General features: G+C 39.2%; 2 protein-coding genes across 2 annotated transcripts; one reads left to right on the top strand and one right to left on the bottom strand.

Moving 5' to 3' along the window:
* Nucleotides 1–5,757: 5,757 nt before the first annotated feature.
* On the bottom strand, nt 5,758–96,416 carry sema3g (semaphorin 3G). Its single transcript, XM_088332250.1, has 16 exons — nt 96,064–96,416; nt 66,841–67,001; nt 56,807–56,869; nt 51,009–51,128; nt 31,880–31,970; nt 28,604–28,720; nt 25,873–26,015; nt 23,093–23,207; nt 22,938–23,007; nt 22,664–22,808; nt 18,437–18,668; nt 18,273–18,364; nt 18,142–18,183; nt 15,641–15,866; nt 14,382–14,512; nt 5,758–11,456 (listed from the first exon to the last, which is right to left on the bottom strand). Exons 1-16 carry the CDS (start codon nt 96,164–96,166, stop codon nt 10,953–10,955), a joined length of 2,355 nt encoding a protein of 784 aa, XP_088188376.1. The 5' UTR covers nt 96,167–96,416; the 3' UTR covers nt 5,758–10,952.
* On the top strand, nt 82,083–92,076 carry LOC148369979 (uncharacterized). The gene is made up of 5 exons (XM_088329662.1): nt 82,083–82,368; nt 82,431–82,699; nt 82,755–82,985; nt 90,892–91,011; nt 91,954–92,076. Exons 1-5 carry the CDS (start codon nt 82,083–82,085, stop codon nt 92,074–92,076), a joined length of 1,029 nt encoding a protein of 342 aa, XP_088185788.1.
* Nucleotides 96,417–126,909: the final 30,493 nt, after the last annotated feature.

Genomic DNA, 126,909 nt, shown 5'->3' with positions numbered 1-126,909 from the left:
TATGTATCAAATAGGTAAGATTAATTTGAGCTGGAGATAAGTAGTGTAACGTTAAATATGCCAACACTAATAATAAAAATAGGAGTGACCTTGTGTGGGAATTTCTTTTTGTTTTTTGTTTTATGCATGGGAGGTAGGAAGACCGTCTTAAGTCAAGTTATGTCATGTTTATTTATATAGCTCTCATTCACAAGAAGTCTCAAAGGGCTGACAGACTACCATTACACTATCCACTGATCTAAAACCTACACGAGAGCAAGGGAAAATTCAAAAACATCAGCATGAGGAAAAAGAAGAAACCTTGAGGAGGGGCCGCTCATAAGGTAATACCCCTTTCTAGGAGGACCAGGATGTAGTAGAAGTTGTAAGGGCATAAACAGACAAAACACACACATCATAAACATAAAATATTGCTAATAAGGACTATTGTGTGGTATGCTGGGAGCATGGCAGCGGAACGGTAAAACATAAAGAGAGTAATCATGACAGCTCAAAAGATCATCGGCTGCCCTCTGCCCATTCTAGAGGACATTGCCGGCTTGCGGTACTGTCAAAGAGCCATTAACATTATAAAAGAAAATTCCCACCCTGGCCACCACCTTTTTGACTTGTTACAGGTTCCTTAAAACTAGGGCAAAGGCTCAGAGACAACTTCTTCCCCAGGGCTGTCACCACCCTAAACAAGCACGCAAGACACACCTTGCGACTTTTTTTGTAGCTGCTGATATAGAAACTGTAAAAATATATACCTTGCGACATATTTTAGTTTTTAAGCTGCTGCTCAATGTCATTGCACTTCTTTTCATCGAAATATTGTTATCATGCTCTTTGTTTTTTTTATTGCATTGATATTATAACATAGACAGGTTTTCCAAGCACTATGTAATATTTGTTTTTCGCCCCTTTACCCTGATAGCCTTTCATCTTTTTTATTCTTCATACTTAATTATATCTTGACCCTGGAGTGCCGTGTCTGCATCTCGTTGCATACAATATTTTAGAACGTTGGTATCAATAACATTAAAAACATTTCGATTCAATAACAGAATGTCTGGTTGACAGTTTCCTGTTCCAAAATCTTCACCAATACAGCGGGTTCTAGATGATTGTGTACATCACGTCCAAGTTCCAGTTTGATGGCTCATAATGCATGCATCGTGTAACAACCAGGCTCATACTTCTCCCTAAAGGACGTCAGAATGAAGCCAGAATCATTCATAAGCTATTCAGTAGAAGTATATTTTAGGCCTGGATTTAAATTTTATCCCAGGGCAGAGTTTTCCACTATACTGGGGCCAAAATAGAAAAGGTTCTCTAAACTGTGGATTTTTTCTTGGCTCTTGGGATCACTAGTATACCAGTGTTTCCCGAGCGAAGGCTCCGAGCGGGAACATAGATGTAAATTAAATCAGTAATATATGAGGGGGTAAAACTTTTTGTACAATACCATCACCAACACAATACCTCACAACATAAACTGACAGGAAATCAATGTGCTAAAATCAAGGTCATGCGATCAAACTTTCTTGTCCGGGACAAAAGTCGCAGCATTTTGTACCAGCCTCAAGCTTTTGATGCTAGAGTTTGGGGGACCGAGGAGTAGTACATTATAGTAACTGAGACTGGAGGTAACAATTACATAATTTATCATCTCTGCATCAGTCTAGTTGGCACTTTTGCGAAAATAGAAAAAAACAACTATTCTAGTAATATTCTTAACGTGTAACTAAAACGAAAGATTAAAAAAATGTTTTTATAATTATTCACTCCGTTGTCAGTAAAACAATTAATAAGGTTAACAGAGAATGTTGTTATATATTTATGTGTCACTGCCTACTGTATATACATATATATACAGTAAGGAAAATAAGTATTTGAACACCATGCTATTTTGCTATTTTTCCCGCTTAGAAATCATGGAGGGGTCTGAAATTTTCCACTGTGAGAGAGATAAACTAAATAGAAAAATTCAGAAAACACGACGCATGATTTTTTTTTGACGATTCCTTACTTCATTTGTACCCGGTTTTCGTTTTTCAGCTACTCCATTTCTTAAGCTGTGTTTTATTTTGGATCCAGAATGCTGCCTTGAATGATATCAGTGCTTGTTAGAACTGGTTCGGATAACGTTCCTTGTTCTGGGGCCTTGAACAATATCAGTAATTGTTAGAACTGGTTTGGACGAAGACCCTTGTTTGGGAAATTTCCGCATGACTTCGGTTTAGTTTTTTCTCATGACCACCCTCCCAACATAAAAGTAATTGTCAGCCATTTTGACTTTGCACTTTTGATTTCCAGCAGCCATTGTTCTGTAGTTCATTGGTGTCCGGAATGTTCTGTTCTACTTTTTGTCTCATAACCCAGATAGAACACTCACAACTATGATCCAATCGACCCAAAGAAAACTATCCCTTACTAAAGAGGAGGCTACCACTGAAGGCAAATACGTTTTCCAGCCCTCCTCCATCTGTTGATTAATCATCATCAGTCAAAGTGGAGCCTGTATATCTGCAACTCGTTCCCTGCGGATTCCTTTGGCATTTCTGCTCCTTTGACAGTCAAACATAAAACTGCTCGGCTTAATTGAATCCCTCCCACGGCTTTCATCATGTAGCAATTGTAACTGAAGGGTAGTGGAACACAGCCTTAAATGGGCAGTCTGGTCAGAGCCTTATCTCAAGATACAGTATCTGTAAAAACAGTTGAGTGTACTTGCTGATAATTTACTTTAAAGACAGCAACTTTATGTTTTGCTGGTTAATCATTTCATTAATCAGTCAGCAGTTGGACAAACCCTACAGTGGCTCTTGAGTCATAATTCACTCTCCTTATCAAGACATGTTGGATGATTTTGTGTTTCCATTTTTGAGGAACAATGTAGTACCAGCATCTTAAACTTGTGGCTCCCGGGCTTAAAGTTTGAAGCCTCTGCCTTAGTGTGAAATTTTAAGTGCATACCATTTTTACTGACTGATATATCAAGTGTTAAGTTTTGAGGGACATGGACCCAAGTGGATGGGGAGCAGGAACTGAGGCAGGGGTTTTCAAAATAATTATTACCGGGAACAGAAACAAATTAACAATCGAACAAGGGGACTCAAAACAAATGACACACAGAATCCAACCTGACAGAGTCCAAACCAGAAACAAAGACTGAAATCGGAAACGAAAAAAATGTAAGGAACAAAGTAACAAACATAAAAACAAGTGGACGCAAAACGACTAACAAAATATCCAAACCAGAACAGCAACAAATTACAGGTAGCTATGAAAATGGGAATGAAAATGTCACGATTACATGAGCAGTCCAAAATGTCATTATAAATGGTCAGGGTAATTAGGAACAGGTGTGGTGATAGGACAAACCCAGTTTAATACTAGCTTGGTGACCGTTGGTCGACGGTGGCATTCCAGAACCCAATAATTATTGTTAATATTTGTTCTTGGTTTTTTTAGATCTTATTTTGTGTGTGAAATGTACTTAATTACTTATAACTTATTTATTTTCAATGTTATTACAGTATATTAATTTCTTACAGACTTATTTCTTAATAATTCTAATACTGTCTCCTTGTTTTTGGGAGGAAAAAATGTGATCCCTGGGCATTGTGTTCTGCATTCTGCCCGACTAAACTGTCCCAAAGATAGTAGTGATTGAACATAAATGAATACATGTTTACAGTAGACAGTATTTTTCTTTGCTAAACAAATACTGACTACTGTAAAAAATTGTTTACCTTATAGAATATTTAACAGTAATATTTATGAAAATAGAATTGTTTTCTTTACAGATTTTTTTTATCACTGGTTTATTTCTAATCCCCTAATAAAGTGTGGTTTAAAGTATTATGATCCATGTTTAAAGTATTATGATGTTTTTATCAGAGATTTGTCCCCACCTCACTTTTAGAAGGCAATTTTCAATTACAGTGTCACTTTTGGATGCAGTAGCAGAAAAAAAGAGTCCAAAGAGAATATGTAGATTCTAGATAAGATATATTTTAATAAATGTGGTAAATGTTAATATGTGACAGTTATTAATCCAAATGTGACGTTTGAGGCGAAGAGAACATGGTCATGTTAATGCTGACGTCGCTGTTTTGACTTGAATCTGGAGAGGATGGGGAAGACCCAAAAAAGAGCGGGTAGATGTTGCGGCAATATATCTCGGGTCCAAGCGACAATGACTATTGACCGTTAATGGTACTCACGTCTATGTTTCTTGCACATGTTGACTGCACTATGTTTACTGCTCACCTTGCACAATGTTGACTATTTTTTTGCACTATGATGACTATTTTTTGCACCAAATGCATATGTTGACTATTTTTTGCACTATGATGACTATTTTTGCACCAAATGCATAATTGCGCAAACCCTTACGATACCAAACTGTATTACGATACCAAACTGTATGTAACATCCTACATGCCGGCATTTCTTGTGTAAATATTGTGTAAATTATAACTATAACCTTATCTTCTTTGTTTTATAACATTATCTTCTCTGTTCCTTTATCTTCCTGGCTTTTTTACCTCACTGTGAATGTGTGAAAGTGGAGTGTCATGCCCAATTTCGTTGTCACAATATGTTAACCCATTTTCTAACAATGACAATAAAGGTCTATTCTATTCTATTCTATTCTATTCTATTCTTTTCTAATGGCAAATTAGACCAGCACAATAATGACTATTCTTCTTTTCCTCCTTCTTATGTTGGCCGTGGAGCTGAAAGACCTTTCCCCTTTTTCTTTTTAAAGACTCTCCTTTTTTACATCCACCCATTTAGTTGCGTGTTTAGTTTTATTACAATGACAGAACAAACTGAACATTCACATTCCACCCCAGTTCAAAGAACTCAAGCCTTTAAGATTGGTGGAATGACTGCACCTCCTGATAGACAGTTCCTGGACATACCCTGGTCTACCCACAGTGACCACAAATCTTCAGAGGATTACATTGAAGTCTGAAAACATGAAGTTTCTGATTGTAACTAAAACATCCATGACTATGTATTAATCATGATGAATGATGCCACTTGTTAATAGTGTGTGACGGGTGACTTTTGCAGAATAGCCTGTACTAATGTACAGTATATCCTAAACCCATCTCATTCCCTTTCGAAAATCTAATTTTTTTTTCAGATTACCTTCTCCTTACCCACGTGCCAGACACTTGCCATCTGTTCAACCAATGTAATGTACTTACCTTTTGCTTTTCGTGCAGGGCTCCCACTTTACTTTCTACTCTGGGTCGACTCTAACCGTTAGAGCTTTTTTTCTGCTGTTCTCTGATGGAATCTTCAGTTTTTTGGTGAATATTGCATGGCATAGCTTTAATTTCTTAGAACAAGAATTGACTGTCGAGTTTCACATGAAAGCACTCTTTTTCTGGCTGTGCTGAAAGTTAATCACAGAAGAAAATGTGATGCTCCAGATATTGGACTAGCTCAAAGGAAGGTCGGTTTTATAGCTTCTCTAACAAGCTAAAGGGTTTTCAACGGTGCTAGCATAATTGCAAAAATATATTTTTCTTGTCATTTTACCACAATTAGCAAACACAATGTACTACTGGAACACTGAAGTGCTGGTTGCTAAGAATGGGCCTTTATACACCTATTTAGATATTGCATTAAAAACGGACAATTGTGGGGTGTATTTATGAGTAGTTTCATTTGATCATAAAAAAGTGATTTTTCTTCAAAAATATATTATTATTATATGTTTGTGTTCCAATTAATTTTACAATACAAAAGATATCACCATAAAACCTTTATTTTACAAACATACATTTTAAGTACAATATGCTTTTACAAGCATTAACAAACATTTACCTTTCTACAAAGCATCAGAAATTAAAATTACACACTCAATTCAACTTCAACATTGGATATGAACTTAAAAATGTTAAGAGTCAGGTGCGTAGTGTGAGGTGGCCTAAAAAAAATCAAATTGATTCTGTTAAGTATGTGTTAACAATGCCCCATTGAGTTCAAAGAGCCTTTTATATCATTTTTTTCACAGCGTCTATCTACTTTTAGCTTACTTTTATCATCAGTTTTCCGGTCACCAAGCACATTACGCTAGGGCGAAAAAGGGGCTGGGGGCACAGAGTGATATAACACGCGTGGTTTTCTTTACTACTGGGATGAAAATGGCGAAAGTAAGAAAAGGACCGTTTCAAATACAATCCAAATACCAACCCAAACCCCAAAAAAGACAAAAAAGGATTAGTTTATACATACTTGCATGCGCAAAAAAAAAGCAGATTTAATGATGATTTTAGCCAGAAAATGGCATCAGCAAGTATGCATAATTTCGAGTTCCAAACACCAACCTTTAAGATTTGGCCCAAATACATGGTTAGGTAAGAAACAGGCTAGTTAGCTAGAAGTTAGCCCAAAAAGTGGTAATGGAAGTTTGCCTCTAGTACTTGCAAATGCTGTATGTTTTAACAAGTTTGAGGCCGTCAAACTTATAATCATACAATAAAGTGGAAGTTAAATGTGAAGGTACCATTGTATGTCTTGGGTTTGTTAATAATTTTTAAAGTGTCTTATTTTATCCGTGTCGCTTATCAGTGACTGTACTGTAGTTATTAAAAATGCATTCTTTCAAAACGTTCCTAAACACACACACAAGTGATTGCAAGAATAAAGGGACACTAAAATAGCAAACAGAAATAGCTTACAACACAGTACAGTAAAACCTCACCACAGTGTATTCGCTTCTATTTAATCTTTGCAGTTTGATTTTCTATTGAACAACAGAGTGGTTGAGAGCGAATAACAACATCAGGTGAAAATGTATTGAAAGTGCAATAAATGGTGTGCTTTACTTTTGGCTTTAAAAAAACAAGCAGAAATTGTAGTGGAATTCTTATTTTACATGAATTCCACAAGTTCCAACAGCACATGTTCCGACAACTGTTCTAACAACAAAATATTCTTGTGATAACATCATATCAAATATGGTTTCGATTTTTAAACACCAAACCATTAGGACATCCAAAGATTGTAGTGGTTACACATATGAAACACGAAGGAGCTTTATCTGGTTTCTCTGCTTTAACTAGTTACAACCTTGGCACTAATTGTTGAATTGTTATATATTTAAAAGACTGCAAGTGCAAATATGCCTGTGGAATCGTTACCATACATATCAGTCACGAGGTGGAAGAAATTAAAAAGAATGGATTAAGGGAACTATTAAAACTTGGTCAACAATACAAAAAAAATTAAAAATATCAAGATCTGTGAATAGGGCTACCAAAATAGCGAAAAATCCAGACTTTAAACCTGGGGTTATGGAGGTAGGGTTTCAAAAATGGGCCCAAAAAGGACTGATGTTGATTACCCAAGTATTGGAAGCACAGGCAATGAAATCATTTGAACAACTCCAACAAGAATTTGACCTACCCAGAAATGATTTCTACAAATATTTGCAACTAAGACATTACCTCCAGAAACACGAGGAATGGGGGAAAATATGTAAGGAGCCAACTAAGGTAGAGCAATTATTAATATCGTATACAAAAGGACAATCAATAAAGGGGGTTATATCAAAACTATATAAAGCCCTGAGAATGGACCTCAGTAATGAGGACATGGCAGTTAAGGAAAAATGGGAACAAGAAACTAATGTAGCGATAAAAGACAACGAATGGGAAAAAACATTGAAAGAGGGACACAAAATAACCAACAGCCCGACATGGAGGGAGTTTGAATGGAAAGTAAAAATGCGATTCTTCTATACACCCTCTATCACTTCAAAGTATAAAAATACCTCGAATCTATGTTGGCGTAACTGTGGGGGGGTTGGAGACTTTACGCATATTTTCTGGAATTGCCCTGTAATATCAAATTTTTGGAGAAGTATCCAGAGAGAAATAAAATTAATCACTGGCTGGGAGTTGCGGTTGGACCCAAAGGCTTACATAATAGGAATTTTGCCAGAAGAATTACTATCTGGTCAACAGAAATATATACTAAGGGTAATGCTTCTGGTAGCAAAGAAAATGATCACAGTGTCCTGGCTGAAACCACAACCGCCTGACATAAAACAATGGAGAGACAAATTAAAGCAAATGTACATTATGGAAAAAATCACTGCAAGACTTCAACTGAAACTTGACCAATTTGAGAAAAGATGGAAGCCTATCACACAAATTTTACTTGATGTCTAAACACCTCCCCCTAATTATTATGTGTGTTTTTTTTTTTTTTTTTTTTTTTTTTTTTTCTTTGGGTGTATATTTTGATGTATTAATTTATATATATATATGTATATATATTTCTTTTTGTATGGATTTATTGTATGAGCATTTATTCTTATTTTCTATTAATAGCATTTTTTGTTCTTTGTTGTTCCTTCTGTTATTTATGAGTGTGTCAAGTGTATATATTTTGTGTTGATGTAAGATGGGGGAATCAAACCTCTGTCAAAAATGGGTGTGAGAAATAAAAAGTAAAAAAAAAAAAAAAGACTGCAAGTGCATTTTATTCGACATATTTTTCATCTGAGTTGAAAAAAACTAATACCGTATTTTCCGCACTATAAGGCGCACCTAAAAGTCTTCATTTTTTTCAAAAGCTGACCATGCGCCTTATAATACAGTGCGCCTTATATATGGCTCAATATTAAATTGCAAGGTCTCGCAACTTACGCAACAGCCGCCGACTCGATTTTCCCCCGAACGTGGAGTAGTCCGCGGTGTATGCTGGGATTTATATACCGGCGTTTCATTGGCTAACCAATGTGTCGATCATCATTTGAATCGATCGCTATTGGCTAAAGTTATTCGGAGCCTCGGATAGGCTAGAGGGCCGAAACAAACCCTGCAATTGGCCGAAAAAGATGTGTCAATCATCCGTTAAATCGATCGCTATTGGCTGAAGTTATTCGGAGCCTCGGATTGGCTAGAGAGCCAAAACAAACCCTGCAATTGGCCGAAAAGATGTGTCAATCATCCGTGAAATCGATCGCTATTGGCTGAAGTTATTCGGAGCCTCGGATAGGCTAGAGGGCCAAAACAAACCCTGCAATTGGCCGAGAAAGATGACTGAAAAGCAAGCTTGCTAAACTCCGCCATAAAGAAACATGTTTTATTAGTCTGTATTTGTAAATATTTTACTCTCCTGGATTTACTACACTCACGGTTGTAGGAAGACCATGATTGCGTATCATTATTGAACGTGAGAACTTAGGTGAGCTATGCGGCTTTATATTTTCCCGGTATCTTGTTTTAGAACGATCTTGATGTTGCTGTGATGAGTTGAGTGAATTAAACTCAATTCCAAGTGTTTATTGTCATATGCACAGTAAAGTTGCGAGTGAAAAAGAAAATAGAAACTAAGGAATGGTTGGCATTTCTTGAATCCCAAGACTTTAACCTTCCGAATGATATTTGAAAGAATGCATTTGAGTGACATCGTACGGACACCGCATCCGCACGTGTCTACGACACGTATTTGCTTCTTTGCAAGCTTTGGGAATGTTAAGGGGGTAATCCGTTAGACTGAATCATCTGACTGTTTTGTCGACGTTCCCATTGTAGCGCCTTTTAATCCGGTGCGCCTTATCTATGGAAGATATAGGACCAAAAACTATTTTTTGGGAGTCGACCCTATAACCCGGTGCGCCCTATAGTGGGGAAAATACAGTACTTTTGCCACCAATTCTATTCAGTTATTAAAAAGTTTTCAAATGTGCCACTGTGGATAGACTAAAATCAAAGAACTAAGCACAAATAAATTCCAACAAAGTAGCTTTACTCTTGATTTAGGTGTTTCAGGTATTTTTTAACAAACGTCATGTAAACAGTTGGACACATTCTCAGCTGGAATAGGTTTTGCAGTTTGGCTTCTTACAGAACTCACATTTTATCTTTCACCGTCCTCCTGAAAAGTAGTTCATTTTTCCTGAAAGGACAATATTTGGAAAGAAAACACCTTAATTGGACTCTAATAGTTAGCCGAACCGTCGCCTAGACAAGAAAAATAAACACACTTTTTTAAACCTGCTTGTACTGCAGTGAAAACCGTTAGCCCCCTTTAAAATGAACAATGGTGTGAATGATAGAAATTTCAAACCAAAATAATACATAGGTTATTTTACACTTTCCATAGTAAAAGATGTTCTCAATTGAGACATTTGTTCATAAATACATACTGTATTTACTGTGATGAAAACATGTTAGTAAGTACTTAACATTTCTGAACATATCTTGCATTATAGTCCATGAGTAAAACAACAAATATAAATGTTTCTGAAAAGAACAATATGTGGAAAATGTTCGCAGTTCGACACACAGAACACAATTATACGTTGTCACCAAAGATGGCAGTAACGAGTGAAATAAAATGTGGCAACCTCTACAATTCTCACTTCATGTTTTTATATTCTCCTCTCATTGTCAAAACGGTTAAATGTTAGTCTTTGTTGTTGACACTCTAGAAACCAAAATGAAATAAATACAATAGACGGTTTGGTCATTGGCAATTAAATGATCTCCCAGGTTAGTGAATGAGTATTGAAGTAGGTTTCAGATTCAAATGAAAGTTTTGTGTTCAACAGTAAAAATAAAGTTTCATGTGCTTAAGCATTAGCTACTTGAGCTAATTATGTCCACCGAATGTAAAGGTGATGCTGAACTTCAACGGAACTAGACTATAAAGTGAAGTAGAGATCCAAACGGGTCTCGGTTAGCAAACCAAGAGCATGTTTGCAAGTTTTGTCCAACATTAACTTAACTAAAACAGAAATAATGAATATTTAAATCACTTAGTCTATGTCATCTTTAAGTTCTGGGTATGTCCTCGGTCCATACAACTTGACTACCCAAAAATCCTTTCTGAATGATAACTAGAACCAACTAGCGTCTGCTAAATGCAGCTCCATTTAAAATGTTCCCAGTTGTCTTTACTTTTGTATGATTCCCATTATGGTGTCCCCTTCACTCATGTTGTGCACTGAGGTCCCGTGGCGTCCGGTTTCGCTCCCCAGAATTCTTGCTGCGGGCCTTCCTGGCGCTCTCCTGGGCCTGCCGATACTTCTCTACCATGCTTTTGTGCTTTCTCCTCAACTTCTCGTTACACCACATTCTCTCACAGTACTCCTCTACGTGCGGCAAGTTGGACGGGCCAATGGTCTGCATGATGTCCTTGAACCACATTCGCGACTGGCCGATAGGACTCAACCTATTGTAGGAGCCACAAGGCATCCAGTTCTTGTAGCCTCCGGTCGATCTGTCTTTCTGTAGGTCAGAAAAGCCAGTGTTGTCTCCTGCCATTAACTCATCCAAGGTGTCGCCCTGGAGGACCTCGAGGGTGAGCCTGGCGAGGGTCTGGGTGAAGCCGTGCTCTCTGGACCGGCAGATGTAGACGCCCGCGTCTTGATTCAGGAGGCGGCGGAAAAGGAGGCCCTGCTCCGTTGGCATGACTCTATCGTCCATCTTGACCTGAGTACAGTAGAGGGATTTTGCTTTCGTAATTCAGATTGACTTCAGATATTATTATCATTGGGTGGTCTCTATTTGGGCTGCAATGATTAGTCAACATTGACGTCACAAATCGTGAATAGAAGTAGTGGAAAATTATTTCCATTGTTGACTTTTGTCACCAGACTCGTTTTTTCCAACAGAGTAAAAAATCTATTCATTAATATTATCTCTTCTGAGTGTCACTTATGTGCAATAGCGTCTCTGACTTGAGCAGTAACATACAAAAATGACGATGTCAACGTCAAGTACGCATAGCAAAACTTGGAAAGTTTGGGAGCATTTTGAAAAGCACATGTTACGTATCATGGCAGTACCAAAGTGATGCATTAACATTTAAAGAGAATAGTCGGACAGTTGAACGAAACCGAGTCTGACATGCCTCGGTTAGTTTCAAGCAACATTCAAGCCAGGACAGTTTTGATGTCATGCACTGTACATTTTGTACGTGGATATTTTGCTATAAAATGGGCGTTATGCCAAACTTTAAAAAATGACAACGTCAGTTGAGTTATTAGAACTTTAAAACAACAAACATCAATTGCTTAATATATTTGATTTCAAACTGTTGAGTAGAGTTCCGTACTTTTGGTACAGACTGACCACTAAATGTACTTCCCAAAATGCTCATGTTCATTTTTCTTAAGGTTGTACAGCTGCTAATAAGACTGTCCTTGGTTTACAGGGATAATAAAATGTTAACTTGATTTTGAGTTATTATTTATTTGTCTGTACCTTAATATAGACAGAGGTTTTTTTAATGGACATGTTTGTCTACTCACAAAGCTCTGTGCCTAATTGGTTTTAGATAGGAGATTTTTATTTAATCTTAGTACAAATCCTGCAGTATGTTCAATAAAAGATGTACTTTTAATTGCACCAAATTTCTTGTGTCTGTTATCATTTGCCACATTTGAAATCAACGTAATGCTACATTTAAGGACAGAATAATTATCCAAGTATTCAACTATCCTTTTCGGTAGTCTGTGACTAGTCGACTATTAAAATAGACCTATATTGCAGCCCCATTCCCTAAATACAGTCAAACAGCATTAGTTTGACAGGAAAATGTGACACAAAAATTGATATTAATGTAGGCATGACCAAGAGGAGGGATCATCTTCCTTAGCAGTAATTCACAAATTACTGTGGCCATGTTTACTGTATATTTTTTTATTCTCACATTCTCTACTTCTAACCACTTTATCCTTGCGCTTCTATACTTAATTCTCTCTGAAACTCCTCTAAGTCGTCTCAGCTCCTTTTCCATACTATTGCTCCTATGAATCTCGAGTGGTGCCAACACTAATATAGCAGCCTTGTCAGCAGCCCACTGTTTATTTACAGAGAAACCGAGTGGAGTGCTGATGCCTAATACGATTGACTGGGGGGCTTAGTTGTGAATGATCCAATGGGCGTCGCCATATCAAGTTGCCCAAACCATTACAGTGAATTCAGCTCTCAGTGGAATGTGGTCAGAAGTCTCCAGCGAGACCTTGTTTATTAGAAGGTAATTCTGGTTTCAAATCAAATTGCTCAATCTCACCCATGTGTCAAAATACTGCTGAAAAAGTCAGACACGTGCCGGCGTTTCGCACCCATCTCAGATTTAAAAGCAACCGCTTTGCAAGACATTACAAAGCACGCCACATTTCTACACCCCACACATCTTGTCCTTTCAGCTATCGTATGAAATTTACTTGAATGCCACTTAGTCAAAGGCTGACATCTACCTTGCGGTTGAAGTGCCATTAAAATGATAAACATCTGCATCATGGGGCCACTATATGTAAAACGGTGTCCATTCATCCAAACCAAGGCTTTAAAAAAAACGTTTAAAGTAAGACAACTTAGTATTTTTGTTACATTGCTGTTTTTTATATGACTCGTAACTTTATAGAAATGCATACACGTGCACACTATTTTACAGCACCATTTTACATTTGTTTGCCTGGCTTTTCTTTTAAAACAGATGTTTTTCACATATTTGTATTTCTTATGCTGCAAAATTTAGTTGAAATTAATTAATAAAAAAAAAATGTTTGGAGTGCTTATATGTTTGTGCTGTGTTGTATTCTAAATATAAACTAACTGATTGGGCAGGGTTCAATTATTCTATGATCACGACATTTCCAAGGAAAAAGTATCAGTACCGGATCGGTATAGATTGTTGTTTTTACTTGGATCAGAACAATGCACCTTCTCCAGGTGCACGTCCCCACTCGCTCCCTCAGATCCTCGTCCTCCCTCCGACTGTCAGTGCCCCCCACCCACCTGAGCACCATGGGAGCCAGAGCCTTCACTCGCGCTGCTCCCAAGCTTTGGAACAATCTACCTCCGGACCTCCAAAACTGCACACCTCTCTCCACTTTTAAGTCCCGTCTAAAAACACACCTGTTCAGGACTGCCTACAACACATAGCTTCTCCATTTCCTATGTTTTTATGATTTTATGCCTTGCTTTTATTTATTATTTCGCTTACAACTTTTTAAATTGTATTTTTTCATTGTCTGTACAGTTTCCTTGGGTGGCCTGAAAGGCGCTTTTAAATAAAATGCATCATTAATATTATTATTAATACTAACAATCCCATTATCTCCCACCCCTATTGAATAGCTCTCCTGGTAAGACTTCTGATTCTTTTTTAAACAAACCTGCGTATTACTTTTTGCGTCCGACAGGCCAATCGTGCATATTTTTATTCAAAGGGGCCTCGCATGATAAACTGATGAATGGACACTCCAAGCATTCTTGAGCCCTTGTTGTTGGACTTGGTCAGATATCAGGTATCAGTCTCCCCATTTTACACTGAATCCATCTGCTCACCTGCTAAATTGATCAACCCCACTAATCTTATAGTTCAGGTAAATACAAATCTGGTCTCACCTCTTCCTTACGGTCATCATGTTGGACGAGCCAGATAACAGAAGCTTGTGGGGAGCGAGGAACACATTCCAGAAAAGTGCTGTTGTTTTCAGCGCCGTACACCACACGGTCCTCCATCTCGTCTAGGTCTTCTATACCCAAAAATATGCATTCAAATGTTAAAGTAGAAAACTGCAGTGTCTGTGTGGTCCCCCATACAGGGTACCTTTTCATACAAGCTTAATAGGTTTCAGGATTGTGCCCGTAGCTCGAATTACTTTTGTTTTGATAAAACCCATTCAAATAGTAATTAAAGAAAATAAAATACAAGAGTAAAATAAATAATATGATATTAACAAAATAAAATGCGACTTTATTATGTGCACTTGCCATGGGGAAAGCCGCCGAAATGGAGGTGTGTGCATGGTGCGTTAGAAGTGATGGAGGACATGACTTTTGATGCTACGTGAGCATTTAGAGTATCAAACTTACTGTATTTTTTAAAGCACAATTTTATGTTTTTTTTTGCCTGTTTCCATTTTTGTTTGTCATTTCCTTTTGCCCTTTTAGCTGGACTCGCAACACTTTCACTTTCTTAAGGTCTTATGAAGAAAAAACAAGTAGATATGTCTCTGCTTCCGAATCAAAATGTGACGTAAATGCGTGAGTCAAGTGTCATTAAAGAGAGCTGTAGCACTGTTGCCCCTGTTGTGACTGTAGTTCTTTCGACTCTTTTGTTACCGGCAGAAATTGTGTGCGCAAACTGGGACAAAGTAATGCTGGCAGTGTTCTCAAGCAGTCAAGTCAAGTCACATTTATTTGTATAGCCCTTAATCACAAGATGTCTCAAAGGACTGCACAGGTTACGATCACAACCTCCCCTGATCTTAAACTTATATGTGGGCATTTGGAAAACTCAAAACCTCAGCACGAGCAAAATAAGAAACCTTGAGAAGGTGCCTCACAAGTGGTAATCCAGCAGTCTCTAGTGGTAGCTTCTGGGAATGCTCATGGCTTGGATAATCCTTCGAGCAAGATTTTTGTTCCAAATAAAGGCGTGTTTAGAGGTGCTCGTATGCTGAATTACCGCTGTATAACTATGATTGTGAAAGTTTCAGATATTTGTAAGTGTAAGGTTTGTTTTTGCATGAGATCTTCAGGTACACATGAGTCTTATTAACATTCATCTTAGAAAAGTGAGTTCTTTACTCACTTTAGAATAAAAATGTGATCATATTTTTCACTAATGATGTATAGACTAGTATTAAAAGACCCATTACCACTGAAATTCTGGTCCAAACATTGCAACACCGGGTTCCCGTGCCTGATATCCTGCCTTCGAAAGCGTCGTTTACTGTTGGGGACGTATCGGGAGCAGGAGGAGCCGTCCCAGGCGCAGTAAGGGTCTCGGGCGAGGCAGCACTCCGCACAAGCTTTCCCATAAGTCTCACAGCGATGAAGCTTTACTTGAGCCACGCCAGCGGGGGAGCCCACGTACAAGGCTTGCTGATGAGATGAGAGGAGGAGGTACAAGTTCAGATCTAATAATAGGTCGATTGACCTGAAATTTAAGAATAACTTTTTTTGAAGGAATATAATTAGTTAAACAACTGTTTGAAACATATGTAAAAAAAATAACCTAACCAAGACAGACAAATTTCCTGTTTTCCCTGTGTTTTATGCATTTTTTAGTACAGTGGAACCCCGGTTTTCGAACGCCTCTCAGTTCGAACAAATCGGTCCTCGACCAAAAATTTCGAGAAATTCTTGCTTCGCTTGGCGTTCGAACGGGGGTACGCTAGAGGGCGACGCTGAGCGGCGTACGAGTGTAGATTGCCCCCACCCCTCGTGAAGAACTGTTCTCACGGCAAAGCGCACTCCTTTTCTGTTTTCGTTTTTCAAAAGCGGTGAAGGGAGTGTTTTAAGCCCTAATTATGCCTCGGAAGAAGCTTGGTGCAAGCAGCAAAGTTGCTACAGGTGAAAAAAGAAAAGTAGTGCGTACAACTATTGCATTTAAGAAAGAAATAATTGCAAAATATGAAGAAGGTGTGCGAGTTTCCCTTCTTTCAGGAATACAGCATGGCCTCTGCCGACCGGTAAGAAATCCTATTCATAATTATTTTCTTTATCCTTTAACCACTCACCACTTGTTGTGGAGACCCGGATGCTAAATGACGTGTAAACGACCTGATTTTTTTATTTTTACACGTTCATGTTGGTGTAATTTTTCGTACGGAAGATTACGCTAACGCGAACGTACGATTAGCCTGGGTTAGCTTTACGTTAAATATTCAAGATAAACATTCAGGGTGTTGGAACGGATTAAAACGATTTTACATTACTTTTAATGGGAAAAAACGGCTTCGGTGATCGTACAAATCGGTTTTCGTACAAAGAAATGGAACGGGTTATGGTCGAGAACCGAGGTTACACTGTAATTTAAAAATGCGTACTCGATGTACCATTTTTTTTTAACTCATCCTTTTGACTATTTTAGCTCTAATCCAGATGGTCTCAGTCACTGGTAGCAGACAACAACGTTATTGTTGATATTTTAGTTGTATCATACATTGTTCGCCTTTCTTTGAGTAGATAACGGCTGCATTGTGTTTTAAGGTTTATTATCCCTAAATAAGGGGAGTAACATACCTACTACTAATTGTTATTTGATATGAGCAAGCAAGCTGGGAAGTGGGAACGAGGACAACTACCAAGAGCAGTTTGCAGGTAGAAGTTAGCAGAGGCCAGATAGAGAAAACAGAGGAGCTAAGCTGTGGGAGAAGGAATCATTTGACTAAGAGACAACCCAGGGGTGGGCAACCACCTGGTGTCGGTGGCCGTGTAGGCTTAAAACATTTGACGAAGGGCCGATCTTCGAGACCCATCTCATTTTTCACTTATAAAAATATATATATATATTTATAAGCAGACATCCACAAGTTATACTTATATTTGATTTTAAAGAGATTAGTTTAATCAAGTTGGTTTTGAAAACCTCACAATTAAGACAAAGCAATGTATTAGGTCCCCGTTTTAAGCACTAAATTTAATATTTGGTTTTGAAGTATTACTGTAGTTGTATTTCTTTAATATTTGGGAAGTCGGATTTTTGTAGTATTTTTCTAGTATTTGTGTGCTTTTATTTTGGTAGTATTTCAACAGTAGTATTTTGGTAATATTTCTATTGTAGTATTTTTGGAGAATATTTGTAATATTACTTTATTATTGTTGTAGTATTTATACAGTAGACTTTTCTACTACATGTGTTTCATTTCTGTACTATTTCTGTCGTGGTATTTTTTTAGTAATTCTGCAGACGTAGTTTTGAAGTATTTCTATAGTAGTATTTTTTAAGTATTTCTGTAGTATTTCTGTAGGATTTGCTTTAGTATTTTTTAAATCTGACTGTAGTTGTATTTTTGTAGTATTTCTATGGTCTCTTTCTTTTCAGAAATGTTTCATCCATACATTAAAGACAGCAGAAAGATGGTAATGAAGCATAAGTCTCCAACAGGAGTGTGCCTAATCTACGTAACATAATTTTTATACGATTAAATATTTAAACATATGCGAGTTGCTAAGGCCTATATTTCTGTGCATATTGATGTGTTTGAATGATGTATTTTTCTACTAGATAAAAGTTAAATATTCCATTCCGTTATCAAAGGCTGTGTGTACCCTTTGAATAGTAGACTTACAACTTCTAAAATTCAATAGGTACAGTAAGGTTTTCAAAATAATTCAAGTACAGAAAACATTTTTTGAATAAATACATACTTACTCTTTTGACTGATATATCCAGTGATGTAATTGAGGTTGATGCCTGAAATGACGACAAGAAAGAATACTTCAATGTGTGTTAAGAACAACAGTGAATTTCACAGGAATATGACAAAATAAAACCAAACATACTTTAAAAACTTGAAGTTCCTCCAACGTGACCTCTTCCATTTCCAGGCTGTTTCCTCCGTGGATGGCGATGACCTTCAACACCGTTCCAACATCTACGAGAGTTACAAACAAATGGTCCGTGTTCTGACTTTGTTCAATTCCCGAACTGAAAAAAGTTTATATACCCGTGCTAATAAACATGATGTCGTATTGCCCGTCTTCTGCCTCTACGCGGTCCACCACGATGTGTTTGAGTCTGTAGGGAACGTTGGCTTTGGCGAGCACTGGTTTGCGTAAGGCGGGCTGCACCGGGCGCCACATCAGCGGGTGACTCCGGGCAAACTGGAGCACATAGTCGGGGAAATCTTTGGTGCTGGCAAACTCTCTGCTGGGCTGGTTGGTGATTTTACTGGGACACTGGAAAAGCACAAGGAGAGGTGAGAATATGACCGAGTTCATTTCTTTACAAAAGTACTTTTTGTAAAGCAACGAGAACAGGGGTCTACAACGTGGAGCACACAGGCAGCATTTAGGCCCCTAAGAACACCTGAGTACCCCACAAGCTGAAATAATAAAGTAGCTTGCCCATGCTATTTGTGATTTACTAGTAAAATATTTTTAGCGCTTTATTGAGTCTATTTAATCCTACTTCCAATAATTAACTGCATCATCCCAGTCCCAAAGAAATCAAGACCTGAGGAACTCAACGACTTTAGGCCGGTCGCCCTGACACACATGTGATGAAAACCATGGAGCGGTTGCTGCTGCAGCACCTGAGGCCACAGGTCCGCCACGCCATCGACCCTCTGCAATTTGCCTGCCAGGAGAAGGTGGGAGTGGAGGATGATATAGTCTACATGCTACACCGATCCCTCTCTCACTTGGACAGGGGCAAGGGTGCTTTGCGGATTACATTTTTGGACTTCTCCAGTGCCTTCAACACCATATAGCCTCTGCTACTCAGTGGTAAACTGACAGAGATGGGAGTAAACTCACACCTTGTAGCATGGATTACGGACTACCTGACAGGCAGACGCCAGTATGTGAAACATCGGGGCTGTACATCGGACACTGTGGTTAGCAGCACAGGATCGCCGCAGGGGACCATGCTCTCTCCGTTCCTATTCACCCTGTATAAGTCGGACTTTCAGTACAACTCTGAGTCCTGCCACGTGCAAAAGTTTGCTGATGACACTGCTATCGTGGGATGTATCAGAAGTGGGCAGCAGGAGGAGTACAGGAAATTGATTCAGGACTTTGTCCAATGGAGCGACGCTAACCAACTGCACCTAAACACCACCAAGGCCAGGGAGATGGTGGTGGACATCAGGAGAACTAGAACTCACCCGGTTCCTGTAACTATCAAAGGAGAGTGTGTAGAATTTGTCCAGACCTACAAATTCCTGGGTGTGCAGCTGGACAATAAACTGGACTGGACTGCCAACAAAGAAGCTCTATGCAGGAAAGGTCAAAGCTTGTACTTCTTCAGAAGGCTGGCGTCCTTCAACATCTGCAAAAAGCTCCTACAAATGTTCTTTGAGACTGTTGTGGCAAGCGCCCTCTTCTATGCGACAGCGTGTTGGGTAGGCAGCGCAAAGAAGAAGGATGCCTCTCGTCTTAATAAACTGGTGAGGAAAGCTGGCTCTGTTGTGGGCACAGAGCTGGACAGCCTGACAACTGTAGCTGAGAGAGGGGCACTGAAAAAGCTGCGGTCAATCATGGACAATTCATCATATCCACTACACAGCATCATTTCCAAACGGAAGAGCAGCTTCAGCGACAGACTGCTGTCACAGTCTTGTCCCACAGACAGACTGAGGAGATCTTTTCTTCCTCATGCCATGAGGCTTTTTAACTCCACCCGGGGGAGTAAAAGCCCACATTAACCCCCCACCCCAAACATTGCATATTACCCTATTTTTATTACAGTGTGTATTTTATGTAGCACAATTTAAATACTCTTTATCAACACGTCACATTGGGTATTTATGTATTATATTCCTTTTACTTTATTATTGTTTTATTTTCAACACAAGGATACTGCTGGAAGTGTGAATTTCTCTACGGGGATGAATAAAGTATCTATCTATTTATCTATCTATTTATCTATCTATCTCTCTCTCTCTCTCTCTCTCTCTCTCTCTCTCTCTCTCTATCTATCTATCTATCTATCTATCTATCTATCTATCTATCTATCTATCTATCTGACCTAGAAATACCATAATATGTAAGGATCTGGCACGCAACCTTACCCCATGGGGCATCAAACAAATTTGGAACTGAACACACCTGTCCCTAATACCGGTAATCAAAATACTTTATATTGACTGCTTGAACAGCACACGGCGCCCGGTCATGGGATTTGCCATTTCCGCGTCACTTTCAGCCTGCCTTCTGTTGCTGTGTCAGGTTAGTTTTTTTGTTTATGGTTCTGACACTTTGCCATTTATTTCAAAACCTGGTTTGTTTTTGTTTGTCGTTAGTGTTTTTTGTGTCCGTTCTGCCTTCCCTGCATTTGGGTCCACCCCTGCTAATAGTGACATAGTTACAACATAGTGATAACATGAAAATATTTGCCTTTTGCCCTAATTAGTTCCATAAAATAAATCTCAGCTCCAAAGAGGTTGGACATTCATGATCTAGATATTTTATTGGTTTGGAGTGCAGGAACTGTTTTGGCTTTCTTCTAGTCAGATGAGAGTATTTGGATGGTCCTGAAGCACTCATCCATGTAGGCTTGGTTGCGGTTGGTAAGCTTTTGGAACTCTTGAGCCATTCCATGTGTGTTGCAATTTTTTTGCGGTTGACTTTGTTATAATTTACTCCTTTGTGTTAGCAATTAGCACATCTCAATTCAGTCACTTTGAGAATGTTAATTGATGTTTGAGCCTATCTGGTATTTGGGTGACTGCATAGAACTGAACCAATTAAAGTTTGTCCAAGTCAAGCGTGGACTCTGGAGAAAAACATGCTAATCATTCTCCATAAAACTTAATTTAGTTCTAAATGTTTTTAACATAAAATATGTCAGCTACATTGTTTTTCTTTTTTTTAATTTAACAGCCATTGTTGGCAATCCATTTTCTTATGTTATGCTTTAGTAGAACCCAAAAATACTGTATTTTGCCGTGATTTGTTTTTTATAGGAACATATTTCAACTTGAGGCCTTGGCACGTCAGTCATGTCTTCATCTTCAGATGTCAAAATCCAGCTTGTATGAAAAGCAGACGTCCCACATTCCATTTTGTTTACTTTCCAGAAACTTTGATTAGCCCGCCCTGTTTTAGTTTTGAGCCCGTTGGAATGCACTCAGAACATGTTGCGGTGTACGGATGATTTTGATTCAATGAAACCTTAGCATTCAGTTTTCATGATTATACAATATTGAGAAAATAAGCAGACTTTATCCGTCTTGGCTACGTCTGCTTATTCAATACGGATTTTATATTATGGTACAATATATTCAAATCAATAAATTGTTTTGGGTGGTTGAAATTCTGAGTGCTCCAGCACTAATTTGGAATGTGTACATTTGTATTCTGTCCCCTTTACAAAATTCAATGGATTTTTCATGTATGATGTTACAAATGTGGGACACAAAACAAGGAGAGGATTCAAACTCAGAATCTTTTTGTTTCATCACACTGTCGCATATAAGCTTTTTTCCCCCAAAAATCAACCCTATTTGCACAGATGCAACGGTCCGGTTCTTCAGATAAACAGCGCATAAAAGTTACGATTACCTCATTTTTTAAATTCTAAATGGTGAATTTATTCATTCTGTCACTTCTGCAAAGGTAATTTTGCAGTATATTTTTGGAAACAGAGTTTGGATATCTTGCTAGTCAGCAAAGTAAATCCACAGACGGTTTGCAAACAATTCAAAGTCATTCAACCTCAGCAAATGAGTTGTAGCATGCGCCACGTGATAGTGAGTAGACGTGTTTATGTCTTGGAATTGAAATTACAGCGACGTGGTGGACGGACTATGAAGTGTACACAGCGATTACAACAGCACGCCTTAAGTTTATTTTACCGATATCGAACTTTTCTATGCCTCATTTGCAGTGTTGAATAACCACCCACCTCCCACTCAGCACATTTTCACAATGGCGCACGGTGAGAGGACCTTCAATCATATGCTTACACAAGAGCCATATTTTACATACAAATGGGTTGGTGATTTTTGGACTCAAGCCAGTAAATGTTCAGAAGGGAAATTATCATTATACTGATTTTCCAGGAGTTATTTACACACTCTGGTTGCCAAACGTGATGATTGATTGCACCTCGCACAGTTCTGTTGTTTGTGGGTCAGGAGATTGAACCAATTAAAACTTTTTATGAAGAGAAGCAGGTTTTAAACGTTTTTTACTGGGTTTTATTACAAAAATGTGATTGAGCTACTTACCACTCCAGGTCTGGGGTAAGGAACCCGACCCTCGTAGGCGCCCCACTGGTAATCCGGACCCTCTTTATGAGCAAATGGTCCGTTAAATGCTTCTCTGATATCAGCCATGCGATAAACGCACACTGCAAAGCCCTGGAATACATTACTGGCGAGGAAACACAGAGAAACAACGCGACAGTAAAAAAAAAGACTCTCAGGGTAATAAACCAAAACTTGAAAATATATATGACTGACCAAACAATAAAATGCATGAATGGCATTGATTGTGAGGTACCTGATAGTGCTAAAGATTGCATAGATATCTGGATTCCTCTCATCCTTGGTCCTGAGCAAGAAAACATCCTCTGTTTGAGTGGGGGGGGAAAGGTCGCAAGTTAGCTTTGGATGTAGCCAGACTGTCTATTGATTATGAAATAATTTGTATCTCACCCAGTTGATTGAAATGTGTATCAATGCCGTGTGGTCCCGGGACAGAACAAACTAGCCTAGCTTTGATGAACGTGCTCCACTTATTGACTAGCACCCTTTGGCCTCCGACATCATTCTACAAGGATAAAAAAAATGATACAACATTTAAGGACTGGACAATTTAAATGAAGTGAGAAAAATACACAAAGAACACCAACAAATCATTTTCTTCTCAGGTTTAGAGAGTTTTATTAATATCTTTGCCACAGTGGGTAAGATGTTCCCAATTGTTCTTGATTGGATTTTTAATATGAAGACAAGTTGTTATCATCACTGTAACGGCCATTAATAAATTACCTAGATTTATTATCTCAGTGTTTGGCACGTTACTTTTAAAAAGTAAGCGATAGTTACCCACTACTTCTCCGAAAATGCAACTGAGTTAGTAACTGAATTACTCTATTGTAAAAGTCTTTCGCTCGACTAGTGTCACTTGTGGCAAAGCGGCAGAGTCTGTGGAGGCTCCGGTGTGTAATGATGAGTACTTTGTTATAATTCCACTGGAATTATAAGGTGTTGAACAGAATGCATCATTGTCTAATGAGTCCATGACTCTTCTTTTGGACATGTGTGCGTGTGTGTACTGTTCTCTATTAGAAATAAACGAGTAAAAACTGGGCATGGTGTAGTAATTGTGTTTCTGCTAACCACAAAGTGGTATTTGATGTTAACAAATGTTGAGTGACACTCATGAACAGTGTTGTATTATCCTAAATCACTTTAGGTGATATGACTTTTTTTTTTCAATCAGCCAGACACTCTGGGTAGCTCAGCATCCCCAAAACTCTGAACCTAAAATCGCCATTGGTTAAATTTGAAATTTTCTGAGCACATTACTTGTAGGGATGGGAATTTTGACTATTTTTATAGAACCGGCTTTTTAGGCTCGCCTCTTCGGGTTGTTTTTGTTGCTTCATTCCCTACATTACCAATCATTATGCAACATTATGCATGTAATGACTTAAAAAGGGAAAAAAATAAAGAAAAGGGACAAAAATGGAAAATAAAACAAGAAGAAAAATACAAAAACAAAGGAAGAAAGAGATAAAAGAATAAACATTTTTCGAGGAACACATTGGAAAAATAATTAAAATATTTATGAATCTACAAAATAAAGATAAAAAACAAAACAACTTTAAACTTTTTGTGAACAACAAATTGAAAGTCAACAACATAGAATCCAAAAAGGTGCATATTGACCAATCATAAGAGGAAAATGGTGTCTCAAAAGGAACCAGCTGTTGAGTGGTGGGAGGCCGGCTCCTTCCTTTCATTTCCAAGAGCAGGCTCACAATGACATTTCGTTCAAGAATGATCCAAGTCGAGTGCTGTCAAAACTGAGCCCTTATTTGCTTTTTTTCTGAGCATTAGTAAATACTACATTTGTAATCGCTAACTATTTGGTAGACGCCAATTCTGAGAAGGGTGAAAAACTCCGCGTCAGGTTTACGGGGGCCTGCCCCATTTGGGCCCTCTGCACCCAAAGTAACGCATCGCTTTTGGCTGTCAGTAAGGGTAACGGCGTTGTAACCTTGAACAAAAAATAATCAGTATGATCCCCCCATTACTGAAAAAAACAGCGACTTTACGTAACAATGTTATTTATAGTAGGGTTATTCCCAACACTGCTCATTGAATTCCCATAAGGTGTAAAACCACACGAATAAAAGCACTTTTGTAGGGTGAACGTAACCTAACGTCACCCAAAACTTGTCTTGCATGTGAGGTCTCAGTTCAATAAACCGAAAGTAGGTCAGCCATCGTTTCCTAAAAGAAAGTCTCCCATATCGGGGCTTTACTGAATTCCCTTTGCCTTGATGTACAACTTCAGAGCATCTGCTCTCACAAGCAAGAGCATACATTACTTTTAGAGCCTGATCATGTCAGCTGGACTACTTCCCTTATCCGCAAGGTATTGCTACTACTGTGTGTGTATATTTTAGTTTGTTCCAATTGACGTATCAATATATCGCTGTTCACTGCAAGGAGTCTGAATAAATGTATAAAATCGCCGAGCATTGTGAGGAGGGATGTGAAAAGTGACAGCTGTGTATACTTTGGTGGAAGGAGGGCTTCATTTTGCGGTAAATATTTTAAGGGTTTTTTTTATTTCACTTTAGGGAAATGTCAATATTTCAAAGCTCAGCAGAGAGTTTGCAATTCTGGCACCTTAATCAAATGCTCTCTCCTGAGTTCTCTTGATGATCGTTTGTCTGTTCCTATGGCCATCTTTTGCATGAGCGTGAAACTACACTATATATCACAAAAGAAGTTTTGGCTAACGTTTGAAATTTGAGGCCCATCAGGGATAGACCAAAACTCCAGAAAAAGTCAGCCTGGCTGTTAGTCTACAATTCGAGAATCACTTCCTTTGCAGATGTTATGATCCTGAGGGATTGACTCGATTGAATACACCTGACCACCGGGTCTTCATTATTTCAGTCTAAACACACAAGACAGATTCTTTGTTTCCAAAGGAAATGCATGTGGGAAAGACGAGGTTTATCCTCGTGGTGAGGGGTGGTCTTGGAGACTCGGGAATCACTCATGGGAAGACTATGTTTACTATGCGAACTCAGCTTAAATGGACAAAGAAAATAAGAAAACACGTGTCGAATGGATCCGCTTACTAAATAGATTTGTTCTTTCGAACGACTGACAGAAATTATTTTACATTACCATAGTCATAGAGGGGAATTAGACTGACAATAAATGAATAGATGTTAGGCAGGTGAACTCACAGCACAGACTCGTCCAACACGTGTGTGAATGGCCTCGTCCCTGTCTCCCGCCTCCGTGGCCTTCTCAGTGAAAAAGAAATACACTTTGTCATCGTCTCTGTCGTCGTTGTCAGGGATGAGGTGTGCAGCTACAAACTTTGGGTCTTGTAGAAGAATTGAAAACGAAAATTAGTACATTTAAGGGGTTTATTTGAACTGAAATCCTCTAAAATTAACTTAATTCCATTGTTATTTTATGGTTACTGTATATATTCCTATAAACACAAAGTCAAAATATTCACTTGCAGTCAATATTCAAGTGCAAAGACCTGCAATTACTGTATATTCAATAAGCCTTTTTCTTATTATTGTATTTATTACTATGAATTAAACCATTCTATGCAGAGGGACGGAAATACATCTTTATTGAAGGTTCTTATGTCATTAAACTCAGTGAATCCCAAAGACAACCTGGGCCCGGAACCCCAGTGTTCAAAAAGCTCCCGGAACCCCAACCTCAACTTTCACCAACGGTGTAGTGCTGGACACAGCTATGCCATTCTGGTACAAATAAATAGTCAATTTTAGCAGCTCAGGTGCTCTTGCTTTTTATTTTTGCACAAAAAGGCAAAAACGTGGTTCAATACTGAATAGCCAAATTCTAAGATCATGATGAGCTTCTAGACGATTTTGTGCTTTTGTCTTCACATCTAATAGAGTTAAAAACCATGCCCCACACTTGAACATAAATAGTAATCAATGAAACCTAGTATTCCGAGGATGATCTGGCGAGCTTTGGTAACAGTTCCAACCCCTCACACCAAAAGCTTCTGTTTCACTTGTTTTTAAGTTTTTGACAGGTGGCAAGTTGTTTTTCGATGAGTTCTTCCTTTCTGTCGTAGTCGCCGTGGATAATTTTTGTTCTCTTCTTCAGAAAAAGTAGTTATTATGACTCAGACATTGTTTTACGCCCCCCCGGAAAGACATTTTTACACACTAGGGGTCCATGCACCCCACTTTGGAACCACTGGATCAAACAACGGGAGAACCATGTATTATCCATGCGTCATTTACAACTAATTTTTTTCATAATCTACGGTGCATGACCAATGTTTGGTAGCTCTGCATATCAACTCCTTATAGATTAAGTTAACTTAAATTAGTTTTTCAACATTTTGACCAACACTCATTCCAAATGAATGAAGTAAATGGCAAGTAAAATTAGGATTCGATTTATGTTAGTATATCATCTTTGCACAAATTACAACTTCCAAATTAGTTTCTGTTGATTTAACAAAAAAGCAATATTTTTGCATGAATAAATTATCACTGATGTTGCTGAGAAATTGAAAAAAAAATGAGAATATTTATCGTATTTTCCAGACTACAAGGCGTACTTAAAAATCACATTTTCGTGAGAAATTTGACAGTGGGCCTTATAATTTGGTGTACCTTATATACTGTAAAATACTGTCAATTAAATTGGAAATGCATAGTTTAAATTTAACTCCATATGGTTACTGTTCTGCCTTTGAGAAAAATATAAAGTGTCTGCGATTGTCCTCATATGGTAAACGTGTCAAGTGTTTACAGATAAAAGGAAACAAAAGAGAAGCACAGAACTTCAACGGAAGTTAAGACAACATCATTCAAACGCTCATTTGTATTCCTCTTCTGTTGTTGCTTTGGAAAATAATTGTCCAGAAAAGTAAAGCGCATTGTTGTTACTTAAATAAAGATTTTTGTTAATAATGTTTTGCACAAAATTACCTGCTCTTGTTTGAATTGTAGGTAAATGATACTGTATGTGTCAGAACCAGAACAGATACTGGACACAATTGCATGACGTTATCACACAATCCTTTATTTTATGGGGAATGGGGAGTAATGCACGTTAGGTAGCCGGTCTGGCGTGGAAAGACCAGAAGCCAGAGACCGACGAGACCGATTCCAATTGCCCGAGTTGATATCGGACAGATGGGGTCGATACCGGACAGGAAGTGACAGACAGGAAAGATAACGGATCGGGATATCGAATTATCGAATTAACAGGAGAAACTAGACGGGAGCAAAAACTGTAGAAAATAATAAACAGGACAAGAACAGACGGAAACTAAACTGGAACCCGAAATTACATGACAATAATAAACGGGAACAATACCGGACTGGAGAGATCACAGGAAAACAGAACCCACGTCTTGTAGGGCAGAGGTTCGTTTGACGGGCTGACAGTGAAGCAAGAGAGCGCTGAGCTTTATATAAACAGAAAGTCAATCTCTCAACGAGCTGCAGCTGGCACTATACGGGCAGGGCCAATTGAGCGTTATGGCAACCATGACAGTATGAGGTAACTATTCTGCTTTTGAGAAACATACAGAGTGCTCTTCAAGTACCCTCTTGTGATTATCATGTTAATTGTTGCTGAAAATATTCAAATGGTGAAACCAGATATCATAATGTGATTTTATGTTTTAAGAGATAAATATTTTTTATTTAAATGCATTCATTGTTTTATGCCATCCTAGCACTTACTGTAGTTTTAGTTGTATGTGATTACAGTACAGTTCAGTGCGCCTTATATATAAAAACAGTATCAAAAAAGACTAGTTTTTGAGGGTGCTGCACATTATAGTGTGAAAAATATGGTATACTTATTGCCATAGATTCAGATGTTGGTTCTTGGTTATATATTCCTCAAAATACAAAGACAAAATATTCACGTACAGTCAAAGACAGACTGATGAAACATTACCATGAAGGATTTTATGATCAGTCTCCGTCTTCATTGTGGAGCGACCGCCCATGCTTCTGAAGATCACAGAGTCTCTTCCCAAGAAATCTGCCGTCAGGCCCGTAAATAACTCCCCACCTAAAACGAACGTAAAAAAAAAAAAGGCAGTCAAGAGGAAAAAGTCCACAGCAATGAGGAAATTGTTGGTGACACTTAAACATTCTGGTCCAAGCACATGACATGAGCTATGGAAGGGAAGCGGAAACCCAACGTATCCGATTGGGAGCTCAACTGCAAGAACACTCCAAAGGCCACCCTTCAACACAATTTTTTTGCATGCATCGTCTTCTGAGACCAAGAGAGACAGACTCACTTTACACAACTCAGGGGAAAGAAGATAAAAAATACAGAAAATATCCAAAGCGGTCATGTCTTGAGAATTGGAAGCCTTCGTTCATAAAGCGTGAGAAACAGCTCTGTTTTTGTGTCACTACATCTGCTGAAAACAAAAATCTAGAGAGTGAAAACGAGAATATTTGTTTTTTTTATTTTCTACTCTTCATATAGTTTTGTTCTTATTTAGACAGAAGGCAATTGTCGTAATAAGTTTAGTTACAAATGATTAAAACTAAACCTTTAAATGATAAAAATGTTGTTAAAATTCCTTTTTTATTATGAATCAAAGCTTAACTTTCAAAGCCAGTAGGCAGATTATTCTATTTTTTTGACTAACAAAAATACAGTACAGTACAATGAGTTTTTTTATCGTATCCAGACCAATATTTTCACTTTGCAAAACCACTTTACATGGACATTGTCTTATCAATATGTAATTAGCAAAACCTGCCTTCTGATGAATAAGAGGAAAGACAAAGTGCTGTTAGTTGTTAAGTTTTCCACCAACCGTTTGACTATCTTGTCTGGTTTCACTCCATTCATTTACTCGTAAAAAAAATGCCTATTTTTCCTTAGTTTTATGGAATGTATTGCCGCTGAAGTATTAGGAGGAGAAATAGAAACAATAAAATAAATAATTTCAGAAAGCCTGAAATAGATATAGCAATCCAACCATTTGTGATCATTTCTGTGTTTAATTTTTGACTAACAAATGACTTTTATCATTAAAGATGCACAAAAATGATCAGGTTAATACTTATCAGACCAATAACGACAAAAAAAGAAGATATTGGGCTGATAGCGGAAAAATCGCCCAGATAATTGGTCATTTCGGTTCCTCCTTGCCTCTCTACATATGGAAAACTATGACACGTTGAAAAAAATGGGACATAACTCGATGAAACTTAAACTTAAATTTCTGGGTGACGGAATTCTTTTTAAATATTATTAACTAAATCTGGATTGTGTCAGTAAAGTGGTTTCATCCCCTCCAGTTTCACTCGTACCTCTCTGGCCGCACTCAATTTATTCAACTCAAGTCTTTTTCCTCTGACCTCTCTCAGGTCTCTTCAGGTGTGCCCCAGGGCTCTGTCCTGGGGCCCTTCCTATTTATAACCTACCTTCCCCCCCTAGGCCATATCCTCAGGAAATTTAATATTTAGTCCCACTGCTTCGCGGATGACACCCAGCTTCACCTTTCCTGCACACCCACTCGATTCTCTCACCACCTGACCTCAACTCTTGCCTTTTTAAAATAAAATCATGGTTCACCGTTAACTGCCTTAAACTGAACAGCAATAAAACTGAACTACTTCTCATCAGCACCAAACCCACCCTCTCTAAATTTGACTCCTTCTCTCTTTCCGTTGACAATTCCTTAGTTCTTCCCTCCCCTCTGGTCAAGAGTATGGGTGTCATCCTCTACAGCATACTCTCCTCCAGCACACTCTCATACAAACAACATCACCTGGTCATCCTACTTTCACCTGCGCTCCATCAACCGTCTCCACCCCTCCCTCATCCACCAAACAATAGCCTCAATTACTGCAAGTGCCTCCTCTACGGTTTACCTGAAAAGTCCCTCCATAAAATTTAGCTGGTCCATAACTGCTGCACGCTTCATCACCAAAAAAAACTCTCTCGCCATCACATCACCCCTGTCATTCAGCAACTCTACTGGCTCCCAATCTACCATTGAACCATTTACATAATCCTGCTCTACACCTATATGCAAATTTATAACCTTGCCCCTCTCTACCTCCTTGACACTGCCACGCCATCTCAGCATCCTCAGATTATCTTCCCCCCTCCATCTCACTATACCCGCTAAATGCTTCAGCTCCATGGGGAGCAGAGTTTTCAGCCACTCTGCCCCCCCATCTCTGGAACTCATTGCCACCTGACACCCGAAATTCTGCGACCTGTCCACCTTCAAATTCTGATTCACCTCTTTAGACTTGCCTTTTCTTGACCATCTGCCTGATATACTGCCCCTTTTTAACTCTACTGTGTTTTTTTTTGCTATATACTACTTGCTTGTTTTACTTTTGTTTTATTCTTGCTTTAATGTTGTGTCTTACTATATGTACTGCGACCTTGGGTTTCCTGAAAGGCACTTTAAGGTACAGTGTATCATTATTATTATACCAAAAGGGATTTAACCAACATGTGAAATGCCCATTGAAATTGAAAAGTGCCAAGAACATTAACAAGATAATATACCACAGTTTGAAAAAAATGAGTTGAGGTTACCAGTAAAAAAACAAGTAATAATAAATGGAAGGAAAATACGTGAGTAGATAAATACCCTAGTGTACTAGTTTTATATACGGTATTGAAAGGTCCTGCACTGTCCTGTAAAAAGATGACTTCCAAAATGCAACACATACGAAGCAACATTCTTAATTCGTCATCTGAGAATATACAGAAACATTGGCCCGCTAGAAGCCAACAGGTTGTTCATTAGATTTCCAAAACATCTGGGTCAAAGGCGAGTCATCAAACTGGAGCATTTTGATAAACCAGAGAGGGATTACCCTCAAGAGAAATCCACAACACGGGGCCCCATTATCAAAGCAGAGCATAGAACCCCAACTAGAAGGTGTACATGGCCAAAAAGAAGAATTCCGTTTGTATAATCAGCCCTGCAGACGTCGCCTTCATTAATCACCATCGACCTGGTAATGCTCTGACGTGCTTCTCCTCGCCCACATGCAGCTCAGAAAGAAGACAGACTCAAAACGTTTACAACTGTAAGAGGATTCCAAACGGCAAGGGGCCCTGCGGTCATGGCAAAATGTATTACAGTGCTGAGCAAGCGTTCCTCCATTCCCAATTCCTACATCTGTTCCTGCAACATGCTATCAAGGACATGCAGTGAGCACAAGAAGATCAACATACCACTAAAAGTGCTTGCAAATGGAAGGTTGGGGTCATGCGGGACCCTCCCTCGCCCATTCTCCACGTTCTTAGGGTCCATACTGAAGACGTGCTGTGAGAGATAGAAGCACAATGTTGGAATGGTCAATGAGTATACCTCTCAACACAGGGATGGGCAATATTTTTGGGAGTAACGGGCTGCATCCGGTTACATTTTGGCAGAGGGGCTGGGCCAGTCGGTAAAAATAATGATTGATTGATTGATTGCTCGCTTGATTGATTGATTGCTTTATTGATTGATTGATTTTAATTTCTAGATCGGCAAAGAAAAAAAAACCTTTACATATTAATCTATTGTTGTTGTTTTTTTTTTTATCAAATACATTTTGGAAAAAAGTCATTTTTATGGCCCTCTCTAAGCACTTAATTTGTTCAAATGCAATTTTTAAAAACTCGAAACGCAAAAGTGATTTTTCCATAAAATGTGATAAACCTCTCTATAAATTACATAAATACATGAGAAAAAAACACAAATGCAGAATAATAATGGGGAAAAACATGTTTGAACGTTGACCCATTACAGTGAACTCTTGTTTATCACGAGGGTTATGTTCCAAGAACAACACATGAAAGGTGAAATCCGGGGATGTCGAAACCTTTATATTTTTAATACAATTGAATACTGTATTGAGCAATTAAACACAAAAGCAAACCGTTTTTACGTGCCAATACATTCGTATAAGAAATAAAAGTACTGTACCTGTAAGCATTTATTTCCTTTTTATGTATTACCAATACCGACTCTCTTAGGAACTGTTTACCCAATCAGATGCAGAACACAAAGTTGCGAAACCATGAAAAGTAAACCGCCTTATCGCGAGGGATCACTGTATACAATAATGCTTTGTGAAAAAGTGACTTTTATAGACGGAGGTAACAAAAGGACACAGGGGAGAAGAGTGGCACCAAAACAACAATTTCTTGGGGTAGATCATTATTGAACATTAGTCTCAGCGGGCTGGATTAAAAAGGCTGAAGTTGGCCGCAGGCTGTAGTTTGCCCATCCATGCTCTAACATGACATATTAAAAAGGAGGTTGAAGACTGCATATTAAATTTTGCAGTTTGGGAATTGAGACATATATACGATTTTTTAATTAGGAAAAGGCAATGCTTTATTAACTGATTCACTGACACTTTCAGAAGTACACTAATGTCGGACATTTTAGAGTTGGGCCCAATCATTATTTATCTAATCTAAAATAATGTCTATCCATCTTTCTATCCATCTATAATATATATATATATATATATATATATATATATATATATATATATATATATATATATATATATATATATATATATATATATATATATATATATATATATATATATTCAGTGTTCATTTTACCTCTGAAAAGTGATGGGTCCCGGGGACTCGAATGCTCAAAAATCTATGGGTCCCAACAGAGATCTATGAGTCCCCAAAATTTAGTGTGCTCCATGCCCTTACAAACTGTCGTATTTTCCCTTACAAAAATACAATGGTTTTTTTTAACATGTTTTTTTATGAAGTTTAACATGTTATATTGTACATGTGTTTCCTTATATCATATATGTTGTTAATGAATATTTTGTTGTGAGACACTGAGTTGACATGAGTGAGGTTTATTATAAAAAAAGTTGAAAAATGAAGTCACTGTAGAAGGAAAAAATACATGCAAATATAATTAAGTCGAATAATACATTTTCTTATTCAAATTATTAATTTATTTCCTGTATTAAATTATTGTTGGTAATATACTGATTGAAAGCGATCACCACAAACCTATCTTTTTTCATTTTCTCCTTTTATACTTCCTTTTTTTCTTAACTTCTTTATACAACCTAATCATTCGTAATATAATGCATCAAAGCAAGTGAGCCGTTTGAGAGCCGGCTCTTTAATGAGTTGAGCCGAAAAAGCCGGTTCTCTAAAAAGAGAAGGACTTTCACTACACAACTCTAACTCGAGATCGGCGTGGAGACGAAAACGCGAACCACGAAACCAAAACAACGATGGCGGATCTGCCTGACGAAAAGTTTGGAGTGCGGTAAATCTTTGTTAAAAAATAATAATGACAATTTCGTGTCAAAAAGATTGCGTCCCGGGGACGCACGTTGATTTGACACGATGCGTCCCCAGCAAAAAAAAAGAATAGAATCAGTTAATGAAGCATTGCCTTTTATATATATATATATATATATATATATAAATATATATATATATATGTATATATATATATATATATATATATATATATATATATATATATATATATATATATATATATATATATATATATATATATATATATATATATATATATATATATACTGGACTGTCTCAGAAAATTAGAATATTGTGATAAACTTCTTTATTTTCTGTAATGCAATTAAAAAAACAAGAATGTCATACATTCTGGATTCATTACACATCAACTGAACTATTTCAAGCCTTTTATTATTTGAATATTGCTGAATTTGGCTTACAGCTTAAGAAAACTCAAAAATCCTATCTCAAAATATTAGAATATCATGAAAAAGTATACAAGTAGGCTATTCAACTAATCACCTGAATCATCTAATTAACTCGAAACACCTTGCGAGGGTTTCCTGAGCCTTAAAAACACTCAGCTTGGTTCAGTAAACTAAATCACTGCTGATCTGACTGCTGTCCAGAGGACCATCATTGATACCCTCCATCAGGAGGGTAAGACACAAAGAGCAGGCTGTTCACAGAGTGCAGTTTCAAAGCATATCCACAAAAAGTCTGTTGGAAGGGAAAAATGTGGCCGGAAACGCTGCACAACCAAGTGAGATGACCGCAGCCTTAACAAAATTGTGAAGAAGAGCCGCTTCCAGAATTTGAAGGAGCTTCAAAGACAGTGGGCTGAAGCTGGAGTCCAGGTATCAAAAGCCACAGTTCACAGACGTGTCCGGGAAATGGGCTACAATAGCCGTATTCCCATGGTCAAGCCACTTCTGAACTCAAGACAACGGAAGAAGCGTCTGACTTGGGCTATGGAGAAGAAGCACTGGACAGTTGCAGAGTGGTCCAAAGTCCTCTATCAGACGAAAGCAAGTTTTGCATTTCATTTGGAAGTCAAGGCGCCAGAGTCTGGAGAAAGGCTGGAGAAGAGCAAAATCCAAGTTGCTTGAAATCCAGTGTGAAGTTCCCACAGTCAGCAATGGTTTGGGGAGCCATGTCAGCTGCTGGTGTTGGTCCACTGTGTTTCATCAAGTCCAGAGTAAATGCAACTGTGTACCAAGAGATTTTAGAGCACTACATGCTTCCATCTGCTGAAAAGCTCTATGGAGATGAGGATTTCATTTTCCAGCATGATCTGGCACCTGCCCACAGTGCCAAAACCACCAGTAACTGGTGCACTGACCATGGCATCACTGTCCTTGATTGGCCTGCTAATTCCCCTGACCTGAACCCCATCGAGACTTTGTGGGGTATAGTTAAGAAGAAGATGAAAGACACCAGACCTACAAATGCAAATGAGCTGAAGGCCGCTATCGAAGCATCCTGGGCATCAATAACACCTCAGCAATGCCACAGGCTGATTGCCTCCATGCCACGCCGGATTGATGCAGTAATCCGTGCAAAAGGATTCCCAACCAAGTACTGAGTCAATGGACATTTTCAAATGTTTGATTTAGTTTTGCTGTTATAAAATTATTTTTTTTACTTGGTCTGAGGAAGTATTCTAATATTTTGAGATAGGATTGTTGAGTTTTTTTCAGCTGTAAGCCAAAATCAGCAATATTCAAATAATAAAAGGCTTGAAATAGTTCAGTTGATGTGTAATGAATCCAGAATGTATGACATTTTTGTTTTTTTAATTGCATTACAGAAAATAAAGAACTTTATCACAATATTCTAATTTTCTGAGACAGTCCAGTATATATATATATGTGTGTGTACCTGTTTATATATATATATATATATATATATATATATATATATATATATATATATATATATATATATATATATATATATATGGGCAGCACGGCGCTTGTGCGGCACAGTTCATGTCATGGGAACCTGTCGTGGGTTCAAATCCAGCTCCGGACTTACTGTGCGGAGTTTGTATGTTCTCCCCATGCTTGCGTGGGTTTTCTCCGGGCACTCCGGTTTCCTCCCACATTCCAAAAACATGCATTTCAGGTGAATTGGGCGGTCCAAATTGTCCCTAGGTGTGAATGCGCGCATGAGTTGTCTGTCCCTGTGTGCCCTGCGATTGGCTGGCAACCAGTTCAGGGTATCCCCTGCCCACTGCCCGGAGATGGCTGGGATGGGCTCCAGCCCCCCGCGACCCTAATGAGGATAAGCGGTACGGCTAATGAGATGAGATGAGATGATATATATATATATATATATATATATCCAACAAAAATTAATGGGAAAAAATATTCTTCGGACATCAAGAATACAACATCACACCATTTTATGAAAATGCCAAAACCAGAAATGAAATAAAATCAAATTGCTTTGGTATGGTCCAGCTCACATTTTTAACATCAGTTTAGCTTTGCATTTACATGAGAAAATAAATTATAAATGACGTTAAAACATGCCTATTGTGGTAGGTGATAAAATTTTAATGGGGGGAAAGCCAATGATCACACTTAGTGTCTTTGTAGGAATACATTTATCTTCCTTTGTGTTTCACAATGCACACAAAAAAAGAATTGGCGTTCATTTATTTCTGCTCTTTTCTGCCCCTCCTCTGAACTCTCCTGTGTGTCTGTCTGAGTGGGAAAGTGCTGTCTGTCCGTCTGAGTAAGGAGGATGTGTGGGACTGCTGTAGCTGCCAGAGTTCAGATGAGTTTCCCACCCATTTCCCAATGAGGATCCGCCCTGGACTGGACTTAACTTTTATCAAGAATTGGACAAGGTCATAGAAAGAAAATAAGTTAGGAAATAAGTAAAAAAAACCATATACATCAGGGAAATTAACTCATTCAGGAGCATAAAGTATGAATACATTTTCAGAAGCATTGTCACTGAGTGTTAAAACGTTTTATCTATATATATATATATATATATATATATATATATATATATATATATATATATATATATATATATATATATATATATATATATATATATATATATATATATATATATATATATATAAAACTAATTTCAGAATTTCAAACTGCCCTTGTGTTTATGGAAAGCATTGTTTAGATTTGGGAGGTATCAAGAATGAAAAACTCACTAATGAGTCAAAATGGGAAAAATGTGTCTATCACTTGCATTTCATTTGAGTGTAACCTATGGCATTGAATTTTCTTCCACATTGGCCCCATTTTGTAAATTTACCCAGCAAGTTCCCTGTATACGAATTTTAGCATAACTATTACTGAACAAGTTGAGTATTTGTGACATAGTCTCCTTGGGGCGGCAGTAGCTCAGGAGGTAGAGCGATTGTTTTAGGATTAAGGGATCCCAGTTCGAATCCCGGCTTGTCCGTGTTACATGTCGAAGTGTCCTTGGGTAAGACATTGAACCCCCAATTACCCCCAATAAGCAGGTTAGCGCCTTACATGGCTGCAATACAAGGCCGCTATTGGGAAATGTGAAGACAATGTAAAGCGCTTTGGGAAGTCATTGACTTGAAAAGCGCTATAGAAATGCAGATCATTTCATTCCATTTGACAGTATTTAGAGTCGGATGAGTTTTTTATTTCCTGATCCAATATTATAATACTGCGAAATCAAAACACATCAGCCTGCAACACCTTGGGAATAGAACAGGGAAAGTGTAACACATGAGTCACAATCACAACACCTAAAATAATAAAAAGATAATTAAGCTAAAAATAAACATTACTGGCAAATTATTTTACCTTTTTTTTGGGTAGTTTTCTTACCTGAAGGTGCTGTAATTTGAGATTTTTCTTCTGCCTTGTGTCATCTTACAACCTCTGTCAAACTCCTTGTGTTGCACTTGCCAAAACGTGCCTTAGTTAGATATGCTCGAATAAATTCTTACTTTTTCATCTTTTTGGGGTTTGGCTTGACGTTTGGACTGTACTTGAAACAGGCCTGTTCTTAATTTCACCATTTCCCTGCTACACTAACAAAAAAACAAAAAAACAGCAGTGACGAGCATAAAGTCACTCTCTAACACCCCCGGCCCCCCTTTTCTCCTACCTAATATGATCCCTTGCCGGAAAACATTTGTTGAAAGTAGGATAAAAGCAGATGAGCATGGTAAGGAAAAAACTTTGAACTCAGTTGGGAATTGTGAACACATACTAACATCCTACATTCAACTTTTTAAAATCTGAATAATTATTTTGTGTGTCAGATGGAAAAATGTTGGCCATTTTTTTATTTACTTTAAAACAACAGTGTTTATTATTTGCCCATAGAGAATAAAAGTAACCCATACGCACAATCAAAAATTGCACGTTTTTAAAATAATTCATGTATTTTGCCTTATTTTTCTAAAGCAATATTGTCAGTTTGAAAATATATATATACCACTAGGAGGTGCTAGATAAGGAAGACGGTCTCTTTGAGAACTATTTTTACTAAAATAAGAAAAGCATACGTAAATTATCTGCTAGTGGAACAAGATTATGATTATTTTCCTTTTTTTTTTATCTTTGAAGACAGTAATTGTAATTTTTTTGAGGAACAGCATGAAGATAAAACAAAACAAATACCCATGCCTACCCCAGAAAATATATATTAAAAAAATATATAGATTAAATTAAAAATTAATGAAGTCGGAATTACAGTTCTAGATTAAAAAAAAATTGGAGCAAATTATCAACCTTATAACCTTAAGTAAAGCCTTCGAAAAATTCTATAAAGTGTCTCTAGATCGAAATGACCTTTTTGGGGCATTAAGAAATTTATAACGAAGTTTCTACATTACTGTATACATTTTTACTACATTTTTCTATGTAGACTCCATTGTAACCTGTTTATAATTTCTATTTTAATTATTTCATATCTTGTATAGTTTGTCATTGCAACATCCATTACTGCCTAGTCATCCTGGGAGTGGGATTACCTCATGTGCGGTTTCTTCATTGTCCTCATGTTGAGGTTTTTGAGTTTTTCCAAACATGACTTGACTTGACTTGCCCTCATGAAGTTTTTCGATCAGGAGATGGTGTAATAATGGTCTGTGGTCTGTGCAGGCCTTTGAGACTCTTTGTGATTAAGGGCTATACAAATTAACATGACATGACTTGACTTGACTAGACTCCATCCAAACAAGACAAAACGTCACTCAATGCAAATGATGGATAGAGATGTGGGCGACAGAATTTGCAGCTGTTTATATATTTTTTTTCAAACACTCACAGAACAAGTGAAAAAACGTGTTGAACAGACTTTGCTCACACCAAACAAGCAAAAACAGTTTTTCATTTTACGCTAACTAAAGGGTAGCTTCCCAATATTTCTTGACACCACCCATGCTTCTTGTCATGTCACGTCGTGTTTCTTTGTATTGCCCTTAATTACAAGAAGTTTCAAAGGGCTTTACATACAATACACAGAACTGACATGAAATATAGATAATAACAGAATGTCCTGAGCTTCCTTAGGTCAGCATCATTCATAAGGTATTGAATATAAAAGTGTTTTAAGCCTAGAATTAAACACTTCCACTGAGGTTGGCAGAGCATTCTACAGCACCGGGGCCTAAAGGGAGAATGCTCTTGGAATGCCCTTCCCCCTGAGTGGAACTGTTTAAATCTAGGCTTAAAACACACTTCTATTCTATTGCATATGAATAACCTATATTGTATGTTGACAATACCTGTGTATTATGTGTTATTTCAACATCCATTGCAGCCTGGTCATCCTTAGAATGGGGTTTACCTCATGTGCAGTCCCTTCTAAAGGTTTCGTCATTTTCCTCATGTTGAGGTTTTTGAGTTTTTCCTTGCCCTCATGTAGGTTATAGATCAGGGGATAGTGGTGCAATAATCTGTGGTGTGTGTAGCCTTTTGAGACTCTTTATGATTAAGGGTGATACAAATAAACATGACTTAACCAACAGATTTCTTCTTGGCTCTTGTGATCAGCAACAGACCAGTATTTTCCGAGAAAAGGCATCGAGCAGGAACATAGGGGGATATTAAACTAAAAGATATGAGGGAGCAAGCCCATGCATAATTTTGTGTAATACCAACAGAACCTTAAAAATAACATCTTAAACTGACAGTGAGCTAGTAGAGCAAAGTAATATATTAGTTTCTTTTTCTTAAGCACTTAATTTGCATTAAAAAGCTCAATATGCAATATGGCTGTCTCAAAAGTTCCATAGACTTTTCCTTGGTTGGTTAATGTAAGAGATCTTATTTGCTAGTTCCAAAAATGTGTTTGTTTCTACTTTGCACTTCTTACACGCACATGAAGGCTTCTAGATTGAACCCAAGGGAGAGTTTTAGGGGACTCCCCACTTGGCAGCTGAAGTGCCAAAGGTCTTTCAACTTTCCAGATTTTTTGTATCTTTTATAGAATATTATTTGTTTGTTCTTTATCCATGATAAACTTGCATGGCAACTATTGTGGCATTGTGTGATGGTAGACATAAACATCTGCCCCCACTCATCAATGTAGTGGGCAGGATTAGTTCCAGCGCCTAAATTAATGAAATCATGTTCTCAAAGGAGACTGAAAAAATGGAGAGACGTTTTGCAGCCAGCCCACCGTGTGTGATAAAAGCCCACATTATTGATTGAAGTGCCCTCCAAATGAACTGCGAGTGTCTCACTAGACAGACAATGGACTATTGTATTAGGAGGGTGCGTCTTTAACTGGAGAGTGATCCCGGGAATGTGATGACATTCAAGTCTGCCCTTAGAAGGGACAGTGTGTATTATTAAGCGCCTCTTGGTAATTTAAAAAAAAAAAAACTTCATTTGAAAAAAAATATTTTGTTCTTCTTTTATATATTACTGATTCTTTAATTTATAAACGGGAAAAATGTAGAACATAATGGAACAACATAGTTGCACTGTTAGGTCATTTTTGCTAATTTTAAGGAATTATTTTTGTTATTTTTTTCTTGTTTCTCTTTCTTTTCATTTTTACTTATTTTTCTTTCTTTGAATTCTTATTTTTTTCCTGTTCTTCCCTTCTTTTTTCTCTTTCTTTTTTATATTTTTCATTTTTCTCCCTTTTCCCTTTTTCACCCTTTTTTTCTTTCCTTTCATTTTTTTGTTGTACTTTGTTGTACTTATTTCCCCCTTTTTTCTTTTTTTTTATTTATTTCTTTTTCACCCACTTCTTTTCTTTCCTTTTCTCTTTTACTTTTTTGGGAAAACCTAAGCAAAAAGTGAAGGAAAATGATATAGGGTTTTGGTCACTTTGAGTCTTTGCGGTTTGTATTCTCCCTTGCGCTTTGCAGCAATCGTTTTCGGTTGCATAACACCATACACATAAAGTGGTCAAATGTTACACACTGTACCTTTAAAAGTAAGCAAAAACTATCCATTCACGGTCATTGAGTTTATACTTGGAACAAGCTTCCTTACATGATGAGCTTTTGAGTATTTTCAGTTGTCATGAATCTTTGGCCACACTTAACGCCGCATTCACTGAGGGCGCCATTGTTGTGCGATGGGAGATCACTAAATAATGGCAAAGTGCACTCATTTGCCAAGTGGGTGGTGCTTACTTCACAATTGTGGAATGTGTCATATAGCCACATTTTAGTCAGTTTGGCTCACCATGGCATAGTTTGGAAGGAAAAAAATGGGATTTGGCTAATGGTTATAGCACAAAATGTGTCAGTGTGATTGTGGTCGCTACGCTGACTTGGTAAATAACATATTGTGGCTGTGTAGCAACTAAAAAAGCAAATAGAGGGTGCTAAGAAAAAACAAAAAACTGCCATATTATCCTGGTGCCTTTTAAAATTTCTACACGTCAATCATTCAGCTGGGGAATTACCTCTGCCATCAATTTACTTTTTTAATAAACTCTGGGGATATTGCACGAAACCACGATATGGGATTAAGCCTTTATATGTTTGTTATGGAGGGCAGCAAGCAGCACAGTGGTTAGCGCGTGTGCGGCACAGATCTGAGTCGGATCGAACCTCCTTTGTGGAGTTTGCATGTTCTCCCCTTGCTTGTGTGGGTTTCCTTTGAGCACTCCGGTTTCCTCCTAAATTCCAAAAACCTGCATGATAGGTTAATTGGCCGGTCCAAATTGTCCCTACAGGTAGGTGTGAATGAGCGAGCGAATTGTCTGTCCGTGTGCTCCCAATGACTGGCTGGCAACCAGTTCAGGGTGTCCCCTGCCCACTGCCTGAAGATGCCTGGGATGGGCTCCAGCACCTCCGCGACCCTACTGAGGATAAGCGGTGCAGATAATGGATGGATGGATGGATGGATGTTTGTTAAGGTGGCTACATTTTGTCTTAAGTCGATTGCATGAAAGCAGTTTGAATTTAGCTCGGCTCAGTTACTACGGTGATTTATTCTCTACAACCAACCCGCTCCAGACCAATTTGATAACCAGGATTATCACCAGAGATACATCTGATACCTCTACTGTAAATCATGTGAAAAGTAACTGATTTTATAGCATTTCCATTGACTTTTTTATGTTGCATTTTTATAATTATCCTTTACATATAGTAAATATTGCCATTTTATAAAATAGACTATATAATTGTAACAGTCATATTAATTAATGAACTGCTTTTTGTTATTGCTATATCAATTGAGAATGTTTTTCAAATTGCAATCAGAGATGTGATAGTATGTATATTATTGCTGTTTTGGAGATTCCAAAATGTGACACAAAAACCTGCAAAAAAAAGTTTTTGACAAGGGTGATATAGTGTATATATAGGTCAAAATATTAAATGGATTATAACTAAAATGAAAATTGTCTCTATCGGCATTGACAACAACGTAGAAAACATTGTTGACTCGGAAATTGCAGGTCTACGAGTGATCCCAAGAAGAAATCTGCAGGGTCGAGAGCGTTCTCCATTGGGGCCCTGGTGCTCTGCCCTCTGAGAATTCAATTTGAAATCTCAGTAGAAATGTTTAAATCTAGGCTTAAAACACACTTAGATTATAAAGCTTGTGAAAGATCTATGTTTCATGTTGACAATGTCTATGTATTGTTTGTTAATTCCCTTGCAACATGCATTGCAGCTTGGTCATCCTGGAAGATTATGTGCCCTCCCTTTTTATGGTTATACATCCTCCTCCTACTGAGGTTTGGATTTTTTTTCTTGCTCTCATGTAGGTTTTAAACCAGGGATTTGTGTAATAATAGTCGGAATGGTTAACCAAATAAACATGACTTCACTTGACAATGAGACGTAGCACTCCAGTATAAGGGTAAAAGGATACCATCAAAACCAGTGAATGGTCTGTCCCATTCCTTGATAACATTCATTCATTCATTCATTCATTCATTCATTCAGTATCTGCACCGCTTATCCTCAGTAGGGTCGCAGGGGTGCCAGAGCCAGTCCCAGCTATCTTCAGGCAGTGGGCAGGGGACAACCTGAATCGGTTGCCAGCCAGTCGCAGGGCACTCAAAGACTCACTCGCTCATTTACACCTGGGGACAATATGGACCGGCCGATTAACCTGACATGCATACTTTTGGGAATGTAGGAAGAAACTTGAGTGCCCAGAAGAAACCCACGCAAGCATGGGGAGAACATGCAAACTCCACACTGGAAGGTTTGATCCCATGGCCTTAGAACTGTGTCGCACACGTGCTAACCATTGCGCTGCCGTGTGCCCTCCTCGATAACAGTGCTTGTGTAATCCTTTTTCCTTATGATTTCTTTATCATGAAACTCTATAAGGAGCTCCTGTTAAAAGACAATACAAGACACTTTTCCATTTTTCGATCCATGATTTCCAAATCAATCCTGGGGGTCTATTTGATGCTGTGAACTAAACGTGAATTTATCCAAAATATCCACAGCTCATTTGACATAGCCGCGCCATTTCATGCTGGCTCGACAAACATGCACGCTATTGGGCCAAAATGCACAGGCCTAAACTAGATCAGGCTGGACTTTTTCACTTAGCCTGTATTATTCTATTCCACAGAGTACACAGCAAAACCAAAGAAAGCAAGGGCTGACATACAAATTACATTTGGAGCACCTCTCCTGTCTAAATGTGTTCTCAAATTTTGAACTAATCAATATTGGCAAGTGTGTTTTTATTTTGTGTGCGTGTATATAGGTAGAGGATGTGTCAAGTCACTGACATGCACAGAAATGGTTCCGCTGATTTAGTTTGGGCAAACGCCGCCAAGGCAAACACATTCGGGTGCAGAAAAGATTCAACAAAAAAAACGTGCTATTTTCCTCTTTGCCAAGCAGAATCACTTTGACAAGTTATTGCTGACACGCACGAACACGGCATCCAAATTATGTCAATAGTCTGAAGCCCTGAAGTGGAGGTCCAAACCTTTCCACCTGATTTTTTCTTAAATGCGTATGTGTGTGTCAGGATATTATAGATCATGACATTGACTTTGTGTTCTGACAGCCATGTCAAACAATGGCACCCTGTCTGCCTCCTAAAATTTCACCTTGGCAAAAGCGCTGGAAGCTTTTTCACTAATTTAATCTCTCAGTGGTTTTATAAATATTGCTGTAGTTTGCAATGAAAGGCACACCATGGATTTTTTTTAAAGGAAAAAAAATATTAACTGTAACTCGAGTTTAAGGGTTTTGGAAAACTGTCAAAAGAAAGCAACAGGCAATGTGGGATATAATGAGGAAAAATGAATGAGAAACACGGGCAGCATGGCGGATGAGTGGTTAGCGCGTCCGCGGCACATTTCTAAGGTCATGAAATCAAACCTTCCTATGTGGAGTTTGCATGTTTTCCCTGTGCTTGCGTGGATTCCAAAAAGATTCCAAAAAGCATGCATGCCAGGTTAATTGGCCAGTCCAAATTGTCCCTGAGTGTGATTGAGCGAGTGTTTTGTCTGTCTCTGTGTGCCCTGTAACTGGCTGGTAAGCAGTTCAAGATGTCCCCTGCCCACTGCCCACTGCCCGAAGATGAGTGAGATGGGCTCCAGAACCCACAGCTGAATGTTTGACGGGTTGGGGTCGATAAATTTACATTTCTCTTACTCAGTTGAATCCTCACTTAGGTCTCCGCCATGTTTGTCTGGTTCCCAACCGCTATGTTCTGCACTGTGGCACTGGCCCTTGCTAACCCTTCCAAAATAGTGCCATCTAGTGGTCAAATATCCCAGACTTTGGCTTTAAGTATGTTACAGTATTTTAATTCTACGTTTAATGATTAAATGGGGACAATTATATTTAAAAAGAGCACATTTATATGCATTTGGAACCAAATAATTTTACTCGGAATCGAGATTATTTGTCTTGTGTTTCCACATCTCTTTGTGACCTTTTGAAGAGGATTTTTCCACAAAAAAATATTTTATACACACACCTCCCCCCAAAAATTTCACCCAGTTGACAAAACATTTGGACTATATCAAGTGTAGTATTTTGTCAGGTTCTGCACGGTTGCCATGGTGCCCAACTGTCACCGCCTCTTAACACCGGCTGACTTGCATTTACCAATTTCTTCTGTGGGTACTTAAACGTGCCCTTTTGAACTGCGCTTTGCCAGATTGTTGTTGAAAACCTTTTTATGCATGGTTATACTTGTTGTGCTTGTTGGACTTTGTTGCACATTCTGAGAGATTCCTGCAAGTTATGTTTAATTCTTAATGCCTAGTTTGTAGTTTTGCCTGTGTTCGACCCGTTTTGTTTTTTGGTCTGGTCCGTTTGTGTTTTGGAAAACTTATCTTTCTCAATTAAAGTGTGAGGACGTCTACACAACTGAGTTCCTACTTCCTGCTTTCTGATTGGTTTCATGACAGAACGATCTGGCCAAACGATGAGAACTCAGCGAACAATCGCAACACAATTTGGGGAAAGCTGGAGACTCCCTACGCTCTCCAGCAGTTGGATCGGACTAAGGACGCCTTTTGGCGATCACCCAGTGAGGTCGCCGCCCTTCAGCTGCAGGACGAGCAAGCTCAACGGAGCTTCCAACGCCAGATTGAGCAATTAGCTCAGCGGACTGAGCTCATGTCACGTCAGATGGATGAGCTCCTATCGGCAACGGCCCTGCCTCCCGGGGCTTCTTCTCCGGCTGCGTTGTCACCTTTCCTGCCCACTCGAACCACGGCCCCGCCCGTCTTGGCAATTGCTGTGCCTCGAATGGGGTTTCCGGAAAAACTTGGCGCCGAGCTGGTCCCCGTCGACCTCAACGGCAGCCCGTACGCCTGCGTTCCCACCGTTCTCGAGTTCCGTCCTTCCTCCTGTCTAGACGTTCTCCCGTCCACCTGCCTTCCCGCCAGTCCCGAGATTTGCCCGTCCACCTGCCTCGACGTCCGCCCGTCCGTCTGCCTTCCCACCGGTCTCGAGGTCCGTCCTTCCGCCTGTCTCGACGTCCGCCTGTCCCAACGTCCGCCTGTCCCGATGTCACCTGCCATGCTTGTTTGTCGACCTGTCTGCCTGCCTGATTCTTCCGCTCGCCACTCCGATTCGTCTGCCTGCCATTCCGACTCTTCGACTCGCCCGTGCGACTCTCCTGCAACCCCCGACCCGTTTGAGTCCGACTCGTCTGCTCGCCGCTCCGGTTCGTCCGCCTGCCGCCCCTGCCTCTCCCCGTTCCTGCGTTTTCGGGGGAGGGAGTGGGGTTGCCCTCTTCGGTAGCGTCGGCGAGGTATTTGTTTTTTTTTGGGACCTCAGGGGCTGTCCCTTGAGGGGGCGTTCTGTCAGGTTCTGCACGGTTGCCATGGCGCCCAACTGGCACCGCCCCTTGACACCTGCTGACTTGCATTTACCGATTACTTCTGTGGGTACTTAAACGTTCTCTTTTGAACTGCGCTTTGCCAGATCAATGTTGAAAACTTGTTTGTGCATGGTTATACTTGTTGTGCTTGTTGGACTTTGTTGCACTTTGGTGTAACATTCTGAGAGATCCCTGCAAGTTCTGTTTAATTCTGGAAATGCCTAGTTTGAAGTTTTGCCTGTGTTTGACCCGTTTTGTTTTTTGGTCTGGTCCATTTGTGTTTTGGACAACTTTTCTTTCTCAGTTAAAGTGTGAGGACGTCTGCGCAAATGATTTCCTACTTTCTGCTTCCCGATCCGTTTCGTGACTGTATTTAAGATGTTTTAAATTGTTTGTTAAGAAAAATAATGCCTTTTTTATTCAGCATTGGCTACCTTATTCAATCCTGTTTGGCAGCTTTGTTTATTTTAAGTTTTTTTGTACTCTAGGTAGACAATAATAATGTGTATTGAAATTAATATTGAAATAAGCAAAATAATATAACGTGGGCTATAGGATCAGGATGCTTATTCTAAGGCTGATTTAGCTTATTTTATTCCAAAAACAAGAGAAAATATCTTAAAAAGAGAAACCTCTGCTTCCAATGAGGTTATAGGTAAGGTGTGTCATTTGACGTGTCCTTAAAAAGTTAAAGGACGAATATTCTCTCTTTTAAGTATATTATGTTATCAATGCCCAACTGACTGCAAAGAACCTATATTTTTTACCACTGCGCCTATCTGCTTTTATTTTATCTTACCAATGCTATTCAGGGACTTGCAACACATTAAGTAGGAGGGAAAGAGCGATATAGGGGGCAGGTTGAAAAGTGACTTTACGCTCGTCTTCGCATTTTTTGGTTAGTTTAGCAAAAAAAGGGGAAAAGTAAGAAAATGTCCATTACAATTCAGTCCAAATACCAACCTAAACCCGGAAAAAAAGATAAAAAGAGTCTCACGCGCATGTCAAAAAATATGCACATACAATGAATATATGACCGAGACCGCAACTTTAAGCTAGGAGACAGCGGCAGAAAGTAACATATTTTAAATTCCGGACAGCACCTTTAAGTTTGAGTTTAGTCATGCGAGAAGAGATAAAATTGTTTATTTATTGTGTATTATTTTTGATTATTTTTTCTGGAGGTTTTTTTTATTTTCTTACCGTCACTGCCGTCTATATTTTAAACCTTAAAATATAGGTTTAAGTTCTCAGTATTAGCTCTCTTTGATAATCAAAGTGACAAAGAATAGCAACTGAGCTATTGTTAAACTATCCGGCAATCTAATAATTGAGCTGACAAGCATAAGAGTGTTTCAGCATTGAAGAAATGAAATATTGGGCCACCGTGAAGAGAACCACGGCCTGAGAAAGACACAACCAGTACATGTAAGTCTGACCCGAACAGAGATGAAACGCTTGGGGGCTAAAGTTCATCCCACCCAGAGTCAAGCCGGACCGCTACTAGCATCAGTTCCCTCCGGAGGTCAAGCAAACATTCGGCTGTGTATTCTGGGCCATTTAAGGGCTGGTTAAATAAACCAACCCACTCCCGGCGGGAGGGTGGGTTCGGACCGACTACCTGATGCTGAGCTTTGGTGTTGTCGTGCCGATTCTGACTACAAGTGAGTATTTCAAGCACGCTTCAGAGCAAATAAAAATCATGCCCCAGAATGATGCATTTACAAGTGCTAAACCATTTGCAGGCAGTTTGAAACAAGCAAGTCACAAAAACCAAGTTTGAAAAGTCATATGTGTAGAATAGAATATAATAGAATAGAATAGAATAGAACCCCTAATACCCCCAATAAGCAGGTTAGCGTCTTACATGGCTGCAATACAAGGCCGCTATTGGGAAATGTGAAGCACACTGTAAAGCGCTTTGGGAAGTCATTGACTTGAAAAGCGCTATATAAATGCAGATCATTTCATTCCATTTCATTCAATAAAATAGAAAACTTGAGACAGGAAGTTAAAAAGCGGCAGTCCAGTCATCCTCTTGCCCGTTTTGTTCGGAAAAATGCCAAGTCAACCAAATACAAAGTGGTGGGTCGGCTTTGTGTTGACATTTTCACATCTAGGGTAACCTGTGAAAGGTGGTGTTTATTTCTAAACTCCTTCCCCATGTACTTGGGTGGACAAAAACACACACAGACAAACAAATAATCAAACATAGTATACATGCTTGGATCCCAGACAAAAAACAAAAATATTACATCACCACCGTCGCTTTACACCGTCAAGTGATGAAGACTGTCATAAACTGTTAGAATAAGTTGGCAAAATCTATTTACAACGTAGTGATTTGAAAAAGGCACAAGTTATAATAATAGTGCAATCAAAACACTGCATTGTAACAATAGCGCAATGAAAAGTGATGCATTAACTTTAGCAGCAACGAAATAATACCCACAAAGTTGCAAGATACATTTTTTTCACAGTTTGCACACTTGTTTAAGGTGGCGATGGCCCCAGGGGAAAACACTGTCTCTAGGCCCGTTTGTTATTGTTTTAAGGGACTTGTGGCGACTACCAGAGGTAACTGGGTCAAGATGGGGTCCTTTATAATGTTGACGGCTCTACTGCGGTAGCACAAACCGGTAATGTCCTTCAGACTGGGCAGAGAGCATCCAATAATCTTCCGGGCTATATTGATTTCTCTCTTATGTTTTCACTGTCCTTAGCTGTGCTCCAAGCATACCAAAACGTGTACCTCAGCGGGTGTGACTTACTGAGTGATGTCAAGAACTGAAGTTTCAACTTGGAGCCTGAGCATGCCATTGGCAACAGTAGATTTGATTTTTTTCTCTGTAAGCGTAAAAGGACTTCATATGGCTCTCTGAGGTGACTCAGCGCTTCATGATGAAATATTACAAGTCAAGCCCAGGATGTGGCTCCAAGTAGAACACACACATTGAGAGGAGCGACTAAACCCTTTCTCAAAAACCCACGACGCAAAGTAGATCAAGTTTCTGCCACAAAGTTAGGATTTCCTCTTTGTGGCTCACTTTGAATGGCTTCCGCTGTCGAGGTCTGATGCCGATTCAAGGTCGTTGTTTATTTATCCATGTCTTTTGTTTGACTTTTTGGGGAAGATGATTACTGGTTACCAAAAATGATGAAATGGGAAGCATAAATACATTTCTGTTTACATTTAACTAAAGTACTTTTTGTTTTATTTATAAAATATCAAAGAAGTTAATGAGAGGTGTATGATTTTGCTTCCATAGTAGTATTGTAATTTGCAATATGCCTTAGAAATGTAAATTAAAAAAGGAAAAAAACAAAAGTAAACTACTATTTAAGTATATGTTGGATTTTCAATTATCAAGCATTAATGTATGTTTTTGCATAATTTGATTACCAGGCATTGAGTCTTTTTCAGATCATCAAAATGAAGCTCAACAGTATGGTGTTATAATTTCTTGCAATTCAGTTAAACTATAATTAGAACATTTTGGGGGTATGCTTGACTGCTCTTGAATATTCATTAGTTTACGTTAGATTATGTCATTTAGGGGTGTCCGCAACTTGAAATTTTGCTACTCTCTGCCGCCATCTTGGCTTAAAGTCATTATCGCAACCTCAGTCAGCTCATTCCTCAAATACTGATGAACTCTTCTTTTTAATCTTCTTGAGGGTTTGGCGTTTAGACTGTATTTAAAAAGAGGCCATTTCTTATTTTTACCATTTACAGGCTACACTAACAAAAAACCCTGGGGACGAGCATGAAATCACTCTCCTCCTCTCCACTTCTAATTTGTTGCGAGTCCCGGAACAGCGGTGCTAAAAGTAAGATAAAAGCAGATAGGCACAATGAACTAAATGAAATAAAAGTTATTTGAACTCAGTGGGGCATTTTTATCATATGCACAATGGAGAATATATTATATTTTCAACTTTTTAAGGATACTTCAAATGACACACCCCACCCGTTGAAGAATGTACAAAGAAACCTCAACGAATTGTAAACTGAATGGTTGGGCAGATCTGTTTTGGTTTGTCTTTTTTAAGTAGCTAGCATGCTGTGAACCCCTGCTTTAGACTTGAAAAGAATGTTGTTGACTACTTCAAATCATAGCTAAAGCTATGACAGTAAAAGCTGTGAACAAACCACATCAATAAAGTAAACTTGAGACTTATAACTCTTCTACAGGCAAATTTGAGTTGAATTTGGTTCGTTCGTTCCAACAACAAGAGAGTTTCTGGCTTAGTGTGTTGGTGTGAATGCATTCCAGGCTTTTAGCCTAAGCTTAGTTTACCTCTCCTCTGTGGCCCACATTGATGAAACTGCACATGGGATGGAATGCTCCCGTGCCACAAGCCAGAAGGTGAGTGCGGTTGTACGGCTGCAGAAGGCGCACAAAGTTGCCACATTCCGTCTGCAAAATATAGAAAAATGTGTGAGATGATACCTTTGGTGCTGAAATGTGCTTTCTCACTCTCAAACACACAGTATTTTTTGTGTCAATCAAAACAAATAACGAAATGGTAGCTATCCTGAAGATTTTATGGTTGCCAGGGAATATTTAGCAAACTATATAATACCACTTTTGTAACAATGCTGCCCAACGATGATTATTGAATCGTACATGTACAGCTTTCCTCTTATCGTCAATCTACAGTATCTCCATTTACCTAGCAAACCTTTGAATACTTTTGAAACGTCAAGATTTTGTGACCATGATATATTCACACCAGTTAAAAGAAAGGGTATTTTCAATAGAAACACATACTCAATTGAGCTCTGTGTGGGCTACATAAAAAATAAATTTTGACAAAAAGAAATATGCCGCAACTCTATACATTGAGAGTTGTGTGGTTTTATATATGTGGGTGGCTTTTATTGAGGCCATAAAGAAAGTGAAAAGATATATTTTTTCACTTCAATATTTTCTTTCACCGCTGTAGTTTAACATGAAAGTTACCAGGACTGGAAAATCGACGTTGAATCATGAGAAGTGTAGCGACTTGTGTGGCAATACAAGAGAGAGAGTTTTTTTGTGTTTCATTTTTCACTTGAGGAAAGTATCAGAAATTCTTCATTGTTTTCTTTTTTTTCCTTCTCTGTTTAATGTTGTGTTTGCAAACGACTTGGGGTCTGTCTTTACCTGCATTAATCACATTACATCATATTGTGTTTGAAACATTCTTGTTATTTTAAATACTTTTGGTTCTATAAATGCTTGATGCCAGAGTCAGATCTCCTAGCAGAATGCAGTAATTGACATAGTTAAAGTGGGAAAGGAAACAAATACATCCCAACAGTGATAAAACAGTATGAATTTGGTTTTTAGATGATCAGTTACTCAACATTTCTACTATGGGTTAGTCGATGATATATGATCATCTAAACTGGCGGAAATCCCAAAATGAACCAAAAATGAGATTGTGTATTTTTCCCCATGTAAAAATCTGTGAAAAAGGTACAATGGAAATAAGAACAGTGCAAACTCACACACATGTATTCATATATTGGTCAGCCTGTATTGTATTTGATTATTAGCATAACAAGATTTATATCTATCAGAATAAGGGTATTGTTCAAAATTGTGGAATGTCAAATGGGCTAGTATTTTCTATTAATTTCCTTGAACCGTCTTCAGAAAACGGACAGAGGGGTATACATACCCCAATATTATAGTCCTTTTTTCACTTGGGTTTGGGGTTTTGAAAAAAGAGTTCAGTTGAAGCCATCTGTTTCAGATGTATTCAGATCATTTGCACTTTGCAGGTCTTTGGTCCCCCCAACTACAGACCAACAATAGTCAGGACTCAGGATACACCACGTGGCACTCAAATGCTCATAGTGGATAAACGTGATCGAACACAAATATGGGAGCACTCCCTCAGTTTTCTTTTGCTCCAATTTCTCTTCCTCCGAAATTAACTCTGCATTATCTCCAAAAGTAGGGAAAAAGAGGAGAAGAATTGTTTTTCATTGCCATTTTACAGTATATAGAATTTCTTGAAACAATGTTTAAATGCAATATTTATTAGTTACTGTTCATTTGTGACATGCCAAAGGCTCTTTTGCTGAGATGCGTGCCGTCCTAAAATCAAATGAAACTGTTATGGCCACGATCCATTATCGGAGAGCAGGGGCTGCAGAGCACATTTTTGGAAGAAGTTCAGGGCATTGAAAGGTGCCCTTATTGCCCGCCTAAAAGGAACTGCACCCTTTTCCCGCGATCCATTATCCCCAGTCGACTGTTGCTGAGAGTGAGCGGGCAAAGTAGCAAATTTGTGTCATGTGTGGCGATTTCCCTTTTTTCCTACCTAAAATGAAAAGCGCCCAGGCAGGCCAGATCCATTATCCCTGGTCAACTTTTGTTAAGAGCAGGGCCCAGCACAGTGCATGTTAATAACAGGTGGATACTTAACTGATTTTCACATTTCACAGTGGGGTTTTGGTCACCATTAACTGAGATAACAAGGAATCACAGTATATGTAATTATCTTTCAATTGTAATGCTAACATTCGGTGGCAATAGACATTTAAATGGCAACGTTTATTCTCTCTTAACTTTTCTCGGTCCATGCTAATGTTCTGCTCAAATTGATGAATAGTGAAGGTCAAAAGGTAGGAGAATATCATTAAAATGTTAAACAGGGTGCAGGGCTTTGTGGGGGACGATTGTCTTCTGTAGGTTGCTGGCAGAGTTCCTAATGTTGTTGACAACGCAGACCACTACGCCCCTTCCTTTATTTATCTTGTGGCCAAGTGTTGTCAAAGTCATGTTTTTGTTTTTCTGAACTGAATGATCGAGAGTAAATATTGTCTGCGTGTCAGTGAGGCATGCGTTTCACACGGCGAAACAATGTGAAGACCTATAACCTTACCCGCCCCTTTACCGTTTCTTCAAAGTCAAGTTTTGTTCAACATATGAAGACGGCAAACAAATGAGACTGAAGGTATGTCGCAGTGTGGGTCCATGTTGTCTATTGCTCAGTGGAAAGACTGAGCTTATCCGTTGCTTTTGACAAAGCAAACCCTCAGAAACACAACAAGCAAGCAGACAGGAGTGACTGCAAATGTCAAAGAGCCAGCGCACAATGTTAAATTCAGTTTAAATGTTAAAGCAGAGTTCAATTCTCAATTGCCCGAAAGAATAAAAAGAAGGGCAAAACCGAAATAATTTTTGCATAACTATCTTAATGTTTGTTTTTGCAAACTATAATCATGGAATTAAGTTTAAAAATATATATGATAATGAAAGACACACCAAGCTTTAAGGGCCAATAAATGAGTTTGCGTCTCCCAATCATTAAACAGAACACAGGAGCTTCCGCTTACCTAATCCCTGTGAGGAAATAGCACATAAAACTGACACGGGACACAAGACACACCTGCCACTTCAAACGCAATGCTCATGTTCACAGTAAAACACACACACATAAGTACACTACATGATGCACACATACATCCACACGTCTTAAACATTTTCCAGATGGCAAAGGTTGATGTGATATGTGTACGATCTGTGTCCGTTTAAAGTACTAAGTCCTTGTTATGTAGACAAAATGTCTTTAAAACCCCATAGCATAAACAGTAACTCAGGAACTGGCAAAATAATGTAATATTTAAAACAAATAAGGAGTCTACATTGGTCATGAAAATTATTTTCTCCTCACTTTCTCTGACTAGCGTTTTGACATAATTTCCAAGAGACATGTTGCTGACATTCTACGGTGCCGAGTGAACTTATTGCCATTTACACTTCTCCTGGGGCACTGAGCAACAATACCAAAATGGAGAGACCATATAACCAGTGGAAACCTACCCAGTGCGGGAGAGACGGTTAAGATCTAGAACAAAGTGTTCTGGTCAAATGAGACCACAATTGAACTTTTTGGGCTAAACGCGAAGTTTGGAATAAGAGTTACACTGTACCTCACCCTGAAAACACTATCCCCATTGTCAAACATTGTGGCGGCAGCATCATGCTCTGGGGTTGCTTTTCTTTAGCAGGGACTGGGGAAATCTTTATAGTTGTTGGGACATTCAAAAAAGGGACCATTATTCCTCTAAATCTGCAAATACCTGCTTATTTACGTTAGCTCTATGCTCAGACCTCATTAAGAGATACGCTGCCACCCTATGCACCAAACCAATAAAGGGCCTAATTTTATAAAGTGATCTCTTTTAATGAGCAGACCTAGTATGTCTGTGGCATATTTGACAGAAACAAAATCAAACCCATTACAAAGTGGCAAATCTAGCCTGTTAGTTTAGTTGGGGTGGTAAACAGTGTTGGGAATAACGCCATTATCGATGAGACATTACGTTATTTTTCAGCAATGGGGTAATCCATCTAATTATCCACCGTTACAACGCTGTTCCTTTACTGACGGTCAAAAGCGCTGCATTGCTTTGTATAAAGCGGTTTTCCGCTCCTGTCCAAGCTTTTTACGTTTTTCGGACACCATTCAAAATAGCGACTTCCATTAGGTTAGTCAGCAATTATGAATATAATATTGTATTTACTAATGAGCCGAGAAAAAAAAGTGCAAATGAGGGCTGAGACGAGAAAAATGTGAGCTGCCCGCTCACGACCAATCAACAGCTGTTTCCCTCCAAGACGCCTTTTTTCTCTTGTGTTTGGTCAATATGCATTTTTGCGGGAATCTGTTTTGTTGACTTTACACTTGTTTCGCATAAAAAGTTTAAAATTCTTTTGTCTTTCATCTTTTTCTTTTTTAGATTTAAAAAGGGAAAAGTAGTTTCATTTCCTGTATTTTTCAGTGTTAATGTTTTAATATAAATGGGTAAAGTTTATTATTTTTTCCTCTTTAATCTCTTCTTTTGTCTTTGTATTTTTTTCTTTTGTTCCCTTTTTCCCATGTTTTCCTTTTACTCTTTATTTTTCACCCGGTTTAAGTCATTGTGTGCATAATGTTTCATAATAATTGGTCACGTATGGATTAAAGCAACAATAATTACCTTAAGAACCACTTGGGGCCCAAAGAGCCGGCTCTTTTTAGTGAGCCAAGCCGAAAATGCCGGATTTGTGAAAATAGTCAGTATTTTCATCTCTACAAATAAACTCTGGACAAAAACCACCATGGCGTTTCTTATTTTGAGTGCATGCGTCATGTTGCGGTTTTCCTCCGTACCCCGCACACTAGAAGAATCTGGCGTCTGAGAGCCAAAAATATCAATCATGTTTTATACTCAACACCAATGCTGCCGTTGTGTTTTCCTCCCAAATTTGCCCTAGCACAACACCTGACGACAGAGGCAAAATGCCGATTGCCAGTGGCTTCCCACGCAGTTGGCGCAAGGTGTGCAAAGGGCTTAAAGTTTCTGTGTTTGCAACACCTGAACGCTAGCCTGGTTTCCATTCCCACTGCCAGCAAGCAAGAATGCTTTATTTTTGTTGTGTACATTTTGTTGAAGCGCAGTTGCATATGTCCACATCGATCAGTTGTCGAACTAGTGATTGTGATCTATTTTATAGAGTAAAACTCATTTTATATTACTTTATAAAATACTTGAAGTACAGTAGGCGATGTCTACTTGACCAGTTGTCTCCGGTTGTGAGGGTTAGATTTAATCTATTATACTCAGTTGAAATTGTTTACAGCTATTTGTTATTTTACTATTTTGGTTAATGATTATTTCATTGCATCTCAAGTGTAGGATAAATCTATAGCTGGTGAGGTGCAATAAATATTACAAGGTTCCATAACAGAACAACCTGTCTGTTCTTCTCTATTCAACTGATTGCAATACTGCTCAGACATTTTTATTTGACATACAGCACTTTCTGAAATAAGAGAAATACTTACTTTGCCTGGTAACTTGTTGCTTTTACAATTTGGTAATTCAGTTACTAACCAGGTTACTTTTGGGAAAAAGAGGTGAGCTACCCACTATATCTGACTACTTTTTTGAAGTAATGTGACCAACACTGGTGGTAAATTATATATTAGTATTTTTGCATATTATTTGAATGCTGATTTCATAAAAAGAAAATCTATTTACCATCCATCCATCCATTTGACAAAAATGCAGAAAAAAATTAAAAATGTAAATATGTAAATAAATACAACTTACCTGTGGCTCTTTCCCTCTCTGAATGCAGTCTTCCCGGTTGCCAGGCAACGGGGGCCAATAGATCTGGGTGGCAGAAAGACAACGGTCCTGATTTTTTTAAGTTCACACTGGTCACAAAATAATCATATTGTATAGCACATCAACTGACAGGAACTACATTATCTAAGTCCTAAGAGTGGAAATGAATATGTGTTAATACATGTTTGTCCTATTTTGTGTCATAATTTTCGTGGCATTTAAAAGCTTAAGGCCAGATCTTGTTTAGTTACTTTGTATGCATCCTTACAATTATTTTGGAACTTGAAAAAAAAACGTTTTTAAATCAATTTATTGATACATTCTAAGCGTTGATCTGGTAAAACATTCAGCGGACAAGGGATTTTACTTAATGTTGTTTTATTCAAGTTGATCGCCCTAGAATGTGGAGAACTCAACCCTCCACCTCATTGTACCATAATGTGGCCACCCACATTTATTATGCACCCCTTGTGGTGTATACCACAAATATGGAACCATGAAATGTGCTACGTTGCTTCTTCCATGGCCGTAGTGGATTGGGTTTTATGATTATTGGGGATAAGTCACGTTTGTGTTTTGTGTTGTGGGATTAAATGTATTGCAACACTTTTTTTAAAAATCAAACAGTAATGACATGTTACGAAAGGAGTTCTGTTGAATCAAAGATTGAATGAGCAATATTGAATGTGGCGTTACACTCAAATTGCAAGGTTTGAATACGACATCAACACCACAAATAAATCAATTTTAATGAGTCAAGAACTTGAGTAATTTGACATATTATACATCTAATTCAGGATTAACATTATGAATAAGCAAATGATCCCTCCCACACCCTCAAAACAGAGAATTTCAAGAGTGGCACGATCTGATTACATTCAAAGGCAACCGTTCGCAAGTATTGCATGATCCACTGGTTCATGTTCGGTGTGATTGTACGGATGTAAGTAAAAAATTCATATGCAAAAAATAACCAAACTTGTTTTTTTGTTTGTACGACCAGGGTACTAATCTAAACACAGGCCGATACTGGGCCATGGCCCGGTGGTTGGGGACCTCTGCTGTGCAGTATGTATCGTAAACATATATTTTGTGAGGATGTTAAAAACAGTATTTTAGAAACCTAGTTCGTTTTTTTTCCCAAAAATGCATAAAATAGAAAACTCCAAAAGCTTCAAAGATGTGACTTAATTAAGCTCCATGCCATATTTGGATGCAAAATGCTTTTGCTGGTTCTCAAGATGCTTTTTTAACCATTAGTATAAAAGAAATCAGGTTTCACATTTCGCCACAGATGAAAGCTGTTTCAACATTGGCCTTCAACGGACTGTGAAATTCAGCATTTTCTTTGCTCACCGCCGGCGTTTTGATAACCGGTTTTGTTTTTTCTAAAGACGTGCATGAATCCAAGGAGGAAAACAAACAGTTGTGGTGTACACGCACTACATTCCGAATGTGTTTCATGTGTCTAATATCCCCGAGCAACACACCAGAGAGTAATTAGAAGCATGTAAGGCAAATTCTTTTTTAAACCAGCAAAGAAAGGTCATCTGTAGGTCTCGGTTCACACTTTTAAAATGGTCAAAAACCAAGTAAGATTTTATCTTAAGCTGGAATACTTCAGGAAACCTGTACCACGTCTATAGTATAACAAGCCGCCTTGTGGGCCACCATACTGAAGTACAACATGGGCCAGAAACGAGTTCACACCATTGAAAAGCTATATGCCAATGCAACAGTGCTGTACTGAGCAATGGTGCCGATGGAGCGTGGTTACAAACCACATTCGGTGTGAGAGAAGGCTAAATTATATCTCATATTTTAGTCAACATCTTTCTGGAGTGGATCCTGAGTGAAGCCCTGGACCAACCTGAAGGTTCAGTCCGGGCATAACTTCACTAACCTTTGGACTGGCAAGAGAAGGACAGTCAAGTCAAGTTAAATCATGTTTATTTGTATAGCCCTCAATCACAAGGAGTCTCAGATGGCTGCACAGACCACATATTATTGCAAACCACAGACTATTATTACACCACCGCCTATTCTAAAACCTACATGAGGGCAAGGAAATACTTAAAAACCTCAAGATAAGGAAAATGAAGAAACCTTGAGATGGGACCGCACATGAGGTAATCCCCCTTCCAGGATGACCAGGCTGCAATGGATTTTGCAATAACAAATAATACACAGATATTGTCAACATGAAATATAGGTCATTCATAAGCAATAAAATAGAAGTGTGTTTTAAGCCTAGATTTAAACCGTTCCACTGAGGTTGTAGATCAAATCTCAGGGGGGAGAGCATTCAACTGCACCGGGGCCCAAATGGAGAACGCTCTTGAACCTGCGGTTCTCTTCTTGGTTCTTGGGATCACTAGTAGACCAGCATTTTCAGAGCGAAGGCTCCGGACCGAAACATAGGGGGAAATTAAATCTGAAATATATGAGGGAGCAAGTCTATGCATGATTTTGTAGAATACCAACAGGAACTCACAGGTCTGGTAAATCACCCAGACAAATCAGCAACCCAGTATGGGATGGGCATCAGCACAGAAAATAAAGAAAAGTAATGACCAACAAGAGCAAATGTGTCACCACAAACATCACCATCAACCACCAAGAGCTTGAACCCTTCATTAAATTTAAATAGCTTGTAGCTGTCATATAAAAGAGTTAGAACCAGAGTAGCTTAGACTACAGCCGCACTTGCCAGACTTAAACCTATGTGGAGGGACAAGATCATAGCAGTGAAATCAAAGATCAGAATCATGCAAGCTCTAGCTACCTCTAACTTACTCTACACTTGCTACATAGCTCATGTGACAAACGAAACGATGCGCAACACCATCAGAGAGCACATTGAACCCTACAAAGAACTGTTGTCAACCATGCACAGAGGAAAACGTCAGTGCTATAATTTCGTCACAAGATCATCAGGACTGCCCATGATTATTCCCCAGGGCACAGTCAAACGGGGCAGGAGAGGAAGATGGAAAAAGAACTGGGCTGACAACATAAAGGAATAGACTGGAGCCAACTTTGCTACAATCCAAAAACAGTCCAGGAACTGTCCGCAGTGGAGAAAGCTATCCAGAGTTGCATCATCAGTGGTGCCTCGACGCCCCAGGCGATCCAAGCACATGAGAAAAATGAACCGTGAATCTTTCATTTTTTGGTGGGATCAGTGAAAGATGAATACTTCTGAAAAAAGTGTAAGAACTTAGATTTTGTCTGACTAAGCTCACTAGTACAGTGTTTCTCAACATACGTTCCATGGCACACTTGTGTCAGACCTGGTCAGACCTGGGTCAGAAAAATTTCCATTTTCATCTAATTAGTGAAAATAAATGAGTATTTATTTCTAAAAAGCATACAATTGTCGGACGTCTGGGCTGTCTTCCTGTGATTAACTAACAGACTGTAATGTTCTTCCAGCGGTAGCAATAGGTGACGGAGAATCACGATTGTTTTGCCATTTTGCATGAGTGAATTGAGTGTCTGCAATGTTTCTAAGAGAAAAAAATAACAATTTTGAACTGGACCTTGGGCATATTTTGAACGCAGACCAAGGCCCAAGAATTAACGGATTGAAAAGATGTCAAAGAGGCAAAGTAGCTTTAGTAAAAGGGATGGCAAGCTATTTTGTGTTTTTTAAATAATCAAACCCAACCAGGGAAGCTAATTTTGCTACAAAGCAATGCAACTGATTCTGTCGTGTTGGTGTCTGGTGTACAATTTAACGTATATCCAGAAGACGATGAAAAAATAATAATGCCCTTTCCAACTAGACTTTTGTGGATAGATAAAACAGTAATGAAAATCTGCACAACAATCTTGAACATAAGAAAACAAAATGGATTATTCAGGTATTAATATCTCATATTACTAAAACAAAAGTTTTATTACAGAAAAATAACCAACCTTTAATTTTTTTTTGTCATTTTTTTTTACAAGAAAAAAAAGTTTGTATTATATGAAAATAAGACGCATAACTCTCAGAATGATCCAAACCACCTGTTTAGGAGGTATTTTGAGGAAACATTTTGGGTTTTTTTTTTTGAAGGGGGATCACCTCATGTACAGCCCTTGGAAATGTTTCTTCATTTTCCCTGTTTTTTTTTTTTTTTTTTTTTGGGGGGGGGGGTGGTTTCCTTGCCTTTATGTGGGTCTGTGATCGGCAGTGTTGCTCAGATCATAATTGAAGTTCTTTGTGACTGTCTGTGATCATGTCTGTACAAATAAAAGTGATTTGATTTGAGTAAAAAATGTTTTGGTATTATTATTAAAAATACAGTGTTTAATCTTAAACTATTACAAAAAAATAGTAATTAAAGTAAGAATTTAATCTGGTCCCTCATGGAGTTCATTTTAAGTATTGTTTCTCCTATCTCATCTCGTTAGCTGCACCGCTTATCCTCACTAGGTCGCAGGGGTGCTGGAGCCCATCCCAGCAATCATCAGGCAGTGGGCAGGGGACACCCTGAACTGGTTGCCAGCCAATCGCAGGGCACACAAGGACAGACAACTCGCTCGCTCATTCACACCTAGGGACATTTTAGACCGGCCAATCCACCTTAAATGCATGTCTTTGGAAAGTGGGAGGAAACCGGAGTGCCCGGAGCAAACCCACGCAAGCACGGGGGGAACATACAAACTCCGCACAGGAAATCCGGTAGCTGGATTTGAACCCACACAGGAGGTTCCCAAGACCTTAGAACTGTGCCGCACACACGCTAACCACTGCGCCGCCGTGCTGCCCCTTGTTTCTCTTGTTTTAATCGTAAATCTAATGGTATACAGTTTCTTCCCCAGAGCCATCACCACCCTTAACACACACTGCACAAAAAGCTGAAGCTCTTCCAAACACACTACCTCATACAGATGTAAGATTGTATTCATGCCTATGCTTACTTGCCTATTTTGCACTACCGCATATTGCACTAATATGATCCCAAAACTGTATGTAAACACCCAATGTAAATATCTTTTGCCTCTACATGCCCACATTTTCTTGTGTAAATATTGCGTAAATTATCTTGATCTTTTTTTTTTTTAATTCTCTCAGTAAAATGTGAACTTGGAGTGCCACGTCCAATTTCGTTGTCCTAATATGTTCAACCCATTTTGTAACAATGATAATAAAGGTATATTCTATTCTATTCTATATAATTAAGTTAAAAATATTGTAACAAATGGAAAAACGATCTGCTGGCGGAACAAGATATCTATATATTTTTTGAGTGGCATCAAAAAGAAAGATTCCTCTTTAAGTCAAATCAAGTCATATTTATTTGTATGGCCCTTAACCACAAAATTTCTTAAAGGTCTCCACAGGCCACAAATCCACCATCCCCTGATCTGAAACCTGCATACGGGAATGGACAAACTAAAAAGCTCAGCATAAAAGAAAAGAAGAATCTTTGAGAAGGGGGCCACATCCGACCCGAGGCTCACTCGAAATTTCAAAAATGTTATATCTACCGGAATGCTATAACAATTCCGTATCTCTATACTCATAACTATAGTCTGTCTTGACCATCGCTTAAAAAAAGACGAAATACAAGCCTTGAAACAATGAAACCGGTGCAGACAGTCAGATTGTCTTCAATTAAAAAGTCTGCTCGGCTAGGAAAAAAGTTGAGAAATACTACAAGTGCTCTCAGCTGATCCTAAAAAATCAGCAAATTAAAACTAAATTAAACACATTTCCCTATCATTCAGAACTTGTCTACAAGGTGACTTGGAATAACACAGAAAGTCTGGCGCGATCTCTTTCCTTGGCGTGTTGCTGCACTGAATTGTTACGCTCTCCACCCTGCGACGAGTATGTCTGACCTCCACTCGTCATCCAAGTTCCTTCCTGTTTAAGTCTCAAAATGTCATCACAATTGGTCTTCAATTTTGTATCCAGCCTCAGACATCGGTCACCGACTTTGATGCCTGACATTGTGTTTAATCAGTCAAAGGCTTTAAAACAGATGCGAAGTGCACGATAGTCACAAACACATTTCGGCCTTCCTCTTTTTTTAACCTTGTCCTGATATCTGGCAACCAAACTGTGCCTGCGAGCCAAAACCATTAAGAGCCAGAATCTTTGTTCGGGTGCCAGATTGTTTAACAAATCGGACCTTTGAAAAAAAGCACCGGAGAGCACTAAATCAAGTCAGTGCAACTTTGATCAGCCTGCTTGTATTTCATGACAGTTACACCATTAAGGTCTACAACATAGCTTGGATAGGAGCAGTTTTATCCCTTCTAATTTAGTTGTTTACTTTCTGAAATGAATATCCAACTCGTTACGTCCGACTCATTTAGTTTGTAATTCATTCAATTGAGGCTTGTTCCGCTAATGTAGGGTTGAGGTAAGATCTTAAGCCCCGACCAGAAATTTAGGCGAAGTTGGTCCAAATTACCTCTTCACTTCCCGAGGTCCTCTTGAATAAAATGTGTAAATTCAGGTTTCTTCAGGCTCGGTCCTTTGTTGGGCTTGAGCTAGTTCAGGCTTTATAACCCGCAGGCTGGATTTGGTCAGGATGGATTATTTTTTAGGCCCAATCTCTATTGCAGCATAAGTGGAAGTGTGTACCTTAAAAAAGTTGAGAGCCGATCACAACTATTCACACTAGGCTTTTACATTCAGTGGGAGAAAGTGCAAGACGGCCTAAACCCGAATTTATGTCAAGGCCATGGATGAGCTGCAGCCTTCCTCAGCAAATACATAAGATCACGATCACACCTATGGAACGTGGGAGGAAACTGTGGAATGTGAACTTGAGGTCAAAGCTAAGAGTAGAGACTTGCACTCGTAAGCAAACATGAGAACCCTAAGTTTGGGTCTTTTTATTTCATATGAAGCATGATGTTTATACTGTACTGGTGGTGTGCCGTGCATTTCCCACCCAGACCTTCATTAGTCCAACCCTCAATAACTCATTTATGGCTTTATAGCTTTTACTGCGGCTACAACTGTGATACATATATAAAGAAAAATATTGATGTCCTCATAAAAGGCAAGATTATTTGGGGAAGATAACTGTAATTTACTCCATCCATCCATTATCTGCACCGCTTATCCTCAGTAGGGTTGCGGGGGTGCTGGAGCCCATCCCAGCTATCTTTGGGCAGTGGGCAGGGGACACTTTGAACTGGTTGCCAGCCAATCGCAGGGCACACAGGGACAGACAACTCGCTCGCTCATTCACAGCTAGGGACCATTTGAACCGGTCAATTAACCTGACATGCATGTTTTTGGAATGTGGGAGGAAACCGGAGTGCCCTGAGGAAACCCACGCAAGCACGGGGAGAACATGCACACTCCACATGGAAAGGTACGATTTCATGACCTCAGAACTGTGTCACACACGCGCTAACCGCTGCGCTTCCATGCCGCCCATATTTTACTCACCAAATATAATCTTTATTCGTGCACAAAATCCATTTTACTGTCTTTCCTCAAAAGATGTATATTACTTGCTCTCTGCTCAGTCGCCTATCAATCAGACGTGAATAAAGGAACATTTATTTCTTCTTTATTTAGTGCCACTAGTCTTGGGCTGCAACAACGAATAGATACATTTGATTAAGCTGATTAGGAACTGATTTATTTAATCATCGATTAGTTGTGTCACATGATGTATAAGCAACTACACACATAAAATCAATGCAAAAAGTGCATTTAACTTTGGTGTGAAGTTGAGAGTTGTAGTACCCCCTAGATCCGGGAGAGGGCGCCTCAAGACCATTTTATTCATACTTATTCATATTTATTCATATTTTTTATATACTTTTTTAAATTGAACATTGCATTGGTATGATACTATCAAACACAACTAACTTTACAATTTTCAACGAAACAGAAAGTGCTGAATAAACAGAAAAAAAGGAAAATAAATTACTAAAATAAATAAAGAAAACGAATAATAATAATGATGATATGTTTAACTCAACACAAAGAGGCATATTCTTAAACATTTTATACATAATTTGTACATTGAGAATTTTTATTATATTCAAAGTTTTAACCAGAACACCATCGAGTTTAAATTTTATATAGAGTTTTTGTGGGAAAAAAGGAAATGTGTTGCTTTTTCTTTGATTTTTTTTTTGTATAATATATACAAATGTAATATGATCTTTGGATAAGGTGGGAGGAAAGGAGTATATTACATATTTGCAGGTGTGTAGCATATAAATTGATGTATTTGTGTTTACTTTTAAGTTAAACACTTGGATTTTATATTATAGAATAGTTGTTCTGTACAATATTTTTATCCGTCCAAAGCAAAAAAGAGGAGGAAATGAAATCTGTGTTCCGATCCCTCAATTACTTAAAAAATATTACTGACGGATTCTTCGATGACTACACTCGTTGACTGATCCATTCGAAATATGAACTTCTTCTATTAAGGAAATGGAATAGGAGGTTGGATGGAAAACCTGCAAAAAAAACTTGACCACGCTTATTCCCACAGACTTGTAAAAACTCCAATAAAGCTCCACATGAGGTACAGCTAAAGTGTGATAACTCTTCTATCCGTTTAACGCTGATAACAGCGTGTGACCCTCTACACTTGAAATGCAACAAAGATGTGTAATATATCTTGTTTCTTTGGAGCATCCCTCCAACATGGATAGTGATCTTTGTCTCAATGTTCTCTTTCCTAGTAGTTGAGGACATGCTTGTCTATGTTGGGCTATTCGAGTTGGAAATTAGGTTAGCAAAAACCCCAACCTCCCGCTGTTCCCCTGCGGTGACATAAACACAGCGGTTGTTCCCAAGATGAATGTTCGAGCAGTTAAGTTTCAAAATCAAACATCTTTTTGGTCGCCTAATTGATTCCACATTGGAGAAGGCAGAGGATCCTGGAGAGATGCCAAAATTGCGAAGGTAGGGGGTCTAGCCGGAGAAATCCAGGCAGTCATATTTCATCATTTTATCTTGTTTTAAATTTTATTTTGCTTAAAATAATATTTAATTTCCATTGTACATTTTTAATACACACAGGAAAGAAAACTCTGAAAGAAAATTCAGGCAATCTTTATTCATGTAAACAGACGCTCCCCTACTTACAACCATTCGACTTGTGTAAAAGATAGTTAAGTAGATATAAACATTTTTTTCAGGATGTCGAAAAATATCCGGACATCGCTGTAAGTTAGATTTGTAGTTAGTAGTGCTTCTTTCCGCCGCTACAGGCGTGTGGCGCTGTGAGAGGTCACCCAACATCCACCCCGAAGAAAAAATCCGCTTCCTCTTCCTAGTTTGTGTGTAAACATACTGTACTGAATCTCCAAGAACTTTGACGTTTTTATTGTTCAATATCTTGTGCATCCATTAAACATTGTTTGTGTAAAGTGTAAAGAAGAGAAGAACTGTTTCTTTGGAAATGAAAGTGGAATTAGAAAGATTGATGCGGTTGTGAAAATGGTCGGAACGCTTATTTTTCCACTTATTACCATGTTGGAGGACCTCTTGAAGCGCATCTTCCGAAAGTAAGTTAAACTCAAATGTATTTATCTTTATAGAATATATTATTTTAAGAAATGTTTCTTTTTCTTAGGACAAAGCAATACAGGTTACTGATACAAGCCTTAAACATACTCATATAAACCTTAAACATACACAATATAGCACTGAAGCAACTTATGGACAAATTCAACTTACAAACGATTGTACGTTCGTAAGTAGGGCAGCGTCTGTATTGTGAGTTGGATTTGCAGTCAGATTCCATTTTTTAATTTGTAAGTGCTGCATTTCTTTATGTGAAAATTATTGTCTATTAATCTTCAAATTTAGAGTGATACTATCAATTATCAGAAGGCACAAGCAATATTCGTAAAATTTTGGGATGCAATTTCAAAATTCGAAGTCATACAATACAATATTTTATTCCAAATATTTTAAAATAAAATTAAAGTCAATTATAAGATTATATAAAATTAATTGACTGCTTTAATATTCAATTATACTTTACAGTTTTACAAATATTTTTTAGTGGCCTGTTTTCTCACATTACCTCCTTGGATTCGTTCCTGCCTGGTCCTAACAGAAGAGAGTACATGACGTCTTTGCCCCCCAGGAACAGACGGTCACGGTATTCATCCAGATAGACAGTTGATAGTGACAACTGGCCGTGATGTCCACTGAAAATGGATGACCTGTTGGTGGACAGGAGATCTGCCAACGCAAAAGAAAAGATTGAGTTATTATTTTATAATAAACGATTGAAGGACAAGGTGCTTTGCAGTGGACAGGAAAGACCTACGGAGGATGAAAACACTGCCCAAAAGATTACTAGCTACCCCCTGCCCAGCCAGGAGGACATTGACAGCTCTCGCTACCTCAGCAAAGCGAAACACATCCTGAAGGACTTCTGACACTACAACTGCGGGGCAACTGTTCAGGCCCTAACAGACTGAGAGACACAGTAGCTTTTCCCCAAGTGCTATCAACACACTAATCTACAAGCACACATAGGAAATGTGGAACACCATTTTAAGTCCAATATCCCGGTTGTGAATAGTTTTATTTTAGATGTGAATACTTTATATCAAAGGTGAATACTTTATATCTTTATATGTCTTATATTTTATATCTGTATATTTTGCTGACTGTAGTCCAACTCTAATTTCATTTTAGCAACACAATGCTAATAACGGTGATTTTGTTGTGAATTATAAATGCCTAAACCTTGGGTAACTTCAAAATTAGGTACCTGCAAACGTCTTTTTGACGCATCCTGATAACCTACCGTTTATTCACAAATGCTGTCTACCAAAGCTCAAAAGATCAAATAAAAGATCAGGAGATTCTGTGTACATTCTAAATCAAATGTGTAATCCAATAGAGTGACACGCCATGACTACTCATAAATTTGAATTTTTGTTTTATTTTCTCAATCTCACGCTCACATCAAAGATCATCCTGGTGATTGAACTTTTTCCATGCATTTATACAAGCATGGCACATCTGGTCTTAACTCTGTACGAGCCCATTAACAAATTTACATGTACAGTAAGTCCTCTCGGTCCGATTCATTGCTACGCTCGTGAACTTCCCGCAAACACGCACATGTTGACAACGCGTTTCGGTGAAGAAACGCTTGTTTAATTTTTTTATTAAAGGGGCAGTGTGTATAACATAGCACCTCCTACTAGTAAATAAACATGATTTGTTAACAAACAAAAACAATACTGATTTAAATAATAAGCAAAAAACGTAAAATATCATATCAAGGAGCAAAATATTTCAAATATTTCAAAAAACTTCCTGGGTTGAGATGTTAGCATTTATTTTACACTAAATGAGCATTGCCAAGAGGGAGCTGACATAGTTGTCTGTCATCTTGCTGATAAAGGGATCCGAAAACTAAAAACCTCACAAAAGCTGGGTCAAAAACAATGTGATTTGGTCACTTTGAATATCCATAGTTTGCATTCTTCCCTGCGCTTTTTCGCACTTATTTTCAATTGCAAGACACTATACAGAACTAACAATACACAATGAACCTTTAACGGTGTTTCAGTCTTCTAATAATTTTGGAAAACTGAATACAATTTTCAAAAAACTTGCTCTGTTAGAAATGTTGAATAATGTTTAATTTTTAAATGAACAAAGGGTTTAACGGAACAATAATATAAATACAGTTATATACAGACGAATGTGTTACCTGATCGCACTCTTTTCAACACTAAATACATTACATTAAAGCAAAAACCCCGACAGCATGTGGGAGGAAACTAGCTGTAGATTGATGGCGACCCGACCCCGTTTGTTCAGTTTCATCGTTCAGTTATTGTTTCCGGTGGAAACAATGACTAGTTTGATTACCCGGTTAGTAAACAAACAATGCCGTGATGTAACACTGTTATATATAATGGCGTTATTCCCATTATTGGTCATTACACACAAACGCAACAGTGCGCTCACTCTTAGGCCCCCCGCAGCTGAACCAGGTGTCTGACCGAGACATCATAGACAAACAGTTATGACATACGGTGTAAATGAAATAACATGAAAGGAAATAATTGATGTAATTTAATGCCAGGGAGTGTGTACCCTCTTCTACAGCATCCTTTGTCTCACATTTACATAAACATTATGTGCTGACAGAAGTTTTGTGTTTATCATAATTTCAATCACTGACACTGGAGAAACAGAGAGAGAAGACAAGAGATTCCATAGTTTGTTAGAAATTTAGAAAGACCTAATTGTGCTCTCAATGTGAACTAAAACAAAGCATATCATATTCGACATTTTTTAAAGACAAAGTTCTATTTTTCTCTCGATGCGTTACTATGGAGTTAAAATGTCAGCACTTTTTCTTGGATTACATTAATCTCCTGATCTTGATTTTTTTCTTAAATTCAATCTATATTTAGTTTAATTTGTCTCTCATTATTATGGTATTTGGATTACGTCACTGATTACATTTTTCAATAGATAACTAAAAAAAATGTATCTAATGCCACATTTTTTGGAGTAACCCTCCTAACCCTGACCACAGTGTCATTTTTTTTTTTTTTTTGATTGGCTGGAAGAACTCAACTCTAATTGTCTTCAAAGCAAGGCAGCTGGAGTCTATTTTCGAAATTCAGCAAAATGACCAAGTATGGTACTCTGTCTGATAAAGCCTGGCAATAAATTTCTTCTAATTCCCCCAAAAACATGAAAACCAATGAACCAAGACAAGGAAGCATAACTCCCACTGCAGGGTCAAGGTATTAAACTTGTAGGTTAAATCCAATAATACTAAATCACTGCTGGTAAAGTAAAAAGAAAACAGAAAAAAGTGAAAGAAAGAAAAATGCATGCCACACAAGTTAGAAGAGAAACCTCTACGTGTCCATTTATCTATTCAAAGGGGTGCCAGGGAGAGCTTAAGCACCTGGTGACCTCTGACCAAATCTGGCAGAAGCTTTAAAGTCCAAAAGATTGCTGCAGCAACTCAGCAGGAGCAGCAGTAAGCAAGTTGAACTCAAGTTCAACTACACATGGCTATCACCATGTTAGGGGTGAGCAACTGTTTGGAGTCGTGGGCCACATCGAGTCAAAATAACTGGCTCCAAGGCCGGTCCTGGAGACATCCATTTTTTTCTCATTTGTGAAGAAATATTCATGCATCAACATGTATTATTTATATTTGCTTTGAAATAGATTATCATTCATTCATTCATTATCTGCACCGTTTATCCTCAGTAGGGTCGCGGGGATGCTAGAGCCCATCCCAGCTATCTTCGGGCAGTGGGCAGGGGACACCCTGAACTGGTTGCCAGCCAGTCGCAGGGCACACAGGGACAGACAATTCACTCGCTCATTCACACCTAGGGACAATTTGGACCGGCCAATTAACATGACATGCAAGTTTTTGGAATGTGGGAGGAAAACTGAGAAACCCCAAACAGGCACAGGGAGAACATGCAAACTCCACACAGTAAGGTTCATGAAATAGATGAGTTTTTTCAAATTGTCTTCAAACGCTTCCTGTTAAATAACATAACAGGTCCCTGTGTTAAGCACTACATTTGATATTTAGTTTTGTAGTATTACTTTACTTGTCATTTTTTGTATTTTTCTAGCAGATCTGCAGTCGGACTTTTGTCATATTGCTGTAGTTTTATGTTTGTTGTATTTGTAGCCTTTATGCAGTATTGATGGAAATATTGTTGTATTATTCTGAATTAAGTAAGTAGAAGTATTACTCTTTTACTTTTTGGTATTTACATAATTCAAATTTTGTAATATATCTGTAGTATTTTGGTAGAATTATTCTAGCACCATTGTTGTATTATTTCTCTTTTTTTCTATTTTTAGTACTTCTGCAGTAGTATTTTTTATTACAAACATGATTTTTGTGGTATAGCTGTAGTATTTTTGAAGTATTATTGTAACAGTATTTTAGTATTTTTTCTGTGATAAAGTTTCTGTAGTGGTATTTTTGTAGTATATAATATTTTCATAGTATTTACACTGTGGAAATGCTGTAGTATATCCGCAGTATTTTTGCAGTATTACTGTATGTGCATTTTTTATTATTTCTCACATGTGGGCAGCGCCCACCCAAAGAATAGATGTAGCATTGAGATTAGTCAGGAAAAATGAAAATAATAAATAAATAATAGAAGAAAAAACAAAAGGAAAATAATAAAGCAGAAAATAATTCGTAAGAAGTTGGGAAAAAAATAAAATAAAACATGAAGAACAAGAAAAGAGGAAAAGAGAGGGAAAAAGAAGAAAGAAACCAGGAAAAAAACAATAAAAAGAGAAAATGGTAAGAAAAAAAGAATTGAAAAACTAGCAGTAGAAATTAAAAGAAGAACAAAATAAAACGAAAAAAGAAATAAAAAAGAAGAAAAAATCCGGAAAAAAGACAAGTTACGGGGTACCTTTATTCATAATATGACTGCTAATAATTGAATGTTTTGCACAACATTTTCATGATTACCGATTGGAATCACCTGCGCCCGCTCATTAGGCGCCAGCCGCTGCGAGCTATCTGATTGGCTCCCTGTACAATATATACCCTGTACTGTCACTCTCCTTTGTTGATACAAAAAGGCTTGACCCCGACTCCCGCCTGTCCTGTTTTTGCACCCGTTTTTCCACCTGCCCGTTCCTGATCTCCCCCTTTGTCTCCGGCTACGACCTGTTTTGATCCCGACTATGTCTGCTCTCCCGTCCTGGCTTACGACCCGTTTCTGACCCCGACCACGTTTTTGCTATCCCGTTCCGGCTATCGACCTGTTTTCCGTCCCTGACACCGCCATCACCTGCTGTGGAAGATCCCCTTCCGTATTCGAATCACAGTCCGATTGCGAGAGCGACTTGCTTCCCGCACCCAACGAGCACCGGATTGTGGGCGGAGCCCTTCCTCTTTCTTTCAATAAAGCTTCTGGTAAACATTACGCAATTGGGTCCTGATTCCGTTCTGGTCGTGACACAACATAAATTAATCTGTTCTAGAAAAACCTATGATTCTACCGAATTATATATTTAAACTGGAATCCCTGCACGATACAATAAAATGTCGACCAAAAGTATTGACTTTTCAGAGCAACAACAAATAAATTACTAAATTCAAGAAAAAACTGTACATTTTTAGAAACACTAATTGTGAAAGATATCACTGGAAAAACACTGGAACAGTGATGTGCAAAAAAATATAGTAATGGTAATGGTAATAATAATAGTAAAAATAAAACATCTTGGACAGTACAGAAATGGAGAAGGAGTACTTTGAAGCCCATGGATAAAATGGATATGGAATGTCTCAACTGTTGTTTTGCAAGCGCTCAAGATTGCACAAGAAATATGAAGGCTTCATCGATTCCACAGGTTAGTATACACGTTTTCCTGTATTTGTTTTATTATGGTTCCATTTTAAAGCAGTTTTAGAGGGGTCAGCTTCTATGTGAGTTTACACAGTAACTAGATATCTCCTTTCATAGTAAGGTAATCATTTTCGGTGTCAGTAACTGAATTACTTTTTAAATAAAGTAACTAGTAACTGTAAATAATTACCGTTTTTCAGTAACACGTCCAGAACTGGTTCTAATAAGACCCAACATCCAACTTTGACACAATTATGTTCTGGAACAAACTGTCACTGTGATTATTGCTGTCTTATCGTCAAAATATGTTGTTGCAGTATCTGTTTGTCCCTCTGTTCTCTGATCCATCCATCACATTGGGGTGTTATGCACGATAGTAAAAAAAAAACACATTCCGTGGAGAGTGCTAATAAACAAAGCAAAAAAGATGTTGCTCACATGAAAGGCTGAGGAATAGATTAAACCAAGTACACCACAAAATTGTTTTACTGTCACGATGCATTCATTATCATAGTTACGATGCACTTACAACTAAGGCTAGTCTCCAAACCTACACCTTGTAAATAGTCTGGCCTATTTATCTGTCATTCTTTTCATTCTTTTTTTTTCCATGTCTGGATTTAGCTGTTTATCCTGGCGTGCCATATAAATATGGCTTTTAGAGACATTCGGGGAAATGCACCAGAAAACTAACAGTGACATCCTTTTATATATGGGAGGAAATTTGCTCTATTCAGACTTTTTGGTGTTTGCTTCAGGTGGAAATTTTCAGTATCAAAAAATGAGTAATGGTATTAAAATTTGGTATTGATACTGAAGATTTAAAGACTAGTATTGGTTTGTTGGGTGGCTGCAGCACATTGATCACAGGACAGTGTTGAGAGGAAAAAAGTGAGCCTAATCAAGAAAACAATTTGGACTAATTTTATTCATATCAATGACTGTAATGATCCCCAATCCTCGAGCTCAAAGCTAGGATATGGTGCTCTCACTGTTGCGATCTGTGTCTGATTCTTGCATTAGTGAATCAGCTGGTAGAACAGTGTTTAAGTCCCCTGAATTACTTGTGGGATACCAGGGTTCAAATCCTGGTGAAGTTAAACATCACAATAGTAATGGTCCTTAGGCAAGACCCCTCATTATATGTCAACCTACCTCTAACCTGGTGAGGGATGGGTGCTGTCAGGCTCTACTTTCCCAAGACACGCCACATGAATTGGGATTCTATCTATCCTATTCTATCTAAAGGCTCTAAAACAGAGTGTTCCTGAATGTTAATATTCAGAAGAGACTAATGATTGAGTTTTTGTTTTACGGATTTTACTTTAGCAGCATGGCGGCTGGGTGGTTAGCGTTCAGGGTTCAAGTCCAGCTACTCCAACCTCCCCGTGTGGAGTTTGCAAGTTCTCCCCATGCTTGTGTGGGTTTCCTCCCACGTTCCAAAAACATGCATTTTAGGTTAATTAGCTGGTTCAAAATGTCCCGAGGTGTGAATGAGTGAGTAAGTTGTCTGTCTCTGTGTGCCCTGCGACTGGCTGGCAACCAGTTCAGGGCGTCCCCTGCCCACTGCCGGAATATAACTGGGATGGGCTCCAGCATCCCCGCGACCCTATTGAGGATAAGAGGTGCAGATAATGGATGGGAGGGCATTTTACTTTATTTTTTGTGTGTTTTTCAGAGGTTCGGTTTTCTTTTATCCTTTAATTGGTTGGAAGTTGAATTCTAAAGAGTTAAAACTTTTTATAGCACTAAAGATGTAAGTTTTTATTTTTTTTATTTTTTTTTCCTAAAACACGCATGTCAGGTTGATTGGCCGGTCTAAATTGTACTTAAATGTAATTGAGCTACTGAGTTGTCTGTCTCTGTGTGCCCTGCGACTGGCTGGCAACCAGTTCAGGGTGTCCCCTGCCCACTGCCAGAAGATGGCTGGGATGGGCTCCACCACCCCCGCGACCCTACTTACTGAGGATAAAGGGTACAGATAGTGGATGTCTGGATGGATGATTTTTTTTTTTCACAGATTCCGTGTTGCTGGACTTTCACGTTGCTTAACATAAAGAAAAATTTTAAGGTAGTCATAAATTCACTGTAAAGTCACAATAAAGGCTGAAATCATATTGTAGCATGATTCATTTTTAAATTAATTTATTATATGCATTATAATAAATTATTATGAGTAATATAGTGATTAAAGCAACAACAAAATCTGAAAAGCTGTTTAGGAGCCAAAATAGCTGGCTCTCCATAGTGATCCTAGCTGAACGAGCCAACTCTCTGGAATTCCCATCGCTAATAAGTTGTGTTTTGCAATACCATACCAGTCAATTTATACATATTTCTCCCCATATTTAATACGCTTTTTGATCATTTCGAATTGTGTACGCCATATAACAACACACAAAAAACACCAAAACTAACCTAATTACCAGTGCATAAATGCGTAATTATACTTAATGAAACTCTCAAGTCGAACAGTCAGAATAGTAAAACTGCTGCCGTTTCCCATCGAAATCATCATTCATCAAAGCCTTCAGGAATCTCAAAGATGATGAAAGCGGCTTGAAAACGCTGACATCAAAACGATAGAGAGGCACAAGCTGAGACGTGAAGAGAAACATAAGGTCAAAGTAAGAACGGAGGCCGCTCTGAAAATATTAAAGAAGGCAAGCGGGAAAATGAAGCCACAAGCAGGGGAATGTTGGACTCGATGACAGATGGACTAAAACTGACAGCCGCAGGCAAAAAAGGAATATAAGAAAGCATGAAATGCTCAATTGTTTGATTTTAGCATTCCCTATTGTTTTCTTTATGGACAACTAGGCAAAAATATTTGCAAGGCACAAGTGCAGTTCGTTTGGTCTGAGTACTATGGTCTTTATTTTTATTTGAGCAGTATTGTAAGCAGCATTTATCGTAATATTGCATATGCACCTTATTATCATTATTATTATTTCTACCTACATGATTATAAGTTCAATTACAAGCCAGCACTATGTCAGTTTTAATTTTACTTGTGGTCAATATTCTTCTATTTTCTTTTGGTCCAACTTAAAAGATTAGAAATGATGAATTACTTTGTAATAAAACACCTTAACCATTTTTCATTCAAACATAAGTCAAGAGAAAAAAAACAAAAACAAAAAAATATTAATGGAGCTTGTCCGAAAAGGTGTTGGATGAAGCATAAGCCTATTTACATATTTACGTATAACAAACAAAAACCTCGCGTCTACTGTATACATTGTCTCATAGTTTACTTGTATAAGACACTTGATAATAAAAAATGATAATAATAAAAATAAAAATAGCAAGAGATTGGAGTGGGTAGCAGTTTTGCTTAAAAAAAAGATGTAAAGTTATCATTACAAAGTTTATTTTTCCAATAAATATGAAAGCCACAAATGATGAAATGTGTGTTGTACAGTGAATAGTATCAGTATTGTCACAAAAATAAAAGTGGGGTGACGCTGTACACTGAAAATCAACGGTGACCAGATGATGAAGGTACTGTATCTGAGTCTGATCAGGAGGCTTCTCCTGCTACTGGCAACCATGGAAGCCAGTTTAACCTGCTTCATATGGTGGAGCAAACCCCGACAAAAAAAGGCCTGGAAAGAAATGGGGGCCCCAGGCTGTAATTGCCCAAGACACACCACAGAAGGTGGTGCCCCTACGACCTTTGCGGTTAAGGGATCCGTGAGCCGTGAGCCATGATACCATTTATATTAACTTTTATAATCACTTTAGTTAAAGGAAACATCATTAAAACGTGTGCAGGGATAATGTATCAGAGAAATGTCCAGAATTTTCCTTTGTGTAGTTTTTTTACCAAGGATGGCCGATCCACAAGTAGAGCATACTTTACACTAATCAACATCTCCATGCTTATTATTATTTGATGGTGTAATAGTTATGTTAAAAAAAAAATAAAGAAATAAAGAAAACTTTATACAGTTCTTAATTTGTAACTCATTCAGTGCCATAACGTATAAAAACAATTTTAGAAGTATTGTCCCTGAGTGCAAAAAGGTAAAAAATAGTTTGTTTGTTTTATTTTGATATTATAAAGGCTCTGGCTCAGCTCATCAGTAAGTACCAAGCCTCTGGGAATGATATAAAAAAATCACCATTAGATGGCAGCTGTGGCTTTGATCAGATATTTATCCACATATTTAGGAGTCCTCACTTTGTAGTGTTGCTTCCTATATCAAACCAATGAGGGTGTGTGTGAGCAACCCCATGTGGTAATTAGGCATACTGGACTACAGTGGTGAGAGAACAGCATATTCGTTTCAAAATTAGATGAAAAAGTTCCATCGTCATTGTCTGGTCGGCAAGAAATGCCGTCGCGAGAGGGAATGAAATTGCCGTGGTGAACAGTCCATGATACAATATTTATTTGCATAATAATAATGATAAAAAATACATATATTTAACTTCACGGATTTAAAAAAAATTGGGGGTTTTATAAAGAGTAACAACTACGATCAACGAAGGATTACTGTATTTAAAAAAATGCACGTTCTTGGACTTTTTTACTGTTCAAATGGATATTGGTTTTTAAATGAATCAAGTTTTTTTTTTACCAGCCGGGGGTTAGAAGTAAGACAAATAGACGCTTTAATAGACAATGAAATTTAAATTATAAAAACAGTACAAAATGGGTGTCATCTGACCCTGAACCCGCGCACAAGATCATTACGCTTGTCTCCACGATAAATACTCTCACAGGAGAAGCCATCTGGTCTCTACAAGCAGGCTCCCCAACTCACACTCCGTCACCTGTCATGCTTATCATTTCTGGCTCGTTCCAGAACCCGAGTGTGGAAAAAAATAATCTAACTTTAGGAGGACAAACGGTGGGAGGATGTTTGTGAGGCGGACTACCTTGTCAAAAAAATAAATAAAGCTCAAACTTAGCTGTGGCAATATATGGCTTTTAGTGGTCTGGATGTCTCAAACTTTTAAATGAAAAAAAGAAAACCACGACTTAAGTTTTGCCAAACTTGACAGTAGTTACTCTAAATGTTCTAGGGTCAAACAAACTTATTTATATTAGGGTAGGGCGGGTCCATTCAAATATCGATATAATCGATAATAAGCCAGTACTTGTGTCAAATTAGTACTATTTTCCAAGGATTGATTCTCTGCATGTGCAGAAATGTCGTTAAAGCGCCCATTCACTGAGCAAATATCACGATGAAGTTAAAACTTAAGATTGTTTCCAAGCACTACCTTGTAAATCGTTTTGCCTATTTATCCTGACATAGTTTTTCTCTTGTTTTTCTCTTTTAAGTCTTTATTACGTGTTCTCAATGAATGAAAAGACATTTCTAATTCTATTTATTTTATTTTCAAGATATTGTGCAATTGGAGGTATTTTACTTATCTTGTTGGCATTGTTATATTGTATTTGTATTTTCCTTCCATTGCGCTTTTTCAGTTCGACTCTCTTGACTTTTGTCCTAAAACATTTGATATTGAAACATTTATATCTATTCTTTATATAGTTTGAAGCTGAGGTGCGTCATTTGGGGGTGTCCTTAAAATATGAAAGTAGAATATTTTCTCCATTAAGTATGTGTTAGCAATGCCCAACAGAGTTCAAGGAGCCTTTATAATTTCTCCCCCATTGCGCCTATCTGCTTTTATCTTGCTTTTATTGGAACTGTTCAAGACGCACAACGCATTAAAAATCAGGAGGAGAGGGCTGGGGGAAGGAAAATGTAGAGTGATTTCATGCTCGTCATCGTTTTTCGTTAATGTAGCAAATAATGGGAAAAAGTAAAAAAAAAAGGTCTGTTTCAAATACAGTCCAAATGCCAACCCAAACCCCCAAAAATATGAAAATGAAGAGTTTATCCGAGCCCATCTAAAAAGCGGACATACTTGCACACGCCACACAGAGGCTGCAATGATGACTTAAGCCAGATGACGGCCTTAGCAAGTAAAAAAAATCTAGACAGCACCCTCAAAAATTGCAGTGAAGTTATTAGATGCAAAACATTTTTAGGATATGCTGTGTTTATCTTAATTATAAACTCACTAAAGGGTTAGGAGTTACATTATTTAATAATAATGGCATTTCCAACTAAAAAGTATCAGTATTGGATCAGTATCAAACTAGACTACCCCGTATTTAATTGGATCGGATTGATACAAAGATTTGCAGTCTTGCCCACCCTACCTAGTATGATATTGGAGTTTCACAGGTTTGTAGATTTCACTAAATTTCAGGAAGGTCCAAGAAAATGGGGGTCCACATAAAAAAGTGGCTGTTCAGTTACAATCTGTCGTCTTTCTACAAAACCATCATCATAATCACCATTCTAACAGCATCACTTCACCATGGAACCAAGTCAGACACATTCCTATTCTCAATCTTATGTACCTGCCATCCATCCATTCATCCATCCATCCATCCATCCATCCATCCATCCATCCATCCATCCATCCATCCATCCATCCATCCATCCATCCATCCTTCCATCCATCCATCCATCCATCCATCCATCTATCCATCTATCCATCCATCTATCCATCCATCTATCCATCTATCCATCCATCTATCCATCCATCCATCCATCCATCCATCCATCCATCCATCCATCCATCCATCCATCCATCCATCCATCCATCCATCCATCTATCTATCCATTTATCCATCGAACCTTCCCTCCATCCCTCCACCCCTCTATCCATCCAACCATCCATCCATCTATTCATCTATCAAACCTATGCTGCCCTTTTTTTAACTCAGTCGTTTTCCATCCATCTATCTTTAGCCTCCTTACTGGTTTCACTTTCCTTCTTCAAAGGGTTTTACCCAATCGCTTTATTCTCAAGTGTCTGTCCATCCGTCTCCTTGTCTGGTTCCCTGATGCCACACTCATATGTATCCCTCAGATATATTTGCACCCGCACACTGGGTTTCTTAAAGACTCCAGGAGGAGAAAGTCTACATCTGTCTTCAATGTGTGTCAATTCCCCACGGACCTCTACAAAAAACGAAAGTCATATGCCTAGGAGAATATGGTTTTTGTGCACATGTCAGAGCTCGGCGATGCTATCGCGCGGACTTGGCCTCTACAAAGTACCCGCCACGTCTATTCAAGGATTTGTTTACAGTGCTCCTTTTAGACAGGCAAAAAAGCCTTAGCTAGTTTCCGTCAGATCCAAATGGCACAAGACTCTTTTTGACTTCTCATTCTCTGTCCTGTCAATTTGTATTTAAATGGGTTATACATGACTGAACTCTCACTGCAGTATAATAATATTGCATTTATTGTCTATATATGCTCTTATACTTTAATTCTGGTATTTTTATTTACTGGTTTTGTTTGACTATTCAAATACAAGCAGATGAGATTTTCTGCTTTCTTTCAATAAGGCGTGCATGTGTTGGTGGTCCTCTTGTTTCTATTTTTTCGAGAATAAGTAGCAGAACTGTCATAATGCTGCATATACTATATATATATATATATATATATATATATATATATATATATATATATATATATATATATATATATATATATATATATATATATATATATTTTTTTTTTTTTTTTTTTTTTTTTTTTTTGTGTAATGGAGGCTCTGGTGGCAAAAACCCATTTTTTGGGGTTGTTAGTAGACCTAAAAAGCTTTTCACCATTTGTTTCAATAATTAGAGAAAGTTTTAATAAAACAAAATTTAAAAAAGAGTGAGTTGCATAGTAACTTCACACACAATTAGATAGTATTTTTTTTTTTTTTTTTTTTACCAATCTTCATTCTTGTTTAGGCTATTGAGTTAAACATAAGTAGAATATAATGATAGGTCATTGTTTCATTGACAGACGTACTGTGCTTATTGATCCTAGAGTTTGCATTGTTGCTGTTATTATTCGATTTGAAATGGTTAGAATTGTTGGTGCTGATCATTGTGATGATCGCTAATCAAGAATCTGATGACATGACTTTAAACCCAACATATACACCTGTGCTGTTTATCAACTATGAGTAAAAATACTTGGACAGTATTTGTTATGCACTTTTGCTAGGCCCAAAACTGACAGGGATTTAAAATGTTAGAAAATAACAACAACCTCAAGAAGGTATTCAAGAACTGGCCAGTCATAAAGCAACAAACAAATATGACAATAGAATTACGGATTAGGATTTTAGTCATCAATCTTGCTCAAGATGTCAGCAGATGGTCATGATCAGGCTGAGCAAAAAAGGTGAAAAGTGTAACTATCATTTATTTCTATTTTGACCTAAAAAAAAGAAAATCAGAAAAAACAATGATTTTCCATTTTAATCAATGTTTTAGCCTTGATGGAGATCTGCATTTCTCAATGTTCTTGTCGTGTTTATTACAACGTCCTTAACTCTGATTAGACATAAGGAAAACATTTCGCTTTGGATTGCCCCTTTATGGAAACTATATTAAATCCCTTGCTATAATTTTCCACAAATTGATAAAAAGCAGATGCTCCTAAGAAGGAGGGATAGCTGATGGATTTGCCGGGGGAGTAAAAGGGCTCATTTCTAAATCTCATGCTGACATGTCCTTTGTACATTCTGGATCCCAAACAGTACTATAGACTTAAATGTACACATATGCATATGCATAGGCTCAATTGAAGAAGGAACATAGGATTTTTTTCAAAAACCTTTCAGCTTGAGACATATAACGCTAACATACGGCGAGACCAAAATGGCGGCGCGACTACACGCAGCGGCTTCACGTGTCTCTCCAGTAAATCTTTTTACTTTAAGTGTTCTTTTATCTCTTATCTTTTCTTTGATAAATACCTGTTCGGCAACTATCACCTTAAGTCGCCAGGAACTTATTAACCTGGGTCTAAGATTAGATTTCGACTCTTTTCACGATTACAACACCAACAACAACATTCCAAAGGACATACGAAGACCACCGGGGTCTCCCTGGGTTACCTGCCCGCCCAACAAGCGACGAAGACGGCGGAGGGAACGTAAACAAAAACGAGGCTCTCGGGGAGGCCTAGCGAAGAAGCTAAAAAGACGACCACACCGACAAGCGCTTCCGAGTATCTTCCTGACCAACGCCAGATCCATCGTACACAAAATCAGTGAGCTTGAGCTGCGGATAGCTACCAACAGCTTTGCACGGAATAGCAATATTTTTGTGATCACGGAGTCATGGCTTGACCCGCGGATCCCCGACGCTGCAGTTCAGCTAGCAGGACGCACGCTACACCGATACGACCGCAACGAAGACTCCGGCAAAAAAAGAGGTGGGGGACTATGCATTTACGTACATAATGCGTGGTGCAATAACAGCAGAATTATTGATGCACACTGCTCGCCCGATCTAGAGTTTCTCGCGGTATCGTGTAGACCATTCTATATACCGCGAGAGCTAACTGTGCTCATTGTGATAGCTGTTTACATTCCTCCGGATGCTAACGCTAGCACAGCGCTAAACCTTCTACTCGCTGCCATAAACATTCAACAGCTTGCACACCCCGACGGAGCTTTCATTATCGCTGGCGACTTTAATAATGCATGTTTAAGGACTGTTCTTCCAAAATTCTATCAACATGTGAACTGTGCAACAAGGGGTGAAAAAACTTTGGACCGCGTTTACAGCAACATCAAAAACGCATACAAAGCTTCCCCCCTCCCCCACCTAGTAAATTCGGATCACATATGCCTATCCCTTACCCCCTCATACACCCCCATCCGAAGGAAAACAAAACCTGTAACGAGGACAATACAAACGTGGCCTGAGGGAGCCCTCTCCAAGCTGCAGGACTGTTTTGATCAAACTTGCTGGGAGGTATTTGAACACCATGACCTCCAGAAATTCACTGACACTGTTTTATCCTACATCCGTTACTGCACGGATGAAGTCACAGTATATAAAAAAGTCAAAAACTACCCAAATCAAAAACCCTGGATGACCAGCGAGGTGCGCACCCTCCTCAAACACCGCAACACCGCTTTCAGGTCTGGAGACAAGGCTCTTTACGGGGTGGCCAGGGCTGACCTGAAGAGAGGCATCAAGGAAGCAAAATCAGCCTACACAAGGAGGATCGAGCACCTCTTCGCTGGAAATGACCCGAGGAGGATGTGGCAGGGCCTCCAACACATCACCAACTTCAGAGGCCACAACCTGGCAACTGTTGAGGCTGAGGCTTCACTAGCTGAGGACCTTAATCAGTTCTTCGCTCGCTTTGAAGCTGGTAGGCCACATACAGCCACATCACACCCATCAACAACCAGCAGCAACTCCCTCACATTTCAGGAGCACGAAGTCAGGCGTGCGCTGAATACCATAAACCCCAGGAAGGCAACTGGCCCGGATGGAGTACCAGGGAGGGTACTCAGGGACTGTTCCAATCCGCTGGCTGGGGTCTTCACCACCATCTTCAACCGGTCCCTGTCACAGGCGACCGTCCCACCTTGCCTCAAAACCTCCACCATCATTCCCGTCCCCAAAAAGTCAGCAGTGGAAAGCCTCAACGACTACAGGCCTGTAGCTCTCACGCCTGTGGTCATGAAGTGCTTCGAGAGGTTAGTGTCCCGGCACATCAAAAACTCCCTGCCACTCACACTGGACCCCCACCAGTTTGCCTACAGGGCAAACCGCTCCACTGACGACGCCATAAACACAGCACTTCACACCGTGCTGAAACACCTGGACCACCGGGGGAGCTACGTCAGAATGCTCTTCCTGGACTTCAGCTCAGCCTTCAACACCATTATCCCGGAGATCCTGGTGGAGAAACTTGCACACCTAGGACTCTCTCCCTCCATCTGCCACTGGATAATGGACTTCCTCTCCAACCGCCCACAGTCGGTGAAACTCTGTACCCACGTCTCTCCCACCCTAACACTGAACACTGGCTCCCCCCAAGGTTGTGCACTGAGCCCCCTGCTTTTCACCCTCTACAGCTCCGACTGCTCACCGACCCACCCCACAAACACTATTATTAAGTTTGCTGACGATACCACCTTGATCGGCCTCATCTCTGAAGGGGACGAGGCGGCATACAGGGATGAGGTTGAGTCACTTTCAACGTGGTGCTCGGAAAACCACCTCATATTGAACACAACAAAAACAAAAGAACTGATTCTGGATTTCAGAAGGAATGGCAGGAATCCAGCACCACTCATCATAAAAGGAGACTGCGTAGAGAGAGTCCACTCGTTCAAATTTCTGGGCGTGCACATCTCCGACGACCTCTCCTGGTCTGCAAACACCAGAGCGGTGGTAGGGAAGGCCCAGCAGCGACTGCACTTCCTGAGATTGCTCAGGAAAAATAACCTAAAACAGCAGCTGCAGGTGTCTTTCTACAAAGCCACAGTGGAGAGCATCCTAACATACTGCATCACGGTGTGGTATGCGGGGTGCACAGCAGCAGACAGGAAAAAGCTCCAGAGGATCATAAAAACAGCCCAGAGAATCGTCGGCTGCTCTCTGCCCAGTCTGGAGGACATTGTCTGCTCTCGCTACCTCAGCAGAGCAGAAAACATCGTCAAGGACTTTTCTCACCCCGGCCACCATCTCTTCGACCTGCTGCCTTCCGGCAAGCGCTACAGGTCACACAAAGCAAAAACGAACAGACTCAGAGACAGTTTCTTCCCCACAGCCATTACCACCCTAAACAGACACCGCACAAACAACTGAAAACTGTTGCAAAAAAATAAATAAAAAAAATACCTCACACGTATGTAAAATGGTACTCACGTACATGCTGTCTGCACTATGTTTGTTCACTGCTCAACAGACACCGCACAAAAACTGAAAACTCGTGCCAACACTACCTCATACGAATATAATGTTACTCAAGTCTTGTTCTTGCACATGTCGACTGCACTACGTTTAATGCTCAAATTGCACAATGTCTGACCATTTCCTTTTTTTGCACTATGATGTCTATGCTTGCACCAATGTATATGCGGACTATTTTTGCACCATGATGACTTTGCACCAAATGCAATATTGCACAACCGTTACGATACAACGTTATCACGACAACCCTGTATGTAACATCCCACATGCTGACATTGCTGTGTAAATACCATGTAAATTATAACTATAGCCTTATTCCCCTTGTTTTATAACATTATCTTCTCTGTTCCTTTATCTTCTTGATCATACCCTCACTATGTGTAAAACTGGAGTGTCATGCCCAATTTCGTTGTCACAATATGTTAGCCCATTTGTAACAATGACAATAAAGGTATATTCTATTCTATTCTATAATGCAAACATTACTGATACGCATCCAAATATTTGCCAAGAAAACATGAAGTCCCATGCAATCATTTTTTTCCCTTTACACTAGGGCCACTTGGCACACATTCGGGCATATAACAACTTGTATGTTCATGCTGATGCATTAAAACCGCAATGACACTGCCAGTCATATTCATTTCACAGTTGTGTGCTTGGCGCATCTGGAACTTACAATCATCATTTTCCTTATTTTTTTTTTTTTTGGTTGTTTTTGCATGTCGGTTTGTTAATTTGGGGGAAGTGCTCTGATTTTATGTCCGTTGCAGTGTGCAAACCTTAAGGGGACATCAGTCCAACTTTGTCAATTACACAAAAATGTTGATTATATTTAATCCCCATCGCCTTACTCAAGCAAACACACACACACAAACACAGACATGATCAGATTTTTGCAAAGTGATTATTGACAATATCTTTCTAGGGTTGCTTTAGCTTGGCTGTTTATTTTTGCAGTATGTCAAAAATTTGGGAAATTTTGCACTGCTCCATGTGTATGCAACCTGGTCTCATAATAAATCTAATCTCTCGGTCAAGTTAGCCTGGAAAAGATGCTGGCTTCATGGGGCTGTTGAAGGGTAGTTATATAAGTTAAATAATGTCAATGTGATTTGACATTTTAATAATGATAATAATGATGTTAGGATAATGCCATTTTCATGCTCTCAAAATAGTCTCGTCAAAAATAATCCTACAAGGTGCAAAAATATAACAGAATAGAATAGAATAAAATTGTGCTTGATTTAGCAAATGGCCAAAAGAAATAAGCAAAATGGAAGATATTTTTTTCTGACAAAGCCTACTGAAATAAACCTCAGACTTGATAATGGTGTCATGACAGGGTAAATCCGTGGATTTCCTGGCAACCTGTCACTGGATCTCACTGCTGCACCTCTTTGACCCTTAACAAATCAACACGTCGAGACAACATGTGCGCATGTGGAAAAGTAACTAACAATGGTTGGAGGCCAACATTAGTTCATTTTAAGCATTCCCTCCTGTGTAACTTACATTAGTGCACCAACCTTTTAAGGTAGTGAAAGCAACTTTAGACTCTTTATGCTAGTTGATGCTGGTTCTTTGACAATACAAATTGTAAACAAAATACAAAACTGCAAGATATGTAAAACCTTTTTAGTAGCCCATCCCAGCCATCTTCGGGCAGTGGGCAGGCGACACCCTGAACTGGTTGCCAGGCAGTTGCAGGGCACACAGAGACAGATAACTCACTCGCTCACTCGCACCTAGGGACCATTTGGACCGGCCAATTGACCAGGCATGCATGTTTTTGGAATGTGGGAGGAAACCGGAGTGTCTGAAGGAAACCCATGCAAGAACGGGGAGAACATGCAAACGCCACTCAGGAAGGTTCCATCTCATGACCTCAGAACTGTGCCGCGGACGCGCTAACCACTCAGCCACCGTCCCGCCTATATTCACCATTGCCTCAGTAAATAATGCACTGTAACTTGCCTATCCAATATGTGTGGAATTGAAATAGTTTTCTATGACATGACTGGCAAACAGTGTAGTAAGGTTTGTGTCAGGTGAGGCACAGTCTGATTTATGAATAAAAGTACCTATATCTTATTCATCATTTGATAAACAGAGTAAGAAAGCAATAAATAAACTCTGTCATAAAAAATGTCAGACCTTTAACCTTTAAGGTCTAAGCACTTCACCTTTTAAATCAAAGCATTAATAAATGGGTGATCGTCAATTATAAAAAAAAAAGTCGATGCAACAATAAAAAAAAATACTGAATGGCTTGACTTAGTGTTAGCACGGTAATACCACCACTAATTATTTTTGTGGGGATTCCAAATGTATCAGAAGAGGCTTTAGATCACATACAACCCTTATAGGTGGATAAGAGATGGATAGAATTGCATCTATGAAAACGCTTACTGAAATCAAAAGGTGTTGGGCGCGTTACTGCTAAATTAATTAGTAACAGTTACTAGTTACTCCATTCAAAAAGTAATTGGGCTACGCCCCAGATTACTGACACACAGAAGTAGCACGTCACTCGGTAAGTAACTATCTAGTTACGAATCACCTTACACGCTCGCATTGAAGCAGACCCCATACAACTGCTTTAAAAATAGCCACATAATAAAGGAAATGGAAGAAAATGTGCACACCAACCCGTGGAAGCAATTTTTTTGGCTGGTTTGTGCAATATTGAGAGCTTGCAAACAAACAGTTAGACAAGACACTCCACATCTATATCCATTTTGGATTCAGATTGCTCGAAGATTTGATCTATAATTGTAAAAACTGCTTGGCTGCAAGTATATAGGCTTGGGAGAGTATCTCTATGACGAAAAATACAGTACTCTCAGTGTTGGAGACAGTGCCACTGTAACTGTAATCAGGTGTACTTTGGAGGTGTATATAAACTTGACAGAGATGCCTCTTGTGTTGTAACATTGTGTGTAAAAGAGTGACAGTTAGTGATAAGAGGGCGTTGTGACTAATGACCTGCCATTTGTAAGTAGCGGAGTAACGCACAATATTGTATAGGCAGTTGAGTAGCAATATTTTAATCGGAAGGTTTTACAGTACTCTACAGTGCAGAAACACGTTCCTTTCGAAGTTGTTAGTCCCAACACTGGTCATGTGTGGAACAGATGGTGTGACAGAATTTACTCTGATGGACATACTAATAACTATGGTGCATGGTTGAGTGGCTAGGAGCACACCGAGTTGTTGAATCAACGCTGCATATCCAGTCCAAATAAAGAAACAATAAATCAATGAAGAGCTGTAGTGTTGTGTTCAGGGTGTGTCAAGTGCAGAAAGCTTGAACAAATGGCCTCTCAGATCTTTAAGCCCCCCCATTGGTGATGTTGCAATCACTCCACAAGACTTGAAAAGTGGGAAAGGGATCCAATCAAGAATTATTTGGCTAAAGGGATGCAAGAGCGTGCAGTTGTTCCTTTATTACAGTATTTGTTTGAAGTAAAAACAATGCTGTTAAGTCTGGTCCTTTTTTTTCTTAGTCTACCTTTTTTGTTTTATTGCCTCCAGCAAGGGATCTTTTAAAACCTATGCCGAGTGGATAAAGGAATTTTTATCTTCCATAAATGTCAGTGAACGCTTTTTCTTTGTTTTCAATATTCTGACAGTTTAATGCTACATGGTTTTATTTCCAAAAGTCTGCTCTCTATGGAACCTCGAGGTGGTCCATAAAAAAGTATGTTGTTCCATTTTGTGACATCTAATTAAGGTTTTATATATTTAGCAAGTAATTATTTCATTATCCTTTAACATAGCCAAATGATGTTCTAAGGTTGCCAAAACAGTCAAGTCCCATAAGGATCCACTGTATTTACCCGACGGTCTATTGTATCATTGCAACTTTGGACCACTGTGTCAGTTTTTTTCCAATCTTAGGTTTTTAATCAGAGGTCTGGGAGTACCGTATTTTCCGCACTATAAGGGGCACATAAAATATGATTTTTTTTTTTAAAAGCTGACTATGCGCCTTATAATCCGGTGCGCCTTATATATGGATCAATATTGAATTACAAGGTCTCGCAACTTACGGTAAGCAGCCACCGACTCCATTTTTCGCGTAGAAGAAGAAGTACGTTGTGCATACTGGGATTTATTAAACAACGATTCTCTTTTATTTGTGCGTTTGTATAAAGACCCTGAAATGGCTCCTATTAAGAGACACGCTTACAACGCAGAGTTTAAACTCAAGGCAACGCAGTCACGCAGTAGAACACGGGAATGGAGCAGCAGCGAGAGAGTTCAACATCAATGAATCGAACACGAGAGTGGCACGAGCCGGCAGAATTAAGAATCCCCATAGGAACTCGCTAATTGAACAATGGTTCCATGGGTGAATTATGTAAAACCCACTACAACGTTTTACATTTTACAGTTATTATGTTATTGCTTTACTGTAATTGTTTTGCACTTGTTGTTTTTGCACATACGAGTGTCACTATATTGCGATTGCACTAACGTTTAATTTACCATCACAGTATCAGACGGTTTTTTGCGTGTTGACTAAATGGAGGAAAAGTAAAATGTTATGCCTTGCTGTTGTTCAAAGATGTTAAAGATGTGTCACAAAAATGCTTTACCTCAGAGAAAATAATAAAACGGCTGTTTATTCATTTTGGGAGTGAATGGAGTTGTGGAAAGCTTGTTTGTTATCTATTAATAAAGTTTGACTGACCTATCTGACTGTTTTGTTGACATTCCCAAGTCAAGTCAAGTTTATTTATGACGCCCTTAATCACAAAAATGTCTCGAAGGACTGCGCAGGATTACAATTACAAAATTGCACAATTACCTGATCTTAAACCAGCATGCACTTATAGTGCCTTATAATGGGGCGCGCCTTATGTATGGAAAAAGTTTAAAAATATATCATTCATTGAAGGTGCGCCTTATAACACGGTGCGCCTTATAGTGCAGAAAATGCGGTACTTAAATAAATCAACTGGTGGAAAATATGAATATACCACAATTGCTCTCATTAGGCTATAGCAGGGGGCGGGAACTTTTGGGACCTAAGGAGGCAAAATAGCAAAACATATTTTTAAAATATTTTGAAAGTGCCACACCACATGTCTTAAGACAAAACTCAAAAAAACCGCCATAGCTGCTCTCCAAACAAAAACTAATTATTCAGCACATTTTATTTTACTGTGTGATGTTTAATGACTCGGTCAAATTTATGAAATAAAATCTGTGTCCCATAACAATATAAATTTACCACTTAAAATTGGTCTCCCTCCCGCAGTTACTTAAAGGTGTTGAGGCTCATTTTGACTGTCATTTAGGTCCTAAATAATAGTTTCACAACAGGGTGCTAGCAAAGTTCTTTTGTAAAAATGTCCCAAAATATTGCAAACGAGGTTACAAACGTCTTTACCTTCAATGCAGACGGGGCTGGACTGAAGAGTGTGTTCGCCCTGGGTATAGCTCCAACCATTCCTACCGCTTACCTTACCGAATTGCTCAAGGTGCTGTGCTAGGGTTTCTGAGTTAAACATTTTTTTAGGTTAAAGTTTGTTTTGTGGCTTTTCATCATAAAGTGTATCAAAAATTAACATAAATTGGTTAATGAGCTTTCATATAAAGGATTATTTAGCCATTTATAGCCACAATGGTGTTACACCTTGACTGCAAACTATGTTTAAAATTGTGTCTTATATGTACTGGAGCGAACCCTTTACACGTTAGTATCTTTGCTTCGCGTGTGCGACAATAACCTCTGAGAGTACATTACAAAATTACGGTAAATACTTGAGCAAGCTTCATTTTTATCTCCGAGCCATATGTACTCACGAGACATAGGTGTCACAATCACCCGGATCGGGAACACTTGTGTTCAGGATTTGGCGCCAACAGCCAGGACAGCTGATTGGCGCACTCTGTACATTTAAATCCCCAGCTTCCGGTAACACTTTTATCCGATTGTACTATGCGATCTGTTGCCATCTGCTCAGAAAGCCCGTACCTCCGACTCTTTGCCTGCCTCCTGTTTTTCTACAGGATCTCCGTTGCCGACCCGTTTCCGAATCTGCCTACGACCTGCCCTGCCCGCCTGACTCCTGATCTCTCTTCCGAACACAACGACGCCCTTCTTCTCCAGCCCCAACCAACAACACGACGACTACGCCTGTCCGCGACCATTCCCGCCAAGCCTTCACTCGCACGTCAAGTCTCGACAATCCGTCAAACAACGGATCGAAGATTCACGTCTTGTCATTCCTTCTTTCCAATAAAAACCAAGAAACGAGTGCAAGTGATCTCAGTTTTCCTTACATCCTGCCTGACAATAGGTTCCCGACCCCTGGTCTATTGTATGACATGAATGCAGGGAAGAAAAAAATTTACGTCATAAGAATGAAATAGTCAAAATGGGAAAAAAAGACAATAAAGTTTGCCACGTTTTTTATCAGTTTGAGCAGTCTATCCCACTGGGTCCAAGAACAACCAGCACTTGCGATACCAATGAAGCCAACCCGCTAATTCATTCGCAAGCAGCGAGGCAAAGCTAACAAAATTCTTGACTCTCACAACTAAAGCGATCGGATTCAAAGAGGCCAATGGTGAGAGTGCTTCTGTTTTCAAGTGACCCCCCGCATTTGCTCCAAGCAAAGTGAATATTGTACAAGACTGCGAGTGTTTGCCTCAGGTCAGCCTGCTTTTGTTTCAATGCATGTGTTTCAACAGACTAACACGGGACAAGTGGAAAAAGAAGTTGGCATGTAGTTTGGAGAGAAGACAAATAAAGAGAAGTGCAATGATGATGTACTTGTTGATTTGGCACAAAGGTTTTGGTGAATTGGAACTTTGATAACAGTAATAGAATCATTGGAGGAATTAGTTTGTTTAATTATTTGTATTATGATACTTGTCTTAACTCTTAATTATGACACGCAACAGAAGCTGCAAGTGGAGTGCATTTGCCAAACGGCATTGCGTTGTTATACAGCAGCGGACAGAAAACAAGATACAGGGAGTGATCAACACAGCCCAGAAAATCGTTGGCTGCTGTCTGCCCGGTCTGGAGGACATTGCTGATTTGTGGTACCGCATCAGAGCAATCAACATCGTAAATGACTCTTGTCAATCTGGCCACCACCTTTATGATCTGTTTCCCTCCTGTAGGTCCCTTAAAACAAAGACACACAACTTCAGATGCAGTTTCCTCAGCAAGGCAATCCCCAACCAAAAGAAGAACACAACACTGTAAAAAATACATATTTTGCTTGCCAGCTGTATTGAAAAATAAGGGTTTGCTCCAAAATGTATTATTATTATTATTATTGCACTACATTTTAATGCACTATTGTTGCTATTTAAGCCAGTCTCCAAAGCACTACCTAGTCCATAGGTTTGCCCATTTATCCTATAATTATTTTCTTTTTTTTTCTTTTAAGTATATGTTGTGCATTTGCCCTGGAGTGCTGTGTCTAATGTTCACTGTGTGGTTTTCAATGACAATGGACAATTTAATTCAATTTGAACTCATACCACTGATCATGGCTTTTTCAGTGAATGTGGTCTACCCCAAAAAGAAACACTGATTACATTACCTCCTTGACATTTTTGTGTGGCTTGTCCTGCCAAATGGCTCACATAATTCTATATATTCATCCACAATGCTACAAACTATAAGTAGAGCGTTAACGTGCACCATTTAATGAATGAGCCACAGTTATCACAGTTCATTTATGTTCACACCAAAGGTAAGCTCTTTGGCCATTAAGTCGGGCCCGTCGGGTTTTACAGCATGCACTTACTTTTACGCAAGTAACTATTTAGATAAAGAAAATGCTTAAAAAACAATCAGTTTAACTCCAAATGACTAAATCCAGAGAAATTTTCCTCCTTTGTGTTCAGGTTTCTCCTTCCACCTACCTCACGTCAGACGTCTTTTCTGCAACTTTCCAACAGCTTACAAGTTTTATAAATATTCTTTCTGCTTTTTGGCCAAATATTTCACTATTTTCAGCTTGTTATCTACAAAATATGTTTTTGTGTTTGGTGCCAGTTTGTTCAGTTTCTGAAGGCGCACTTCAATGCCAACCCGGTCATTTTGGTGCTGGACTTGCAGTGCACAGTTGTTTTGAAGGACTCAGCCCCAAGTAACCCCCATGCTGCGTGGTTCAGCTGACACACAGTTTGGTTCTGAAGTACGCACGGCCAGAGTAAAGCTTCATGTTTACCCTGGCGGCAAATCAAAACTTCTGGTTTATTTAGGGCCTGCTTATCAAATAGAGTTAATCCGTTGGGTTTAGGCGGGTTCGGGTTTAGGCCATATGCCCGTGACTAGCATCAGGTCGGGCTCAAATTTTAGGCCCAATCTTACCACTAGTTCACTACTATAACTGGGGTAAAACTCTAAATGTACCACATAGCACCATCATGTTCAAAGTTCTACCAGAAATAAATACCCAAACTATAAATATAATATATAAATATATAAATATATATATATATATATATATATATATATATATATATATATATATATATATATATATATATATATATATATATATATATATATATATATATATATATATATATATATATATATATATATATATATATATATATATATATATATATATAAAAAAAAAAAATATATATATATATATATATATATATATATATATATATATATATATACATTTTTTTTTAGAACTGACTGAGTAAACTAAACTGTGCTCAATTTCCGCCTCTAACTTCGTTTCTAAGAATAAAAACCATCCAGAGTTGGAAGGCGTGATTGATGAGGTGTCAATCATTTCTTTTGCAATGGTAAGCCCAGCTGGCGGCTTTGCTCTGAACTGGGCATAAGATAAGCGACACAAAATTAGAATGCATGAATACTTTTGGGTTAATTTCAAGTTTTTGTCATGCTCTTCATTATTTTATTACTTGTTATTATTGTGTTAATACTACCTTAGACAGTTTCAATGCGACTTCCATGTGAATGTCTTCAAGGACCCTGCTTGGGAGGAAGTAGCTCAAAAATGGGGTGAAAATGACTTTCTTCCTGTTTCTGCCCCCTCCGTATACCCTAACTGATTGAAATGAGATAATGACACATTTTCCTGTCGCTAAATTACTTCCTTATTGTCTTGGGGATACAAACACGCTGTGGGCTATTCTCGGTTGTCATGACGCAAGGTGGGATTCGGGCCCGGACTCCAGACTGAGATTTGGCTTGCAAAAAGAAAAAAAGTCTCACTTAAAAACAGACTTTCGTCAAGGCGGAAATTGTTAAACGCGTCTAACCTGGGGTGTAAAATTTATGCGGCAAGGGTGGGGTGCGCTGTTTGTTTGGGTGGTTGGATCCCTTAACCACTAGGGTCATAGGGGCACCATTCCCTGTGGCGCGTTTTGGGCAAGTACAGCCTGGTGGTGCCCATCCTTCTTCAGGCCAGCATATGTTTCCACCCATAGTAGATTATTTTCTCTTAAGTATGTGCTAACATTGCCCAACTATTTTCAAATAGCCTTTATAACTATTTTCCTTCTGTGCCTATTTGCTTTTATCTTCATAGCATCACTGTTTTTGGACACACAACACATTAAGGTACAAATAAAGAAGTCAGGGGTTTGGAGGTGTAGAGTCACTTTATGCTCAGCATCACATTTTTTACTAGTGTAACATAAAAATAAATACAGGTAAATAAAGGCATTTGTTCCGTAAAGAATCCAGAGAGAGTGGTTTGTTACTATTTATTTCATTAATCATATAATTTATTTTGTGGATCCTTTGATTGTGGGTTTCTGGGAAAAACAATACAGATTCACACGTAAGTTCTCTTGCAATCGTACCAATATTTCTGTTAAAAACTTACCTGAAACTGACTGGCCTCTTCATTAGAGAAGGGAAAAGTTATGTGGCCCACACAGGAAAACATTCGGGGGCCGCCGGCTTATAGTATGTGAATGTTCGAAACACAACTTTGGCTGCTTTTGCTCTAGTTATTAAAAGAAAAAGAAAAATACTGTCCTATTTCCTTGTGGTAGTCACAGACCTTCCTACAGGAAGACGATATGACCATTCTCCTGAAATCATGGCACAAAACTGACGGATATCCTGTGCGATATCTTTCGCCGATCAAGACTTAGACTATACACACCCGCTCCGTCCTGACGAGAAGAAAACAATGATCCGGACTCTGCGACAACGGAGTCAACAGCCCTCAAAACAAAGACAAGTGCTCACACGCGGCATCTTTTGCAAGCTTATCATAAGGCCGCTAAGTGAGTCACGGCCAAAGCGGGTCGAGATTAAATGCAGGAAGAGGAAATCGTTGTGGGTGCTTACCATACATGAACAGCTGGCCATTCCATTTACAGGAAGTAAAAAGTGAAACAAAATGTGTTATGTGTCAAAATTCTTCTCTGCTTGAGAGGTCAGCAGATGTTGCAACTGAGAGAGGGCCTGCTCTACCACACCAAATGTGTACAATGATGTCATAGTACAGTAATTTGCTTCTAAGGTAATTCAGCTAACCATGATGACTGTCTTATGATTAATGTTGAAGTTGATTGGCCCTGAAACTGTTGATTTGGGGAAGATCTCGGACAAAATTCAGTCAGTACGTTTATCATTTATTATTTATTAATTATGTTTTCTTCTTCACTGCTGGCAAGATGCACCTAAGTCTTGTGGGACACAAATTATTTATACATGCTAACTAGCTAACTCGCTAAACAAGCCCCATATGAATTTGTTCATTTGTCAACAAGTTTTTCTTTTTTTTTTAATCAATGGCAAAACTGCCGGTAATATCTGCTAATATAGTATGCTCTGAATCCAACAATTCCCTGCATGAAAATATGCCCAGTGTTGGAACCCTTGTGTGAAAATAGGTTTTTCTCTGTATTCACACGGAGCATAACAAACATTGAAGAAAGGCAGCAACTAAGAATTTGTCACTGCTGTTTAAAAAGGACATCTCGGTTTATAATCACATTTTTATCTTTTGCATGTTCCATTTTTTTCTCACTATAAATATTTTGTTCAAGGTAAATAATTAAGATATTTTTGGTGGGAATAGCATCAATGGGTTGTTACTCAGTAATTACACAATAAACACTATCAAAACTCAAAACAGTTGCTAGTATACTTTAAAGACAACCAAATACTTTAGTCAAATTTTCTTGTTCATTTTACACAACATATTAGAACAATGATCCGGATTATTTCGTATGAAATGAACCCATTTCGGTTGATGCTATTTTAAACCAAAGTACGCTTTTTTGCAGAACTCTATCGTACAAAAAAAAAGCCAAATCAAAGTTTTGCGGGGGTTATTAGTGGAAAAAATACACCGGACATTGGGTCAAATATACCCACGAATTGGGTTGGTCAAATGTTGACCCAAATGTTTTTAGAGTTTGTGTAAAAACCAAGATGGGCTTTTTCTAAACATGTTATAGTCCCCATGAAACTTCATAATTCAACCAACGTCCTACGCAGGTGTTTGCCTGCCTGTGACTACATTTGACTAAATAGGCAATAACGTCTTTTAGAAGAGAAAACCATAGCCAAATCCAGCTCTGATCCCACAAGCACCCTGCCGCCGATAACAGCAGCCAAAATCCATGCTAGGTTTCCCCATTAAAATGCAAATTAAAAGGTTTTTAAGGCCTTTGGCTATTCTTGACCTCAATGTCTAACTCTATTTTGTCATAGACTGATTTAACAATGGAGTTTTTTGCATAAACCATTATAATATTGATACCCTGTGAATGTTTACACGCCATTTTATTAGACATAAAAAACAACTGATGGACACTTGATCTTGAACTCTTTTGACATTTTCGGTTTATTGGGGATTTGTGTTTGAGTGTTTAGCAAAAAAATAAGTAAGCTATCCAAAAGCATATCAACTGTAATAAAATTGTTCCTCCTGATTTAGTCTTTAAACCGATAAATTTCTCATGACATACTGAAAGATCCCTTGTGTACAATGGTAGGGAACAACCACATTTCAGAAAAAAACTTGTGTGTGTGAGAGAGAGAGAGAGAGAGAGAGAGAGAGAGAGAGAGAGAGAGAGAGAGAGAGAGAGAGAGAGAGAGAGAGAGAGAGAGAGAGAGAGAGAGAGAGAGAAACAGACAGACAAATGGCTGTACCTTTATAGGAGAGTCTGAGTCTTGGCAAATTTGACTTGCTGTTGGATGAGACGCTAGTCACAAGAAGCGCCGAGATACAGAAGAATAGGGTAAATCCTGCCATCCTCGTTGAAACGATCTTCTTCAGGCTGGACTTGACTGCTCAATTCTAACCTGCCTTCTTCAGCATCAGACTGAATATTCCAGGAAAGTAAACCCAGAAAGGTCTTTTCTTGATAAGTCTACATAAGGAGTGTAAGTCTCCCGAAATTAAGCCTTTGCATGTGCAGATGCAAGTTGGGAGCGTGCCTCGAGTGCCCTCACTGATGGACGGACTGACTCACTTGGGCCAGAGCTGCTCTGCACTTCCTCGGTGCTTCTTGCACATGTGCAGCAAAAGAGAGGACGCCAGGAAAGAGCACCACGCCTCTCCCCCGACCCTCTTACATTCTCTCCCTTTCTGTCTCTCTCTCTCCGTGTCCCCCTCTCTCATGCACTCTTTCTTTCGCTCAGTTTATTTTCTCTCTCTGCACAACTGCACTTTGAAGCTTCCACTCTTGAATTATAATACGATTCCCATTCACAGAAATGCATTGAACAATAAGTAAAAACCCAATAGTTTCCAGTTTTAATGGCAACTTCAGCAGAACTGATCCGTGTGGGTCTTCTGTTGCACCAGTAATTACACCCTGTGGGATATTCCAAACTTGCGCTCCATCAAAGTGAAAGAGCCCCAAATAAGTCATTAAGGGATTGAGAAATTCTAATACATACAATATGTGAGGAAATAGTACATGTTTTTTTTTGCATAATATCTATATATTGTGTGTATGTCATTAGTATATTTCAATTATTTTCCTAGATAATGCATTTTGAAGACCGCCCGTCTCCTCTTTGACTTCCTGAGCTGGGACGCCATGCGAAGAACACCAGCACCCTAGCAAGCCAGTCACCTATTGGTTTAAATGTGAACTTGTAGAACACCAGCTAGGTACCCATTGACTCCCTACTTGGCGCTGGGCATTAGGGTTTGGAATTGGGGGATTTGGTCGCCAATGACTCAAAATCGTCTCAAGTGGAGTTATCCAGACAATAGTATATTAATCGCAAAGACAAGCAGCAAAGACACGAAAGGAAAAATCACAATCAAATACCTAAAATGAGGCAAAGTCAAAAAAGAAACGCATGCGCTACACGACGGCAGGTAAACTTACCCTTTGATGATCAACTTGGACAAAACAGTAGCAAGTCCCCCAGCGACATAGTAAGCGAAGTTCAAATTACTCAAAGCTGAAATGTGCGCTTAAATTCGCTGATTACTGTAATTGCGATATTTGTATTAGTTCCCGTTGTCTTCTGGTGACGTTACAGCTCCAAGAGGTATAAGAGCAAACTGTGTACTCTAAAGAGTATTTCCTCAAGTTCGATGGCCGTGGAATATTTTGAAACATATCAGCATGATTGTGGAGATGAACACTACATGGGTCCTTTAGAATCATTAAAAGTTCAATTCCATTTGCAAGTTCTCAGAGATTTTTTCATACCATGTCGTTTAATATCATTGCGTATTGTGACATGGCCTGGAATTCTGCAGAATTCAGACTTTCACAATAATGCAAGACTTGCTGATTAGTCTTTAGCCACAGGTAAGTTTCTTAAGGGGACACTGTGTATAATTTGACTACGAAATGAAGTACTGTATAAAGGCACACACAAACACCTACAAAACCCTGCAAACACCCTAGACACCAGTGTTGTATAAGAAAACGCTGCAAGACACACACATTGTATAGGGAAAGACAGTTAAGAGAGTCCACTGCGACAGGGAAGTCAACTTGCAAGACTTTTTTAATCAGATGCATTGTCGATATACTTGGTAAATCTATATGAAGCTCGGTTAATCAAATCAGCAGAAAAAAAAAAAAAAATTATCCTTCCTAAGTACAACCACTTTCACAAAACGTGTATGTTGTTTTTTGTGATTGTCATTCCAACACCCATCACATATATAACAGAAATAGTCAACCAATGGATCACAGCCGCAAGGGTGCTCTTCAAAACACAACACAAGAACCGCCACACATGTCAGAAATTTGCTCTCACTCTCTCTGCAATAGGAGATTAGGAATAATGGATCACGTTCAGTGCAGTTAATTTTATAGCGGCCACAATGGCACGCTTTAATGGCCTGAATGGGGTGGGGGGGAATGCTTTACCAGCCCCTACTCTCAGCAATATTCGACCTAGGATAATGGACTGAGGCCGCAACTGATTCTGGCATGCCAATTTTCCGCAGAGTGCACCGACCGGGAGTGGAACTAGACGCACCTGTGCTCATTCTCTCTACACATGGTTGTAGTAACTTTTAAAAGGGCTGATTGAACAGCATATTCGGTGGGGTCATCACCATTTCCTGCCTTTCTACCCTTGTCACCTTGTTTTCCAGTATTATCATGGTTACCATTGTCATCTGATTTGAGAAGGAAATTAAATGTTTTTGAGATGAAGTGTTTGAGGAGTATGTTAGGAGTGACAAAATTGGATGGATTGAGAAATGAAATTGTGAGAGACAGAACTGGAGTAGTAGTGCAACTGAGCAAGCGTGTGGATAAAAGAGTACTCGGTTGGTTTGGACACATGGAGAGGATGGATGAGGAGCGAATGTTGAAGAGGATCTACAGAGCAGAAGGCCACAAAATACAGGTATAATAGAAACTAGAGCTCTTGTTGGTGATAGGAATGAGTGGAGAGGTGTTGTAAAAACGTGGGATGTTTGGACGCGTTCTAAGGGATGGGCAGGGCACCCGTATGATGCGGCAGGGGTGAACCAGTGAAAGCTGTCGGGCCCTGCTGTTGAACAGAAGAGTGTGTTGTGTCACCCTGACCCGAGTGACATGGCCGCTTTCTTGTGTCCCATTTCCTCTGGAGGGACGAAAGCATGACCAACTCTGGCGCCAAGGTACCTAACTTGTTGGGGTGTTTAGGCATTTGGGTTGGCCATGGCCCAAAAATTTTGTCTGTGTTTTTTTTTTGCTACTTTTTCCCTTTATATCTTTTTTTTTTTTTTTTCTGTATATTTGTATGTGTTGTCTTTCTGTCGGTCACCCCTCTTGAGGGATATGACCAGGGTAGATGGATAGACCATTGTCATGGTTTTTCAGTTTTTCAGTTTCAACTTGGTTGCCATCTTTTCGTCAAGTTTGGGTTTTGTTCGTCTGTTACCTGACTCCTGGGCTTTGTTTCAAAATACCACTTATTTTGAGCACACCCGCCCCCAGTCTGGCTTCCTTGCATTTGGGTCCAACTGCCAATTGTAACAATCTTTCGCTGCTGCCCAAGTGCAGTTCACTTTTTTTAATTAACATTTTCCATAACGTGATGCATCGAAGTAGCGAAGGATGAGTGTTTACAGTACACAATATCTTCAAATCTAGGATGCTTTTGATAATAGCAACATGGTCAGGTCAAAAAAATGTATGTCTATGACCTTCAATCACAGCAGCGTTGTTAATGACTGCCCCCAATTTATATTGTAACAACAAGGTAAGATGGCAACTAGGATGGATTCAAATAGGACGTTAACTGAATTGATTCTATTGGAGACTATTCCAGCAGTTTTGTGCTTGTAGTACATTGCAATGGACTGGTTGCTGGAGAGTCAAGTCACAGTTATTTGTATAGCCCTAATCACAAAATGTTTCAAAGAACTACACAGGACACAATTACACAACCCCCTGATCTGATCTGAAACCAACAACTAAATAAACTGTAGACAGTTTATTAATCAGCTGAATGATTTCATATCCGAGAATAATCTTTTTGAATCAATGCAATCAGGATTCAGGGCTAACCACTCTACTGAGACAGCTCTGATTAAGGTAACCAATGATCTCCTACTGGCAACGAATTCTGGCGCTTCATCCCTTTTGTTGCTGCTGGATCTTAGTGCTGCTTTTGACACAGTGCACCACGATATCTTACTAGAACGGTTGGAAAAATGGATTGGTCTCTCAGGAACCGTCCTCTCATGGTTCAGATCCTACCTCTCAGATAGGACGCACTGTGTTAAATATGGTGAAATGACATCTGAGCCCTTTAGTGTTACCTGTGGTGTTCCGCAGGGTTCAGTGCTTGGCCCCCTTCTTTTCAGCATATACATGCTTCCATTAGGTGACATTATTCGCAAGTACAATATCAGTTTCCATTGCTACGCAGATGACACCCAACTACAGTATATCTTCCGATGGAGGAATTTGCCACACCAAACTGTGGAACTTTGGAGGCCTGCCTCACTGAGATAAAACAGTGGATGTCACTCAATTTCTTGCGTCTTAACTCTGAAAAGACCGAAATGTCAGTCATTGGTCCATCTAAATGCCGCGACTTATTCTCAAAAACTGCTTTGAACATTGACAAATGTCACATCACACAGAGTGAATCAGTTAAAAATTTAGGTGTCATACTTGACCCTGATCTATCCTTTCAAACGCATGTAAAGAAATTTACTAGAACCGCTTTCTTCCATATTCGTAACATTGCTAAAATTTGTCCTATACTGTCTCAGTCGGATGCAGGGATTATAATTCACGCGTTTGTTACCCCCCGTCTCGATTACTGTAATGCACTACTCTCCGGTTTCCCGAAGTCCAGAGTCCAGTGTCTTCAGCTGGTACAAAAAGCCGCAGCGGGGCTTTTAACTAGGATAAAAAAAGTCAGATCACATCACACAAATTTTGGCTAACCTGCATTGGCTCCCTGTTAGCCTTAGATGTGATTTTAAGGTTCTCTTAGTATTATACAAAATCATACATGGACTTGCTCCCTCTTATCTTTCAGATCTGATTTCCCCCTATGTCCCGGTCCGAAGCCTACGTTCTGAGAGCGCCGGTCTTCTGGTGATCAAGGGCTATACAAATAAAAATGACTTGACTTGACTTGACTATTGTCCACACTCCTCAATGCTAGTGCCATGAACATGTTTTGAGGACAAGCAAAGGGAATACATGCAAGCGCCACACAATAAATTTAGAGTAACGACTTAAACCCAAAACTTCAAACAGTGGCGTTAAATTCGAAGACAGAATTTTTATACAAAAAGCCAACAAAGCTTTTGAATCGAAAACCATTTTTCACAAATCCCATTTAATACAATTCAGTCAGAGACAACACTCCCACATTTCTCCCTCACGGTGGGACGTGTTCAGTACTTTAATGAAGTTGTGGAGTTCGTCCCCAACACCCCCAACTCTCTTAAGCATCTATTCACACTCAAGCCTAAGCGAACATAGGGGTCGTGACAGGGTTATGGGGGGTGGACATTCAAAGTGTTTTGAGGCAGGAAAGAAGTTCCCCTTTGCTTCATGCTGCTTGGGAAGGTGGAAGATGTGTCCAGAGTCAAAGTATTGATGGCGATGCTGGATGCTTCAGAAGACTTACGAGTCATGTAGCATTGCAGAGGACTCATTTGAAAGACCTCCAACCAAGACTTCTCCACATGATTTGTTCTCCAGGAAGAATGTATAATCTCAAGGCTTATACTTTGGTGACATTTGTAGCGACAGTAACTGGCAGTGTTTAAGCCACAAATGTAGTCCATCTCTATTTTGATCCTATTGTGTCTTCTAATCTTGTGTAACAAGGCCATGAAGGACGTTTTTGCTATGGACAAAAGACAGCCCGCAGTGTCAAGTGGCAAATGTGGTCTCATTCAAAAGTTATTGTGCTTTTTTTAATGGAAGTAATCAGACAGACTGATGACATATTAATGCTACCATTTGACTTCAAAACAACTTTCTCTCCCTCTTTCTCTCTGCAAAATGAACAACATATTTCGATTTTTTTGTTGTTGTTGACAGCTACATTTGATATCACTTGATATTTACAGTACACAATATCTTCAAATCTAGGATAAGCTACTGAGGATAAGCGGTGCAGCTGATGATGATGATTCAGATTCAGATTCAGATTCAGATCTACTTTATTGTCATTCTAGTACACGTGTGTACACAACGAAATGTCGATACATCTGACCAGTTTCCTCGAATGTACAGATATAAGTAAAAGTTGTATTGTATTATGGCTACGTATAGTATTTTACCATAGTGCCGATAGTGCAAGAGGGGTAGCTAACCAGATGTGCAAAATGGGCATTCAGGTTAACAAGTCAGGTAAACAGTAACATTAACACTGTAACAATAACGCTGTAAGTACAATAGTGCAGAGAGCAAATGTGCAAGGAGTGGCAAGCTATAAAGAACTGCCAGTAGTGCAAAAAGTCAGATTAGCAGCCGTTTAGATCTAGGTTAACTATATGTTAGATGGACCATTTAACAGTCTAATGGCCAGGGGGACTAGACTACTGCGGAACCTGGTGGTCCTGCACCGCACACTGCAGTACCTCTTCCCAGAGGCTAGCAGAGTGAACAGTCCATGATGGGGGTGAGAGGGGTCCCCGATAATGTTCTTAGCATGGGATAGGCAGCGCTTCTGGCCAATGTCCTGAATGGAGGGAAGTGTAGTCCCGATTATTTTCTCTGCTGATGAGATGATATATATATATATATATATATATATATATATATATATATATATATATATATATATATATATATATATATATATATATATATATATATATATATATATATATAATTTATTTATTTATTTATTTTCTATTTTATTTCATTCTATTTTTTAATTGCAACCCTACCACAGGAAAAAAATCAGGACATTTTACTGCCAAGAGAAAATCAAAGATGTAACGATTAAAGGTTTTAGGTTATAAGCTGTGAGCCACAGCAGAATGCACTTTACACACAGCAGTACCTTGATGTTCATATACAACACGGAAGATATGAGCATAGTAATTTTTATCTCGCACAGACGTTCACCAAATTGGAAGGCACACATTCAAATTTCCGATTTGTGATTTTTTGGGTGTGCCTTATAGGCCAGAAAATACAGTATATGGATTTGTTAGGTATTGGTTTGGCTCCGTCAATCCATTTGATACATTTCAACCATGATCTTTCCTGAAGATCTCCCCAAGTCCCTACGTACAAATGATGTCTTTTGCTAAAACGGTGCAGAGTAATTGTTTTTGACAGGAACAAGCGTTCTTTGAATCCCCCTCGGCAAAAAACTGCGCTCGATTGTCTGATTAAGTTCTTCTGTCTGAGATTCACAAAATCCTTTGGGGAAAGACAACACTCTTTCAATTATCTGTGGAAATCAAACACGGGACCTCTTCCCAGCAGCATGTCATTGTGTCATTTTGACCAATCAGATTGAGGCCCTTCACTGCAGACTGGGAATGGCATACACCGACTGACAAGATCAAAGAGGTTGCAGACTAGACTGGACTCAGGCCCGGGGAAAGAGTTGGCGGGATTATTTACTTGTCATGAGACTTACTAAATGTTTTGTCTTCCCTAAGATGCTAGATGTAACATTGCATCAGACCTGAAGAAAAGGTCATAGAAACAAAAATGGTTTACGGGACCGTCCAAGAAACTTCTCCCCACTTAAATTGTGTGAACTAATGCTTCATGGCAGGTCACAACAGATGAATATGTTTGAAAGCACTTAAATTCAGTTTTGACAGTGAGGACAGGAACTAGAATTTTCCTTCTTGTTTCACTTTTCACTTTTCTGTAATAAGGTTGTTCTTTTGCTCTGTCCTAAACCAATTCGCTGTTGGTTTGATCTTCTAGCTCAGGTGTCGAGAACCAATGGCTCGTGAGCCATATACGGCTATTTTCATGCGTACATATGGCTCAGGGATTTAAACGAAATTTTCAGTATATAGTATCATGCAGTGCCGATTATCACACATGCGTAGCTGAGGCAAAACCATTCAAGCAGAGTGTTCGGTCCATTATATATGGGACACAATTTTAACTACAGTTTGCAGTCAAGGTCTCATACCCTGTTCTGGCAGCACAACACTAAATTACCCTTTATATGGAAGCAGATTAAACAATCTAAGTTTATTGTTGAGACACTTGATAATGTAAAGCCACAGAACAAACTTTAACCCAACAAATGTTTTAACCAGGAGCAAATTTAATGGGAGAGTGATAGGAATGGTCAAAGCTACCTTCCCTGCTGGAATGAGGCTGCGTGGACCACAGCCTTTCATAAACTATAGAATAGAAGTGTGTTTTAAGACTAGATTCAAACAGTTCCACTGAGGTTGCAGATCGAATCTCAGAGGGCAGAGCATTCCACAACACCAAGGCCCAAAACATGTGGCTGCAAGCCCATCAGCTATATAAATTATTTTTGGAGTAATGAAAATATGTTAAGCAAAATAAGGAAAAAATAAATGTGTAACTTGGATTACATAGAATCCAAATGCCAAATATGATTATATAAATGACAATAATATTGTAATGTAAAGTTCATACTCAGGTAAAAAAAAACTATTTGGAGCTAGATAGCTAGCCAAAATAGTTACCTTCCCCGCACTGAAGGTAAATCCACTGGCATCCTCGTTTACAGTATTGAGGACAAAAATGACAGTCAAAATGAGCCTCAACACTCTTAAGTAGCTGCGGCAAGGAGACAAATTTTCGGTGGTATATTATATGGATATGGGACACAGGCTCTGGCATTATTGTATAGATTTTATCAAATTATTTAACATCACTGTGCTCAATTAGCTTTTGTCTGAAGAACGGGTTTGGCGGTTTTACTGAATTTTTTCTCAAAATATAGGGTATGACAGTCTCAAAAAAGAACCCAAATATAAGAAAGAAAGAAAGAAAGAAGGAAAGAAAGAAAGAAAGAAAGAAAGAAAGAAAGAAAGAGAGAAAGAGAGAAAGAGAGAAAGAGAGGAAGAGAGAAAGAAATAAGAAGAGAGAGAAAGAAATGAAGTGAAAGAAAGAAAGTGAAAGAGAAAAAGAGAAGAGAAAGAGAGAGCTGAGGTGAGAGAGAGATGAAGTGAGAGACAGAGAGAGAAAAAGATAGATAAAAAGAAACAAAAAAAAGAAAAAGGGAGAAAAAGACAAAGAAAGAATAATAAAGAGGGAAAAAGAAAGAACAATAGAGAGGATAAGACAGGTAAAGAGAGAATAGAAAAAGAGAATTGAAAGAAACAAATGAAAAAAAAGAAAGAGAAGACAGAGAGACAAAGGAACAAAATAAAAGATAAAAAGACAGAAAATAAAAAATAAAAAGAGAGACAGAAATAGAAAGAAAGAAAATCACAAAGACAGAGAGATTGAGAGTGACAAAGAGAGAGCCTTGTCTCACGGGCCAATTTTAATCTGTGGGGGGTCTGTTCCAGCCCACAGGCCGCATCTTTGGGGCACTGACAAAATATCAAACTTTTGAAACCCTTATTCTTTAAAGAATAAGGCCTGGACAAGACAAAAACAGGAAACATTACATCGTGTAGGTCCGTCCCTTTATTAGTTTTATGAAATAGCATGTTACCTATGTAACTCATATGCTATTTGTAAACAAATGGACAGATGATAGATTTCTGGAGGTTGCCTTCTCAGCACATCTGCTTTTGCAGCCACTCTTCGGTCAAATCGCTCTTGTTCTCCAAGCTGCAATTCTGAGTGGACAAGACAATAAATAGAATCGACAGTTTTTTTTAGAAATCATTTTTAGAAATGAAAGGACAGAGAAAGAGAGAGAGAGAGAGAGAGAGAGAGAGAGAGACTATCTAGTACAAGAGTGAGAAAAAAGGAAAAGTGAGAGAGAGAATTATTGAGACAGAGAGAAAAACAAATAGAAAGAGAAATTCTTAGAGAAAGAGAGAGAAAAGAAAGAAAGAAATGAGAGGACATCCCTACCTGGCAGGCGGGAAACGCATTGGCCACAAGATCCACAGAGGACACGCAGGCCATCAGTTCCATTGGGCTAGCGTCTTGAATTCAACACAATTATTACACACACACACAAAATAATGGTAATAATAATCCAATTTGATATTCGGGCTTGGTGAGTAACGGAATAAAGACACAGCGAGAGAGAGAGAGAGAGAGAGAGAGTAAGAGAGAGAGAGAGAGAGAGAGAGAGAGAGAGAGAGAGAGAGAGAGAGAGAGAGGATCGAATCAGATCAGATCACATTTTTAAAGTAGCCCTGACTATGATGTAAGGTGAAGCCCTTTGCAAGAATACCCTCCGCCCGACCGTCCCAGCTACAGACGCTGTCAAAAGAAGGATCCTAAAAAGACTGACAATTCTTCCCCCAAGACACCCTTTTTCACGTTTTGTGGAAAACCTGACACACCTGATAAAATGGCCTATGTCTGTAATGAACTACAGGACACCAGGAGTCTACAAGTGTGGTCTCGGGTTTCAGGAAATGACACGCCTCAATCGATTAGCCCCTAACGTTCCTTAGATATTCACTTAAAATCCCAGTCCAAGATCCTTAGTAAATTGAGTGCTGCTAACAATAAGTAATCTGAGTTGGAACACACAGATATTGAAAAATTTTCTTCTCGCTTGATTTTTTTTTTTTTTTTTGCAAACAAATGCCTGTTTTTTAAGTCGTCCCACTAATTTGAAGTACTGAGTAACTATATCTGATTACTGTTTTAAGGTAGGCTGCCCAACACATGAATGCATTGTCATGGTTCAGTGCCTGCAGTCCCTCTTCTTCTCCAAGAGATGGCAGTATTACCTCATTGTCCAGTCTCCCTCTGCACTCCCCTGTCCAGGTGACAATCATCATTACCCGCCCTCTGCTATAAATAATCTAGTCTCCCACTCCATGTTGTTCATCATAATACTCATCTCAAGATATTCCCTCTCTGAGAAAAAAAGCTCTTCATTCCGAAACATAATTGTCCAGATATTTGTTCCCTATGTATTCCCAAAATATTTTTCTCAAGACTCGGAATACTAAATCCTTTCAGAGTTAACAGACATCAAAATTGATAACTTAAAGTAGAATCATAAATAATGTGGGTTTCCTTTCAGAGCAAATAAGTACAAGACTGATTCAACATTTTTTTCGGATTGATTTGAAAAACATTTTTTTTTTGTGGTGGACCTCGAGCATCCCTTGCTGGTTAAGCGGCATACTGTAACTGCAAGCTAGACGTTCAAACTCCCTTTTTTAACTTAAGCAGAAACCCTCCTGGTGGTTTTTAAGTCCGTTTTTTGTCATGTGAACTGCTCTCTGACTGAAATCAACTGAGATGCTTTTTGGGGGTTTTCTTGGCCCTCATATAGGTTTTAGATCAGGGTATGGTGTAATAGTAGCCTGTAGTAAGTACAGCCTTTTGAAAGTTCTTGTGATTAAGGGCCATAAAAACATGAGATGTGATCGATTCTTACCTTTTGGGCCATAGTATATCAACGGACGGCAGTAAGCCCACTCCCCATCCAAGTTGACATCGCAAGGATAGACAATGATCTTACGTGGCAGTCAAAGAAAAGTATAAATTTGATTGAAAAAAAATGTAGAAATGCTGTGACATAACTAATTGTGATATAAAATTGAAAAGTCATGTTAATGGGGCAGTGTGTAATATTTAACCGTTAGATATAACTGTATTGTGTGTTGTCAAAACCCGTTCTACAAAGCACAAGGATAGATAGATAGATAGATAGATAGATAGATAGATAGATAGATAGATAGATAGATAGATAGATAGATAGATAGATAGATAGATAGATAGATAGATAGATAGATAGATAGATAGATAGATAGATAGATAGATAGATAGATAGATAGATAGATAGATAGATAGATAGATAGATAGATAGATGGATGGATGGATGGATGGATGGATGGATGGATGGATGGATGGATGGATGGATGGATGGATGGATGGATGGATGGATGGATAGATGGACAGATGGATAGATTCGTTTTTATGGTCACTTTTAGGACTTTGTGTCCTAAGCAACGGCAGAGGGTGTGGGGAAATAAATGAAAACTGTGTGTCAGGGTTGTTCATTTTGTAAATTGAGATCCACCATGGATCACTGAGGTCGTACTGGTAGATCGCGATCAAGTGTTAAGTGCATTGTATTTGTTGGAACATGTTGCAATCAAGCAGTCAAATGCAGCATTAACACCTATGGTTTTTAGCAGCAGTAACAAACTGGAGAACTCCAAATGTTTTCAGTGTAAGATGTATTTTTTTTTATAATCATTTGTATTGCTTATCATGTAATACGTATTTAAAGAGTCAAAATGAAATGGGTTTTTTTTTTTTGTATTTATGTTATTTTATAGTAAAATTCGGGGGCCGGCCGGGCACAGCCCGAAGGGACGACGTGGGACCCTCTTCCCATGGGCTCACCACCTGTAGGAGGGGCCAAAGGGGTCGGGTGCGCAGAGAGCTGGGTAGCAGCCAAGGGAGGGGTCCTTGGCGCGACGATCCCCGGCTACAGAAACTGGCTTTTGGGACATGGAACGTTACCTCTCTGGCAGGGAAGGAGCCCGAGTTGGTGCGTGAGGTTGAGAAATTCCGACTAGATATAGTCGGACTCACCTCTACGCACGGCTTGGGCTCTGGTACCAGTCCTCTCGAGAGGGGTTGGACTCTCTTCCACTCTGGAGTTGCCCGTGGTGAGAGGCGCAGAGCTGGTGTGGGCATATTAATTGCTCCACGGCTCGGCGCCTGTACGTTGGGGTTCACCCCGGTAGACGAGAGGGTAGCCTCCCTCCGCCTTCGGGTGGGGGGACGGGTCCTGACTGTTGTTTGTGCTTATGCACCAAATAGCAGTTCGGAGTACCCACCCTTCTTGGGGTCCTGAGAGGGTGTGCTTGAGAGCGCGCCCCCTGGAGACTCCCTCGTACTGCTGGGAGACTTCAACGCTCACGTGGGCAATGACAGTGAGACCTGGAGGGGCGTGATTGGGAAGAACGGCCCCCCTGACCTGAACCCGAGTGGTGTTTCGTTATTGGACTTCTGTGCTCGTCACGGTCTGTCCATAATGAACACCATGTTCAGACATAAGGGTGTCCATATGTGCACTTGGCACCAGGACACCCTAGGCCGTAGTTCGATGATCGACTTTGTCATCGTTTCGTCGGACCTGCGGCCGCATGTTCTGGACACTCGGGTGAAGAGAGGGGCGGAGCTGTCAACTGATCACCACCTGGTGGTGGGTTGGCTTCGATGGTGGGGGAAGATGCCGGCCTGACCCGGCAGACCCAAGCGTGTTGTGAGGGTCTGTTGGGAACGGCTGGCAGAATCTCCTGTCAGAAGAAGTTTCAATTCACACCTCCGGCAGAACTTCGCCCATGTCCCGAGGGAGGCGGGGGACATTGAGTCCGAGTGGACCATGTTCCGCGCCTCCATTGTCGAGGCAGCTGATCGGAGCTGTGGCCGTAAGGTAGTCGGTGCCTGCCGCGGCGGCAACCCTCAGACCCGTTGGTGGTCACCGGCGGTGAGGGATGCCGTCAAGCTGAAGAAGGAGGCTTATCGGGCCTTCCTGGCCTGTGGGCCTCTGGAAGCAGCTGGCAGGTATCGGCTGGCCAAGCGGAATGCGGCTTTGGCGGTTGCCGTGGGAAAAACTCGGGCATGGGAGGAGTTTGGCGAGGCCATGGAAGCCGACTTCCGAACGGCTTCGAGGAAATTCTGGTCCACCATCCGACGTCTTAGGGGGGGGAAGCGGTGTGCCATCGACACTGTGTATAGTGCCGTTGGGGCGCTGCTGACCTCGACCCGGGACGTTGTGAATCGGTGGGCGGAGTACTTCGAAGACCTCCTCAATTCCACCGGCACGTCTTCCTCTGGGGAAGCAGAGCCTGAGGACTCTGGGTTGGGCTCTCGTATCACTGGGGTTGAAGTCACCGAGGTTGTCAAAAAACTCCTCGGTGGCAGGGCCCCGGGGGTCGATGAGATCCGCTCGGACTTCATTAAGGCTCTGGATGTTGTGGGCGTGTCATGGTTGAGGCGCCTCTGCAACATCGCGTGGACATCGGGGACAGTGCCTCTGGACTGGCAGACTGGGGTGGTGGTTCCCGTCTTTAAGAAGGGGGACCGGAGAGTGTGTTCCGGTGAGGGTTGGGCTCCGCCAGGGCTGCCCTTTGTCACCGATTCTGTTCATAACTTTTATGGACAGAATTTCTAGGCGCAGCCTTGGCGGGGATGGAGTCCGGTTTGGGGGCCTCAGCATTGCGTCACTGCTTTTTGCAGATGACGTGGTGCTGTTGGCTTCCTCAGGCCATGATCTTCAGCTCTCGCTGGAGCGATTCGCAGCCGAGTGTGAAGCGGCCGGGATGGGGATCAGCACCTCCAAGTCCGAGGCCATGGTTCTCAGTCGGAAAAGGGTGGTATGCTCCCTCCGGGTCGGGGAGGAGGTCTTGCCCCAAGTGGAGGAGTTCAAGTATCTTGGGGTCTTGTTCACGAGTGAGGGTAGGATGGAACGGGAGATCGAGGGCAGCGTCTGCCATCATTCGGACCCTGTACCGGTCCGTCGTGGTGAAGAGGGAGCTGAGCCGAAAGGCAAAGCTCTCGATCTACCGGTCGATTTTCATTCCTACCCTCACCTATGGTCATGAACTTTGGGTCATGACCGAAAGAACTCGATCCCGGATACAAGTGGCTGAAATGAGTTTCATCCGCAGGGTTGCTGGGTTCTCCCTTAGAGATAAGGTGAGAAGCTCAGTGATCCGGGAGGGACTCGGTGTAGAGCCACTGCTCCTCCGCGTTGAGAGGAGCCAGTTGAGGTGGCTCGGGCATCTAATAAGGATGCCTCCTGGACGCTTCCCTCGGGAGGTGTTCTGGGCATGTCCCACCGGCAAGAGGCCCCGGGGGCGGCCCAGGACACGTTGGAGAGACTATGTCTCTCGGCTGGCTTGGGAACGCCTCGGGGTCCCGTCGGATGAGCTGGAGGAGGTGGCTGGGGATAGGGACGTCTGGGCTTCCCTTTTAATGCTGCTGCCCCCGCGACCCGACCTCGGATAAGCGGAAGACAATGGATGGATGGATGGATTATAGTAAAATTTATGATGTTGCAGTTTATAAATATGTCTTACAAACAGATAAAAATATACTGTTAATTATGATACTTTTTAGGTATATGTTGGAATTTTTATTATTAACCACAAATGTAAGCATTTTCTTATTTTGAGTAGAGGGTATTAACTTTTTCCAATCCAACGAACAGCACTATAGGATATCTTTATTTTAATTAAATGTATGATATAAGCGTGCATTGAGAACTATTGTGAGCGTTCAATTTGACTAATGAGAGTCATTATGTTCAATGCGAAACTGCTTCTTTTTGGAAGGTAGATCATTGGGCTTATTGCTCGCATCCTGAAACAATGTGAGAATCCGTTCATATATGTTTGAGTAGCCCTGATGCCACTGAACATTTTGAGTGGTCAAAAAAATGTATAAATGGCTATCAAGTTCACGTCCAAATAATGTGTACCGACATGCATTGTGTCACAAAAGGAAAATGTGGCGGGGTTTTAAATGCGGCGACCTCGCCCTCCCAAAAAAATTGAGATAGCTTTAGGATATCTGGGCCCGTTTGATGGCAGCTTGTCTCTTATTTCGTCCACTGAAATGTTCTGAAAACAATTTTTGATTATAAATATCAGTGAAAGTGAAATTTCAATGAGCAAAACACTAAAAACACGACTTGCCTTGTGTTCCTGATCCAACACCACCGTCAACACTTCCATTTTGACTACAAGAAATGAGACACACAATTTTATTTGAAGCCATGACATTGAACACCGTACACGTGTAGTATTGGGAAGATGTGCTCACGTATCATTGCGTGTTTGGGCTCAGAAAGTATTCTCAGTTTGAGCCTGAGATCCGGATCCAATGCTACATAGGACTACAGAGTTAAACACAATTAAGAGTAGAGACAGTGCCTCGTGAAAGTATTGCCCCCGCCCAAAAACAAATCAACTTTATGTCTTAAAGCCAAATGTCAGCCTTTCAATTCAAAGCTAAGAAAAAATATGCATATGTTTTTGAAGAATCAAAGCAACCAAAAGGTACATTGATCACATTGGATGACCTGCAAGCATACACAGCTGTGGTCTGTGAATAAGACCACTATTCGTTGTACTTTGCATAATTTTGCCATTTATTGAAAGTTGGCAAAAAGAAAGCCCTTTCTGAAGGAGGCCATGTTTTTTTTTTTGCAAGAAGCTAAAGAGGAGATACAAATAACGTGGAAAAAATTGCTCTCGTTAAGAATGCTTGTCACATTTTTCCTCCTTCAGAAACCATATCTTTTTCCATCATCAAACACTTTTGAAAGAGCAGCAGGGAGTCAATAAGGAGCGCCAAAGAACCGCTTGTTGCTTTTTAGCCAGAATGCAGAACACAATGCAAGGTGCAAATCCCTGAAGTAGCCGAAACGGGAAAAGTAAATCGTGTTATAGCAAGGGATTACTTAATTTTTTTTTAACATTTGACAATAAAAGACAGTAATGAGAACTCTGTTTTACCGACCATTTTCCTGCTGATCTTTTCACTCGAGCTTTTCAACCTTGACAAAAAAAAAAAGAAGAAAGAACTTTAATAGTATACATGCCGGTATCATTTTCTGCAAATACCTGCTGGATCAATTAATGAATTCCAGAATTCAATTCGATTTTTTTTTTCCATTTGATATAGTTCAGTTCCCGCAAAAAAAGGTATTCACTAATACTAGGTTGTGTTCGCTAATCCCTGTCAGAAAAAAATTCTTGAGCCACCTATAGAAAAAAACAAATTTGGGGAGCCCCACCCTAAGTACATTTCCTAAAGCTCATCAAAATATTCTGAAATGAATCACCAAAATCAAATGCAAATCGGTGATTTCTGTCATTAAAAATATTTCAGGAGGGCTTGAAGAGGCTTGCTGAAAAGAATTTTGGGAATTCCCAGTTTTTATGGAATGTAGCACAAAGTTCTGCAGTAAAAGCACTCAACTATTTACTACATGACTTTTTTTTACATTTTTTGCACTAACAATACACAAATGCACTAAAACAATGCTCTTGAACAATAGGAAACTTGTAATGCATCATTTTACAAAGCATTTTTTCAAGATTCAAAATGTATCTGAACCTAAAATGCAAACATATATATATATATATATATATATATATATATATATATATATATATATATATATATATATATATATATATATATATATATATATATATATATATATATATATAATGTGCACATTGGCATATATATATATATATATATATATATATATATATATATATATATATATATATGTATGTATATATATATATATATATATATATATATATATATATATATATATATATATATATATATATATATATGTATGTATATATATATATATATATATATATATATATATATATATATATATATATATATATATATATATATATATATATATATATATATATATATATATATATATATATATATATATATATAATGTGCACATTGGCACTGATTATATTGGAAGTTTTTAAATTATACCAAATATATGTTAAATTAAGAAAATCATGACATTTCCAATATGTGTGCGAATGAGCTTACCTGTTGCGGATGTTGCACTCTAGAAAGATGTTCGTACTGAAATTAATGTGCGGGTGTGAACCTGTTTTTAACAGTAGGCACTTATAGGACTTTATGATTTGACATAAATAGACTGTGCCCCGTTCAGGTGAGGTCGTAAAACTCCAAACTGCTAAGAGCTTTTCTATGCTTTGAGTGTTCAAGTACAAAATTGAAACTCTTGAAAACACGCTACCTCATACAGATGTAAATTTGTATTCGTGCCTATGCTCACTTTGCACAATGTTGCCTATTTTGCACTACCGCATATTGCACTAATACGATCCCAAAACTGTATGTAACATCCTACATGACCACATTTTCTTGTGTAAATATTGTGTAAATTATAACCTTTATCTTCTTTGTTCCTTTATCTTCTTTGTATTCTTTTATCCTGGCTGTTAAATGTGAGACTGGAGTGCCACGTCCAATTTCGTTTTCACAATATGTTCAACCCATTTTGTAACAATGACAATAAAGGTATATTCTATTCTATTCTATTCTATTCTATTCTATTCTTTTGGTCCAGGTGCTAGGACACCGACTTATCCTGGTTCGTCCTTCTCCCTCATTTTGGCACCAACGAGCAGCCCGGAAGGAAAAGGAAACAAAAGTATGACATCAGCATCAATCATAAACTATACAATTGAAGTGTTCAGTCCATTTCACATGTACTGCTTTTTTAGACCATAAGGCACACATAAAAGTCACAGATTTTTTTCTCCAAATTGGGAGGCGCACCCAACTGTGCGTTGCGACCTGTGAGAGCAGCTCAGTGACATTTGGGTTAGGGGACTGCCCCGAGACTGGGAGGTCACAGGTTCGAGTCAAAACTTTCAACATCTTGGGTTTCTGTGAGATCGTTCACATTTCCAAGTAAATGTTACTTGTATGCGATCTCCTCTGAATTTCGAGCGCTTGTTTTTTGATTGTCATCGTATCCCGCTTAACACTCAATTGTTAGCGGAAGTGCTCATGGATGCTAACGCTGTAGCGTATCTACTAATTTAAAGGTTTCTCTGCTACCAGAGGCTAAAGAGAGTTGTCCCACCCCCAAATGTGAATTCAATCCAAAAACTCTCTTTTTGCACACCATGGTGTGTTTCCACGCTATGCGGAAGAACATGGAAACAGAGCGGCTGCGAGAGAATTGGAAATAATAAATCGATGGTTCGCAAGTGGACAAAGCTGAAAAACGAGCTATGACAAGTTTTTTTCTGTTTATTTTACTTTGTTATCAACACTTAAAAAAATCACAACCACGCTCAATTTAGCTATCACAGTATTTCTAAATACGCACACTTGTAGGCTTGTCTGTTTTGTGCCCAAAAATGCCCCCTCCCACCTGCAAGAAAGTTCCCCTCTCACGCAAATGTCATCAAATCGTCTTAGTATCTTATTTTTGGGGAAGGTAATAGAACAGTCTCTATCTTTGTCTCTATCTCCATCCTTCTCTTTACCTTTATCTTGATTTTCCTATCTCAGTCTATCTCTTTGTATTTCCATCTATTTGTCTACTTCTCTCTATCTCTCTTTGTTTGTCTGTGTACTTCTCTCTATCTCTTTACTTCTCTATCTCTCTACTCTCTTTCAATGCCTAAATCCCTACTAATCTCTTTCTCGGCCTCTTTCAGTCTCTTTCACTCTTTTTTGCTCTTTTTCTCTTTCCTGTTCTCTTTATCTGGTTTTCTCTCTTTCTCCCTTACTTTTCTCCCTTCTGCTCTTCTTTTTATTTTCATCTATTACTCTCTTTTGCTTTATTATTATCCCTCACATACCTCTTTCATCTCTCTTTCTTTTTTTTTTTCATGGAACACATACATCAGACTCATGACACGCGCGCCAAGTGCGCAAGAGCAAATGAGCCACAATGACTTGCGCTTTTAAATATGCTCACTGGATGTTGGGAAAGCTAGTGGTGGGTCATGAATTTCATACCTAGGTCTTCAGTAGTGCTCCGTCTGAATCAATCCTATCCCACAATAACACTATTTTTTGACTATAAAACATTTACTGCAGCTACAGCTGCTACATAATTAAAAAAGCATCAATAATACCCTCTTAACATTGCACTATTGTTTAAAAATATAGCCACATTTCGATCACCAAAAATCTTTTGCACAAAATCTATCCTGCATTCTTTCCTCGAGAAGATATCAACAACTCTATGGTACAGATTCTGTGCTCGATTCACTTGAATCAAGAAGTCCCTTTCCAACGAAGCTTATGCTGGGATTCGAACCTATCCTGTCGTATTTCTTGCATACATTTTTATTAGATTTAGGTATGAAATATATATTTTTTTTTCATTTTTGTTGTGATACTTATGTCACCACCACCTCTCCAACTCTTAATCTGATTAGCTAAACCAACAGCTTTATCAACACTTATTTAATGCCTCAGGGCCTGCAGAGCTGATTGAGAAGGCCTCTGGGTAGATGTCTGATCCTTGCAACAAATGATGGCTGAAATGCCATCATATTTGACGCACATCTGGAAGCAGCGCAACACAGGGAAAGCGATGAAAGGAAAGGAACAATTTGGAATCATTTAATAGTTATTCATGGACAAGCTATAATTTACAATACATGATTCAGATATATTTTGATGCCAGAAAAGAAGGCCTTTCAGGCCCTTGATGGCCCACCAATGGTTTACAGCTATTATGCGGTTCAAGATATTTTGTAAAAAAAAAAAAAAAAAAGCTGTATTTGACCCACATCCCATTGATACACACAAGGGCAAGATCTCCAATAAATAAATAGCATGTATACTGTATCCGACTTGGCTAAGGTAATGATCTTCTGTAATTGAAAAAACAAGGAATGAAACACAACTTAGTGGTGTGGGTCATGACTCATGACCATTAAATCTCCTAAAAACTTTCATTGTACACTAGAGAATTTTTTATTGTAGTAGTTAAAAGGTCAAAGTGTCATTATTTTACAAAGCTCTTTCCACTGTTGTATTTCCAATTGACACAGAACTTTAAAATGACTTCCTTATGTTGTGTGCCCTGAGCATTTTTAAAATGATACAGGTCTCCATGTGGTGCCCCTAGTGCTTCGGCCTAGTCCAGACCCGGTCTGGTAGTGTTTACCGTAGAGTGGTCAGTAGTGGGTTTAATCAGGGCAGGCGAGAGTCCCGCGTGTGGGAGTTCACCGCAAAGGTCAGCGTGTAATCACTCTTAATTGAGACTCGGGGCCCAGACTCCCTCAAGGGGCCCACATGGAGCTTGCACGGATGTGTTTGTGTGTGTTGGATTGCAATAATAAGGGAGTCTTTATGTTTCGCTCGCCTACTTGAGGATATTATCTATTTATCTGAGGTAGACTACCACACAATGTCGAATTAGTGCTCCGATGGTCAGGTTTCTACCTTTCCGATCAACTAGTGAGTTATTTGCTTTTAATGTCCAAATTATGAGGGTTATCAAATCAAATTTATTCGTAAAGCACTTTTCAGGCAATAAATTGCTATTCAAAGTGCTGTATGAGAACATCCATCCATCCATTATCTTCACCGCTTATCCACAGTAGGGTCGCGAGGGTGCTGGAGCCCATCCCAGCCATCTTTGGGCAGGGGACACCCTGAACTGCTTGCCAGCCAGTCGCAGGGCACACAGGGACAGACAACTCGCTTGCTCATTCACACCTAGGGACAATTTGGACCGGCCAATTAACCTGACATGCATAATACAAATGACATACAAATTTAATTGTCTCCAGCTGTGACCTTGTATACCAAAACGGTTGTAAATTGAAACACTTTCTTCCATTTGAATTACTAGAAACAGGATTAATCTGTTCCATGGTCATTAAATGAAACCACACCCCATTAAATCAATTGTAACTGCCCTGGAGGTACACTATTGTTCAGTCAATGTTCACAAATATACCACATTATAAAAACTAAACAACAAATGAAGCTAAAGAAATGCAGAAGATGGAGTACTGTACAGTACAAAGCTTTATTAACCAAGAACAGTTCAAAAAACAAACACCAAGTGAATGAAAATGTTCAAATGTAAAAAAGTCAGCTTAGATGTTATCCACTTGGCACAATTTTCCATCACTGTGCAGCTGAACGCGTAAAAAAGAGTTCCAGTGATTGCTGTGTCTGCCTGGAATACAGAATGTTTTGAAAATTTTAAAACACTCATCATCAAACATTGCCATTGCTTGTTTGCCTCTGGCTTTATGGGGATGTCTTTTTTTAATATAAAAGCCTGCAGTTTTTCCCAGCAAGTGAATGCATCCTTAATTTCTGCAGTCAATAATAGGTCCCCTGGATCATTGTCTTTGTCAAACGGTAGGTATATATTTCAGATATTTATTTATATTGTGCAAACATTTTATTTGCACAATACACAGGGGCGGCATTAGCTCAGCAGGTAGAGCGCTCGTCTTGGGATCAAGGGATCCCAGTTCGAATCCGGCTCGTCCGTGTTACATGTCGAAGTGTCCTTGGGTAAGACACTGAACCCCTAATACCCCCAATAAGCAGGTTAGCGCGTACATGGCTGCAAGGCCGCTATTGGGAAATGTGGAGCACATTGTAAAGCGCTTTGGGAAGTCATTGACTTGAAAAGCGCTATATGAATGCAGATCATTTCATCTCATCTCATCTCATCTCATTAGCCGTACCGCTTATCCTCATTAGGATCGCGGGGGGGTCGGAGCCCATCCCAGCCATCTCCGGGCAGTGGGCAGGGGTCACCCTGAACTGGTTGCCAGCCAATCGCAGGGCACACAGGGACAGACAACTCATTCGCCTAGGGACAATTTGGACCGGCCAATTCACCTGAAATGCATGTTTTTGGAACGTGGGAGGAAACCGGAGTGCCCGGAGGAAACCCACGCAAGCACGGGGAGAACATACAAACTCCGCACAGGAAGTCTGGAGCTGGATTTGAACCCACGACAGGTTCCCATGACATGAACTGTGCCGCACAAGCGCTAACCACTGCGCCGCCGTGCTGCCGCAGATCATTTCATTTCATTTCATATTTCTATACAGTACCCTTACCACATTTTAATACTTGGGGGTTTTCAAACTGTTTAAAAAGCTGACGAGATTTGGTAAACTGAAAATGTATGAATAGGCAAAATATTGAGCCTGGCATTCTTTGAACAGTCCTGAAAAAATACACTAATTTCCAAGTGACCCGGAGGAAAATTCTCACAGAAAGCCAAGGGCAAGGTGGCCAAGGGCCTACTGCCATCATCCGGTGAAATTGTGATTATTTAGATTTTTTTTGTATGAATGTATTTTATACAGTGGTCAACATTACTGGCGGGCCACGTATTATTGACATTATGACAGAGGCCGCGGGCCAGTAAAATGTTGATGTTGGGCCGTAACTGGCCCCCGGACCGGACTTTGCACATGATCTAATTGGTCTAAATAATTCTTTTATGTTTTTCTATATCTGTGTCTTATAGGGTTAATGCAATTTTTGTCCGTATATGACAATAATAATATCAATGTAGTCATTACATTGGAGAGTGTTTCTTATCAATTCAAAAACAAAATGAAATCATATACTAGTTTTGTGAATTGTGTGTATGCATATGTTTATGTGATTCTAGGACATTTCCTGCCAGTTGTTCTTGTCTTTCCTGCCAGACCTGTTCGTTTACGGTCCATGACAGCAAGTGGAGACATTCAAACAATAATCAAAAGTTAGAAAACAAACAATGCGTCTGCTCGTGTGTGTCCACTCAAGGAGGACAAAGTGATGACGGCCGAGCAGTTCCTACAACATGCCGAGGTCAGAGCGCTGACCCGAGGTTACGATTCCTCGGACCCTTGATCAGTTTGCGGTCAAATAATGTCTAAACACACACACACACACACACACACACCTATTGGTTATGTCGTATCACCTCTTAACCGGTAGATCATAGTCCCCAATGTTTATTTTCTGATCAGCACAATACCGAAAAACATCCATCATCACTGTCATTACAAAGAAGGAGACTCGTTGTGCATGTAGGAATTCAGACGGTTTGTGCATTTTACACCTTGCAATGATGTAGCCGCATTTTACCCACTAAAAATAATTTTCCCAGTGCACAAAATCTATCCTTCTTCCTTTCTTCAAGAAGATTTCAAATACTCTGTCGTAAAGATTGTCTTTATATTGCCATAAAAGCTAATTCTGAAACTAAAGCTTGTCCTGTCATATTTCTGGCATTAGTTTTTAAACAATTTCATCCGTCCATCCATTATCTTCTGTTTATCCAGGTTCGGGTCACGGGGGCAGCAGCTGCAGCAGGGTGGCCAGGGACTCCCTATTCCCAGCCACTTTATCCAGCTCATCCACCGGGATGAACTGCCGTTGCCAGGCCAGCCTAGCGATGTAGTCTCTCCAGCGTGTCCTGGGTCGTTCCAGAGCCTCCTGCCGGTGGGACATGCCTGGAAAACCTCCAGGAAGCAACATTAGCATCTTCCCGAGCCGCCTCTGCCGGCTCCTCTTGACGTGAAGGGTGAGCGGCTCTATACTGAGTTACTACCGGATGACCAAACTTCTCAGCCTATCTCCAAGGGAGAGCCCAGCCACCCCACGGAAGTAACTCATTTCAGACGCTTGTATTCGGGATATAGCTCTTTCAGTCTTGACTGACAGTTCATGACCATAGGTTCGGGTAGGAAGGTAGATTGACCAGTAACTAGAGAGCTTTGCCTTTAACTTAGCTCCTTCTTCAGCATGACCCCACACCGTTCCGTCGCGGCACCACGTTGCACCAATCTGTCTGTCGATCTTCTGTTCCATCCTAACCTCGCTCAAGACCAAGACCGCAAGATACTTGAACTCCATGCAATCCATTTCCAGGTGAGAACCATGGTCTCGGACGGCTCTGATCTGCATCTCTGCCGCTTAACACTTAGAAGAAGAGTAAGAGATGAAGTTCGTGGCTTGGTGAAGCAAAAAACTCTGATTTAGAACAGAACATGCCCGTTCGACAGAAGCAGTGGACACGGGGATATTTTTCTTCACGTTTTCCTTATGAGACTTCTGATACCACCCCCAACCCAATCATAATTTGTAAATCTACTGAAGTTTCCCTAAGCCAGTTAGAAGGCCCTTGACACAGTGCTTGCAGAACTGATTGTGAAGGCAGTGTTCATTTTACCTCTGAAAAGTGATGCTCAAAAATCTATGGGTCCCAACAGAGATCTATGGGTCCCCCAAAATTTAGTGTTATCGAGGTTGAAATTGTAAATCGGTGACAAATATATAATATAAATCCAGATATTCATTCACTTTTAATCATCAAATTATTAATTAATAATCTGCATCAAATTATTGTTTGTAATATACTGATTAAAGGGATAACCACAAACCTGTCCTTTTTCATTTTCTCCTTTTATACTTCCTTTTTTTCTTAACTTCTTTACAACATAATAATTCGTAATATAATGCATCAAAGCAAGTGAGACGTTTGAGAGCCGGCTCTCTTGAATGAGTTGAGCCGAAAAAGCCGGTTCTCTAAAAAGAGACAGACTTTTCACCACACAACTCGAGATCCGCGTGCAGACGAAACAACATCTGCCGGATCTGCCTGACGAAAAGTTTGGAGTGTGGTAAATCTTTGTTTTAAAAAAATGTAATCGGGTAATAATGAAAATTTTGTGTCAAAAAAGTTGCGTCCCGGGGACGCACGTCGATTTGAGACTATGCGTCCCCAGCAAAAATTATGCATCCAGGACGCAGGGACGCGGGCAAATGAGAATACTGTGAATGCCTTGTATTTCTGACCACGGCAACAAGTAGTGGCTGAAATGTGAATGAGTAAATGCTTAACTATCATAACACACATCTGAAAGCAGAGCAAACGGGGGAAAAGCAATGAAAGGGAGCTAAAATTTTAGAATGAGCACTCATGGACAAAATATGACTAGCATCACATGATTCAGATATTTTCTAGCCCAGTAGAGAAGGCCTTGCAGGCCCTGACAGCCCACCACTGAAGGAAATCATTCTAGTGTTACAAGATCTGAGTATCATATACAGTATTATGAAGGATTCTTGTGCCCATTATCTTGCTTATAAAATGCAGCTTTTCTTCTCCTCACCTAATTTTTGCTACTTTTCACTTCTTTACACTCTTGCGTCTTATTATACTTCCCGGGTCTGTTGACCTTCTCTGGGCTCGGTCCCACTTTACTTTAAACTATAAACCTTGTGACCCAGGTTTCTCAGGTGCATTAGTAAGTCTAGTAAAATTTGTGGCTGTGCATGTGTGCTGACGAAAGACTGAAAATCTAAACGAAACTGGCACAAGTTAGGGGATTTGAAAAACGGGCTGGACCAAGGTTGTAAGTCACATGTGGTTTAAGTTCTCATTACGGGTTTATGTTTTGTTTCTAATACGATCGGTGCGTCGTAGACTGCTAGGGTAACACACATAACCACACTAGTGCTGAATTTATAATTTTGGGGGGGATTTTCCACCAGGTGACAAGGAGACATAAAAAGAGAGGGAATACAGGATTTATAACACACATGTCAGTGTGTGAAATTATTTTTTATTTTTTTTTGTTGCCTGAGAAAGATTTTGTTCCTGTCACGCTTCAGTCTTAATGTCGAGTGAACTGAAAGGTTGCTTCAAGCGCCAGCTTCTTTTGAGGTAAACTGCAATTTAGATTTCTAAATGCTATATGTATTTGTTAATAACGCACATTTTTTTGTACTAAAAAAAGTCCTCTAAGTAGAGGTTTGCATTAAACATGGGGTTTTTACGGTAGCACGTTACCACTGGGTAAGGCTTCTTTCTCTTTTTTTTCTTTTTTTTCCTTCGTGGAGGATCTACAGAACATGCACTTACTTTTACTCAAGTATTTATTTGGAAGACCCCTTTGTACTTCTACTTGGGTGATATTATTCTGAAGTAACAGTACTTTTACCTGAGTTACACACTGCGGCGCTGGACATCGTACTTGCTTCAAAGCTTCAGGGCCGAAAAACCCTCTGTATTTGAGGGACTGAGCCCTAAGTACTTCAGCGGCGCTCGTACTTCAGCCAAAAACGCACTTCGGCATCGAACTACTCTTGTGGAATGTGGATAATATCCAACGATAAAAATGTAGGCATCTGGCGGAGGTCGTGGGATGACGTTGTTGCAGGTATGCTGAGTGAGCTGGGGCAGGCGACCCTTACGAGATATCACAAGTTCATTTGAGGACACTATAAAGGCCAATGTTGAACGTCTGGAACTTTGAACGTGGCCCGAATGCAATAAAGAGTGTTCCCTTTTTGCCATATCTCCTCTCTGCGTATATTTTGGGACAACACCCAACGACAGAGAGAACGTCTGTATTTTAGTCCACAACACTACGCACGGCGCTGAAGTGCAGATTTGGGTTTACTTTGGTTCAGGCTGGTTCAGGCCAGGCTGAATTTTTTTAGACCCGATCTGACCGATAGTTGCTGACCATATTTTAACCACTGGATCACTACACTTATAATTACATAGAAAAAGGCTTTAGTTTTTATGTCATTTTTACTCACAGTAACGGAGTAATATGGGAAATAGTTCAGCTCCAACAACATTCTAAAACATGGTACCGTGAGTAAAAGTAGTGTGATGATGAGATGAAATCAAATGCATTTTCTTGTCAATTCATAACCATAGCTGTCTTGTGGTTAAGGCTGGGCGTTGTCACCATCGCAATTTGGGTTCAAATCCCACTGCAATCAAAATTGAGATGAATTGGTCAGCAACATTTTTCCATTGATCAACAATTGTTCAAATATGGTAATGAACTTTCCGAGTTTCCAACACAACATTTTTAAATACAATTCTTAAATTGAGCTTAGAGAAACTGAACCAAAATGTATCAAAAAATGTTGGGGGTGCGCGTCACACACAAATAAATACAGTAATCAATGTATTTTTTTTGTGTCTTTGCGTACCCCCTAAAAAATTCTAAAAGTGGAGCCTTAAGTTGTATATTTTAACAATTGACGAGTTTCTTTTATGGTTTTACTTGACATTTGTCAGGGGAGGCTGTTGAGGCTGTGCCTCACCTCTAATGATGTTAATATATTTTTTTTTTATTTATTTTTTTTTTCAAAATTGCCAAATTTTCATATTACATATAATATAATTAATATGATTATCAGGGTAGCACGGCGGCACAGTGGTTAGCGCGTGTGCGGCACAGTTCTGTGGTCGTGGGAACCTCCTGCGTGGGTTCAAATCTAGCTACTGGCTTACTGTGCGGAGTTTGTATGTTCTCCCCGTGCTTGCGTGGGTTTCCTCCGGGCACTCCGGCTTCCTCCCACATTCTAAAAACACGCATTTCAGGTGAATTGGCCGGTCCAAATTGTCCCTAGGTGTGAATGAGCAAGTGAGTTGTCTGTCCCCGTGTACCCTGCAATTGTCTGGCAACCAGTTCAGGGTGTCCCCTGCCCACTGCCCGGAAATGGCTGGGATGGGCTCCAGCACCCCCGTGACCCTACTGAGGACAAGTGGTGCAGATAATGGATGGATGGATGGATAATATCATCATTGCTAGAAAATATGCTCATATTGTATTCACCTTAAAATAATCACATTTTGGTGAGAAAATATAACTGAAAAACTGCATTTAGCTTAACAAAATCAGACTTACGCCTGTAGATTCTAATTTCTCATGGCACCATCTGATTGAACAGAATCACAGTATTTGCAAAGAATGTTTTTGCTTTGCAGAAATAGCCAACCTATGAACCAAAAAGGGACTTACATTAAGGAAAATACATCAGATTTTGAATCAAAACAAATGTCACTTATTGTTGTAAAAGTTGAAAATTAAAAGATGTGAAGACACGTATTCTGATTGCGAGGTGTTAGTGCAACCCCGTTCTTCTATTATTTACACTTCTAAGACATTATACTCCAAAGGATTGAGAAGGAAAGTTTGAAAGACGGAGAAAAAGAATCCTCCTGCAATATTCCTTCAATAATAGCCTCTCAAGATAAACATATAGTTCCCACACGTTTCCACCATTCCACATTAGTAAACATACACACAAAGCGCTATTTTAGACCTCAGGCTAATTTCCTTCTTTACTCCGCTGTTAATGACTCCTCACTCAAAAACACTTGCACACATGCACTGACACACACAAAGACTGAGTTCCTACTAAACGCCCTGAGGGAGCCCTAAAGTTTCAAACTTCTTCACACGCAAGCAATTTGCATGATGGCCACGAGAAGGCCGAGTTTAAATGTCACCTCATAATCATGGACTTTCTTCTTCCACACATCAACGATTTCCATTACCATCACTGGTGAGGTTATGTTTATTTGTCAGCAATATTGTGCACAAATTGTTTTCCTTCTCCTACAATATAGAGAAAAACACCTGACTTTTCATCAGACAATCTTAAAAAAAAGACAAAATGATGTCTCTTAGGGTTTGGCAGAAGGCGCCTAATGGGGTTGTAATTGACACAAGTGTATCCAAAAAACCCCCACCTGTCCGCAAATAACCTGACCCTTATAAGGACATTTTGGACAGCACCTGGGGTCGGGTGATTATGTTATGATTTTGCAATGGACCCAAACACAGGAAGCAGGAATTGTGGCAAGGTTCAAAAATTGGCATCTGATGAAAAATAATATCATCAACAAGGTAACAAAAAAAATTGTCAAAGACAACAACAAAACTGTGTGAAAACAAAAAACATTCCTCACAGATCAGAATGCAACTATTGATAGTGGAAAATGAATGTGGAAAAAGAAAATGACCCCACCCTGAGTGGTCCAAAATGTTGTTATGACGGGTCAGCCTAATTTGGGAGAGGTGTGGGGTGATTAGACACACCTGTCCCAATTACTAACCGATTAGTCGCCCCCTGGTGGCCGGAGGCGCGCCAGACCCTAACAATGTTAGTTTTAATTTATTAATATAATAATAATAATAATAATTTCCTTTGTATTGTCATTCTTTGTAACAATGTATACAGAACGAAATGTCGATACACCTGACCCGTTGTAGCGAGACGATGCAGCCGCAGCCAACAGACGGCGCCGCCATTTTACCAATGTTATAAGTCTTAGGTATGACTCGGCCGAGGCACGAACCAGCGACCTCCCAGTCTCAAAGCGGGCGCCCTACCATCTAGGCTACTGAGCTCCTTAAATAGGTTAAACTATAGCATGACTCCAAGCAACAAAGTGAGTACACCTCTAAGTGAAAATGATTAGTGTCAATATATTGCAGGTCCAACATTTCCCTTAGGGGTATACTCATTCGTTTGAATGGGAAGGCGAAGATGTCATGGAGGACGTACATAAGTTGTGCAATGTGTATTTTCCACTCTGCTATGGATTCAATGTTTTGCCTTTGAAAAATACAAAAAGAAAATCTGGAAAAAAGTGAGAGGTGTATTCACTTATGTAAGAGTTTTTATTTTATCTTTTCACAGTCTGCAGTGACCTAAAAATGTTTGTGTAATAGACCCATTTGGGGGCTGGATGTATGGAAATGTACGACGGTTAAAAAAATACAAATAAAAAATGTAATACAATTAAATGACTGCCTTATATTTGGAATGCTGGGAAATAAACATAAGTATGGTATAGACTCCATTTTTTATGAGAGGATTTCCCTTCTCCTAATGTTGGTTTTTAAATCCAGGTTATAAGATGATAGGTCGGTCAAAATAAGAGCTAGAGATGAGCAGTTCCTTTAAGGTGTTTACTACAGAATCTTCTGGGCAGAACAATGCCAGTAAATTCACAAATGTAAAGTCAATACTCGAAGGGCTGTCCATGAGTAAAAACAAAACTTAAGGAAATAGCTGAAAATCCTCAAACAAGAGTCTTTGTCTAAACCAGTTCTAACAAGTACCTTTAAAGGACATCTTTCTGGCTACAAAATTAAACACAGTTGATATAATCGAGAAGTTGAATAATTACAACCGAAAAATTAATCAAGAAGTCAAGTAATTACGGATCCCTTAACCACCTTGGTTCTGGGGGCACCACTGAGAGCGCAACTCTCGACAGCTTTCTCCGTGCTGACAGTTCCTGGCCTGTTTTGGGGTATTGCAATGACTATATTTGCACAGGTCCATTCCTTGATGTTGTCTTTTCGGTATTTCTCTTCTCCTGCCCCGTTGACTTATCCATTATGACTACATAAATGAATAAATTAAGAAGTTATAACCAGCTGAAATAATAACCAGTTTATAAATGAATAAACCATAAAATCATGCCTATATGTATGCAGTCACACATTTCAATATCACAACAATGACTTCCTGATCTTTTATGATGACTGCCTCTACTTTCCGAAACCATGACCCTTAAGCCAGAGTTGTCATGTCCAGCATGGTCGCCGTGGCGACCGGCTGGCCCCGCCC

This window comes from Urocampus carinirostris, chromosome 3, assembly GCF_059441175.1.
Source record: "Urocampus carinirostris isolate Australia breed hairy pipefish chromosome 3, RoL_Ucar_1.0, whole genome shotgun sequence".
Taxonomy (NCBI): Eukaryota; Metazoa; Chordata; class Actinopteri; order Syngnathiformes; family Syngnathidae; genus Urocampus; species Urocampus carinirostris.
Note: the sequence above shows the minus strand (reverse complement) of the source record. Positions and strands in the feature narration are given on the sequence as shown.

Excerpts from the sequence above, each read along its gene's own strand:
- sema3g (XM_088332250.1), bottom strand. The coding sequence starts at position 96,166 with ATGGCAGGATTTACCCTATTCTTCTGTATCTCGGCGCTTCTTGTGACT. Across the intron at positions 23,008-23,092 it reads TACACATTTCAATCAACTGG|AGGATGTTTTCTTGCTCAGG; the intron begins GTGAGATACAAA and ends CCACTCAAACAG. Across the intron at positions 18,365-18,436 it reads CATCATGTTTATTAGCACGG|ATGTTGGAACGGTGTTGAAG; the intron begins GTATATAAACTT and ends TAACTCTCGTAG.
- LOC148369979 (XM_088329662.1), top strand. The coding sequence starts at position 82,083 with ATGACCAGCGAGGTGCGCACCCTCCTCAAACACCGCAACACCGCTTTC. Across the intron at positions 82,700-82,754 it reads GTCATGAAGTGCTTCGAGAG|TTTGCCTACAGGGCAAACCG; the intron begins GTTAGTGTCCCG and ends GACCCCCACCAG. Across the intron at positions 82,986-90,891 it reads TCTCCAACCGCCCACAGTCG|CAGCGGACAGAAAACAAGAT; the intron begins GTGAAACTCTGT and ends GTTGTTATACAG.